Source organism: Hyaena hyaena, unplaced genomic scaffold, assembly GCF_003009895.1.
Source record: "Hyaena hyaena isolate Hyena2069 unplaced genomic scaffold, ASM300989v1 scaffold_131, whole genome shotgun sequence".
NCBI classification, from domain to species: Eukaryota; Metazoa; Chordata; class Mammalia; order Carnivora; family Hyaenidae; genus Hyaena; species Hyaena hyaena.
Window position 1 is genome coordinate 1,672,517 of NW_024080761.1, and position 135,600 is coordinate 1,808,116.

Consider the following 135,600-nt stretch of genomic DNA (forward strand, 5'->3'; position numbering starts at 1 on the left):
ATTTCTAGGAGAGAGAGAGAGAGAGAGACAGCGTGAGCAGGGGAGGGTCAGAGAGAGAGGGAGACAGACTCTGAAACAGGCTCCAGGCTCTGAGCGGGCAGTCAGCACAGAGCCCGACGTGGGACTCGAACCCACGAACTGCGAGATCATGACCTGAGCGAAAGTCGGACGCTTAACTGACTAAGCCACTCAGGCGCCCCTCTATAGATGTGGTCTTACAGATCTTTATTTCCTTCCAGAGCACTCTGATCACTAAGGCTGACGCCAGGGTGAGGCGCTCTTGAACATCACGCAATCCGTAAGGATGCTCTAGGTGGAGTCCCCACTTACCCCCCCCCCCCGACCCTCCAGGACAGCCCGGACAAGTCTCTGTAGCTTCTTCTACTCAACAATTGTTTCCTGGGGGCCTCATCGCTGCCACGCACTGTCCTGGGCTCTCCAGCAGGAAACAAGACAGACCAGTCCCTGCCCTCGAGGGCCTAGAATCTGGGAGATAGAAAATTAGCCCATGTAGAGGTTAAATCATTCCAAATCGCCATTAGCACCTAACAGGAAAAGAAGAGGGCTGAACATGAGCAGGGCCACATCAGCCATAAGGAATGGGAGCATGCTAGCTGATGGAAAAGTTGCGGGAAAGGCATCCCAGGTAGGGGGCACAGCCTGTGCAAAGGCCCTGGAGCAGTCAGTAACAGGCTGCAAGGAGCAGAGAGAAACAGTGTGGCCGAAGAGAGTGGCAGGAGACTATGTGAGGGAAGTCAGCCGGACCTGAATGGCGGCAAGGGGGGTAGGAGTAGAGGATGATCTGCAAGAGACGCAGATTTGATTCTAACCATGATAGGAAGGTATGGAATGATTTGGTCAGATATGTCCGTTATCTCGTGGAAAGAAGGTCCTGGTTTCCGCCTCAAAGCTCCAACCCGAGGTTTTCACAGTGTGGTCCGGCATCACCTGGAACTCTCCAGCCCCACCCCAGACCTAACAGGTCAGACACCCTGGGGGAGGGGGTGCTCAGCACTCTGTGTTTTATCAAGCCCTCCAGGTGATGAGGATGCTACACGGTGCGGAACCCCTGCTCTGGTAGAAACGCGACCCACACTCGCCACCTGGTGATGCTTCTTGGGAACTACAGCTTGGATGCCCCTTTCACCACCAGCCCTTTTTGAGGCCAGCAGGCCATTTCCAGAGCCTGCTCACGGACAGGAGGGTGGCTTTAGAGTGTGCCTGTCCGCTTTTCTCACATGCAAGGACACGCAACATAGCAGGGATTCCCCATTGATTAACTTCAAGTTTTCTTCCTGCTACACTTGGAATAAAACCAGATTTCTCACACAGGCTGCTCTTTCTCTCTCCTCTCATTCATACACTCCCTGCCAGCCACACTGGCTTTCTTGCTGCTTCCTTGCTGTTCCCACTGTCTGGGATGCTCTTTCCCCCATACTTGCATGGCCAACTCCTTCACTTCATTCAGATCTCTGTTCAAATGCCACCTCCTCCGGGAAGCCTTCCATGACTACACTCACCAAGGAGCACCAGCCCCACTCCCTGACTATAGCCCTGTCTTCTTCTTCCTCATCCCCTTCATCCCCAGTTATTTTATATATTTATTTGATTTTTGTCTATCTTCCTTGTAAGACTGTGAGTTCCAGTGAGGCAGGGATGATAGTCTGTTCCGTTCACTGTTCTGTCCCCAGCACAAACAATAGGCACTCCATAGATACATACTGGATGAATATACTCTGTGAGGCAGGTATGATCACCTTCTTTCCCACCAGTGGGGAAACTGAGGCTCGGCAACGCAATGTGACTCACTCAAGTTCATACAGTAAGTGGCTGGGATCTAGATTTGAAGTAGCAGTGCGGGAAGCTGAGATGTGGGCCTGTGTCCTTGGTGGCTGCTTGGGGTCCCTGGGGCTGGAGAGACTTTCCAATCAGGCCGCTAGGTCTCCATTACCCAAGATCAGCAAGCGGAGTATTGTGAGGCCTGAAGGGAGCTCTTCAAGGTGAAGAAACAGAAGGCAGGAATCCAGTGCCGAGATCCTAAGTGGGGCGGCACCACCAGGAGCGTCCATCGGGTGGTCCCTGTGATTAGGGGGTGCCCAGGGAGACAGCAGGAGGGACACAGACATCTTACAAGGGGTCCTAAGTCCTAGGAGGTATTCAGATCTCTCTTTGGTAATTAGCCAAGGTGAAAATCCTGTTTTTAATTATCCAAGCCTGTGACCGAACTGTTTCACATGCAGACACGATGTGTAGGGGGCTTGTTTTGTTTTTACTGATTGTTCATAGACTTAATCTTTTTAGAGCCGTTTTAGGTTTGCAGAAAACTCGTGCAGAAATGATACAGTCCCCTGATACTTCCTCTCCCCAACACCCAGAGCGTCCCCTGAAATGAGCACTTGGCATTAGGGTGATACATTTGTTACAACTGATGAACCGATATCGATACATTATTGTTAGCTGAAGTCCAGAGTTGTGACAAATGCATAATGCCCTGGATTCCCCACTACAGAATCTAGGGACGTGTTCACTGTCCTAAAACTGCCTGTGGCTCCATATACTCATCCCTCGTCTCCTCCCCCCAAATCCCTGGCAACCACTGGGTTTTTTTATTGTCTTTTACAATTTTGCCTTTTTCAGCACAGTGTGTGTTTGCTTGGTTTTAATATACAGTGGATCTGCCGGACAGTAACCTCTGCGTAAGTTGGGAACAGGCCAGCTTGTGTTCTGTTCTGAACTTTACCTAAAGCTGCTCGCATCTGGGGCCATCACACAGCCGCGGTGCTCATCCAGCCCCCAGATTCAAGGTGAGTCCACCCTCAGCCATGTGATGTTTTGTATGGATTGTGCCCGAATATTTATATGTCAATGTATTCTTTTTTTTTTTTTTTTTACAAATAGTTTATTGTCAAATTAGTTTCCACATAACACTCAGTGCTCATCCCCACAAGTGCCCTCCTCCATGCCCATCCCTCCTCCCCCCCACATCCATCAGTCCTCAGTTTTTGTCAGCATTCAAGAGTCTCTCATGGTTTGCCTCTCTCCCTCTCCCCCACCATTTCCGCCCTTCTTCTCCCCCTTGTTCCTCCGTCAAGTTCCTCCTAATCCTCCTATACGTGCAAACATATGATATTTGTCCTTCTCTGCCTGACTTATTTCGCTCAGCATAACCCCCTCAAGGTCCATCCATGTTGCTACACATGGCCAGATTTCATTGTTTCTCATTGCCATGTAGTATTCCATGGTATAGATAAACCACATCTTCTTTTTTTTTTTTTTTTTTTTTAAATGGTTTATTTATTTCCAGGAGAGAGAGAGAGACAGTGTGAGCAGGGGAGGGACAGAGAGAGGGGGAGTCACAGACTCCGAAACAGGCTCCAGGCTCTGAGCTGGCAGTCAGCACAGAGCCCGACGCGGGGCTCGAACCCACGAACCGCGAGATCATGACCCAAGCGAAAGTCGGACGCTCAACCGACTAAGCCACCCAGGCGCCCCGATAAACCACATCTTCTTGATCCATTCATCTGTTGATGGACACTTAGGCTCTTTCCATGTTTTAGCTACTGTGGAGAGTGCTGCTATGAACATTGGGGTACATGTGCTCCTATGCATCAGCATTTCTGTATCCCTTGGGTAAATTCCTAGCAGTGCTATATGTCAATGTATTCTAAATCATTTTGATTTTATTTTCTTTTATATTACAATTAGGGTTTTATTCATTTTAAATGATGTGAGTTGTGGGGAGCGGGGGCGCCTGAGTGGCTCAGTCTGTTAAGTGTCCAACTTGAGCTCAGGTCGTGATCTCACGGTTCGTGGGTTTGAGCCCCAGGTCAGGCTCTGTGCTGACAGCTCAGAGCCTGGAGCCTGCTTCAGATTCTGTGTCTCCCTCTCTCTCTGACCCTCCCCTGCTCGCAGTCTGTCTCCTCTCTCAAAAATAAACAAACGTTGAAGAAAATGTGCACATCGGTAGGTTATGTCATTTATGAATGTCAACCGAGAAAAGAAAAGAAGCCTGGTAATCGTTACAAGGAACACTGGCTCCTGCAGGAGTCACCCCAGGGTTCCCCCTCAGGACAGCCACAGAGGTGGGAGAGCCAGCCCCTCAAAAGGGACCATGCTGGCTAAGCGACTTACGTGAGAATCAGTACGTGAACACAATTCCCTCCTGCCCAGTGCTACACAATGTGTAGGGCTGCCCCACTTTACAGAGGGGGAAACTGAGGTGCAGACAGAATAACTAACGACCCAGCATCCAGCTCTGGATTTCCTAGGGCTCCTAGAAACACCATGGTGGTTGAGTTGAGCATCCCCAGGCCCGAAGACCCCAAGAAGTGATGGAAGCCACATAGCACATCAGAGAAGTCAAGGGCAGAGATTGTGGCCTGGGTTCCAACCTTGGCTGTGTCATGTGTGACCCTGAGACAGACACTCCCCCTCTCTGAGGCTCGGCGGTCTCATCTGTAAAATGGGTCACCAAAGTGTGGAAGGTACTGTCCCATCGTTCCCTGTTCCCAATGTGGAAGCTGTGACTCATAGAGGAAAAATGACATTCCCAACATTAAATGGTGGCGGGGGGAGGGGGGTGTGGAATGGCCCTCTAAGGTAAGGACATACTCCATTACCCAGTTAGTTCCCCAAGGCTCCTTCAAAGCCCAATTCCAGATTTACAGGCCACTAGGCAATGGTCGGGGGTCACTTGCCATTCCTCAGAGCATCCACCCTCATGTGACTCCCATAGTGCAGAAGTATCTGGAAGCCAGGAAGGCTGGGGAGTACTGTCCTTGGAAGCACAGGGCCTCAGTTTCCCTGTGCTTGACCCCAGCTCTGAAACAGATCCCAGATCAATCCATTCCTCCCCATCTCTCCTCCTACTGCCACCCAAGTTTATGCCATGATCACCTCTTGCCTCCCTCCTCCTCGCTCCCCACCCGCTAGCCAGGGAGATCTTTTATAAATATAAAATCACGGAGCACCTGGGTGACTCAGTCGGTTAAGCATCTGACTCCTGGTTCAGTTCAGGTCACGATCTCATGGTCTCATGAGCTGGAGCCCCACTTGCTCATGGGGGAGCATGAAGCCTGCTTGGGATTCTCAATCTCAATCTCTCTCTCTCTGCCCCTCCCCAGCTCGTGTGGTCTCTCTCTCTCTCAAATAAATAAATAAACTTAAAATATATATATAAATAAATGAAATAAACAAAGGTAAAATCACATGAAGTTACTCTATTGCTTATAAACCTTCCATGGCTCCCTATTGTTCTTAAGTCAAATGCTTCTGCATGGTACCCAGGATCCTGCCCACCTCTCTCATCTCATTTCCCCCAATGCTTCCTCCACTTTCCCACCTGCCTGTGTAGTTCAGGCCACACTGGCCTCCTCCATGTGCCTTGAGTGCACCAGCCATCTTCTTATCTTAGGACCCTTGCCGATGCTCTTCCTCCTCCTTGGTCACCCATACACAGCTTCATCCTTCCTCCACTGGGCAAACTCCTCCTTCCTTCTTCCCTCCTCTCCTCCACCAAGTCAGCTTTTCCTGTCATGCACATTCATGCCTCACCCTCTCATCTCCCCCGGCAATAATCCCAGTTTGCAAGGATAGATTTGTCTGGTTATCTTCTACCCAACTTGACTGAGCTCCACCGGACCTGAGATGCTGGCTTTTCTCCTGCCGTGTACTGAGAACCAGAAGTGTCTGCCCCAGAGAAGGTGCTCAGGAAAGCCTACTGAATGGCAGACTGCAGTCATCTCCTTTCCCATAGAAGAGGGAATGGCCCGTCCCCTCCACCACGTGGACTGAGACATTCAAGACAAGCTTGAGGGGGAGCCCTGAGGAAAAGTGGAAGGCAGAGATTCAGAATCCCAGGCACCATCCAATTCACTGTTGGGCATGAGCCTACATGTGCCAGACACGTTGCTATGCACTGGGGACGGCATATGTACGTAGGCTAGTGACAAAGCAAGGTCTGGGCCACCCTGCCTCGCTTTGCAAGTGTAGGCAAGCCACTAAACCTCTCTGAACCTTGATGTCCCCAACTACCAAATGCGAGACGTGAAGAAGTTACTTCATTACAGAAAACTCAAGCCTTAGGGCATTAAGACTTGATACACTCTTGAAACACCAATGGAACCAGTAATTCTGTTGGGTCACTCTTTTTTTTTTTTTTAATGTTTTATTTATTTCTAGGAGAGAGAGAGAGACAGCGTGAGCAGGGGAGGGTCAGAGAGAGAGGGAGTCACAGACTGAAATAGGCTCCAGGCTCTGAGCTGGCAGTCAGCACAGAGCCCGACGCGGGGCTCGAACCCACGAACCGCGAGATCATGACCTAAGCGAGAGTCGGACGCTTAACCGACTAAGCCACCCAGGCGCCCCATCTGTTGGGTCACTCTTGCTGCATCACAAACCATTCCAAGATTTGGTGGCTTCATACAACCCTTTTTGCCCCTTGCTGTTGTGGGTCAGGACTCTGGGGGAAGGAACATTTGAGCAGTTCTTCTTTGTTGCAGTCAGATGTTGGCCAAGCTTTGAAGTTCAATGGCTGTCTGTTGGCCAGGGACACCAACATGAGGCCTTCCCACCGTGGTGGTCCTGGGAAGTTGGCCTGTTACATTTATTATCTTCACCCCTTCCATTATCTCAGTTTCAAGCAGCCAGCCAGCTGGGTGACCATCACCTCCGATCTTTCTAGCTCTCTCTCTCTGGTACCCCAACCCCTACAATCCTTCAGTCCCACCGGGACCTCTGATCCATGGAGACTACCACCATTTCCCTCATGTCCTCACCCCTGCCCCTTGCCAGTTAAAGCCTGTGAGCATCATTATTCCCATGCACTGCACCCCTTCCCAAGGTGCCCCTGCTCTGTCCCTCTGGGCTTGTTCCCAAGCAGGGGGATGTGGCTGCAGCATGGAAGCCACCATGGGCACTGGTCTCACCTGACTTACATGACGGCTGGCCTCAATGGGGTCTTCCGTGCTGCCTGACAATCCGTGGTTCCCTTAGTCCGCTCTGCGTCCCCAGACAGTCCCTTCCCATCTTCTCTTCAAATGGCCATTGCCTTCTCCCCTATTCTCGCTCTTAGCTGAGGACCGTGCTTCCTATTTCACAAGGAAAATTCTAGCAATCAGAAAATACCTCCAGGAATTTCCACTACCCTCATTGGTCCCCAAATACTCTGATCTCTCTTCTACGACCAAGGATGGACCGTCTGTGCTCCGAGCCATGGTCAATGTCAACCCTTTCTCTCCTGTGTCATCATTATTTCCGATCTACTGAATTGTTCTCGCCAACACGCAAACATGCTGATACCTCTGCATTTAAATAACTTCCCTTGATCCCACTTTGCTTTCCACCTACCACCCCATCCTCCGTCCTACAGCAAAACACCTCAAAAAGTTGTCTGTACCCACTACCTCAGTGTCTCTACTTGCTCTCCTTCCATTATAGAAGAGGCATAAAAATAGTACAAATGGGGTGCCTGTGTGGCTCAGTCTGATGGGCGACCAACCTCAGCTCAGGTCATGATCTCACGGCTCATGAGTTCGAGCCCCACATCAGGCTCTGTGCTGACAGCTCAGAACCTGGAGCCTGCTTCTGATTCTGTGTCTTCCTCTCTCTCTGCTCCTCCCCTGCTCATGCTCTGTCTCTGTCTCTCAAAACTGAATAAACATTTAAAAATATAGTACAAAGAATGCTAAAAGACCAATCACCCAGATTTTACCATGTTTGCTTGATCATTCTCCCTCCCTTCCCCTTTCCTCCTGAACTCTTTTACAGTAAGTTGCAGACATGATTCTCTTTATTCCTAAAAATCAGTGTGTATTTCCTAAAAGAAGGACATTCTCTTCCAATACCCCAAATCAGGAACTTTTACACTGATATCAAAGTATTATCTAATCTATAGATGTTATTCAAATTTCCCCAATTGTCCTACTCATACCCTTTATAGTAAAGTGAAAACAATTTTTTTTTCCTGGTCCAGAATCTCACATCATTGCATTTCGCTCTTATGTCTCTTTGGACTCCTTAGTCTAGAACTGCTCCTCAGTCTGTTTTTCATGACCTTGACATTTTTGAAGAGTAAGGCCAGTCATCCAGTAGGAATCTCTCAATTTGGGCTCGTCTGGTGCTCACTCGTGAGTCAAAGGATTCAGTCAGACACTTTTGGCAGACGTGCCACTGAAGAGACGCTGTGTCTCTCTCAGTGCATCGTACCGGGAGGCACTTGATACTGATTTGTCCCAATACCAGTGATGTTTATTTTGACCACTTGGTTGATGTGGTGTCTGCTGGGTCTCTCCTCTGTAAAGTTACTATTTCACCCTTTGTAACTAAATGTATCTTGTTTATACTAGATATAAGATACTAAAAGTATCTTAGTATCATAGAGACCAAGACTACGGAAATACCCTGCTTCTTGTCCAACTTTAATCTATGATGGTAGCATTGGTTGACGATTCTCTCCTGAAATGATGATTCTTTAGGAGTTTCCAGATGGTGATTTTCTAATTCTCATCTTCTCCATTTACTAGTTGACCTCCTACTCTTAAAAACGGGTCTCTGGGGCACCTGGATGACTCAATGGGTAGAGCATATGACTCTAGATCTTGGGGTTGTGAATTCGAGCTCACCCGCATTAGGTGTAAAGATTACTGAAAAATAAAATCTTAAAAAAAAAAGATTTCCTTTTCCTTCCTTCCTTCCTTTCTTTCTCTTTCCGTCTTCCTGTATGTACACATTTAAATCTTCTTCCACTCTCTCTTTCTTTTTTTTTTTTTAACTTTTTAAATGTTTATTTATTTTTGAAAGAGAGAGACAGAGTGTGAGCAGAGGAGGAGCAGAGAGAGAGGGAGACACAGAATCTGAAGCAGGCTCCAGACTCTGATCTGTCAGCACAGAGCCTGACACGGGGCCCGAACCCACGAACTGTGAGATCATGGCCAGAGCCGAAGTTGGACGCTCAACTGACTGAGCCACCCAGGTGCCCCTCTTCCACTCTCTCTTAACCCCACTCCAGTCAGGCTTGGGATCCCACCATTCTACCTAAACTCTTTCTTGTCAAAGCAACAGCGCCTTCCACTTTGCTACATCAGCTCTCAGGGCGTGTCTTCCTTGACCTTCTCTCAGCAGCACTGGACACAGACGATCAAGTCTCCTCCCTTGAAATGTTTTCCTTACTTGGTTCCCAGGACATGTGTCATGGCCGCTCTCTCTGAAGCTCCTTAATGTCGGATGCCCCGAGGCCCACTCCCCTTCCCTCTCCTCTCCCCCTCTCCTCTCTGTATCCACTTCCTTGGAGATCTCACCCAGTCCCGTGGCTCTAAAACCCATCTCTATGATGAGGACTCCTGGGTTAGTCTACTGGGGCTGCCAGATCCAGACACCACAGACTGATGACTTAACAACAGAAATATATTTTTTATTTCTCCCAGTTCTAGAAGATCAAAGTGCCAGGAGGGTTGGTTTCTGGTGAGAACACTCTTGCTGGCTGACTTCCTTCTCCTTGTGCCCTCATACGGCTTTTCCTCTGTGCACACTTAGAGAGAGAGAGAGAGAGAGGGAGGGAGGAGGTGCTCTAGGGTATCTTCCTCTCCTTACAAGGACACCAGTCCTACTGGATTAGGACCCCACCTTTGTGACCTCATTTAACCTTAATTACCTCCCTGAAGGATGTATCTCGAAATACGGTGCGTTGGGGGTTAGGGCTTCAACATATGAATTTGGGGAGACACAATTCAGTCCATAACAACTGCCCAAATTACATCTCCAGCCTGGACTCTCCTGGGCTTAGGGTCATACATGCAACCTCTTAAACTGTTTTCTTTTCTCCTCCTCCTCCTCCTCCTCCTCCTCCTCCTCCTCCTCCTCCTTCTTCTTCTTCTTCTTTTTCTTCTTCTTCTTCTTCTTCTTTTAGAGAGAGCGAGAGAGAGCATGCACGCACAGACAGGAGCAGGGGAGAGGGGCAGAGGGAGAGACAGAGAATCCCACAACCCTGGGATCACGATCTGAGCCAAAATCAAGAGTCAGACGCTCAACCAACTGAGCCACCCAGGCGCCCCCCATGCATGCAACTTCTAACGGAGAATCTCTACTTGGAAGTCTGATGGCTGCCTCACATTGAACAAGTCTCAAATGGAACTGCTACTCCCTCTCTCCTTTCCCTACTGAAAAAAGTTCTCTCATAACCTTCCTCATCTCAGTTAATGGCAAATTCCTGCTTTCAATTCCTCTGCCCCAAAACCTTGGAATCAATTCATCAGTTCATTTCTTTCTCAAAACCCCATCTCCAACCTGTCTTTTTGGCTTTAATTTCTTTTTAAAAAATTTTTTAACATTTATTTTTGAGGGACAGAGAGACAGAGCATGAGCAGAGGAGGGGCAGAGAGAGAGAGGGAGACACAGAATCTGAAGCAGGCTCCAGGCTCTGAGCTGTCAGCACAGCCCGATGCGGGGCTCGAACCCACGAACTGCGAGATCATGACCTGAACCAAAGTCGATGCTTAACTGACTGAGTCACCCAGGCACCGCTGACTTTATATTTAAACTAACCCCAGAGACTAACTTGGATTCACAGCATCGCCACCTCTAGTCTGGATTGTGGCAGTGGCCCCTGACCTGCTCTCCCTGCCCCAGCCCTTACCCCCATCTCCTGCATCCTGCACCCAGCTGCTGGCAAGACCCTGTAACGATGCAAAGCGGGGCCTGTCCTCTGTCTGGTCAAAACCCTCGAACGTCCCCCATCACTCGGAGCAGAGACCAAAGTCCCTATCACAAGGCACAAGGCTGTGTGCCATCCATCATCTCCAGGAGAGTCTCCCTGGCATCACCTCCCCCTTGCCTGCTCAGTTCAGCCACCGTCTCTACTGGATGCTCCTTAAACCCACCAGACATGAGTCCCCTTCATGCCCTTTGCCCCCTCTGTTCCCTCTGCTTGGAAAAGTCTTCTCCCACCTACCGTGGGGCCTCCCTGCCTCACCTCTCCCAGCTCTTTGCTCAAGAACCACCTTCCCGGTGAGGCTTCCATTGATTATCTATTTGAAGCTGTACCACAGCCCTTCCCTGTCCCTTCCCTGCCTAATTTTTCTCCACGGAGCTCATCACTGTCTGATGGGCCACACATCTCTCCGAGGACCATGAGATCATGAGAACGGGGACTTTGTTTTGTTCACAGTTAGTCATGACCACTTGCGTTAATTGCAGCCTTGCTGTATGCCAGCATTTTTTTTTTTTAAACCTAATGTTTTCTTATTCATTTAAGAGAGACAGAGTGTGGTTTATCTGTACGATGGAATACTACATGGCAATGAGAAAGAATGAAATCTGGCCATGTGTAGCAATGTGGATGGACCTTGAGGGTGTTATGCTGAGCAAAATAAGTCAGGCAGAGAAGGACAAATACCATGTTTGCACGTATAGGAGGATTAGGAGGAACTTAACAGAGGACCATGGGGGAGAAGAAGGGGGGAAATAGTTGGGGAGAGGGAGAGAGACAAACCATGAGAGACTCTTGAATGCTGAGAACAAACTAAGGACTGATGGGTGTGTGTGGAGGGGAGGGGGGAGATGGGCATGGAGGAGGGCACGTGTGGGGATGAGCACCGGGTGTTATATGGAAACCAACTTGACAATAAACTATTTGTAAAAAAAAAAAAATCTAAACCAATGCTAGTCAAGATAAGGTCTATAGACCGTGTAAGATTGTGAACTCTTTGTTACTGGTTCTGCATGAAATAAATGCAGAAATTAAGAGTAAAAAAAAAAGAGAGAGAGAGAGCACAAGCAGAGAGAGGGAGACACAGAATCTGAAGCAAGCTCCAGGCTCTGAGCCATCAGCACAGAGCCCAACGCGGGGCTTGAGCCCTGAGATCATAATGTGAGCTGAAGTCAGACGCTTAACTGACTGCACCACCCAGGAGCCCCTGTATGCCAGTGTATTTTTTTTTATATTTATTATTTTTTTTTTACAAATAGTTTATTGTCAAATTAGTTTCCACATAACACTCAGTGCTCATCCCCACGAGTGCCCTCCTCCATGCCCATCCCCCCTCCCCCCCACATCCATCAGTCCTCAGTTTTTGTCAGCATTCAAGAGTCTCTCATGGTTTGCCTCTCTCCCTCTCCCCCACCATTTCCCCCCTTCTTCTCCCCCTTGTTCCTCCGTCAAGTTCCTCCTAATCCTCCTATATGTGCAAACATATGATATTTGTCCTTCTCTGCCTGACTTATTTCGCTCAGCATAACACCCTCAAGGTCCATCCATGTTGCTACACATGTATGCCAGCATATTTTTAAGGGCTTTACTGTATTCCGTCACTGAATCCAGACCTGAGCCCTATGAACTGGGTATATCAGTTAGCCGTCACCAGAACAATGCTGCATAGCGAAGTCCCTCCAGAGTCCGTGGCTTCCAGCAGCAAATATTGATTTGTCACTCTCTTGCCTGCAGTTATTTGGGCTTTGGCCGCTCTTGGCTGGGCTCTGCTCAGCTTGGCTCCATGTCACGTCTGCTCCATATTTCTTTCACTCCTCTATATCAGTCTGTTTGGTGCTGGCAATTTGGATAGAAGCTCTAGGTTCCCTAAACAGACCCGGAACATTCTCCTCCCAGCTGCTTAGTTTTCTGTCATTCAAAAGTGATAGAGTTCATGAAAATAAAAATACAATTTAAAGTTTACCACAACTTTCTTCACCCAGACTTTCCTACATAACCTTCAACTGGGACTCTTTCAGGGTGCCCGGGTGGCTCAGTCGGTTAAGCGTACAACTTCGGCTCAAGCTATGATCTCATGGTTCGTGGGTTCACGCCCCAGCGTCGGGCTCTGGGCTGACAGCTCAGAGCCTGGAGCCTGCTTCGGATTCTGTGTCTCCCTCTCTCTCTGACCCTCCCCCACTCATGCTCTGTCTCTTAAATATAAAAAATAAATCATAAAAAAAAGAACTGGGACTCTGTTTCAAAAGATGCATAGCCCCATCCTTATGGTAGAGTTAGAAATTCCCAGGTGGACACATGAAAACATGAAACCTCTTAAGGCTCTTGCACATTGTCACTTTCATCTACATTGCACTGGCCGAAGCAAATCGGGTGGCCAAGCTTAGTATCAATGGAGTAGGGATATAACCAGTCCTTGCGGGGGGTAGCGTGGCAGTCCCTAAATAGTAACCTAATTTGCCATAAGGTATTTCATGCTCCATCCTCTCTTCTTTCTTTTGAAAAAAAAAATTAATGTTTTATTTATTTCTGAGAGAGAAAGAGACAGCGTGAGCAGGGAAGGGTCAGAGAGAGGGGGAGATACAGAATCTGAAACAGGCTCCAGGCTCTAAGCTGGCTGTCAGCACAGAGCCCGATGCAGGGTCGAACCCACGAACTGCGAGATCATGACCTGAGCCGAAGTCAGACACTTAACTGACTGAGCCACCCAGGCGCCCCCATCTTCTCTTCTTTCTTTCCTTCCTTCCTTCTTTGCTTTCTGTCTTTCCTTCCCTCCCTCCCTCCCTCCCTTCCTTCCTTCCTTCCTTCCTTCCTTCCTTCCTTCCTTCCTTCTTTTTTTCTCTCTCTTTCTTTCTTTCTCCCCTCCTTCGTCTCTTTTGCTAGCTCTTTCTTTCCTCCTTCCTTCCTTTCTTCTTTTCTCTTTCTCCCTTAACAGATGAGGAAACCAGGGCTCAGAGAGATCAAATAACTTGTCTGAGGTTACGCTGCCAGTAAACGCCAGAGCTGGAATCCAACCAAGCTGGAGTCAAATTTACCAATGTCAGGGCCACCAGGCCAAACGGTTTGGACTACCCTGAAGGCAATGAAATAACCACTGAAAACTCTTGAGCAAGAAAGGAACAAAGCGGTTAATAAACTTTCCTCCAGTGGCAGTGTGGCACAGGATGTGTGGGACAGGGAGACAGGAGGGGCTCCTGGAGGTAGTTACAAAACTTCAGGCCAGAGCTGATAAGGGACTGGGCTGGAGCCTGTCAAAGAAAGGGGGTGGGGAACAGTAAACATTAACACAACCAAACAGAAAAAGACAGAGGTGAGAGACAAGTTGAAGGACATTTTAAAACACGTTTTCTTTGTGGAGTATCGAAATAAACATTTGTGTTTGTCACCAAAAAAAATTCAAAGAAAAAAATTTGTGCAGCACAGACGGAAGCGTTCAAAGCAAAAGTTCCCTCCTCTTCCTCTCTTCTGAGATAAGCTCCATTAATAGTTTGTGGTAGATCGTTCCTGGGCGTTGTCTGCGACTATATAACATGTATACATCTACCCACTTTTATTTATTTATTTTATTTTTTTAACTTGAGAGAGAGTGTGTGTGCATGAGTGGGGGAAGGGCAGAGAGAGAGAGAGAGAGAGAGAATTTTAAGCAGGCTCTGCTTTCAGCCCAGAGCCCAAGGAGGGGCTCAATGTCACAACCATGAGATCATGACCTGAGCTAAAATCAAGAGTTAGATACTCAACCGACTTGGTCTCTCAGGCACTCCTACATCTACCCATTTTTACATGTGCTTTTAAAATGTGTTCTGACGAGGGGCGCCTGGGTGGCTCAGTTGGTTAGGTGTCCAACTTTGGCTCAGGTCATGATCTCACTGTTTGTGAGTTCAGGCCCCACATGGGGCTCTGTGCTGACAGCTCAGAGCCTGTTTGGATCCTCTGTCTCCCTCTCTCTCTGACCCTCCCCTGCTTGTGCTTTCCTTGTCTCTCAAATCTAAATAAACCTGAAAAAGAATTTAAGTTAAAAAAATGAAATAAAATGTGTTCTGACTAAACCTCTGTTTCCTCTCTTGCTTTTCATCACATGACAGTATGAGAGAACCAGCTTTCCACATCAGGATATTATATTGTCACTTTTTTAAAACAGCTTTGCCACAGACTAGCTGTATGACCCTGCACAGGTTGTTTAGCGTCTCTGAATCTTGGTGTGCTTAATCTCTAAATGGGGATTAGAATGTCGTGGCAAAAAAATAAAAATAGAATAGAATAGAGTAGAATAGAATAGAATAAAATAAAATGAAATAAAATAAAATAAAATGTAGTGGCCCCACAGAGCGACTATGAGGATTAACTGAGTTCACACATACAAGTCATCTTGCATAGTGCCTGGCACATACTAACCACTCAAAAAATAGTAGCCCTCGTTGTGAGTAGCTCCACGTGTAGCTGTGCAATCGTTTATTTAACCAGCTCCACCCATAAGGTCACTTAGTGCGGGATGTTTGCCGAGACAGCCGCCACCATCCTCACATCCTGGCACACATGACCCTTTGCAATATGATGTTGGGGCTTTTCCCGTCTAGAGACGGAATCTATCTCTACTCTCCCTGAAGCTGCGCTGGCCACGTGACAGGCTTTGCTCAGTAAAATGCAGCGAAAGGGATGTTCTGGCACTTCTGAGCCCAGGCCTCAAGAGGCTTCTTGTTCTTTTCCTTCTGGAGGCCATCATGGGAGGAAACCCGTGCCAGCTGCTGAAGAAGCCACATGGAGAAGAACCAAGGCACTCAAGCCAACAGGCCCAGGCAACTGGCAGACATGCATAGGAGGCTGTAATGTGCTCTCTGACTGTAAATGTGGGAGGAAGACCACTCACGGCAGAAAAGAACTGTCTTTGCTGAGACGTGTCCAACTGCCAATCCACACAAACATAAGCAAATAATGGTTTTTGGGTTTTTTTTTTTTTTTTGAGAGAGAGAGAGACAGTCAGAGCACGAGCAGGGGAGGGTCAGAGAGGGAGGGAGACACAGAAGCCCAAGCAGGCTCCAGGCTCTGAGCTGTCAGCACAGAGCCTGATGCTGGGGTGTGAACCTACAAACCGTGAGATCATGACCTGAGCTGAATTTGGATGCTTAACTGACTGAGCTACCCAGGTGCCCCACACATAAGCAAATAAATAATTATTAGTTTAACCAATTGTTTTGGGGTGCTTTGTTAAGCAGTAATAGAAAGCTGATACATTCAGGTCTAGTGCCGAGAGAATGACTGATGTTGGAATGCAAGTGATTTTCGTCCTGTCTCATAATCTCTCTTCACCTCAGTTTCCTCATCTGTACAGTGGAAAACTTTAGTTCCTACCTCATCAGGCTGATGTGAGGATTAAATGAGATGATGTGAGGCTCAGGGCAAGTACTTCAACCCTTACCTGTGATTATTGCTTTTGTTGAAGGGAGTCTACACTGAGGGTTCTAATGTGGGGTGTCGGGAAGAATAAGAGACGAAGATAACTGAGCTGGTCTTCGGAGGCTCGGTAACTAGAGGAACCTTGGAGAATGGGACTTGGGACAATAGACCTATACCAGGCTGGCCAGGGAGATAGCAGCTGTTGGGGCTCATCTCTGCCCTGCTCAGTGCGAAGGATTCCTGTGTGTGTGCCTGGGTGAGCCCTCTGTGTGAGGTCACGGATGGAGACTGGAAGTGGGTGCAAGAATGAAGAACTGACACCGTAGGAGGGGCTGAGGCCTTAGGGAAGGTGTGAGGGCTAAGCGTTGGGAAATATCCCCATTCTTCTCACGTGAAATCCCAGACTCCTCCCAGACTCCTCCGCATGGCCTGCATATGCCCCGCCCACCTCTCCCACCATATTCCCTCCCCTTCTCCCATTCACTCATAGTGCTTCAGCCACCCTGGCCTCCTTCCTCAAACTTATCCAACTCTTTCCTGTCCCAGGACCTTTGTACTCACTGCTCTCTTCTCAGAGGGAATTTCTGAACCCCTCAAGTTAAGGCTCTCCCACTTGTATTCTCTTTCGCAGCTACTTATCTTTTTCCTTCATAGCAATTACTGCTGCATGAAACTACATTTATCCATTTGTTTACCCACATATTCTTTGTTTCTCGCTCTAGAAAGTGAGCTCCACGAGGAATTGGTATCTGTCTTGCTCATACCCCACCCCCAACACTGTCTGGCTCAGAGCAAGTGATTACTAGCTGTGAACTGAATACATGTGAACGAACGAGCCATGACAGCCAACAAGCAAAGAAAACAAAAGAATAGGGTCCAAGAGCCAGGTGGAACGCCAGTCATTTCCTAAAAAAGTTCTTCACGAAAATCCTGGGATCATCTTGTGTAACCTTCTCAGTCTACAGGTGGAGAAACAGGCCCAGGGAAGGTGGTCGACCTGCCTGAGAGCACCCAGAAGCCATTACTGTGATGCCCAGCCCTCTGGGTCAAATGCTGCACGCCTGTCTGGCCACCTCCTTGAGGCCATTGCTGTATGTCTGCAGCTGTAGCCACCCCCATCCTATAGGGGAGGAGATCGTCTCTTTGGGAACAGAGGTGCCAGGAGGCTGACAAACTGCGAAAAGAGGGATGGAGGGAGGTGGGAAGGCCCGTTCCTGGGCCAGGTGACTATTCTGAGGCAGCTCAGGGATAATGGCTGGTACGAAAATAACCCAGTCTCCTCACCCTTGTTCCAGCCCTCACACCTCTGCCCCACCAGAGGTGAGGCTAACACTTGAATTCTTCTCTGTAACACACCAGTGTTTAGCAGGGCCTGGGCAGAGGGCAGTGATCATCAGACCCAGCCTTGTCCACTGGCGGCTCACAGTCTGATGGAGGAGGCAGGCTAGGGACCTGTCAAGCTGCAGAGTGACGACGGCTCCGACGTCTGGGGAAGGTCAGGGGAGGGACTGATCCCCAGAAGAAAGGACCCGAGTTAATTTGATTAGCCAGTTCAGGAAATGACAGTAACGCAAGTAACCGCCAGTGCAAAGACAAAAGAGGCAACACAGATAAGATCCAGGAATCGTTTGCCCTTTTACCGGGTGGACGCGTCAGAAATTTGGGTGCAGAAAAGGAGGCTAGAAAGGGAAACGGTGTCAAAAAAGGGGGGAGTTGGGGCTGTCAAATTTATGCAGGAATCTGGATGTCAAGAGAACTCGGGCTATCTTCGGTGCACAAAGGGGAGCCCGGGAAGATTTTAATCCAAGAAGACGCCGTGATCAGGCCTGCAAGATAGAAAGTGCTCTGTCGCTGCTTTAGAGGAAGTTGCCCAGGCGGGCGGGGGCACGAGGGGTGGCAGCCTTAAGGCAGAAAATACTTTTTTTCTAGACGGGTAGTTCTAAATAGGTCTTCTGCAGGAAGCAGGAATAGGGTCTCAGTCTCTACAGGGCTGGGGTCGTCCCTCCTTCCACTCCAGCGTCACACCCCTCCGAGGGTGCAACTTTCGTTCGTTTGTCGCGAACTCAAAAGTTTGAGCAGAGAAAACGTGCTGCTGGAACCCTAACCCTAGACGAGGGGTCGGAGTAGCCGACTTCAACTCCCACAATGCTTTGCTCTACAGCTCCGCAGGTCGCGCATGCTTCAAGAAAGGCCGGCTGGCTGGTCCACTGGTGCGACTCGTCATCTGGGTGAAGTGCGGGAAACATAGGGACCGCCATCTTAGCTTGGGGCAAACCAACTGTACATGTCCGGGAATTTAGTCTCCTTTCTCTCGTCGGTTCTCAACAGGTGCTGAAACAAAAGGCGCTTCATTACTGTAAATCTCTTTGTTATGCTTTATACCGGCAATTTCTCCCATTTTGCGGCCCCCCCTCCCCCCAGCCCGGAACTGCACCTGCAGGGAGACCTTAGCACGTCCCAGCATGGCCGCACTCAGCCAGCTTCCGCGGGGGGCGGGGTCGGAAGCGGTCCCGCCCCGCCTCCTGGTAGGAAGGGGGTTTCCGCTTCCGGCAGCAGCGGCTGCAGCCTCGCTTTGGTCCCTGCGGCTGGCGGCCGAGCCGTGTGTCTCCTCCTCCGCCGCCGCCATATTGTCTGTGTGAGGAGAGGGGAGAGCGGCCGCCGCCGCTGCCGCTTCCATCACAGGTACCGTGGGAGCCGCCAGGCGAGGTCGTCGGGGTACGGAGGTGGGCCCAGGATGGGACAACGGCTCGCGGCGGCCCCTCGCGCTCCCAGCGGACTCCCGAACGGCCCGTCGCCTTCCCCTGCCCCCCCCTACACACACCAGCCGAGGCCCCTGCAGCCCATCGGGGAGGCCTGGGGCCACCCTTGAGGACCGCGAGCGAGGCTTGCCGGGCAGAGGCTGATGTGAGGGTGGGAACTGGCTCTCAGGAGTCCTGCTTATTGCGGGGGAGAGGGCTGGACTGGGGCGGGGACTAGGGGGCAACTTGGAGGAGGGGGTCGCCGGAGGGGGAAGGGAGCTTGAGGGGTGGGGCCACAGGGGGATGCAGGGGGAGGGTGCCTAGGGGAGTGGTGCCTGATGGGTAGGGTGGGGTGAACCCTCCCGCGAAGCGGAGCAGCTGGAGTGGGGGGCCTTGTGAGGGTCCCTCTGGGCCGGGTTGGGCTTCCCACCTGCAGACTGGGGTGCACAGAGGAGGGAACCCCGGGCGAGGTCGCTGGGGAGAAAGGGGGAAGGGACCACGAAGTGGGGCGGAATGGGTGGAGTTGGGGAGTTCAGGGTTAGTTGGGCGCCTGGGTGGAAGAGAAGTATGTAGAGTGAAGGGTTGGCCAACGGTATACATACTAGTTTGCGACCTTTTGGAAGAGTACGACTTTTATTTTGTGTGTTGTTGGTGTTGGTGATTTTGCAGCGTTGGAACATTTCTAGTCTGAGCAGGTGATGGGGTGGAGCTTCCGTAGTTTGTTTTTGGAAAGCGAAGTCAGGGTGGGAAGAAGTCGCTTCTTGACTCTTGCTATCGTGGGAAGGGAAGAGTTCTGGAAAGGAGGTGGCGAATTCGCTTGGGAAGACTTGGTCACCTTTAAACGGCTGAGTTCGCAGAGAAGGGGGCATGGCGAGAGGACGTGAAAACTGGAAAGGCAGGAGCTTGTAAGGAGCTAGGAGACTGCGTTACATCTGAGCAGTGGTAAGGAACCAGAGTGCCCGGGTTCTCAGATATCAGCGCCCTTACTGCCTAGCTGGGTGCCCTAACCTCTGTCAGCCTTGGTTTTCCTATCTGTAAAGTGGGGGGCGGTAGTCTTTCCTAGTTCGTACATTTATGGGGAAGCAGTAAAGAAGATAATTTGTGGCCAGTGCTTACCACCCGGCCTGGCAGGTCGTGAGTGCTTGCTAGATTAAAGGGACGAGCTGGTATATTTAGGGGCCCTCTGTTCTACCTAAGATGTGTGGTCGAGAATCTAAAGGTGGGCAAGACTTCTTGCTGCAGTGTTCTGTTTTGTTGTAAGTTAGTGGACTTAACTGGCTCAGTGGGGCTGTGAAAGATCAGGCCCAATACTAGGTCTCCCTGGTGTCATTAAAAAAAGAAATCAACTGCTGATTTATCTGGGCACGCATATCCTCCTGTGACTTTGAAATACTTGACTTTCATTTGCTATTGGGGGAGGGTGCATGGTTCGAAGAAAGAAAAGATGTGAAGTTTGCTTGGATTGATTTATCAACCGATTACAAAGTCAGGTCACCCTGGGGCAACTTATGTTTAAAAAAAAAAGAGAACCCGACATGCCTGGTTATGTCCTCTTGAACGGAATTCAGTAGAGAAGAGGAGCACACGCTGCAGGGGAACGTTAGGTTAGTTTCTGTGTAATGGGTTTGTTGCCTTGCCGGCTGGAGATGAAACAAGTGGCAGCTTCTTTCCCACAGTGTATTTTTAGTTCTGCTGTTGCCTAGCCACTGTTACAGGGTGAGCGTTCGGTTGTACTGTTGTCACTGTCCCTGAACAGACACCTTTACTTCACACACTCGATTGGAGAAAGGGGAAATTTTCTTCAGGAACGGGGTTTAAAGCCTTACTTAGGGTTTGGGTTTCGCGTAGGCAGAAGGATACCCTCCCCCCAAAAGATGTCCGCACCCTAATTCCCAGAATCTGTAAATATGTTACACGGTAAAAGGGACTTTGCTGATCTACTGAGAGTTAAGAATCTTAAAAATAGGAAGTTATTCTGCATTTCGTGGATGGGTCCAATCTACTGGCAGGAGCCCTTCAAAGCAGAGAACTTGACTCCACCTGGGAGTCCAGAGAGTTCGGGCAGAAGGGTGAAAACAGATGTTCCAATCATGAGAGGGACTCCGTTTGCTGTTGCTTGAGGGGGCCTGCAGGGAAAGCATGAGAAGGAATGTGGGCAGCTCTAGTAGCGGAGACCAGCCCCAGCTGACAGCCAACAGGGGAATGACCTCAGTCCTACAACCACCAGAAACTGATTTTGACCAACAGCCTGAATGAGCTTGGAAGTGGATTCTTCCCCTAGCCTGTCCAGCGAGGAATATACCTTGATTTTGGCCTTGTGCCCTGAGCAGAAGACTTAGCCAAAGGCCTTCCGACTTGTGACCTACAGACACTTCGGACTTGAGACAATAAATTTCTATTGTTTTAAGCCACTCCTGTTTGTGGCAGTTTGTCATGGCAGCGGTAGAAAGTTGTATAGACTTGGTACCGGGAGTGGGGTACTGTTACCTAGAAATATGGAAGTGGATGAAGGCCAGAAAATTTTGAAGAGCAGAATAGAAAAGGCCTAGAACAGGGGCACCTGGGTGGCTCAGTCGGGTTAAGCTCCCAACTTTGGCTCAGATCATGATCTCACGGTTCGTGGGTTCGAGCCCCGTATCGGGGTCTGTGCTGACAGCTAGCTTAGAGCCTGGAGCCTGCTTCAGATCTGTGTCTCCCTCTCTCTCTGCCCCTCCCCTGCTCACACTGTCCCTCTCTCTGTCAGAAAGAAATAAAAACATTTGAAACAAAAAAGAAAAGGCCTAGAACAGACTGTAGAAATACCAATGTTGCCTCTGGTGGAAATGAAGTAGGCATTAGAAACTGGAGGAAAGAGAATCCTTGTTACATAGTGGCAGGGAAGTTTATAATTGTATCCTGTGGTGAGGGGGAAAAGAGAACTGAACTGGTAAGTGATAAACCTGGCTATCCAGCAGAGATTTCCAAGCACAGTGTTGAAGGTGGAGCCCCGTGTGTTCGTGGATAGGAGTCTGGCTAACAGAATGATACCCGTTAAATTTATGTGAGGTCCTTGAGGATTTTATACTATCAGAAACGATGCCAGCTTGGGTTGAAAGACACAGTATGAAAGTTAAAGAGGTCTATTAACCCCCCCCCCCCCCCCCCCCCCCCCCAGATTCTAGGCAGGAAACAGGCTGGTAAAACTCAGGTGTGAGTATGCTGCTTTTTGTTAAAATGTGGGTGACTCAGAGGGTGGGGCCAAGAGCCCAGAGAGGTGGAGCTGAAAGCTCCAGAGGATTTTTCTCTGACTTTGAAATGGAATGGAGTTTGCTCAGATTTTGAAACTGCTTTGGACCAATGGATCTGTTTTCTCTTCCATCTTCCTTTTTTTGGACTAGAAATCCTATAACTGTTGCCCTATGCCTGTCCCACCCTTGTGTATTAGGAGCAGGTCGCTTGTTTTTTGTTCTCAGGAATTGGGCCCCAGGAGTTGTTCTTAATGTATTATAGGCAGAGCTTCATCCACACCTGATTTAGATGATGAGATTTGGGACTTTTTAATTGATGACTTTTAGGTGAGATTTTTGGACTTTGCGTTGATGCTGTAGTGGAATGTAGGATGGGATGGATGTATTTTGCATTTGGGAGGGATAGGAATCTTTGGAGGTCAGAGGGTGGGCGGTGGTAGATGAAATGACACCCTGCCCTCCCCCAAGATGTCTATACTCTAATCCCTGGAATCTGAATATGTTAACATTATGTGGCAAAAGGGACTTTGCAAATGTAATTATGGTTTAAGTATCTTAAGATAGGAAGATTATCCTGGATTTTCTGAGTGGGGCCAACCTAATATGAAGGCAGAGAACTTTCTCCAGCTGGAAATAGAGAGATGGGTCAGAAGTCAGAGATTTGAAACATGAGAGGCACTCACTCATCCTGCCATCATCGGAGGGGACCTCGTGGAAAGCATGTGGACAGTCCCTGCTGACAGCTAGCAAGGAAATGGGGGCCTCACTCATGCAACCACAAGAAACTAAACTCAGGCAGCAGTCTAAATGAGCTTGGAAGCAGATTGCTGCCCCTGCCCCAAGTTTCCAGCAAGGAACAGAGCAAGGTGGACATCTTGATTTGATTGATTGATTGATTGATTGATTGATTGGTGTCGGGAGACCCTAAGCAGAAGATCCAGCTGCGCACCTGACTTCTGGCCTGTAGAAACTGTGAGATGATACATTTGTGTTGTTTTATGTTTGTGGCAATTTGTTACAGCAGCAGCAGAAAACTAATAGAGGGCCTTTGCTGATTTTATTTAAAATTTTCAGGGGTGCCTGGGTGGCTCAGTCACTTAAGCGTCCGACTTCAGCTCAAGTCATGATCTCATGGTTCGTGGGTTCAAGCCCCGCATCAGGCTCTGTGCTGACAGCTCGGAGCCTGGAGCCTGTTTCAGTTTCTGTATCTCCCTCTGTCTTTGACCCTCCCCTGCTCATGCTGTCTCTCTCTCTCTCTCTCTCTCTCTCTCTCTTTCTCTCTCTCTCTCAGAAATAAATAAAACAAAACGAATTTTTTAATTAAAAAAATGAAAATTTCAGGGGGATTGTTTGGTAAAGAACAGAAGTAGCAAAGGTTATTCTGCAAAGTGATTTGGTTCTAGAAGACTTCACAGTAATTGTGTTGAGTGGAACCTGTGCCTTTTCTAGTGTTTAAATATCCTGTTATTGTCCTTAAATGCAATTTGAATTGCCTAGATGACTAGTATTGAAAAATGTGGATTCTAGAGCTCTAGGCCGTTTTGGTAGGATTTCTATAAATTGGTGGCTTTTCCTTGCATATAAAATGTCTTGAATAAATGACATAATTTCTTCATTAATTTTTATTGGTTAAATAAAGCAATAAGTTTATATTCCAGCCTTTTAAAGACTTATTTCCAATTTTTTAGAGGAGATGGGAATGGGTGATCTATCTTTGTGATTTGATAACCACCTATATACAGTGGTCTGTTCTTTTTACACCTCCCACCACAACCCAAAGTTGTAAGGTCTTTTCTCCCTGCTGTTGTCATTTGAAGTTAAGCGTCAGATTTGGGAATTAAAATTGCAGTGTGGAGTTCTAACTTTTAAGAAAGGCTGTTTGTTTTTGTTTCACAACAGTATCCTATTGATTAGATTCATAAAATGTAGACTGTCCACTTTAGTGCGGACTTCAGAGGATGGAGGGAAGGAGACCACTTCTTTTCAGTTTAGTTACCTGAATAGAAAGATGATTACAAAATTAGAACATTTCAGTGTATGAAGGACTTTTAAGATTACGTGATTGACTTTTGGGTTTAGAGTAAAGGAAATTGGGCCACATGAGGGTTAAGTAACTCAACCTAGTATCAGCCCTAGAACTGGCCTAGAATCTTGGTCCAGGCGGTGGGGATTCGTGGCTTTTGAACTATATTCCTTGTGCTCCCCCCCACCCCCCCTCGCCTTGCCCTTTTTTCTAGGTTTTACCTTGGGACAGATTCTCTCTCTGCCTCACCTTTCTTGTGGAGTCATTGTGAGAATTGAGATAGGGAGTGTAACACATTTAACACAGTACCTACCATGTGAAGTGCCCCATAGATGTTAACTGTTGTAACATTTATGATCATTGTTTTGGCAACTGTATGACAACTTCTGCATAATCCAGTCGATTTGTATAAGTTTAGAATCAGAACTGGTGGAATTTAGCACTGGATTAGGTGTAAGGTCTTACTTAGCACTTTAAGGTAATAATAATGTTTGTGATACTTGATTTAAAATGAGAAACTGGTTAGGGTGCCTGACTGGCTCAGTCAGTGGAGCGTGCAACTTTTCATCTCAGGGTTGTGAGTTCGAGCCCCACATTGGGTATAGTATGCTTAAAAATAAAATCTTCTTTTTTTTAAAATGAGAAACTCGATTTGATCCTTGGTCTGTTACCATTCTTTGAGTGACCTGAGCCAGGTTTGTTTCCCGAGAGTCTTAGTGTGTGTGTACACCTAATTTTTTTTTGAACTCCTAAGATGGATAATTTCAAAAGTGGTATATCATTTTTTTTAATTTTTTTTTTAATTTCTAGGAGAGAGAGAGAGAGAGAGAGACAGCGTGAACAGGGGAGGGTCAGAGAGAGAGAGGGAGTCACAGACTGAAACAGGCTCCAGGCTCTGAGCTGGCAGTCAGCACAGAGCCCGACGCGGGGCTCAAACCCACGAACCGCGAGATCATGACCCAAGCGAAAGTCAGACGCTTAACCGACTAAGCCACCCAGGCGCTCCTCATTTAGTTATTTTTTAATAGAAATCTGAGCCACCTAGCTTTTTGGACAAATAAATTCCTTCAGGATTAAGGGAAAAGAATTGCTGTCATTGTAACAAACGCTATTGGTTTATAGACAATTGGTAGTTTTTCTTAAATATTTCATATGCTCTGGGATAGATTTCAACAGACCGAGTTGTTGACCAGATACACTTTTCCCCCCACATAGAAATCAAGGATTGAGTCTTTTTAAAAGTTTAAGGTGAAAGCATTCACAGAACCATGCTAAGAGTGATATTTCATTGGTTTCTACAAATTCTGTGTCATTCAGCTTTAGACATGAAAGCCTACTTAGCAACAGTTGCTATGGTGGGCAAGCTTTTTTTACATTAGTGGTGATAGTGTTTTCTTGCATAGAAGATACTGGGTTATCTGAAGTGAGGGTTTTAGCATTAAATACCAAGGTACACTGAGAATAATCTTTTATAATTTATATGTGTCACATCTTGAATGCCCTTATATTGGCTCCGGTTTTTTCTTTTCCTTTTATACTTTTTGGTCTTGTGGATTTTTCTGACAGGTTTTTATTAGCTGAAACATTTTAATCTCCTTGGAAAAGTGAACACTTGGAATTTTTCTGAAGTTATGACTAATGCATTAATGGGCATTTCTCAATTTAGCTATCTCATTAATGTTCTATAAATTTTAAGAAAGCAACCCTGTGAAAAATGAATGGGTAAATTATTTTCCTAAAAAATTGAATTATGTCATATCAGAAAGTACAGAATAGTCCTTTTAGGCTATTGAATTCATAACCAGTCAAAAGGCGTTACTTGTTCAGCAGATCCTGAATGCCTACTGCATGTCTGGTAGGGCTATTATAAAGATTTCTAAAATTTAAAATGTGTTTTAATGTTTTATTTATTTTTGAGAGAGAGTGTGTGAGCGAGGGAGGGGCAGAGAGAGAGGGAGACAGAATCTGAAGCAGGCTCCAGGCTTCAAGCTGTCAGCACAGAGCCTGATGTAGGGCTTGAACCCAAAATCAGTGAGATGGGGCATCTGGGTGGTTAAGCGTCTGACTTCGGCCACAGGTCATGATCTCACGGTTCGTGAGTTCAAGCCCCATGTCGGGCTCTGTGCTGACAGCCAGCTCAGAGCCTGGAGCCCGTTTCGGATTCTGTATCTCCCTCTCTCTCTGACCCTCCCTTGCTCACGCTGTCTCTCTCTCTGTCTCAGAGATATAAATAAAACATTTAAAAAACACACAAAAACAGATCATGACCAGAGCCAAAGTCAGATGCTTAGCAGACTGAGCCATCCAGGTGCCCCTAAGACTTTTTTTTAATGTTTATGTTTGAGAGAGATAGAGCATGTGAGAGTGGGGGGAGAGGGCACAGCAGAGAGAGATGAGGACAGATATTCCCAAGTGGGCTTTGCACTGAGAGCAGCATGCCCAGTACAGTGCTCCAACTCACAAACCGTGAGATCATGACCTAAGCCGAAGTTGGACGCTTAACTGACTGAACCACTCAGGTGCCCCTAAGGATTTCTAGATTGTCCTTGTCCCCAGACTTACAATTGAATGACATTTTGTGATAATGCATATATCATTCCACAAGGTAATAGCTTTCTGAAATCTTTTCTTATGAAAACTCTTAATTGGCTTTGTGTCTTAGGTATAGACAGAAATCTGGGTGGGGGGGGGTGATTGAGAATTTCTCATTCTTAATGGAATTCTTTAACTCAGATTGCCGAGAGGGAGGGAGGCACCAGGATATTAGAAAGAACTCCATCTTTGGAGTGAGATGACCAAATTTGGAGGTTACTTAACCTCTCAAAACTGGATTTTGCCCTTTCTCCAATTGGGATAGCAACTACCTTGGGCAGTTTATTAACCCTCAGTTTTTTTCATCTGTGTAAAATGGGGGTTAGTAGTACTTACCTCAGAGTGTTCTTGTGAGGATTAGTAACCTAAAGCACCAGCTCATGTTTTCTCAGGGTCACTGTGAGAAAGAAGAGTTATTTTATAAAATACTGGATGCCTGACTAATAAGAGTTCTCTCTCTTTGCTGTCAGTGAAGACAGTGTGTTCATTGCAGTGCTGTTACTCTTTTATTTTCATTTTCTGCTACCAGTTCTTATTTTTTAATGAGGCCTTTTGACCTGTAGTTCCTGTTTCTGGTATGTCCTGCTGGGTGAGTGAGGTAATGAATTGCTATTCAGGGGTGGATCAAGTATGTAAGTTACACCCCGTGTCGATTGCCTCAGTTGCTCAAGTACAGTGTACACTGCCAGAGTAGTTATCTAGTCTTGCTGGGTTCTCTTCCAGATAGAGAAGTGAATCTGCCCAACTCATACTCAGGGAAAGTTCAAGGTTTGCTCACCTATAGCCTTGTGGACCTGGATCAGAGGTCTCATTCCCCAGTCGTTTGATCACAATTTACTTGTACTTCTGTATTGTGTGTCAGGCATATGTTTGGAGAAGTTTTTCCTGTATTCACATTTTCTCTATGTCCTAGTCTCTCAGGTATAATCGACCAACTTTCTTGTTTGCTCTGTATTTTTAAACCAGATACTCTGTAGGCAGAGCAGGAACCTATCTTTATCAGTACTTTAAAGTACATAAGTCATTCTATGTATTTATGACTATATCGACTGAATATAAATAGCCATCTGCTTTGGAGATGGCTCTCTTCCATCTTCGAGCCAGAGAGGGAAAGAATCTTAAGACCTTCAGCAGGCTTCACACTCAGTGGAGAGCCTGACCCAGGGCTCCATCCCACAACCTGAAATCATGACCTGAGCCAAAATCAAGAATTGGACACCTGACTGAGCCACCCAGGTGCCCCTTCCATCTTTTAAAATCTGATTTTTGTTCCATTGTGGCGTGGTGACCATCCCGTTCAGATAAGAGAATTAATGAAGGCTCCTTATTGTTAAAACTCACATCCCCCACCCTTCACCTTGTCTCCAAATTTAAAGCAACCCTTTTCATTGTAGTATGTATGGTAAGCTGTTACTAAATCAGTGTGTAGAATTAGGGGAAATAGCGTTGAATTAGTGAAAGTAATCTATTTTGGCTTTGAATCCTTAACAGATTAGGAGTAAAATCTGGCCTCCTTCACCTAGTAATCTTTTCATCTTTGGCAGGTCATTTAACCTCTGAACTTGTTTTTTTTCCTCCCCTTAATGTTTAATTATTTTTGACAGAGAGAGCAGAAGCAGAGGAGGGGCAGAGAAAGGGGGGGACAGAGGATCCAAAGCGGGCTCTGTGCTGACAGCAGAGAACCCTATGCGGGGCTCAGACTCACAAATCACGAGATCGTGACCTGAGCCAAAGTCAGATGCTTAACGGACTGAGCCCCCCAGGCGTCCCCGAACCTGTTTATTTCTAAAATGGGAGTTAACATCTCCCCCCATGCTTATAAGAGGCATTCTGGTGGAAAGCAGTAGTTCTTATTGCATACATAAATGCTGGATTATACTTTAGATCTCAAATGAAGTTTTCTGTCTTTGGGTTCTAGAGGGTTGTGGCCAGTGGAACGAAGTTTCAGATTGTGGCTTTACTTTGATTGTGTTGCCTAGTAAAATGATATACGGATGAAGACTTCTTTGCCTGTCATTTGCTATATTCTGTATTATTGAAGACAGTGCTGGATTCAGACTTCTGTCAAATGTTTGAGGTAGAGCTGCCTTAATTCAAGTAAGTCAAACTGCTTGGGTTTTCTTATGATACTTCCCTTCATTGGAAGACCTCCCACTGTTGCTGTGTTATTTATGTAACATTGACACTTTGATTCCTTTTCTGGCTTAAAGGTAGAGAAATGAAATTCACACAGAGAGCCCAAATGCTAATGTTTTTTGTTATTCCATATTTGCTGGTTTCCTTTATGGGAAAGCTTGAGTGTATTGCCTTTTAAAACAGAAATGTTGTAAATTTTGTAGATGGGAATAAAGACAGGAGGGCCCCGCACTGTGTTAGGATTGCAATGTCTTAAATATCCTGCAGGTTTATGTAAGCAATAACTTAGTGAGTTATCAAGTATTATTGTGAATATTTATATTCCAAATTTGGATCCTTAACAGGGCCAGAAGCAGCTTAGGCTGTTAGCTTTGAGCAGGTAGTTTTCCTGCTTATTCAGTGCGTACTTGGAGTTCTAGGATTTGAAGTTCAGAGTGGGTTAAGGGCACTGTCAAGGAGCTCATTGTTAACCTTTGACCTGTATATTTCCCCCCAATTTAAAAAACAAAACACCACTACTTATGGTATTAGCTTGATAGGTGTGAGAGAATATTGTCCGTGACCTTGAGATAAGAAAGTAGAATCATGAAGTGGAGAGGGAAAGGTAACTTCATTTAATCTTACATTCATGTTTACCATTAACCTTTTCGCTTGTTTATTTTGTCTTATTCTTCCAAGTTAGGGTTATGAGGCTTTATTTTATCTTAGTAATCTCTGCAGCTGGTATGGGGCTCAAACTCACGACTCTGAGTTCAAGGGTTGCATTTCTGATTGATCCAGCCAGGTGACTCATATTAGGATGTTTAGTTTGTGTTTGTTTTTGTTTTTTTTGTGCCAGTGACCTACATACAAACAGATGGTCTCTCAGAAGAAGTCATTGTTCATTAATGGTATATCTGGACTAAGAGGTTGGAAAAGATGGTCATATGAATATCCCTTGAAACAAGGCGAGTTACGAAATAGTTTTTTTCAGCTTATTGCATGGATTTTGACAGTTTCAGCTTGTGAGCTCTATATGTTATTTAAACTTGGATTTTTCAGCCAAGGTACTGGGCCCCTCAGCCTCTGGTTATTTGTTTGGGCTAGAGGACATCCAAGCCAATGACTTTAGGTCCAAAAGTCTTGATCACTCATCTCAGTGTGTGGGACAAATACTACTTTCTCTTGGTGTTTTGACTTTTAAAAAGGCAGTAAGCACCGATTTAGAAAGTTTGGTAATTGAGGTTTTCAACAGTTTTAAGATGCAAAAGGCCACCAATCTTAAGATAATCTTGGCTTTAAATTTAGAAAAGACCCTTTTAAAGTATCTCTCAGACCTGAAGTAAATTCTCTTTCCACATACAATTGAAGAGATACACTTTTAAAAGTCAGGGACGCCTGGGTGGCTCAGCCTGTTAAGCATCTGACTGTTGGTTTTGGCTCTCAGGTCATGAGCTCATGGTTCATGTGTTCTGTGGGTTCCGGCCCTGTCTTGGGCTCTGTGCTGATAGCCTGCTTGGGATTCTCTCCCTCTTCCTCCCTCTGCCCCTCTCATACTGGCGTGATCGAGCTCTCCCTCTCTCTCTCTCTGAATGAATGAACAACCATAAAGGATTCAAGTTTAGACATTTGTAAAGAAATTCAGGTTCTGGGGTGTGTGAGTGGCTCAGTTAAGCTTCTGACTGACTTCAGCTCAGGTCATGATCTCATGATTTGTGGGTTCAAGCCACACTTTGGACTCTGTGCTGACAGCTCAGAGCCTGGAGCCTGCTTCAGATTCTCTCTCTGTCTGCCCCTCCCCTACCGGCTGGTGCGCGAGCGCTCGCTCGCGCGCTCTCTCTCTCTCTCTCTCTATCTCAAAAATAGGTAAACATTAAAACAAAATTTTTAAATTCAGGTTCTTACTTTTTTATACAGTGAAGCAAAACTAAAGTGTCCTTGCTTTAAACTGTTGTCCTCACCTGACTGACTCTGAATACCACCTGGTCTTTTCTGAAACTGACATGTTAATCATTCATCAAGCTTAGGTCTTCTGCTAGAACATAAATTGAAGCCTAGGATACATTGTCTTCCTCTCTCCCTTCAGGAGAGAATGAGATAGATATACTATACTTAGTTTGAGAAATTTAATTGTTTAGTATTTATAAAAATTATGAAGTTAACCTTTTAAAATGGATATTTTACAATGTTAAAAGTGAACATTACCTTTTTTCTAACTCTGATTTTATTTTTAAGCTTTATTTATTTATTTGAGAGGCAGTGTGCAGGGGAGGGGCAGACAGAGAGACTCCCAAGCTGATAGCACAGAGCCCAACTTGGAGCTTGATGTCATGAACCATGAGACCATGACCTGAGCCGAAATCAAGAGTGGGGATGCTCAACCCACTGAGCCACCAAGGGCCCCTAACTCAGAAATTATTAATTCTGCTAGGGTTTACAGATTCCCCTAGGCCTGTAATAGAAGCTACAGACCTTTTCTTCACAAAAATGTACCTGTACATGCTATTTTGTTTATACTTTTAGGGAGTTTCATTTACCTCTGATCTCATTGATGGAATCCATTTCCAATGCCATAATTTATGTAGCCCAAACAACACTTTCCTCTTTTCATTACTTTTATTACTGTAACCAGTTTACCTGATTTATCATTTGTCACAGTATTAGACTTTCAACAAATACTTCTAGACCCTATATCAACTTCAGTGTTAGACTCCTGAGGATATAGAAGCACTATTCTCTGCCCTTGGAGTTTCGTTTATCTAAAAAAACAGGTGCATTCAGTGGCAGTGCTGGATGAGCAAAGAGTGCTGTTGGAGTGCAGAGGAAGGGCCTCAACCATTAGAATTTTTCTGTAAATACATGTTTGGTTCTGTATTTCTTTTTTTCTTTTTTAATGTTTATTTTTGAGAGGGAGAGGGAGAGTCTGGGGGGGGGTGGGGCAGAGAGAGGGGAGGAGACACAGAATTAAAAGCAGGCTCCAGGCTCTAAGCTGTCAGCAGAGCACCTGATGCGGGGTCATATCATGACCTGAGCCGAAGTTGGATGCTGAACCAACTGAGCCACCCAGGCATCGCAGTTCTGCATTTCTTAATTGGCAAAAGTCACCTTGTAAATTGGAATTCTAAATGGTCTGAAATTGAGAACCTAAATGTGTTTACCATTGCATGTATAACGCTGAACACTTTCTTTGCTTGTATTCTCCCCCCCTCATTACTTTTGTAAAATATGTAGCATTAATTAATAGTCTAATCTTATACATGTATTTAGTATAGAGCAGGGATTGCTAACTCAAATACCTACAGGAATCAGACCGGTAAGATAAATGAATAGAGTTGTCCAGGTTTACCTATGGTATCTCCAGTGGGTGGGTTTAGAGCCCATTGTTGGGTAACACAGCTTAGCCGAGCCAAGTGATTTTATCAGTGCAGGAATACAGAATTATTATCAGACAGACATACCTACCTTTCTGTGTTCCTTCTTTTGAGAAACTGAAAGTCAGGTGTGTGTGTGTGTGTATGCGTGTGTGTGTGTATGCACGCGCACGCATGCTGACAGCTGTCACACTTAAGTATCTATAATGAAAAATTTTAACACGTAATTCAGCTTGATTGATAGCTAATTGCTTTTTAAAAACACTGTGTGAAAAACTTGTACATGAATGTTCATAGCAGCATTGTACATAGTGGCCAAAAAGAGGAAACAACCCAAAGGTCTATCAGCTGATGGATGGATGAACAAAATAATGTTTCCATACGGTGGATTTAGCCATGAAAAGTAATGAACTACTGTGACAGAAACTACAACATGGATGAATCTGGAAAACATACTAAATGAAAGAAGCCAGACACATAAGATCACATTATATGATGGATTCCGTTTATATGAAATGTGCAGGATAGGCAAATCCACAGAGATAGAAAACAGATTCGTTGGGGGCAGGGTGGTGGTTAGGAATGACTGCTATGGGTATTGGGTTTCTTTTTGATGTGATAGAGATGTTCTGCAGTCAGATAGTAGTGATGGTTGCTAGTTGTGAATATACTAAAAACCACTGAATTGTGCCCTTTAAAATGGTGAATTTTGTCATGTGGATTTTACGTAAGTTTTTAACATGGAGAGAACAAAATGCTATGTAAGCCAAATGGGACATTGTTTGCTGTAGAACAGAATGAGTAGGCTCTGCATCTAGACAATAAATCCCCACCTCTCTGCGACCTTATAGAAATTACTCTGACTTGCCTTTTGTAAAATGGGGAAGATATTACCTAGGTCTTGGACTTATTAGGTCCAAGTGACAAATATAAATTCTAAGAAGCAGCGACTAACCTTCCATAGGCATCATACATCTTTAGCGGAAGCTAGCCAGTGTTCTTTCTTATATTCTGCACCTTCTTCCCTGTAATTAGGTATGTTAAATGACCGATCCAAGGTCATGTTAGTCTTAGTGGTTCCAGTGTTCTCATTCTTTCTGTAACCTCATGGTGCCTTGTAGATCCAAGATTTATGTCTTGTAGTAGTAACTATTTTAATAACTATTTCTGTGGCTCTGTCACAGATTGTCAGGCACTGTTCTCATCACATGGGCAAGTCACACAACCTCCTAAATGCTTGTGGCTCCAAAGAAACATCTCTCACACATATTGACTGGTTTCGTATCTCTTCGTATTCTTCTTCGTGAGAAATAATAGTATTACCTTTGGTGTTGGTGATGGATGTGATTTACATGTAAGACTAAAGAGCATCTTTAAAATGAGCTGCAGGGGTGCCTGGGTGGCTCAGTCGGTTAAGTTTCTGGATCTTTTTTTCGGCTCAAGTCATGATGTCACGGTTCATGGGATCAGCCCATGGCAGGCTCTGTGTTGGCAGCTTGGGGCCTGCTTGGGATTCTCGCTCTCTTTCTCTGCCTCTCCACTCACACGCTCTCACTTCCTCTCTCTCAAAATAAATAAATGAACATTTAAAAAATAAAATTAGCTACAGATCAAATATTTATCGTACAGCCAAACATTTCTTTGACTTTGAGCATGAGCAAGTCCATATGCAAGCAAGGTCGATTTTTGACAAAATATTGTCTATTATTGTCTTAATATTCAGTCTGTCAAACATGTATGGAATACATTACCATGCTAGGTGCTTTGATAAATATAGGGCGTATACCAAGAGAAATAAATTAGGTTTAGGTCCTTGGGTTTATAATCTGTTGAGGAGAGAGAATTGCATAAACAAAACGTGATAGTATAGTGAGTATATGGGGGTGCTTTGGTCTAATAGAGGAACATTTGACTTGTTTGGGACAGGCGTGGAAAGGCTTCATCATGGATAGAAACTTGGCTGATCCTTGAAGTCATGGTAAGTAGAGTTTCTCCTAGCCAGCATTATTGGAGGTCATAAAATTAAAGGCACAGAGAAGGAGGAAAAAGCGTGTTCATTATGCATTTGCTTAACATTTTAAAAGTTTTTAGGGGCGCCTGGGTGGCTTAGTCGGTTAAGCATCCGACTTTCGCTTAGGTCATGATCTCGCGGTTCGTGGGTTCGAGCCCCGCATCGGGCTCTGTGCTGACTGCCAGCTCAGAGCCTGGATCCTGTTTCAGTCTGTGACTCCCTCTCTCTCTGACCCTCCCCTGCTCACGCTGTCTCTCTCTCTCTCTCTCCTAGAAATAAATAAAACATTAAAAAAATTTTTTTTTTAAAGTTTTTAACTTTTTAAGTGTTGGCAATGTTAAACTATAGTGAAAAGACGTTAGAACAGAGGTTGCAAACTGATATCCACCTGCAGGTTAAACTGGTTATGAGACTATTTGGGGTTTTCATTTCTTCTTGTGTTAGTTTTAGGAAGTCTTTTTCCTCTAGAATTTCAGATTTACTGGCATAAAGTTGTTCATTTCAATGCTGTGTTAAATCATGTGTTAGTATACAGCATATGATACTTTCCCCACTAAAAATTTTTTATTTTTAAGATTAATATAAGTAAAATAGATTTCCTTTCTGTGCATACAGTTTCCGTGGATTTTAACACACACAGAGATTCAGGTAACTAACCACCATCACAACCAAGACATAGAGCAATTCTGTCACTTCCCTGGTATACCCTCAGTAGTCATGCCCTGCCACCCAGCCCTAATATCTGGCAGCCACTATTCTGTTCTCAGTTACTATAGTTTTATCTTTTCAGGAATGTTATATAAATATGGGTGTCTGTGTGGGTCAGTGGTTAAGCGTCCGACTTTGGCCAGTAATGATCTCATGGTTCATGAGTTTGAGCCCCATGTCCAGCTGCACAGAGCCTGGAGCCGACTTCAGATTCTGTGTCTCTTCCCTCTGCCTCTCCCTGTCTGTGCTCTCTCTGTCTCCATTAAAAATAAATAAACATTTTAAAAACTTAGAAACAATTTTTCAAAAGGAATGCTACATAAATGGAATCAAACAATGTATAATATTTTGAAACTGACTTTTTTTTTTTTTTTTACACAACATGTTGCTTTTGAGTTTCATTGAAGTTGTATCAATGGTTAGTTCCTTTCCATTACTGGTCCATCATATGGATGGACCAGTTTATCAATTTAGTTAACATTTTTGGTGATTATGAATAGAGCTGCTGTAAATGTATATGTATGGGCTTTTATGAACATAAGTTTTTATTTATCTAGGGTAAATATCTATGAGTGGGATTGGATTGCTGAGTCATGTGAAAAATGTAATTTTAACTAAGAAACTTCCAAATTGTTTTCCAGAACAGCTATACCATTTGCATTCCCATCAGCATGTCTGATAGTGGTTGTTCCACATCCTTTCCAACATCAAGTATTGTCAGTATTTAACTTTTTAAATTTTGAAATAATTTTAGATTTACAGAAGAGTTGCCAGTTCCCCCTAGTGTTAACATTTCACATAACTGTGATACTTTATTAAAACTAAGACATTCACAGCAAGGGGAACCTGGGTGGCTTAGTCGGTTAAGTGTCCAACTCTTGATTTTTGGCTGAGATCATGATCTCATGGTTCGGGAGATCGAGCCCTGTGTCAAGTTCCATGGTGCTTTGGGACTCTGTCTCTCCCTCTCTCTCTGCCCCTCCCCTGCTTTGGCATGCAAACTCAAAATACATAAGTAAACTTTTAAAAATTTAGCAACAATACAATACGGTTAACTAAACTGGGCTTTATTTGGATTTTACCAGCTATGTGCTTTTTCTGTCCAGGATCCAATCCAGGATACCATATTACACTTAGTCATCGTGTCTCCTTAGTCTTTTCCAGTCTGTGACAGTTTTTCAGTCTTTCTTGATTTTCAAGACTGACACTTTTGGAGAAGACTGGTATGCCTGTAGAATGTCCTTCAGTCTATGTTTGACTGATGCTTTCTCATGATTAGATTGTGGTTATGAATTTTTGAGAAGAATACCACTGAGGCGACTTGTCTTTCTTATCACATTGCGTCAGGGTTGTATGATGCTAACTTAATTCATCTTGAGTGATGTTCATGTTGTGTCGGCCAGGTTTCTCCACTCAAGTTATTTCTCCCTCTACATACTTCTTCATTAGAAGGTCTTTTCTAAGTCCAACCCAACATCAAGGGGAGGAACATTAAAAATATTTTTTAATGTTTTTTTATTTTATTTCTGAGAGAGAGAGAGAAGTGAGCATGGGAGGGGCAGAGTGCGAGGGCAACACAGAATCTGAAACAGGCTCCAGGCTCTGAGCTACCTGTCAGCACAGAGCCCGATGCAGGGCTTGAACCCACGAACTGTGAGATCATGACCTGAACCGAAGTCAGACGCTTAACCAACTGAACCACCCAGGTGCCCCAAGGGAAGAAACATTAAATTCCACTCCCTTGAGGGAGGCATACCAAATAATTTGTGGACTGTGTTAAAACCACCAGAGTAATTAATGAGGAGATGCTTAGAGGCTATGCAGATAATCCTATTTCTCCTCAAAGTTTTGCTCACCAGGTTTAGCATCTGTCAGTGGATCTTGGCTACAGTAATTACTGTTGCTGTTCTTAATGGTGACTTTCTGTTTCTTTCTGAATGTATATGTAAGTTGGAATTCTTATGTAGGGAAGATTTTCATAACTTATTTAATTATTTATCTAGCGTGGACCCAAGCATATTTATTTTACTCTTTAGGGTTATAGTCGAATTCCATCGTTCCATCATTCAAGCTTTGGCAATGACGCTCTTTCAGATTGCCTCTCCTGTCCCTTCGACTACAAGATTTGCCAGGCTTTTTCCTGACCCATTCTTGAATCAGCCATTTCTGCAAGGAGCTGTCATTCCTTTTATTGGAGAAAATTACTGAGAAACCTAAGATTTGGGTGTGTTACTGTCATTGCTACTTGTTGACACTGATTCTAGGTGCTGTCAGTGGACAGAGTTAGGAATTCACATTCGGTAATATTCACTCTTTTGTGGTGTGCAGTTCAGTGGGTTTTGACAATGCTTAGAGCAATAAATCCACCTCTGCAGTATTATAGGAACAGTTTCATTGCTTGGGGCAGTCACCCCTCTGTTCTGTCTTTATGGCTTGCCTTTTCCAGAATGTACTATAAATGGAAATATTTATTATGTAGCTTTTTGGATTTGGTTTCTTCACTTAGAAAAATAAATTTAAGATTCATCCATGTTGCTCAAATCAGTCGTTTTGCATTGTGTCCTTGTACCACTATTGTTTATCTATTCACCTGTTAGACATCTTGGTTGTTTCACTGTTTTCACAATTGTGAATAAAGCTGCTATCAGCTTTTCACCTATAGGTTTTTGTGTGAGCATTCGTTTTCACTTCACTTGAATAAAATACCTAAGAGTGGGAATGCTGGTTGTATGGTGTTTAATTATATAAGAAACAACCAAACTGTTTTCCTAGATGGCTGTATACTGTGTTGCATTCCCATCAGGAATGAATTAGTTTCTGTTATGCTTCATCCTCACCGGCTTTTGGTATTCTCAGTTTTTTAGTTTTTTTGTTTGAACCATTTTAGTAGATCTGTAGTGTATTATTTCATTTTTATGTTCATTTCTCTCCCTAATGACTAACAATATTGTGCATCTTTTCCTGTGTTTATCCATAGATCTTTTGCAAAATGTCCTTTTAGATCTTTTGCTTGTTTGTTAGTTGGGTTGTTTTCTTACTGTTGAGTTCTTCATATATTGTACATCTAAATCCTTTATCATGTATGCAATTTGCAAATATATTTTCCCTATCTGGCTTATTTCTTCATTCTCTTAACAATGTCTCTCAGAGGAGAAATACTTTAATGTTAATAAAGTCCAGTTTATCAATTTTTATTTTTATGGGTTGTGCTTTTGCTATTCTGTTTTAAGACCTCAGCCTATGTAGAAACTAATTTGACAATAAACTATTTAAAAAAAAAAAAAAAAAAAAAAAAATAAGGAATAAAACATAAAAACACAAAAAAAAAAAAAAAAAAAAAAAAGACCTCAGCCTAATTCTAATTCTTGGCCCCTGGGTCACAAGATTTTCTTCTAAAGGTTTGAAAATGTTACATTTTATATTTAGATCCACCATCTATTATGAATTATTTTTAACGTTTATTTTTGAGAGAGAGAGCATGTGCCCACGAACAGGGGAGGGACAAAGAGGGAGGGAGACAGAGGATCTGAAGCGGGCTCTGCGTTATCATCACAAAGCCCTACCTGGGACTCCAACTCACGAACCAAACCATGAGATCATGACCTGAGCCAAGCTGAAGTCGGACGCTCACCCAACTGAACCACTCAGGTGCCTCCATTCTGAATTGTTTTTTATGAGGTGTGTGACGTTTAGAGCGAAGTTCATGGTTTTGCATATGGATGTGCAAATGTTCTAAAACCTTTTACAGAAAAGGTTACCCTTTTCCTAGTGAACTGCTTTTGTGCCAGTGTCAAAAATCAGTTGGCCATATTTCTGCACTTTCCATTCTCTTCCACTGTTTTATGCCTTTGTCAGTACCACACTGTTTTAATAACTGTAGCTTTGTAGTAAATAACGTAAAATTAAATAGTGTGATTCCTCCAGCTTTATTTTCTTTCCCAAAACTGTTTTGGTTATTTTAGTTCATTTGGATTTTTTTTTTATTAGTCTGACAGTCTATTTTTATCTGGATAATTTATTTCATTTATATTGAATATAATTAGTCATATTTCAGTTTAACTTTTCTTTCACTGTTTGTGTTCTGGGGTTTTTTCTTTTATCTTTTTGGTTCTTTCCATCATTCCATTTCCCCCTTCTTTCTAGTTTTGAAATACATGGTATTTTTGTTCTATGAGTACGTACCATTGTAGGTATTATAACTTGGAGCCATAATTGACCAAAGTCTAATATTAATATCAATGGTTGCTTGAACTTTTCCATAGTTTCTCTCTTTTTTATTCTCTTTCAACACAAACTTTCCAAATGGGATCATTTAAAAAATTTTTGTTTTTAATGTTTAATTTTGAGAGAGAGAGAGAGAAGAGCGTGAGCCAGGGAGGGGCAGAGAGAAAGGGGGACACAGAATCCAAAGCAAGCTCCAGGCTCTGGGCTGTTAGCACAGAGCCCAATGCGTGGCTAGAACTCTTGATCTTTGAGATCATGATTTGAGCCGAAATCAGATGCTCAACCGAGCCACCCAGGCACCCCGGGGCTATTATTTTTTATATTCTTTCTTTTTTTAAAAAAAAGTTTTAATGTCTTTTAATTTTATTTTTGAGAGCGAGAGAGACAGCACGAGCACAGGAAAGGCATAGAGAGAGGGAACCACAGAATCTGAAGCAGGCTTCAGGCTCTGAGCTGTCGGCATAGAGCCTGATACAGGGCTTGAACTTAAGATGGACTGTGAGATAGTGACCTGAGCCAAAGTCAGATGCTTAACCAACTGAGCCACCTGGGCGCCTCTTATCTTCTTTCTTTAGAGATCTTTGCTGGATGTAGAATTTGAATTTGGCAGGTTTTTTTTCCTTAGCACATTGACAGTATTAAACCGTCTTATGCCTCATTGTTGCTTTTGGGAAATCAGCTGTTCAGCTGTTGCTTCTTTGAATGTAATCTAACTTCTCTGCTTTTCAGATTTGTCTTTGTCGTTTCTACTGTTTTATTATTGTATGTTCAGTTTTTTGTTTTGTTTTGTTTTTTATCTTCTTTGGAATTTTTTGGCTTCTGGAATGTGGTTGTGTCTGATTGCTCCTGGGAAATTTTCAGCTATTATACCTCTTTCAAATATTGTCTTTGCCCTGTCCCATTTTCTCCTTTTCTTCTGGTACTGATCAAAAGTATATCAAACCATTTCACAGTATTATTCCTTTCCTGCTTTTCCATAGTTTTGGCTTTTCTGCTACATTGTGGATAATTACTAGCCTATTTTCCAATTCCTTAGTTTTGTCTTCAACTTTGTTGAATCTATTCTTAAGTCAATTCATTTGTTATTATTTATTTCTTCCTAAACGTTCTATTTTGTTCTTTTCACTTTTTGAAATCTGTTACTTTCTAGAGTATCCAGTTCCTTGCTAGTATTCTGAAGCTTATCTCCTATCTCTGTAAGCATAATCAACATGGTTATTTTTTTTAATTACGAGAAAAACTTTTTTTAATGTTTATTTTGAGAGAGAGAGAACATGCAAGCAGGATGGAGGCAGAGAATCTAAAGGCTTCATGTATTCCGTGCAAAGCCTGATGTGGGCTCAAACTCAATCATCAAACTGTGAGAACAACATGGTTGTTTGAGTTTGAGTTTGATAAGGTCAGAAGTCTCTGTAAGACTTTTCTCATTTTTTTTTCCTGCCAGTTCTTAACCCTTGTAGTGTTTTCCTTCAGTATAGAGTTATCTTTGTTTACAGGTGAATGTTATATTTGAAAAATTATTTGTAGGCCTACAATAGCAGGGTACTTTTTTCCCACAGAGAGCTTGCTCATGTCAGATTGCTGGACATTACAGGTCCAGGAACCACCTTAACACAAGTTTTTTTATCTGATACTCTCTCCATAGAGTTGTATTTCTTTCCTGGATCTTCCACTTCCCATTCACTCTCACCCTAAGGTTTTAATCCTCTGAAGTCAGCTTATTAGAAGGTCTCCTATTAGACTCTCACCCTTGTTGAGGGCCCTGTGCTTTGGTTTCTGTCAGAACAAAATTCTAATTTTCAGGGATCAACAAAGACCCTTTGGGCTTGCTTGCTTCTCTAGGTTCTCGTTTTCTCTTCACTGCAGGCTGTAATTGTTTATCTGTTTTATTAAGAGAGAGAAAACGAGAATGTGTTTATATGTGTGAGAGAGAGTTTTGTGTGTGTGTGTTTAATCCGTTCTCTTTAGCTGTTCTCAGTGGGAAGATTGACCCAAATAATGTAGCCCACCATTACTGAAAACAGGAAAATTACCTGCAAAAATCTGGGTTTCTTTCTTTAAGAAGCTCCAGTTACACTTTGATAGATCTACACCCGCTATTTATTTGTCCTTTCTAGGCATTTTGCTCTGTGGCCTCGGTAGTAGAAGTTATTTGTATGAGTGGAGAAAGGAAGAGAATGAGATCTGAATTGCAGTGGTTATGTGTTAATAATTTTTTTTTTAATTTTTTTTTTAATGTTTTATTTATTTCTAGGAGAGAGAGAGAGAGAGACACACACACAGCGTGAGCAGGGGAGGGTCAGAGAGAGAGGGAGACAGAGAATCCGAAACAGGCTCTAGGCTCTGAGCTAGCTGTCAGCACAGAACCTGACGCAGGGCTCAAACCCACGAACCGCAAGATCATGACCTGAGCCAAAGTCAGACGCTCAACTGACTGATCCATCCAGGCGCCCCGTGTTAATAATTATTTTTAAGGCACACATAGTAATGGTCGAGTAGAGTGTTCTCTAGCGTTCTCCAAATCAGATATAAAAGGATTGCTGAGAAGCGCCTGGGTGATTTTGATTTTGGCGCAGGTCATGATCCCAGGGTCATGGGATCCAGGCCTGTGTTGGGCTGTGTTAGGCTCTGCACGGAGTGTGGAACCTGCTTAAGATTCATTCATTCTCTCTCTTTCTGTCTCCCTCTCTCTTTCTCTACCCTTCCCCACCCTCCCATCCCCACCCTCAGGATAAATTAAAAAAGGAAAAAGGGATTGCTGATCTGATGTGCTTCTTGTAAGGAATGACAAGGTATGCCAGCCTTTGGTAATTTTAGGGTATAACGTTACAGGTCTTTAAAATCCTTAACTTGTTTAAAGTCTTGTGCTTTTCAGTTTCTTGTCTTACTGTTTTTCATCTAGTAATTCCTCTGCATCTTTCAAAACTAAGCTTAGATGTTATTTTTTCCCTGGCAGCTTTCCCTAGACTTTGAGGTACTCCATAAATATTTGTTGAGTGAATGATAATGGGTTGGTGGGTGACTTAAATTCCCTTCAATTCCTGCAGAGCATCTTAATTCTTTCAAGCACTAATTGCTTGAGATTGTGATGGTCTGTTTTCTTTGTCAAGGGCAGAGATAGTTTCTCTTTATTCTCCAAGGTCTAGAGAAATAATCCCTTCCCGGCAATAGGCACACATTTCCTGGTACATAATAATTGTTTCATAAATGCTCACTGAATGAACATTCTGCTCTTGATAGGAAAGGAGGAGAGAATGGGAAATTAAGGGGAACTGTGGACACATGAAACAAGTAATTCAGATTCTGTTAACTACTGCTTGTTTTCATTTCGTTGCCACTTTGAAAGGGGAAAAGACATGGTTTTGTGACTAAATGTTTGTCCTTGCTTCTGCAAGTCAGAGGTATCTAGTTATGTTCTCCCTGAGTTTCTTCTACAAATCCTGTTTCTCTTTGTAGTATGCTGCTCAAGTGCTTGGAAGCAGAGTTGATTCTCTGCAGCAGGGCTGAAAAAGTGTTGTTCTCCTTCTACAACTGCATTTCCTCTGGACAAGCCATCTTAAGTCATGTAGTCAGTGCAGTATAAGCACATTCCTCATTCCCTACCATAGAAATCTTTGCCCTGTCTAAATGATTCCGAGATCTTAATTCACGATGGCTGATCTAGTGATGGGAGAGGTTGTTTTTATTTATTTATTTATTTTTATTTATTTTTTGAGGTTGTTTTGTTTTTGAGTTGGAGATCCTCGGGGCGCCTGGGTGGCTCATTCGGTTGAGCGTCCGGCTTTGGCTCAGGTCATGATCTTGCGGTTCGTGGGTTTGACCCCCACGTCGGGCTCTGTGCTGACAGCTCAGAGCCTGGAGCCTGTTTCGGATTCTGTGTCTCCCTCTCTCTCCGTCCCTCCCCAGCTCATGCTCTGTCTCTCTTTGTCTCAAAAATAAATAAACTATTAAAAAAAATTTAAGTTGGAGATCCTCATAAACATTAAGGTTAAAAGAACTAGTAAAACTGTATTGAAGTTTGAAAACAGACTTAACCTTTTAAAGTTCCAGAATAATCTTTTCCAGATCCACTGGGAAATTTATCTATAAAAATATATTGGCACAGTGATTAATCACACATGCAGTTTTCTGTTTTTGGATCATTTACTAAGCCTCTAATTTTCTTTTTAGTTGCCAGATTGAAAAATAGAAATCACGTGGAGTAGAAGAGATTAGAGGGAGAGATTGGCTGAAGAAGGCAAGAGGAGTTTTTATTGCAATTAATTAGTTCTATATTCCATTTCTGTTGACAAACCTATGATTTTGGCAGTACATGTTTTAGCCTCATAGTTAGATGGAGTTTTCATTTCCTTGCATTTTATGAAAGAATATGTCAAACAGAGCCATATGACTGGCTTTGGTTGTAGGTGTAGTCTGACTTTAGTAGAGAAAATTTTATTGACAAGATAATTTTTCACTTGATGAATTGGCTTCTATTAGGCTAAGCGTGAACAAACAAAACATGGCTGTTTGAACAGTCTGAAGGCTTTTAGTCCTATGAAGTTGTTAACCGCTAAAGTTACACCTCCTTTTATGCAGTTATATGAGACAGTAAGGATGAAGTTAGGCCATTTAAAATGGAAATTAGTAGGAAAGTTAATATTTTTCTGCAAGTTAGATTTTCTTAGGGAGTGCTTATATTATGAACACTAGATAGGACGATTGACCTTCAGGAAATCTAGGACTCAGGTACTTTCCCCAACTTCTAAACAAGCTGTTGTAAAAATGGCTAACATCAAGTTTCTCCAGTATTCTCTTACTTTTAAGTGTGGCCCTGTTATTGAACAGAGGAAGCTGTGATACTGGGGGAGAGAACGTGCATGCAGAGGGGACCACTCAGGAACCCTTGAGTTGGCCTTCTGGTTCTCCTGGCTTTGTACCAGAGAGCCAGAATGGGGCTGCCCTACCTTTTGGAGGCACATTTCATTTTCATTTCATCTTAAAAAAACAAAAAAAAAAAAACAAAAACAAAAAACAACTTGATTTGATCAACAAATAATACTTAGTGAACACCTACAAAATGCGGAGGCTTGCACTGGGTACAATAAAGTCAAAAGATAAATCGGGGTGTCTGGTTGGCTCAGTCGGTTAAGCGTCTCACTTCGGCTCAGGTCATGATATCACAGTTCGTGGGTTCGAGCCCTGCATCTGGCTCTGTGCTGACAGCTCAGAGCCTGGAGCCTGTTTCGGATTCTGAGTTTCCCTCTCTCTCTCTGACCCTCCCCTGCTTGCTCTGTCTCTCTCTCTCTCTCTCTGTCAGAAATAAATAAAACAGGGGCCCCTGGGTGGCTTAGTCGGTTGAGCGTCCGACTTTCGCTTAGGTCATGATCTCGCGGTTTGTGGGTTCGAGCCCCGCGTCGGGCTCTGTGCTGACTGCCAGCTCAGATCCTGGAGCCTGTTTCAGAGTCTGTGACTCCCTCTCTCTCTGACCCTCCCCTGCTCACGCTGTCTCTCTCTCTCTCCTAGAAATAAAAAAAAAAAAAAAAGAAATAAAACATTAAAATATATATATTTTTTAAAGAGGTAAATCAGACATGGATCTTGACTTCAGGGAGCTAAGTATCTAATAATAAGGAAGTTAAGGTGTGTGGTTTGTTGTTGTTTTTTTAAATTTTTTAATGTTTGTTTATTTTTGAGAGAGCAAATGAGGAAGGAGCAGAGAAAGAGGGAGACACAGAATCTGAAGCAGGCTTCAAGCTCTGAGCTGTCAGCACAGAGCCCGACATGAGGCTCAAACCCATAGAGTGTGAGATCATGACCTGAGCCAAAGTCAGATGCTTAACCCACTGAGCCACCCGGGTGTCCCTAAGAAACTAAGCTTTGAAAACTATTGTATACGAGATAGAAAGTGATCAGTTCTATGGGAATGAAGACCTGAACCTTGTAGGTCAGCCACCTTGGCTTTGAATTCCAGCCCTCTCCTGGATATTCATGGCCAAGCTACTGAACTTATTTAGGCTGTTTTCTTATCTGTAGATTAGGGAGAGAAATGCCTGCCTCATAGAACTGCCTAGAGGGTTAGCTGAGAGGCTCTTTTAGCTCCAGACTTGGAATATCTAATTGCTCATTCAGTATCCTTTATAATGTGTCATCCATTTTTACCTTAAGTCCAAAACCTGATGTATGAGCCCTTTTTCGGAATGTTTTCTGTCTCCATGAATAGTATCAACAGTCTCTCTAGCCAGAAATCTAAAAGTCACTTCCCATTTTTTACCTCATTATCCAGAAAACCCTGAGCTATTGATTTTACACCATAAATTTTGTTCCTCACATTTGTGCACTTATCTCCATTGCTACCACCATTGGTCAAGCTTTTGTCATTGCTCCTGCATAAGTTACTGTTAACAGCCTTCTTTCTCCCTAAATCTGTTCCTCTGCTTGCCCCACATCCAGCCAGAGTAAACTTTTCAAAGTGTACACACAGATCACTTTTCTGCTTAAAACTCAACAGTGAGGGGGCACGTGGGTGGCTTGGTTGGTTAAATGTCCGACTCTTGATCTCAGCTTGGGTCTTGATTTTGAGGTCCTGAGTTCAGGCCCTGCATTGGGCTTGAATGTAACCTACTTAACAAATAATTCCTCAATAAGTTTCCATTATCCTTAGTCTGCAGATAAAATCTTAAGGGCATATTTGTCTCACCCTTGTTCTGCCTCGCTTGTTATTCTGTTCCCAAGGCCTAGCAGAATATTTTTTCATAGTAGATGCTCATATATTTAAGGGATGGAGAAAGGAAGGAACATATGAAAGAACCAGTTTCAATAATTGAGAAATTTAGGCCATCCCTTTATTTCTTTCTTGTTAGTTTGTATATGAACATACTAACGCATTACAGAGGTTGCAAGTGAAATACTGTTTCTGATTAAAATGTTTATTTTTGATTTCTGTTTCCTATCTTTTCATGTCCCCTCTTTATCCCCAGCCAGTCACTATTACCCCATCCCTCTTTGTACCATTTTATTTGTCTGAGGTAGCTGAGGTACAGTTCAAGGACTCCCTCTTTTCTTCTCCCTGTATAGTTCATGAAAGCCAACCATTTGAAATGCATGTGAATGATTCTCTTATTGTAAACAGATTATTTGGTATGCATGATAGTAAAGTAAAGCACCTCTTCCTGGTGTTGCGAAAACTGCAAGTAGTCCTCCCACTGGAGAATCTAGTTCACTACTTCATAGATTAGGTCCCAGCTGATGAGGCACAAAGCTTCAAGGGTCAGACAAGTACTTGAGAATCTCAGGAGTTTTCATTAGTGGATAGTCTTGCTTTGGTCTTCACAGAGAATGCCAAGGCCTTAAGAAAGCAGAAGACTGGGTGATGAGACTGATAGATAACGTGAACTAAATGGGAGTTGGGGGATGTTTTCCAATGTGACTCAGGCGATTTCCTGGCGGGGGGAAATGAGGTCTCATTTTGTAATGTCATGTCCACCCATGATTTGGCCATCTGAGGCTGGGAGTTAACTACAGCTCCTGTACTTTTTGTATTTCTTAAAGCATGGTTAAATTGGTAAATATTATGTGTATTTCACCAGTTTTTATAAATCACATTTCAACAAAATATAAGTGGTACAAAGAACATCTGTATCCCTTTTTTTTTTTATAGTTTATTTATTTTTGAGACAGAGAAAGACAGAGCATGAGTGGAGGTGGGGCAGAGAGAGAGGGAGACACAGAATCCGAAACAGGCTCCAGGCTCTGAGCTGTCAGCACAGAACCTGATGCGGGGCTCGAATCCACAAACCGTGAGATCTGACCTGAACTGAAGTCGGATGCTTAACCAACTGAGCCACCCAGGCGCCCCTTAAATTTCTTTTTAATGTTTATTTATTTTATTTTATTTTAATGACAGAGAGACAGTGTGAGAGTGGGGGAAGGACAGAGAGAGATAGACAGACAGATAGAATTCAAAGCAAGCTCCAGGCTCTGAGCTATCAGCACAAGAGCTTCACATGGGGCTGGAACTCATGAACTGTGAGATCATGACCTGAGCTGAGCTTAAGTCAGATGCTTAACCCACTGAGCCACCCAGGTGCCCTTCCCCCCACCTTTTAAAGGTAGGCTTCACGCCCAGCATGGAGCTTGAACACACGACCCTGAGATCTAGAGTCTGACACTTTACCAACTGAGCCATCCAGGTGTCCCATCCCTTTAAAAAAAAAAATTTTTTTTTTTAATTTCTGAGAGAGAGAGACAGCGTGAGTAGGAGACGGTCAGAGAGAGAGGGAGACAAAGAATCCGAAGCAGGCTCCAGGCTCTGAGCTAGCTGTCAGCACAGAGCCCAATGTGGGGCTTGAACCCACAAACCATGAGATCATGACCTGAGCTGGAGTCAGACGCTTAACCGACTAAGCCACCCAGGCACCCCCCCTTTTTTAAATTTTTAATGTTTATTTTTGAAAGAGAGAGAGATAGTGGGGGAGGAGCAGAGAGAGACTGAGACAGAATCCAAAGTAGGCTCCAGGCTCTGAGCTGTCAGCACACAGCCTAACACCGGACTCAAACCCACAAACCAGGAAGAGATTATGACCTGAGCTGAAGTTGGACGCTCAACTGATTGAGCCAGCCAGGCGCCCCTCACTGCCCCTTTTTAGTAGAAGCTTCCTCATTTTCTGTTTGTCCAGTATTTCCTTGTAGTTAAGTTGAGGTTACACAGCCTTATACAACCTTAGCCAGAAACCTACATAAGTGATGTGTTCTCAGGTTATGAAATCTGGAGACTCAATACATTTTTAATGAAATGCAGAGTAAAGGAAATCCACAAATTCTGTAGGATTCTCTGAAAAGAGATAAATAGATTGGACTGGTCACGGGAAGACATCACAATTTACCTATTCTGTAGACTTAGTTTACTGATTTGGTAGAAAGTGTATTTCTAAAATTTTATCACTTTTCCCTTTATGTCAAGTTTTGCATTAGTCCAGGTAACATGTATTACTCTCTTCTACCAGTTTCTATTCAGGTTCCTTCGGTATTAAATCAAGAGGAAATTATTTCTATTTTTAAACTTAATGAAATCAAGTGTGTCTTTCAAATGGCACAATTTGAAAAGATTAAGGATCTACAATTAAGGATCTACTGATTATTATGCAAGATTCCTCAGTGACTTGTATCTTTATAAAAAGACATTGAACTTTGATGTATGCATACAAGTCTTTATTTGCTTCCTGGTTTCATAACCATTAGAGTCAGGCTAACAGTTGGTACTCCCGGCTTTGTCACCATTCTAGTCTGTCAGCACTCCTACTTGAGCTATAGATACTCTTGCCAGTGATTTCTGTGGAATGTATAGATGGTAGTTGATAGGTCTATCCGTGCCATTTTCCCCTTCCAGGCTGTCTTAGAAAGAGCATCCAAACTTTAGATGAGGCAACAAGCCACTTTGCGGAATAGGATTAGGGCCAGTGTGGTTTTAAGTATGTTTGTTGGGTGTTTTTTTTTTTCTTTCTCTGTCTCTGTCTCTGTCTCTTCTTTTTCTTTCCAGGTAATAGGAAACACTGTGGTGGACACAGTTGGGATCTAGTCGTTGGTTAATAGGTAGAAGAGTCAGAGGTATATTTGAGGCCATTATTGTAAGATGATTTTTTTTCTTCACATATGCTTTTTTAAAAATAATTCTTTGGCCTTTATGCATTTTGTGTTTGCAGTTTGAAGAAAACAGGTCTGAAACAAGGTCATACCCCCAGCTGCTTCTGAACACATTGACTGCCAGATCTCCAAACATCAAGTCCACCTTCATTCGCCAACCTGTCTGACATGTCGGGACCCGTGCCAAGCAGGGCCAGAGTTTACACAGATGTTAATACGCACAGACCCCGAGAGTACTGGGATTATGAGTCACACGTGGTGGAGTGGGGGTAATTGTCTCCTTTTACTTCAATGTCCTCACTCAGGGTTGCTTCTTTTGTATTTGTTGAGTAATTTGTGTTAGGAATCCTTCCTGGCTGCATTTATCAACCTCGAGATTGAAACCTGATTTGTGTTTTCTTCTGCAGTGAAAAAGCAAGGTATTGCTTTGGCAAATTAACAGTTTCTATGGGCTTATTATTTAAAAATTATTTCTGTCTCTTACTCTTTCCTTGGACTTCTGTATTCTGGATAAAAGGCTGGTAACAAAGAGTTACGTGTCAGCTTGTCTCGGCTAAGGGCTTTGTCGTTAGGTGAGAATTAGTAGTGGAGAGATTCTAAAAACCATACTCTTACATAAAAGTATTTTTGAGGTCAGAGAATGCTGTCCCATGATGATACTGAAGGATGAAACAGTTCTCCAGAAAGATGTCCTCTTTCTTATAGAAGCAAAATTAAACCCTTATCAGCGTTTACCCTTATCATGTGGCAGGCCATGTGTAACATGGAATGAAGCCCCGGTTCCAATTTGAATAGTTGCAGTCTACCTCAGTAGCTGTTTGCCCCCTGCTGTCTGTGCAGTCTCATTTGGATGTTTGTATCTCTTGTCCCAACATGTCGGCATTTAATTGATCAGGTCATACTTACTGTGATAAAAGTATTTTGACATCCAGTGCAAAAGAAAGCAATTTGGAAACGCATAAAGCTATAGCTCCCATATGCTGCATTGTATATCTGTTCACTTGTGATGTACATAACCTATAAGTGGTTAAAGATGGTCTCCCAAATTGATATAAGGGGCCCCTGTAATCCTGATCGGGCCAAGATTCTTAACAGTAAATGCATTGCCTCTGCATAAGGAGGTACAGAGTGCTTCGTAGATACCATCAAGAACCAGCGGTACAATATCAATAAATGTTGCTGTTGATAATCTAACAGTTCCTCTCTTGTCTCAGGCTTCCAACTCCAGGAAAACCTGTGTTTTGCTAAAGAATTTTCAACCACTGTTTTTGAATTGAGTGCTTTGCACTTAGTTCTGCTTACATAACACTGAAGAGCCCTTCCAAGATGTGGCGCGGCGCTGTTTGCTCACGCACATTTTGTATTCTGTGCCCACCACGGGGGAACTCGGTCAGAACTAAGAGCCTCCTCCCCGAGACCTGTCTTAACTACATACACTGTCCATTGTCCTAAGTACCATCTGCCTTGTCTGTTCATTCACTTTCTTTTTAGCGGCTTGAGGACGGTGGATGGCTAGTTTGTTACCTGTTGTTGGATTTGCAGTATCCCCAGCAGGAGTGAATAGAATTTTGACTTTTTTTTCTTTTTTTACTTATTTTTTTAAGCAAAGCCATCTAAATTGTAATCAGAGGCAGGGAGAAAATATTGGCATTTCCCTTATTTGTTACCTCTGATGTTGCTAGTGGTCATGGAATATGGGTAAAAATAGAGGAAGGGACCTCTAACTATGATTCATGATCTGCACTGTGATTTGCAAACTTCTTACATGGACTGTCCTCAGGGCTTTCCTTGGGGGGCAAGTGGGAAGTCAAGCCTGTATGTTTGAAAGCCACTTATTTGCAAAAACATCCATTAAAAATCTGCTTCTGGTGTGTGGCTGAGTTGAAATACTCTTACAACACGAATTGACTCCCTGCTAGGTGCCAGCACTGAGCCAGGCACCAGAGTACAGAAATATATGAAAATTATCCTCCAAGGGAAAGCTGTCTGTTGTTGGATACGAACACATAACAGACCCTAATAGAAGGTAGCTGTGTGGTATGCCACTAGAAATGAAACTTTGGGATTTGAAAGAATAATTGAAAGGCTTAAACTTTTCTAATTCTAGGATTTAGAACACACCTTTTTAATTAATGGCCTGATTTTTAAAATACAGAGAAACCAGTTTGGGAATTATTTGAAATACCTTTTATTTCTTTTACTGGTGGTAGAGTTGTTAAAATTAATTAGTGTCTTACAGTTTGAACTTTTGAAATCATTGTGACTTTGACCCTTTTTGTTCACAGTAATCAAGATGACTACCAGCTAGTTCGAAAATTAGGCCGGGGTAAATACAGTGAAGTGTTTGAAGCCATCAACATCACAAATAATGAAAAAGTTGTTGTTAAAATTCTCAAGGTGAGTATAAGAAGGTGGTTATAATCTCAGAAGTATTTGGAACTTAGGTTTTTTGTTTTTAAGTAATAGTGATACCTTTTTTTAAGTAGCATTTGAAAAGGTTTTTGTAGGGGCACCTAGGTGGGTCAGTCGGTTAAGCACCAACTTCAGCTCATGATCTCACGGTTTGTGGGTTCGAGCCTCATGTCAGGCTCTGTGCTGACAACTAGCTCAGAGCCTAGAGCCTGCTTCAGATTCTGTATCTCCCTCTCCTCTCTCTGACCCTTCCCTGGTCACGCTGTGTGTCTCTCTGTCACAAATAAATAAATAAAAAACATCAAAAAAAATTTTTTTAAAGAAAAGGTTTTTGTAATGTTTTCACACTTTAATTTTATTGTGTCCTATGCAAGTTTGATGTTAACTTTTTTTTTTTTTTTTTTTTTTGAGATAGAGTGCTCAAGTGAGGGAGAGAAGTGGGGTTCTCCCGATGCAGGGCTCGAACTCACTAACTATGAGATCATGACCTGAGCCCAAGTGAGAGGCTTCACCAACTGAGCCACCCAGGCAGCCGGAAGAGGTTGTCTTTCTTTGACAGATCAGCAAAAGAAATGGAAGCAAAAGAAGCAGTTTGGCTCAGTTAGATTGTGGCAGAGGAAGAGAGTAAAGTTTCAATCTTCTCTCTCCTAGGTCTCGCCTAATACTAATTTTCTATTTGCCAGTTATAGTCCATCCTTTTGTTTTCAATCAGTTGTTTCCTTTTCTGGGTAAGGATGAGGAGTCACAAATGCAGGCCTTTAAATGGCAGGCCGTTGCCGTCTGCACAACTAGTGCGATGTAAGTGCCTGTGCTCCAGCCCCAGCTGATAACTGCTTTGCAGGAGCGCAGGTCCAGTGTTGCCTGACACTCTTCTGCAAAAAGAAAGTAAAAGTTTGTATTTATATACGAATTCCCCTGGTTTTTATTTATTTATATTTTTTTAATTTTTTTTAAAGTATTTATTTCTGAGAGACAGAGACAGCGTGAGCAGAGGAGGGGCAGAGAGAGAGGGAGACACAGAATCTGAAGCAGGCTCCGGGCTCTGTGCTAAAAGCCAGGTCAGAGCCTGGAGCCTGTTTCGGATTCTGTGTCTCCCTCTCTTTCTGACCCTCTCCTGTTCACACTGTTTCTCTCTCTCATTCAGAAATTTAAAAACAAAACAAAACTTAAATGTTGGCTCAAGAGTTTTAAAAAACACTACAGGGGCGCCTGGTGTCCCAGTTGATTAAGCGTCTAACTTTTAATATTGGCTCAGGTCATGATCTCATGGTCTGTGAGGTGGGACTGACAGCACCAAGTCTGCTGTTTTCCTCTCTTTCCCTCTCTCTCTGCCCCTCCCCCACTTGCTTTTTTCCTGTCTCAATATAAATAAACATTAAAAACATGGAAATAAATAAAAATGCTGTGCAGGCCAGATTTGACCAGTGGGCTACCAATCTGCAACTTGTAAGTTACTTATAACTGTACCGTGCGCTGTCATATGGCAGGAACTTGGCATATAGTTCTTGCTATAGGAACTTTTCCAGATCTCATACTGAGAAGCAAAGTTTCCCAGACTTTATCTAAAGTTATAGGCACCCATATTGTATCAGTAACTTTTAAGTAGTTAAGCCCAAATAACAAAAAAAAGTGTTTGCTTTAACTTGGGAGCCATTTCAAATGTTACCCACTGGGGCACCTGGGGATGGTTCAGTCAATTAAGTGTCCATCTTTTGATTTCGGCTCAGGTTACGGTTTCACAGTTTGTGAGATCAAGCCCTGAGTCAGGCTCTGTACTGACAGCACAGAGTCTGCTTGGGATTCTCTCCCTCTCTCTTTAAATAAATAAATAACTTTATAAAACGTTTTAAAAATAAAACGTGCAGAGCCTCCTTAGGATTCTCTCTCCCCCTCTTTCTGTGCCTCCCCTGCTTGCTCTTTCTCTCAAAATAAACTTAAAAAACAAAATACAGGTGACTGTTGATCATGAAGTTTCGTAACCACTGATCTTGTTGATGAAGAGACAAAACATACTTAAAACAATTTCTGAGAATTATATGCAGCGTATCAATAGTCTGGGGTGACTGACACCCTAGGAAAGACCTGCATGGTCCAGTGTAGCAGATACGGGCCACATGTGGCTTTTGAGCATTTGAAATGTGGCTAGTGCAACTTGAAATATGCTGTGAGGATAAAATATACCTGATTTCAGAGGTTTAGCACACAAAAAAAGAATATAAGTTTATTAGAATTTTTATATTGATTTACATGTTAAAGTGATAAGATTTTACAGATATTTTGTTAAATATATTAAAATTAATTTGGTTTACTTCTTTTTGCTCTACTTTTTTAATGTGGGTACTAACTAGAACATTTAAAATACACCTGTGGCTTGCATTGTATTCCTTTTGGACTAGCACTTTTTGACTATTAAGAAGGAAGGCTTTGTGGAGGGGGTGCAGTTGGACCAAAGCCCTCCTCAGAAAAATGGAAAGGATTTCTGTACGAGAACAGATGTAGAAATGATGGGTGAGGACAAAGGAACATGGAAGATATACTCAAGGGACTCTGCAGAGTGGTCTTTTTAAAATGGACGGAACAGTTCATTTATAGGAATATTGGTGATAAAGTTAGGCAGATATTATGGGTTATGTCCCAGCCATATTCTGAGATAGGTACTCTTGTCGATCATTTTTGCCTATAATGAAAGGCTTAGGGAACTTGGGTAATTTGCCCGTAGTCACACAGCCGGCAGGTAATGAAAGTAGGATTCACGTTAGGTAGTCTGACTCCAAGGCCCACATTTACCCACAAAGTTATGCTGCACAAAGATGGTTTGGTCATCCTTGCTATTGGTCCTGAATTCCTCTCTATAGGGTGGGGGAAGTCTGTAGACTTGAAGGAATGGAAAGAGCCCTTGTTTCATCCTAATTGTCAGAGACTTGTACAAGATATATCTTAGTGTTACTAACAATTTAAAGTCCTAGTCTGTATAGTTTTAAAAAGTTAACATGCTAAGATTGATGAATGGAATTAAATACTAGTTCTGCAGAGGTTTGATCTTTGGGAAGAGAATCTTGTTTTCTTTCAGTTCCACGATTGCTCAGTACCCACAGAATCGCTGGCACAGGGGTAGGAGAAGGGGGTTCAGAGATGGGACAGATGCATATCCTTCCTTCAGAGAGCTCCTAAGCAGCCATTTATGTGTTACATGTACATGTTGAAATACTCTGCAATAATTTCACTGGTGTACTTTTACCCTTTTAGCCAGTAAAGAAGAAGAAAATCAAGCGTGAAATAAAGATTTTGGAGAATTTACGAGGTGGTCCCAATATCATCACACTGGCAGACATTGTAAAAGACCCTGTGGTGAGTATGGTAGGCGCTGGCAAGGCCCACCAGGGCTGAGGTGGTGTTTGACCCGGAGCACAACTGGCCTCTTTATTTCCCCCTCTACCATTAAGTCCTGCTTTAAAAGTGCTTAATCAGTTATACCATTTAACTAGCTTGGGTCTTTCTTTCAAAGAGACCTCCACCCACAGACTATTTCTTATTCTTCTAGGCTAAGAGACTGATAGCACTGGAAACTGAAATGTGTTAATCCATTTTGCAAACTCAGGTCCGATGCCGATGGGCGATGGGCGCATTGTCGGGCTGCCTAGAGCCTGGTGAGACTTCAGCTCCATGTCTTCTGTTTGAAATCCATCCCAAAAATGACCTAAGTGTGGTGATGATCAGAGCGGGGAGGGCTTGTAGCAATAGAGGGTTCCTACTGCTGAGGCGAGGACCACCAAATTCACCGCGTAGTGTCCGCAAACTGTGCCCACCGCAGCTGCTGGGGCTGTTGCTAACGTGTGTTTTCTTTTTCTTTCCCCTAGTCACGAACCCCTGCCTTGGTTTTTGAACACGTAAACAACACAGACTTCAAGGTATATTATATAACTGACCATTTCAAGGTGCTGGGATGGTAGGCCACAGAGAAAGCCTTTTAGCGATGTTACTATTAGAAGAACTCCCTCCTAACATGCTTCAAAAGAGCTTTTTATCCTCAAGATAATTTACCCCTGTTTTTAAGATCAAGAAAGTCCTATACCAGCAGCCTCTACTTTCCACATCTTGGTAGTCTGCTCTTTTGTTTGTTCTGTACTCTTTTTAATTACCAGTACATTTACTTCTCACCACCTCTGTCATTCATTTGACAGTCTCTACAGATGTCACACCTAATAAAGGCCACAGCACATGTCCAGTCAGGATCTGGCCGTAGAGCATTTCACGTTAAAACAACTTTGTTCAAGAAGGAATGCATTGTGTGTGTACAAGCAAGGACTGCTTATACCTTGGTCCCTCGGAAATTCTGGGCTATAGATCGTAAAAAGGAGGGGTGGGTAGAGAAGTGTGTTATAAACTCTGGTGTAAAACAGACCTCTACAACAGATAGATCTCTGACTTCAGCCCATCTGGTGGCCTCCTTATTTCAAACAGCTCTCAATTCCAGTATAGCAGAGGAATGTGGGCACTCTCTTGGGTTACAAGCTGTAAAGGTACTTGTAGTAAGAATGTTAGATATCAGCAAATGGGTGAGTCCTGTGAACCTTTGCTGGGAGGATGAAAAAAGGAAAACTATTTTAGGAGCAGAATGATAACTTAAAGGAAAACTGTCAGGATATCACAGTTGAATGATATATAGATTAAAAAAGAAATCTCCAGCTTCTGGAAACCTGGCAAGGATACATAACAGTCGATCAGAGTTTACTTTCAAATTGGGGTGGGAATATTTCTGTTAAATTGACAGATTTGGCAGCAAACCATCTTGCACACTCACTGGTGATCCACAGTGCCTGTATAGCTACGTACCTCAAAGGTGGGTTAGTTCCCCCCTAAGGAGGGTGTATATGTGCCGGAATGCCTTGGATGAGAAGGTCTGGAGGTAAATGAAAAGCAGACTAAACTGTAAATGTGTATTATCAATGCATGTTGCACATATAAATTGGTACGTTCCCAACAGTCGGTTATAGCTTAAGCAATACAGGTTTCAGTAAATCTTCACTCTTATGTATAGAGTTAAAAGTATCTCTTTTAAAAAGCAAATGTTGGAGAAGTAAAGACTGATGAACAGACAGATCTAGAATTGTACCAAACGAGCCAAGTCTTGGTTTGAATTACTACAGACAAAGATAAGAAATTGCTTTCCTATCAACATTATTTCATGGCTCAAATATTGCATTTGTCTTTAACAGCAATTGTACCAGACGTTAACAGACTATGATATTCGATTTTACATGTATGAGATTCTGAAGGTAAGGGAACCTGGGATACTAAATATCTCTAGTTTTCTCTTCCTTGTATTAAATGGTCCAATTAATTGTGGAAAAGCCAGTGAATTAACTTTGGAAAGTATGTTGAAAGAAGGGGCCTCGTATTCATATAAGTGATTAGTAAGTTAGTAGCATCAGAGCCCTTGTGCTAATGTAAACGTTATGGAATGAGTCTAGTAAGAATGTAATTTAGAATGCTTTGGAAAGGGTACTTGGAAGTGAGCTGGGACCCCTTTAAAAAATATTTATAATCTTCCATCATACTCCTATGAAAGTTACAGTTAAATTGTCAAAATGTACAAAAATAACTTCTGATATGCTGGCTTGTGGTATACTTTCTTTTACTTAAAATTCAACAGTAAAACAGTAAACTAACTCAGCCCTCAGAGGGTCATTGTCCTCAGGATTATGTCAATCTCTGCTCGGAGATTGCTGATTTAGTGTGTACTTTGATTTCTAATGTGGGATCACCAATTATCTTGCTCCTGGTAAGCATTAAGATCATCTCTATAGATAAGAAAATTGAGAAGAGGTGGCTAAAGTTTCTTACTAAATGAGGGTTGCTGTAAGGCCTGCATTTGAACCTTAGTAGTACCCTAAAAAGACTATTCCAGCAGAGATATTTCATCTTTCCACTGGCTCGTGCAGTATTGTGACAAGCAGGACTTCATAAGTTAAGGATATACTTGTCTAGCCCTGGAAACCATAGGAACCCAAGTTGCCTTTCAGGAAGTACAGGAATTTGACCAATGACATCAGCTGGCTTAAAGGCTGGGATTAGCAAACCCCAAAGGTTATGCCTCTCAATTTACCTTGGTTTGAGATTGGACGTGGTTTTCAAATCAAATTTGATGTTATAAATCAGGTACAGGTGCAGACAGTAAAATTTTTGGCTTTGTAGGCCATACGGTCTTTCTCACACTGCTCCTGTGGTAACACAAAAGCAGCTAGAGACGATATGTAAACAAATCGGTGTGGCTGTGTTCCAATAAAACATTCACAAAAACAGGCAGCAGGCCATATTTGGCCCATGGGCCATGGTTTGCCAACCCGTATTGTGTATTCTTAACTGCTAGAGGATTCTTGTTCTTTGAATAAGATTTGTAAAACAGACCAATTTTCTTTTGAGGGGCCTGTGTTTCTGAAAATAATCCGTCCTTTGGTTAAGGGGGAGAGATTGGAAGTGTTGCAGTTGGTACACATTTTTGGTGTTTTTGAACGGAAAGAATGTTGAAATGACAGTGTAGGAACAGAACTTGAAGTTCTGAGGCTGTGCGTTGTCCTGACTATGGGATCTTGAATAAGTCTCTGAAGAGTACTTGTGGGAGTGACTGTCCTAGTCTTGACTCACAGGGTTTTTGTGAGGCTAGAAGGAAAACTATGGAGGAAAAAGTAGACTTTAAGAAAGCCATTCTTTAGCAGGCTAACACTTGCTTTCTTAACCTTTCCTCTTACAGGCCCTGGATTATTGTCACAGCATGGGAATTATGCACAGAGATGTGAAGCCCCATAATGTCATGATTGATCATGAGCACAGAAAGGTAAAGTGATAGACTGACCAGTCTTATTTATTAAGATGATAGAGTTAGCAGCTCATCTTCAACACTTTATCCCTGGCATCTGTTACAGTCACTGGTGCCTATTAGGCACTTGATAAATGTTTGGTGAATGAATGAACTCATTAACAAATCAGAATGTTGAAATCACTATTCATATTCCTAAGAATACTGTGAAGGAAACAGATTTGAGCCTGGCTGGCTCAGTAGGTGGAGCACACAATTCTTGACCCATGTTGGGTGTAGAAATTACTTTTTAAAAAGGAGGGCGATGCCTGGGTGGCTTAGTCGGTTAAGCGTTCAACTTCATCTCAGGTTATAATCTCATGCATGGTGCATGGCTTTGGTCCCCACATCGGACTCTGTGCTGACAGCTCAGAGCCTCGAGCCTACTTTGGATTCCCTTTCTCCCTCTCTGACACTCCTCCACTTGCACTCTGCTTTTCTATGTCTCAAAAATAAATATTAAAAAATAATACACCAGATTGGTAGGCAAAACATTAGCTTTGGGCAGGGAAGCGGGCTTCTAGTTTCATTAGTTAAATAACTAATTTCTTGGGAAACTCCTCATTTACCTCCTTTTTCTTTTATAATGGGTATAATAATAATTGCTCTGCATACCACTAGATTATTGTGAGAGTTAAGTATACATGGTTGTGATATAGATAAAATATTCAGAAAATGCCGCTGCTTAAGAGCCAAGGGTCATGAGGCCCCTGAGCTGTACAAATGCTTTTAATGAGAGCTGCATTGACTACATGGCTTTATCATCAAGTTTTTTAGGGTGACCAAGCCCACCTTTTATAGTCAGTGATAGCTATGTGTTGTAGACTGTGGGGACGTAGTTGATTTATTCATTCAATTAATATTCTTTTAGACTCACACTATTTAATAAGTATTGTTCTAGAGGCTGGGGATATATGTGTGAGACAAATAGACAAAAAATTCTTGTCCGTAGGGAGCTTGCATTTGCAGGAGTCTGGTGGGGTAGAAAGTTAATTGTGATGTGGAAGAGGGGCACCTGGGTGGCCCAGACGGTTGAGCATCTGACCTCGGCTCGGGTCATAATCTCACAGTTTGGTTCATGAGTTCGAGCTCCACATTAGGCTCACTGTTTATCGGTGCAGAACCCACTTCACATCCTCTGTTCCCTTCTCTCTTTGTCCCTCCCCTGCTGAGGTCCTCTATCTCAAAAGTAAATAAACATTAAAAAAAAAATAGTGATGTGGAAGAGAAATCATGAATAGGGAATCGTAGAGGGTGTTAGGGTTTTAAATAAGGTTGTAAGGGGAAAGTTTTGTTGGGAAGGTGACACTTTAACGACACTTGGAGGGAACCAGCCATGTAATCTCAAAAACAAATGTGTCCCAGATAGAGGAAATGGCAGGTGCAAAGGCCCTGAGGCAAGAATGTGCCTGGCATGTTGGACAGATAGATCTACGTAGAATGAATGGGTGGGGCGGGGGGGACAAAATGAGATCAAAGAGATAGAGAACCACATCATTTAAAACCTTAAAGATCATTGTCAGGGTTTTCTGTGAAGATGCAGAGTTGTTTGTTTGTTTGCAGGGTTTGAGCAGAAGGTTGACACGCTGTCACTTAAATTTTTAAAAACTCATTACACATCTATTAGAACAATTAAAAATAGTGACAATACCACATGCTGGCAAGGATGCAGAGAAACTGCATCTCTAATGCATTGCCAGCAGGAATGTGGGGTGGCATGGCCATTTTGGAAAATGCCAGACTATTGCTTCTTAGTTTGTTGGTTTCTTTTCTTTTTTTAATATTTATTTTATTTTTGAAAGAGTGCAAGCAGGGGAGGGGCAGAGAGAGGGAGACAGAGGATCTGAAGCAGGCTCTGCACTGATAGCAGCGAGCCTGAGGTGGGGCCTGAACTCACAGACTGCGAGATCATGACCTGAGCTGAAGTCGGCCACTCAACCAAGTGAGCCAGCCAGGTGCCCCTAGTTTGTTGGCTTCTTAAAAAGCTAAATGTGGGGCACCTGGGTGGCTTAGTCGGTTAAGCGTCCGACTTTCCCTTGGGTCATGATCTCGCGGTTCGTGGGTTCGAGCCCCGCGTCGGGCTCTGTGCTGACTGCCAGCTCAGAGCCTGGAGCCTATTTTGGAGTCTGTGTCTCCCTCTCTCTCTGACTCTCCCCTGCTCACGCTGTCTCTCTCTCTCTCTCTCCTAGAAATAAATAAAAATATTAAAAAAAAAAAAAAAAAAAGCTAAATGTATGCTTCCCCAACAGTCCAGGAGTAAGTCATTTATCTCAAAGCAACAAAATCTTAGGTCTACCCCAAAACCTATATATGAACGAACATGGCTTTATTTGTAATAGTTCAAAATTGAGAAAAACCCAAATGTCCTTCAGTAGGTGAATGAGTAATTGAACTGTGGCATTATGTGGTATTATTACTAAGTAGTATTCTTCAGCATTAAAAAGGAAAGAACTAGGGACTCCTGGGGCTGGCTCAGTCAGTGGAGCATGTGACTCTTGGGCTCGTGGTTGTAAGTTCAAGCCCTATGTTAGTTGTAGAGATTATTTAAAAATCTTTTTTTTTTTTTTAAGCATGTTTGATGTTTATTTTTGAGAGACAGTATGAGGAGGGAAGGGTCAGAGAAAGAGGAAGACACAGAATCCCAAGCAGGCTCCAGGCTCTGAGCTGTCCACACAGACCCCAACATGGGGCTCCAGCTCACGAACTACGAGATCATGACCCGAGCTGAAGTTGGATACCTTACCACTTGAGCCACCCAGGCATCCTAAGATTATTTAAAAATCATTAAAAAGGTGTGTGTGTGGGGGGGGAGAACTAGTGGTAAAGCACCAACTTGGTGAATCTCATCTTGAGTGAAAAAAGGCAGTCACAAAAAATTACACTAATGAGTCCCTTTTCAAAATGACAGAATTGGAGCTTGAAAGCAGAGGGGTTGTCCCGGGGGTTGGGAAGTGAGGGGAAGGAATACCACAAGGGACATAAGTGGTGAGTAAACAGTTCTGTGTCTTCTCGAAGCTATATGACTCTGCACATGTGATCAAATTGCAAAGAACTACACACAAATGCATGCATACTTATGAAACTGAAAAATAAAGGGTGGCTCAGTAGGGTTAAGCCTCTGACTTCAGCTCAGGTCATGATCTCACGGTTTGTGGGTTCGAGCCCCGAGTCCAGCTCTATGCTGATAGCTCGGAGCCTGTTTCAGATTCTATATCTCCCTCTGTCTCTGCCCCTCCCATGCTCATGCTCTATCTCAAAAATAAACAAACATTTAAATAAATAAATAAATAAATAAAACTAGAAAATAAAATCTGTCTGTATTGTGCAAAGTAGATGGTGTTTTTCAGAAACTGTGAGTGCCACTGTGGCACAGGAACTAGATAATGGGGAACCCTGTGTGCCAAGCTAAGAAGTTTGGTTTTCGTCCTAAATGCAGGAGATAGGTAGTCACTGGAAAGGCCGCAGTAGTGACACGGCCAGTGTTTTTAAGAGTATTCTGATGGCAGTGTGAGGGGTAGCACGAAAGCTAAAACTACTCATGGTTTATTCTTTCCTTTTTTTCTTTCAGCTACGACTAATAGACTGGGGTTTGGCCGAGTTTTACCATCCTGGCCAAGAATACAATGTCAGAGTTGCTTCCCGATACTTCAAAGGTCCTGAGCTACTTGTAGACTATCAGGTGAGAAGAGAAGCGCCGATCAAATTTCGGTCCTGTGTTTTGCACGTAATTTGTGAGAAATGTCATTTGTGCTTTTGAGGAGGTCATTTATGCACATATGTGGCTGTCCCTTTTATATGAATGTAAAATACGAATCATTTCAGTTCATCCATCATAACTTGTATTGTTTTTTTTATTTTCATAACGTCAGGAGAATATGAATAGATCTGCTTTTGATCCTAACTGAAGAGAAGGTACACCAGAGATACTTTTTCGAGTCAAATTCCAGAGCTAGTTTGAGAATCGTAAGCTAGGTTTAACCAACCTTAAAATAAACTCAAAAATGTTCTCCTGTGATTTTCTTAAATTGTATTCTAAAGACCTTCCCCTTACCAAAAAAGAACAAAAGCCTTCTTTCTCCTCACAGGAACAAAATCCTTGGGGACACCTCTCATGCCTGCTCCTCCCAGGTTCTTATCACACACATTGAAAATTTCAAACTCTGTCCTAGAAATGGCTTTTCTGGGATCTTGAGGCTATAACCCAGAGCCCCAAACACATTTTATGCATAATAATATTCTTCACAGCATTATTTATAATAGTGATGAAAAACAAAACACATTGTAGGAGAAATTAAAGATTAAATTCTGAAACATTTATGCACTAAAACCTTGGGCGGTAACAGTTTGGGATCTTTTAGGTAAGTGATGAAAAGAGAAATTCCGAATAGCATGCAGATTGTTTTGAAACGGGTGGAACAGGTATATAGAAAAAAAGACTGAAAAGGAATACATGAAGGTGTTACTGGTTTTTGAACTTTTGGACTTTGACTCAGTGGAGTGATATATATTTTTAATAGTAAAAGAGCAGTATTTCATTTTGAGATGACGACATTTTGTGTATAACTAATTTTTTTTTTTTTTTTACTTTAATCCAGATGTATGATTATAGTTTGGATATGTGGAGCTTGGGTTGTATGCTGGCAAGTATGATCTTCCGGAAGGAGCCATTTTTCCATGGACATGACAATTACGATCAGGTGATAATTTTGTTCCCATTAGGGAACTCACTGGTCCAACTTAATGATGGCCAGATCTGCCTACCCATTAGAAACTGCTATGGATCTTGCTAAAATACACATGACCGGCCCCCACTGAGACCTGCTAATTCAGAATCTCTTAGGCCGGGCCCTACAGTAATTTCCAGTTTATTGTTTATTCAGCCAAACTGACATTGATTTTCAGATTGGTGTTTTGGGAGCCTTTTGAAATCAGTTTTTCTCTTAGTCTTCTTAATTTGCAGTGATTGCTTTATAGCAAAATGTGTGTGTAAATTATTATTTTTTTTAATGTGTGTAAGTTATTTATTTTGAGAGTGTGAGCGGGAGAGGGACAGAGAAAGAGAGGGACAATCCCAGGCAGCCTCCAAACTGTCAGCACAGAGGCCAACACAGGGCTCAAACTCATAAACCATGAGCTTATGACCTAAGCCGAAAACAAGAGTCAGATGCTTAACCGAATGAGCCACCCAGGCACCCCTGAAAATTATTTTATAAAGCATATACAATTAAAAGAATACTAGTTTAAGAAATAGAACTTTACCTTAGAATCTCCTAGTGTAAGCTTTCATTAAAGAGCTGTTTCCTCCAACGTGTTGCGTTTATATGTGGCATTTCTGTGATTCTTTGTCTCTTTCGAGTTAAGTTGATGTTTTCAGTAGAAATGTAGATGATGTTTTTTATACTAGCTCCACTTCCCCGTAAAGATCAAGGGGCCATTTCTTTCAGTAGAACCTGGAATGATTCTAGGACCTTGTGGAAGGTACTGTTCCCTTGTTTGAGCACATGACCATTTTTAGTGAATCAAAGAATACCACCTTAAGTCAGTTAAAATCAGTAACCCTATTGTCAGGACCGTGCAGGATCGAACAATACAGGGGGGAAAAAAAGTCCCTTCTGTCAAACAATTCGTGGTCTATCCAGTAAGGGAACTGGACATATAAGGAAATAAGTTCTAAGTCATAAATGTCAGAGTAGAATCAGACCAGGTACAAGAAGCAGTTGTGGCGGGAGTGAGCGGTGTGCATGTACAAGAGCGGCTTCCCCAAAGGAGGGATGTCTTCAGCCGGGCTCTGAGGTAGGGCGGTGCCTGACCGGGGGGGACATTTCAACGGGGAAGAAGCAAGTTACAAGACCATTTGCTTGGGCGCCTGGGTAGCTCAGTTGGGTAAGCGTCCCAACTTTGGCTCGGGTCATGGCCTCGGGTTTGTGAGTTCAAGCCTCATGTCGAGCTCTGTGCTGACAGCTCAGAACTTGGAGCCTGCTTCAGATTCTGTGTTTCCCTCTCTCTCTGCCCCTCCTCTGTGTCTCTCAAAAATGAGTAAACGTTAAAAAGAAATTTTTTTGCTTTTTTTCCCTGACACCGTCACATTGAATGATGATTTGGGGAATTTTATATAGAAATCCCTTCTTGCCACGCAAAGAAATTTGAAATATATTGTGAGAAGTTAGCATGCCTACCTGTAGCCATGGTGACCCTTTTCTGTTAATTCAGTTACAGCTGGTTGATTTAATTATGTGATGTGTTTGTGGTGTGAGTTTTTGTGTCTCTTCAATCCTAGTTGGTGAGGATAGCCAAGGTTCTGGGGACAGAAGATTTATATGACTATATTGACAAATACAACATTGAATTAGATCCACGTTTCAATGATATCTTGGGCAGGTAAGTCATAAAACAGAATAGTTAAGTTTTCTTTGCCAGCACTGCGAGTGTGTCGGTGGTCTGGCCGTGCAGGGTGCTGCCTGAGCAGCCCTTTCGTAGAGGATTCCACCAAATAGTGTGTTTCCCAGATTTCACTTACCAGGAGTCTTGAGTGTGTGGAGATTATGGTTGCAGATTCCTGTCAAGTGAATGAATGTTAGGGGTCAAAAACCAAAATCTCTTGATTTAGCTTGTTTCTCCAAATGACAAAACCATCCTTAAAGGAGAAATAGAAATAGGAAATGCAGGCTTCAAGACTGATTTGCAGACAGTGAATGCCAACATTAGGAATTAGACACAATATGAATTCATTAACCATTTCACTGGAGGAGGTGGACTTGCCTGATGAAAAAAGGCTTCTGCTGGCCAAGTGGCAGAGATGCCAGGAATCGCCGTTGGGGGGGGGCGGGGAGGCCTGGTTGGCCCAGCCACCTGATCTCTTTGCTACACAGGACAGGAGCCCTTAATCCTGTGAAGTAACCTGAATTATGTTGTGTAGAATTGTGAGGACCCAGATTTCCCTTCTCTGCAACACTGCTATTTCCAGTCTCTCCAATTAGCTTTGTTGTCTCCCTAGTGGCAGAGTGGTGCCTGACCTACTCTCTTGAGTCCTGATCTCTCTTTGCGATCGGCTGGGCTCCTAGCCACTAGAGAAAATGTAGGAGTAAAATGTTGGGCTTCCGTGCCCCTCGGTCTGTGTCTCATTCCCACTTTGGCTCTACAGACACTCCCGTAAGCGATGGGAACGCTTTGTCCACAGTGAAAACCAGCACCTTGTCAGCCCCGAGGCCTTGGATTTCTTGGACAAGCTGCTGCGATATGACCACCAGTCACGGCTTACCGCAAGAGAAGCCATGGAGCACCCCTATTTCTGTGAGTCCAGTGTCCGGTCCACAGAGCATGTGCAGGCCCACCCAGCACACTGTACGAGGCAGAGGAGAATAGATGTTGTGGAGAAAGCTCTGGGCCCAACGGAATTGAAAACCCAACTGCCTTTAGCTTGCCGTCAAGTCCCTCGCTCCCGGTGAACCTCGGTGTTTTCCGCTGGGAACGGTGACGGCAGCTGCCCTGGGAGGACTGTGGTTGTTTAACAGGCAGCGTGACACGTGATCGCTCCTGAACAAACTGCTTTCTTCCCACGTGGGGGATGTTTCTCGGTGGCTGGTCTGGGGTGGCCGCGCTAGAACGGCGGCCTTGCTCTATCCTTATGTGGTCCTCCTTCGCTGGAGAGAGCCCAGGAAGCTTAGCATCTTACTCTGTGAACATTGTGACCTAGGTCCGTGAGCATAGCTGACGGTGCCGTCCTGAGCGAAAATGCCACTGGTCCCACCCCGTCCTCACTGTGACGTTAGCCTCAGCGTTGGGTCGCTCCTTGGGGGCTGGTGGGATGGTTTTACAGGGAATTGATGACAGCCTTGCCCGCTCTTCCGTGCCAGAAGCAAACTGCCAGGCTGATTGAGATGGAGAGTGAGTCTGTGATAGTAGCATCAGCCTGCACAGACCTGCGGCTTTGGCCCACTGGGCAGCACCGTGCTTGGCCGGCCGGGCTCTGGAGCGCAGTAACAGCTCTTCACTGACACAGGGTTACCGTCCCGGCCAGGTTAGAGTGTATTGTCTCATTAAAACCTGACAAGAACATTTGTGTTCTAAATTAGCTCTGCTGTGGATAATTACCACATCTCCCTCCCATTTGGTTTAAGAGTTGGCCTTTACCCGCAGTGTGACAGGAAAGCTGCTCCTGTTTTATGCTACTTGTCTAATTCATGGCGAACGTTCTTGCCACTTTACTTTGTTCCGGGAATAACGTAAACTATAAGTAAAATACAGAGAATGAGGATGGCTGCTTTAAGGCCTCACACCATTACCTTCAAGTGTAACAGAACTTAACCCTTTTGGTTTTTTCTAGATACTGTTGTGAAGGACCAGGCTCGAATGGGCTCGTCTAGCATGCCGGGGGGCAGTACGCCTGTCAGCAGCGCCAATATGATGTCAGGTCAGTTCGCTGGTAACTTGTGGCACAGGGTGGGGGTGGGGGAGTAGAAATCAGTTATTTTTAGTTTTGCTTCCTCTTTGTGGCCTGATTTCTTGTGGCCCTTCTTTCCTATCATGTTCATCTTCTTGACAATACTGACCTGTGTGGTCTCCTTACCAGGGTTCAGAATGCTTTTTGACACCTGGTGATTTTAGTGACACTGCCTTGAGTAGGGTATCAACAGTCTCTTCTAGGCCAGAGCCCTGAAAGTTTCTCACAGAGAGGCTTGGAAGTCCCAGCAAACTATGAAGAGTCAGAGGACATGCCTTGATCTCACAGTTTAGAGTGACAGTAGTTGCGTGATCCTCAGAAACAAGATTGAGAAATAGGGGGCGGCCGAAGGTGTGTAGATAGAGATGTGCGTAAGAATAGTTGTCCACTTGTTTCCCAGAGCATCTGCCATGTGCCTCACAAACTGCAAAGGCTTGTATGAAATGATTTTTCATTATTGTTGAGTCTTCTTGATTTAAAGCGAGTTTGTGTATAGAATACACGCTCCTGCTATAAAAGAGACAATAGGCTCATCCCCTGAGAATTCTACATGCAGGTAACATCCATATGGGTGTATTTGTAGTCAGGACATGTAGTCAGACACCCTCAAAGAATTGTTGTCACAATTCTTTCTTTAAAGAAGCAGCTGCCTTCTAGAACCTGTCCTCAAGGTGTCTTGCCTCTGGGTGAAATGATGTACATCCAAATCCACGGCTGCTGTTTGTAGCCTTATTTGTAACTGCAAACCTTCCAGCTCTCAGTAGGAAACTGGCTACTTGAATTATGGGACATCCATTCGGTGGAAGCTATATGGCCAGAGAGAAGAATAAGTGTTTCGTGTTTTATACCTCCAGCTCCAAAATAATAATGTAGAATGAGAAAAACAAGGTGCAGCACCATGTCTAAGACCAGGAGTGGGCAAGAGTATATAATCACATTTTTATATGTGATTTTTATATGCGCATTCTTATATAATTATATTCACATATGTGCGTAAAATATTTCTGGAAGGATATACCCCAAAAATGGTACCATAAGTTGGCCAAGCAAAAGGGTAACAGGAATTTTTCACTACATACTCTTCTGCACTTTTGGTATGTTGAACTGTGAAAATTTATTACCTGTTCAGAAGTACATATATAACAATTTGAAAATTAACTGGATGATTGAGGAGGGCAACTTAACAGGTAATTCTGGTCATTAGATGAGTGGAAGAAACCAAATGGAAATAAATTCTAAAACACTATTTTAGCATTTCTGCACTGAACATGACTTGGCTGGTTTTGAAAGCTGCTGGGTAGTTTTGAAAGCTGCCTGCTAACTAGGCAGCGTGATTCCAGGACGCAGGAGCCCTGGCTCTGCCCTCATGCTACTCAAGTCGGGCCGTGACTGGCCACACGCGGCTACTTAAATTAGTTAAAATTGAACGAAATTTAAAGCCCAGTTCCTTAGTTGCACTAGCCAGATTGGAAGTCCCCATCAGCCACTTGTAGGTAGCGACCACCCTGTCGACAGAGATCATAGGGCAGAGTGTGTGGTTGGAAGGCACTGCCCTGGAGAGGGGCCTCCGTTTTAACTCTAGGGCAGTTGCTGCTAACTAGCCGTGTACTTTGTACAAACTGCCTAAACTCCCCAAGCTTAGAGTTCTTTACCTGTCTCCTCAATTGATTAGAAATTAATTTTAGTTTGAAATTAGATTTCATTTGTAAAAACCTGGCTTGTTGAGGCCTTCAGGAAAAAAAAAAAGAAATACCAGGGCACCCAGCTGGCTCAGTGGGAAGAGCCTGCGACTCTTGATCTCGGGGTCTTAAGTTCAGGCCCCACATTGGGTGGAGAGCCGGCTTCAAAAAGAGAAAGAGGGAGGGAATAACTGTTGTATCACTTTTTGAAACAGGTACTGTGACAACCTGGTGACTTACACCTCCATAGTTGGGGTCTCGCTCACAGTTAGCTGTTTTCTTCTAGGGATTTCTTCAGTGCCAACCCCTTCACCCCTTGGACCTCTGGCAGGCTCGCCAGTGATTGCTGCCGCCAACCCCCTCGGGATGCCCGTTCCAGCTGCCGCGGGCGCTCAGCAGTAGCGGCCCCTCCTGTCTCCTGATGCCTAAGCAGAGGTGGGGGAGTCGACGCTCTCCTTGATGCAGCTTGCGCCTGGCGGGGAGGGGTGAAGTACTTCAGAAGCACCGTGTCTGAACCGTTGCTTGTGGATTTATAGTAGTTCAGTCATAAAAAAAAATTATAATAGGCTGATTTTCTTTTTTTTTTCTTTTTTTTTCCTTTCTTCTTTTTTTTAACTCGAACTTTTCATAACTCAGGGGATTCCCTGAAAAATTACCCGCAGGTGGAATATTTCACAGACAAAATCGTTTCCCTCCCCCCCCTTTTAAATTTAATTTCTCATCACTTAAGAACAAAGATGACCCAGCCTCAATCCCGGCTGCTGCGTTTGGGTGGAGATCTCTTCCCATGTCCACCATTGCTCCCCCACCACCCCACACTTTGGGGGATTTATATCTCATGCTCTTCTCCAGAGATTACAAAAATGTAGCTTCTCCGAGGGAGGTGGGAAGGAAGGAGGAAGGGACCCAACCGACAAGAGCGTTGTGCTGCTGGTCACTTTTACCGCTTTATTCCAAGTGCTTCAGTGGGGTTGTCCTGGTGAATCTAGTGGAAGTTATGTCTTAGTTTCATTGAGATGCTGAAAATCTACCCAAAGTGCAGATAGGTCCTGAAAACCTCAATCTGAATCATGTCTTATTAATCTAGCCGCAAATCCAACTCACTCAGACCCCTAGTTTCAGTTTAGTTTAAAATTTTTAATGCCTTCCCTCCCCATCTCCTTACCTTGGTCCCCCTCCCCTTTCATCTCCCCACATGCTCTGGAGCTGGTGGGAGGGGGAGGCAAAATCTTTCCCAGTCTTCTCTGACTTGGCCATTTTGAATTCAGTTAGTTACTGGGCTTAATTTATTGCTTTTTACAAAAGAAACAAACGTTGTCTGTGTAGGTTTCACGCTCGCAACTCTTTCAGAGCTAATGGAAGATGTGGCCACACCGAGTTTCATTTTCTGCTTCCTAGCTTCTTTTCTTCCTTTCTCCCCCTTCCTTCACATGCCATCCAGTGCGAAGACCTGCCCCTCGGTCTTGTAAATGTCTCTGAGAGGTAGAAGCAGAGCCACTATCTCCAGTGAAACTGAAATGGTAGACCTGTAATTGTGGGAAAATTATCAACTCTCTTGTTACAGCCCTGCCTCCCCTTGCTGTGTGTATATATATAATACTTTATCCTTCATATGTGAAAGATCCAGTGTTGGAATTCTTTGGTGTAAATAAACGTTTGGTTTTATTTATCAAGGTTAGATTTAAGTTCCCTGTGTAAAGGTCTCGCTGGGTGGGTGTCTCACGTTCACATCTGAGGGGCCTGCAGCCCTGTACCGTGGAGGCTTCCCAAGGCCCCCATTTTTATACACCCCTCATTCGACCCATGGTATCGGGCAGGGCAGAGAGGCCTTAAAAAAGCACCACAAGCCAAAGCGTCTCTGGGGATTAAGGATCCTTTGCCATAAAACTCATTTTGTGTCTCAGCAGTGCAGGGATTGGGGATGGAAAAGTCGCCAGTTTTTGTGTGTTTGTGTGTGTGTAAAGTGGATTTTCCACTGTAATCCAACCACCTAAGTTTATCAGGTGCTTCACTGAGGAAGCCTAGTTTTTTAAGCACAATAGCAAAACCATCAGCTCTGTATTTTCTCCTGTTCTTTCATTATAGTAGCTGCTTGTGGGAACTAGGAACAATTCTTCCAACATATTTTAAGGCCTAAAGTCTTAGTTCCCCTTTCTCCTACCTTTATAGATCATAAGCCTTTCTCGCCTGGGCGCCATAGACAAACATAATTGTTTCAGGAGTTGAATTTAATGAACATATCTAACTTTATAACCCATCTTGGCTCTAGTAACTTTATCAAGGTGGTGGCTTTCGTGAATATAATGATAAACTTCGGAGGAAGCGAAAGCCTCCTTTTATAATGCTTCTCAACCATGGGGAAAACATTCTGACTGTGTGGCAGGGTAGTTTCTTTCTTGTGGCCACTTACAGTGGGTATTTATTGTTCTTGACCCTTTTATGCCCTAGAATGCTGTGGGGGTTACCATGTTGACTTTGTGCAGAAGCTAAAAGCACCGGATGTGCCAGAGATGCAATTTGTGATTACGTTTGCACTGGATTGTGATTGGAACAGGACATTTATGACTGATGAATTCTTTCTTTTGCGCTGGGGAGGAGGGTTGTAAATCGAGACTTCGCATCCCACCCTTGTAGCTCAGAGAATCTAGTGGCCGAGGCTGGTGTGGGGGCCGCAGATGGCTGGACCTCCCAACACGCATCAGGCCTTGCGAGAGATGGAAGGTGAATGCAGAGGACTCTGAAATGCCACCCGAGAGCCTTTTAAAATAAATAGAAGTTTTTAAAATGCTACTTAAGGAGTCACTGCAGAAGCATGAAAAACAGAAGACCCAGTTGGGTGGGTGGGGGTGGGGGGCGAGGGTTTGCAGAGTAACAACTTCTGTGTTGTTGTAAATTACCTCATCTGTACACCGGGTACTGGGACACTATTTCTCAGCACTGCCTGTGTCTGTGGTGCCTTGAGGGCAGGAAGCGCAGTGCCAGTATATGACAGCTGTGTTGGCAATTCCTCTGAAAGGTTTTTTAAGTAATTTTTAACTTTGTTTGAAGTGGCCCCCCCCTTTTTTTTTAAGTTTGAAGTCAGAAGCTCCCCCTCGTCCCCTTGATTTATTGGTTGTAATTGTATTGTAATTGGTATGACTAAAACATAATAACTGTGCTGGGAAGAAGTTGTGCCATGAAGGTCTTTAATTTTTTTTTTTTTTTTAAATAAAAACATTTAAACAAATGAAATGTCCCTGCAGCCTGAGCAGTATGCTTCTCCACACCGACACCGTCTGTGATAGGTGGCTCAGTTCTCGTGTGTTTTGAATTTAATACTGGGTTGATGGAGATGTGAAATGGGATGAATTAAGATTCGTTGAGGAGCACTGACGTCTGGAGAGTTTTGACCTCAAGATTTCAGTACAGAGAGCATGAAGCTGTTGCTAAACAGGACTGGCTTCATTCTTGTCCTCGTCCCGTACTTGGCCGCTTGGCAAAAGTTTCTTAACTTCTCAATCTGTTTCATCATCTATAAAATGGGGCCACTGCTTCCTCGGGACTGAATGAGAGTAAATGCCAAGTATCTGGCACCTGTTACGCCCTCGATGAACCTAATTTCCCTGGCCTCCTGGTGTGTATGGAGGCTCGGTCCCCGGTCCTGACTTTGCAAGTGACTCACCGTACTATCCGTCCTTGGGGCCTCCCGGGGCCTCTGTGTGTGCTCAGTCAGGGCGAGGGTGGGTGACGCGTCTTCAGAGTTCCTTTGCGGCTGTGACACCAATTTTAGAAAGTTTGAGTGATGTGTAAATAAAAAGGTCCACGGAGACGTCTCTGACTGGCGGGAAGCCCTGTGAAAGGTCGGCCTCGGAGGGACCTCAGCCCCGGAGCAACTCGCAGCCTGGGGGCCTGGAATGAAGATGTGGTGGTGAGCTCACAGGACCCTTTGGCAGCTGAAGCAGAAACTACTCCCAAGAGCAGGTCAAAGAGGTGACATTTAGTTTACTTACTTATCAGTGCCAAATGAGTAAATTCTGCAAGACTGTGTTTGAAGTGCCATTTGATCTCCCTCAGTTTTAACGAATTGAAATCAGAGGAAATGCTGTGATCCGAAACTTGTCGTTTCCTCTTAATGTTCACCTCATACCATCTGATGACATCCACATGTTACTAATATCAGGAGTTGAAATGTGTGCTTTGGGTGAAAGGAACTGTTGTGTAATAACCTTGTATCTGAAATGTCTAACTCGCATGAACTTTATTTTCCCGAACTTGATTTCATGAATTTATTTCCATTTTATACAGGAGACAGGAAGACTAAATTGCTGGAGTGGGCCTGTTAGAGTCAGAGCAATCTATTTTTTAAAATTGTCTTCAGAGCACGGCTAATTACCATAGTCCTGAAATAGTTGAGAAAACTGGAGCCTGGTTGACAGATTGAGGGATTTTCATTTCCCCTCAGTCTTTAAATCTCATCCTGCCTCACCTGTTGTCAGGTGCGGTTATAATTAGAACTGGCCTGGGTGGCTCAGTCGGTTAAGCGTCCTGCTTTGGCTCAGGCCATGATCTCATGGTTTGTGGGTTCAAGCCCCATGTCGGGCTCTGTGCTGACAGCTCAGAGCCTGGAGCCTGTTTCAGATTCTGTGTCTCCCTCTCTCTCTGACCCTCCCCTGCTCACGCTGTCGCTGTCTCTTTCTCTCTCTCTCTCTCCCAGAAATAAAGCATTTAAAAATTAAAAAACACACAAACACACACACACAGAACTGACTGTTGGACATCTGGAAAAATCTAGCTGTTCACCCCTGCCTCCAGATTCCCAGCAGCGGATTCTCTCCCGAGACCAGGGCTGGGTTGGGTCATTGTGCAGCCGAGGCCTTGCCTACCCCCAGTACTCCCCTCCTCCCTTGTGCCTAAGCCATAGGGACTGTGCTGACTGTCCCTGGCGACCTTCTTGCTAGAGAGGGTGTCTCCTGGGGCCTTTTCCTGCTTAGGGAAAACGTTAACCAAAGACTTTGAAGTAGAGTAGTCCCCGGTTCCCTCCTCAGAAAAACGAGTCTAAAAACCTTAGTCTGAGCAGATGTTCTGCCCCATCTCCCGTCCCCTCAGCCTGCTTCCCCCGCTGCCATCACTGTCCCCTTGCCCATCTGCCTTGTTACATCTGAACTTTTATTGTATTGTTGGTCTCTCTCCACCTGCATGTACACTCCCGGCTGACCTTGTATGTCTTACTAATCCGTGCATCCTCAAACACTTTTCAGAAAGTACGCCCAGTATCCCTGAGGATTGGAGAGGTTGGATAGAGTAGCACAAGGAAAACGCTTAGCACAGACCAGGCTTATACCAGATGCTCACTAAATGGAATTAGTGAGCTCGGCTCGGCTCCCACCTCCACTTTCCCACACCCACACCCCACCAGACACGTGTGCGAGCGCACACACACACACAGGAAGTAATGAAAGTAGTATTGCAGAAAGAGTATCTCAAGATCAGAAGAATCTTGCCCTTAAGTTTGTGGCTGTAATTATAAGCCACAGGCCAGACTGAACTAACACGACAAGAAAACGTTCATTTCATGAGGCCTTGGTGAAATCATAAGTGGCCAAAGACTAAGCAGTGAACCTCACCAATTTAGTAGACCTCCATGCAAACCTAGTCCTGCTTTCCACCACTCGTATATAGTAATAGGAAATTCAGGCTGTTCTCCATGTAAAATAGATGTACAGAGGGTCTCATGTGATAGTCTGGTTCTGGAGTCGATCTTCATGTGTTCAAGGACTTTTCTAGATTTCATACCTCACTGTGATCCTCTGCTAAAGTGAACCACGTCAGAGAAGTAGCCAAGTAGAACTGCACAGGCCCTGGTTCCAAGCTGTTCTGCCTGGGTGTATGGTTTGGGGGCAGTTACTTAATCTCTCTGAATCTTCACGAGGGATTTAAATTATCAAAACATTTTGGACCTGTGCCAGTTACAAAGAAGCTATAACACACCCGTGAGCCTACTGTTCAGGTTAAGTCTGCATTACCAATACAGACGAAGCCCCTTTGCCCTTTATTTCCTGATCATTTCCTCCTCTCTGCACCAGCAGTCCCAATGTTTTCTCCATCTGTAAAATTAAGGTCTAAATACCTGTTCCATAGGGTGGTGGTTCAGATTCAACCATGAGCGTTTAGAAAGTGCCTAGCATACGCTGCAGGTGGACTAAATGCTCGTTTCCACTCAATTTGGTTTTGTTTTTAATTTTTTTAAGTGTTTTATTTATTTCTGAGAGAGACAGCGTGAGCAGGGAAGGGTCAAAGAGAGAGGGAGACACAGAATCTGAAGCAAGCTCCAGACTCTGAGCTGTCAGCACAGAGCCCGACGCAAAGCTCAAACCCACGAACCATGAGATCATGACCTGAGCCGAAGTTGGATGCTTAACTGACTGAGCCACCCAGGCGCCCCTCCGCTCTGTATTTGTACAGTTGTGCAGAAAGACGATGTCACACGTGGAGGGAGGCCGTAGATTTGCGCATTCATTCCTACAGTTTCACAGTAGGTGGTCGTAAAGTGTCTTCTTTAAGAGAAAAAAAAAAAAATCCAGAGCTCCTGGGTGGCTCACTTGGTTACGCATCTGACTTCACCTCAGGTCATGATCTCACGGCTCATGAGTTCAAGCCCCATGTCGGGCTCTGTGCTGACAGCTCGGAGCCTGGAGCCTGCTTCAGATTCTATGTGCGTCTCTCTCTCCCCTTCCCCTGTTCATGCTCCATCTCTCTCTCTCTCTCAAAATAAAATAAACATTAAAAAAGGGGAAAAACATCCATGCCTTACATGTGACAGATTTTTAACAATGTAAGTCAAGTTTCTAATTAGCATGTCGACCAGCATGACTTTGTCTGTGCCCACCCCATCTCACTCATTCCCTCTAAGATTGTATCACTCTGTCTCCTTTGAATATTTCATTGATCTTCTGAAAGCTAAATAACCTTGCACTATAGCAGATTTCAGTGTGGATTTGCCTCCCTGTGGCCATGATAATCTCTAGGGATTCGTGGTCTCGGTGTAATGTCTCCAGATGGGAGTTTCTGAAGTGGCCAATCCATTCCTTGGAGAAATTCCTGGGGGGATTGGGTATTTCTGAGTCAACTTCATTCTTGCATCACCCACTTTGCCAGAGTTTTCCTGTCTTCTCCAATGAGCAAAAGGAAAAGCAGCAGCTGGTAAATGGCTTCCTGGTCTCACCCCGTGAGTCAGTCTCGGCTACAGATCTGTAGACTTCGCTAGAAAGGGAGGACCCTGCTCCTTTCTGTACGAACAGTTCTGGGAACTTCATGGTGAATTTCCGATGAAGAAGCTTACATACCCACAGCTGTCCGCACTCTGATGCATACCTTCTTCCGTCCTCTGCTCCCCCACTCAGCTCTGTCCCCCTCAGCCCAGGGTCCTTTACACATTCCCCTCATTGAGTAGTCTTTCTAGACTTCATTTGTTCATAGGAGAAGCCCTTCAACAGACATTAGTTGGTGTTCGTCAGCCTGGCCCTGTGCTAAACAATGGAGATTGAAAGAGAGGAGTACATAAGCCCAAGGGGAAATGTGTTCTTGTAAAATAGAAAAGTGAGAAACAAAACTGTGGAAATGGGGCAACTGTATTTTTAAAAAAATGTTTCCGGAAAAATCACATGGCCAAGCCACACGGTAGACCAAGCCAACTCAGATAACCACCTCCCTCTTGCTCTAAATATGTGAAGATGCTGACGAAAATAACAATTTACTTTCAAATACACAGCCAATTTCAAGGAAAGAAATGAAAATTCCCAGGTGGCAGAAGGGAAGGCAGAATTCATTCTGAAGGTAAGTGGATCCTGAAGTCACAGTGACCCCCAAGATAACCAGGCATGGAGACAGATGGACCACTGAAGCTAGTGGGTAGAGTTTGAGCGCCCCCAGGGAGACAGGAGACCACCTCGGGGCCTTTCAAGGTAGAAACTGAAACAGACTGGCTCTAAGAGAAAAAAAATTGGAAGAAAGCAAAATACGAGGTGTAGTTGCCTCTGCGAGGTGAGGTTAAGGTAAATATCAGAAAAACTCCCATCTGCAGAAAGGAGTCCCGAGCACTTGGGGCAGAGAGAATGGCCAAGGAAGCCTTCCCAGGGGAAGGGGTGCTAGAGCTGGTTAGGGAAAAGCCTGGGCCCTAGCAAGTTTGAGCTACCACGGCCTGCACCTGGCATCACAACCCAGGTCTCCTGGCCCAGCTTGCTTCCTGGACTGCCTTTCCCATAGCTGCGCTGCCAGGAATCTCCAGGTTTCTAGCCAGTCATCGTAGATAGACTTTTTCTTTCTCTCTTGTTCTCTGTGCCTTTCACCAAAAACACGAACTCTTCCACACAGATCTCTAGGTCAAGTATAATTCTAGTCCAGCTGATCCAAACTGGATTCAGCCAAACAGCTCTGCTTCAGGTTAAGGCTGGGCTGGGCTCCTGTGTTATTGGACTCTGGTTTGCTCCATGCAGTTCCTTCCAGGACCCACGCCAGAGTTGCAGCAGCTACCCAGGGTTTGCCCTTCTCACGGTGGGTTGTTGGAGCACAAGAGGCCAAATGAATTCATACAAGCAAAGAAATACTGGAAGAGATAAAGGTTGAGAATTTGCCAATATTAAGGACAGACACCAAGCCACCGATCCAGGAAGTTCAGAGGACACCAAACAAATCTCTACACACACTAAGCGTATCAAAAATGCTAAAACAAAAAGAATCTTAAAGGCCCAGAGGAATAATGCCATGTGATCTAGTGGGGATGTTAAAATTTACCGAATGATGCAAGACTGAAGACGATGAGTGACCAGTGCTGAAAGAAGAAAACCTATCAACCCAGAGTCCCACACCCAGTGACGATATCTTGGAAAATAAAGGACAAACGGGCACCCGGGTGGCTTGGTCAGTTAAGCGTCTGACTTCAGGTCATCTCACCACTCAGGCCCTGAGCTGAAGCCCCACGTCAGGCTCTATGCTGACAGCTCAGAGCCTGGAGTCTGCTTCAGATCCTGTGTCACCCTCTCTCTCTGACCCTGCCCCGCTCCTGCTCTGTCTCTCTCTGTCTCTCAAAAATAGATAAATGTTAAAAAATATTTAAAAAAAATTTTTTTTTAAAAAGGACAAATAAAACCTTTCTAAGGAAACAAAACAGAGACCACATTGCCAGAAGACCTGTTTCTAGAAATATTAAAGGAAGTCCTTGAGACAGAAGGAAAATGAAACCAGGCAGAGATGGGGACCTACAGTGAAATTCAGAGTACCGGAAATGGAATAAATGAAAGCAAAATTTAAAATTTTTGAATTGCCTTAAAATAAGTCTAAAGAGGTCGGCAAGCCTGTAAAGGCACGGCTAAATATTTTAGGTTTTGCGTGACCTCTTGTAAACACTACTGCTGGGACGTGAAATCCGTCTTAGACAATAGGCAATGTGCATGGCTGCCTTTCAATGAAACTGTGGACCCTGAGATTTGGACTTCATGTAATTTTTATGTGCTACATGTTAATTCTTTTGACTTTTTCTCCCCTAATCACTTAAAATTGTTAAAGCCATTCTTGGCTCATTGGCCATCCTTTAGAATGTATGTATTTATTTATAGCATATGTAAAAATAAAAAATATGTATACATACATGAATGGTGGTATATCTGTACACTGAAATACTGAGCAATAAAAGGAATAAACCTGATCCAGTAACATGGATCGGTTTTGAAATAATGATGCTGAGTGAAAGCCAGACAAAAGTGTGCATACTGTTTGAGTTCATCCATGGAAAAATTCTAGAAAACGCAAAGCAGTCTCTAGTGACAGAATGTAGTTAAGTAGTTCTCTGCAAGTGCAGGGTGGGGGCGGGGAGTGGGAGGAGAAGGGGAAGAGAAGGAAGGGATTTAAAGTAATAAAAAAGACTCAAGTATATGACAGCCTGAAGAAGAGAAGGGAGGAAATGGGAATCCACTTTTGTAAGGTCTTAATGCTGTGCACAAAGCAGAACTTTGAAGGCAACCTGGCTAAAGGGGTGTGTTGTAAATCCAAGGTCAGTCACTAAAATTGGTTTCTCCCCCTCTTGCCCACTGTCAGCCCCAGAGTTTTGTATAGGGTTCCACCCCCAGCCCCGTGGCAGCACAGGAGACTCAGGGTAAGCGATCATCATGTAGCGGCCACGGTGGCTGATATAGGCGCAGGCAGGTGACAGAGCCCACGGGACATGTTCCGGCTTTCCTTGGAAATGCTAGGACAGAGACAAATCAGCTGTACTTCAGAGAGTCACATGTAGAAGGACGTGAGCCCTGGCCAGAGCCCTGTTGTGACCCAAGACCTGTCGATGAGTGCGATCACCAGGAAGAGGTGAGCAGGCGAGAAGGGCAAGAACTTTGCAGTTATGTGAACCAATAAAGCTGTTTGCCTGAGTTGGTTCGGGCCGCGATTTTCAGTCACTTGCTCTGTAACGAAGTACCACCAATGTATTACCTTTCCACGGCTCCAGCATCCAAGCGTAGGTTAGCTGGGTCCTTTGCCCTGGGTCTCGCCAGTCTAAAATCCCAAGCTGTCCACCAAGTCTCTGATCTCAGCTGAGGCTCAGGGGCCTCTCCAAGCTCACTGTTGGCCAAATTCAGTTCCTGGTGGCATAGGACTGAGGCCCTCCATCCCTAGAGGCTGCTCGCCATTCCCTGCCACAGGGCCCGCTCCGCAACATGGAAGTTGACGTCTTAAAGGTGAACTCAAAGGTGCTGCTTTGAATTTCTCCTGCAGGAAGGCCTGCACCTTCTTTTGAAGGACTTCTCTGATTAAGTCCATCCAGGCCAATTTCCCTTTTGACTACTTCAAAGTCAACCAATTTGGAAACTTCATTATGTCTGCATAATCCCTTTACCTTCGCCATGTAACATTATGTATTCACAAGAGAAAACCCCATCATATCCACAAGTTCTGCCCACACTCAAAGAGAAGGCTTTATACAACCACGTATAGCACTGAGTGGGAATCTTGGGGACCACTTTAGAATTCTGCCTGCCACAGACACCTGATGCCCTTGTGCTTTACACTTAGTCATGAATCAGTTTCTGGGAATTCTCCAAGTTCAACGAGACTTCAGCGTTGTCTCCTGTCTGGCCTCTTTTTACTTGGCTTTCCAATTGCCTGGTTACTTGTCTCTCTTCCCCATTAGAAGCTAAAAACCGAATAAATAATCGTCATTCTACATCCCAGCTCAACCTGGCCCAGGTTTGGTGCTCCGCAAACATTTGTTGTATGGGTACATGGAGGTGATTCTCACACTGGGGATGAGGATTAATCTAGATGGCTTTAAAGAACACATTGTGAAAATTCTTTAATTCCACCCTGCTGACGGCATCCAGTCCAAATTCAAGTATGGTTTAAGCGCTCCTACCTGACTTCCCCCATGCACACTTCTGTGCCCTCACCACTGTCGTAGTCCACTTTCCCTTTCATGCTGTGCTCTAAGAAAGAACCCTAAACCACTTCATCTCTAGGCTGGTTTGCTTTCTTACTTTCACGGTGGTGCCTGCATTTCCTTAGCCTAGAACGGTCTTCCCTACATCAGCTGACCTAATCCTGCTATTCCTCATCTGTATATAAACTTAGAAATCACTACCCCAAGAAACTTTCCTTCGTCACCCTCTCCTGCCTGCCTCTGTGTTTAGAAGCTCCTTTGGGCTTCTATAACCCTCTAAGCTTCTTCCCCCTTTCCTAGAACTTGTTACCTCTTGCAAATTGAGTCCATCTCCCCTACCAACTTGAGCTGTCTTGGAGAGCAGAGAGCAAAGCTTCCTTATTTGGGGTCCCAATACTGGCCTGGTCTTGGTAAGGACCATGAATAGTAGTTGGACAAACAGATTCCATCTCTATTTTGCAATTTAGGGTCTTTCAAGATATTCATACTTCCTGATGTCCCAGGCCCGGTGGGAGGCCAGCCTAGCGGGCCCTGGCTCATCTACAGGTTCTGAGCCCAGGCCACGGGGCAATGGACATTGGCCAGCACAACGTCTGAATGACAGGCTTGTTCCTATTGGCTTGGGAAGGCTATTTTAAAATTCTCATCTGCCACCTACTGCTCCTTTCAAAGAGAGTGGGCATGGGGAATTACGAGGCGAAATGCCTGGCATTCCTGGTCCTGCTGTCACTTAGAGCTTCACGGTGACGAACTGTAGTTAGACAATGTGCTGCCCAGAGATGAGACACCAGTCTGAGGCAAGAACTGGTGATCTCCGCTGGGACACCTTGTTCAGTTGCTGAGCATTTGACAGTAGCTTTTCCCTCTCCCTCCCCCCCCCCCAAGACCCTGCTTTACAGAGGATGAGAGTTGGCCCAAGCTTTGCAAGGACCACAGGCTTCAGCCCTAGAGCTGCGATGGGGAGGAGAGCCCACGGCTCCGTCCCATCTCTCCCGCAGGCAAGAATCGAGCTGTGTGTCCCTGTGCTCTGGACTCAATCATGAATCTCTCCGTTTCTGGGATGCTCCATATTCAAAGACCTGATAAATTTTGGACCTGATAAATTCAAAGACCTGCTCATTTTGGACGAGTGACCAGTTACGTACCAGTATAACGGGGGAACTGCTCACATAACCATCCGTCCGAACGGCACTTTCTGACGTCGTGCACCGCACCACCTGCGGAGCTGTGTGCGATGGTTCTGCTGAACCCCGAAGTCGCCAACTATGAGGACAGGAGCATGTGCGGGGAGGTGAGATGGAGGTAAAACCCTTGGTAAGCAAAACTAATAGCCCATACCTGTGGATCGGTGACTGTATTCTTTTAAGTGTTCTAAGCACGTTCCCAGTAATTCTGTGAGGTCAGTACTTTTATCACCATCAGTATCATTTTACAGATAAGAAAATCAGAAAAAATGACAAAATCTGGTCCTGAACTCACTTAAGTGCGCCGGGCTCACACCGCAGACAGCTCGGCTAGAACTCGCCGGCGCGCCCCCTGCGCTCTGTCTCCCGCAGCTCAGGGCGCCGGTGCGCGTGTCCCCCGCCCGCCGTTCGCTTAGCGTAGCGCCTGGTCACGCGCAGGCGCGGGGGCGGGGCCCGCGCGGGCGCCTGCGCGCTTGCGCGCCGGGGGCCGACCGATCCCTGCCCTGTCCGGCGGCGCCCGCGCTGAGTCCCGCGGCCATAGCCGCGTCTTCTGTCGGCTCCGCCACCAGCCGGGGCTCGGGCCCGGGCCCGGGCCCCCGGGACATGGCCCTCCGGAGCGCGCAAGGCGACGGCCCCACCTCCGGCCGCTGGGACGGCGGCGCCGAGAAGGCAGGTACGGAAGCCGGCGGGGACGCCGAGGAGCGGCCTTCGGGGACGACTCGAGGGGCGCGGGCGGTCCTGCGGGTGGAGGGGGCCGGGGGGGGGCGGGGTAGAGGCAAGGGACAGCTGTCGGAGGAGCGGCCCCGGGCGCAGGCGGCGTCCAGTCGGGGCCCGAGGGACCGCGCGGGGTGCGCCCGGCGCCGCGGGCCGGGGTCGGGACGGCGGGAGAGGGAAGGGGTGATGGGCCCGGTCACGTCGGAAAGGGAAGCGATCCTGGAACTGGGGAGTCAGCGGATGCTGAGACCGCAGAAACCCCGCTGGCCGACTCGCGTCCCCTGTGCGAAGGGAGGGCGGGGGATCTGGTCCGGCTTCGTCACGTCTGGAGAGAATTTGGGTCTCCGGGAGAACCGAGGCCAAGCCTCCACGCCCGGCCCGAGGCTGTCCGGCCACGTCCGCACGCTCCCGGTGCCGCCTCCCTAGTTGTAAGGCAAGTTTCCCGAACTTCATTCATCGCTCGCCGGCTCGATTTACGCGGTGTCCGTGTACCACCTATTTGTTTTAATTGCCATAAAAAAAAAAACCAAAAAAACCCAGCCTTTTAAAATGTGCAGTGCCCAGGGTCTTACTTAGCACATTTACAGCGTTGTGGGGTCATAGCCACTGTCCGATTCCAGGACCTTTCCAAGTCCCTAAAGAAACCCGTCACTCCCCATTCCCCCAGCCTCCACGGCTCCTGGCGACCACTGGTCTACTTTCTGCCTCTGTCCTGTGCCACGTCTCTGAATATTGCTTAATTGTGTAGGAGAAAGCGACTCTCCCAGACTCCGTAGTCTCATACTAAGCAGTAATTTCTATGAAACGGCGGGTTCCTTGTGCACTGGTTTTGAAGATGCTTTACGGACAATCAGGACATGACACTTAAAAATTATTCGTGTTTACTCTGTACCCGAGTCAAATAATCTCTTTTTTTCCCTAAGATAAGGTAGCTTTCCCACTTTTCCGGCCTCTGATGGGCGCTGCTCATAATAGAACCGACCACGTAGTCAACCCACATTTTTGGTGAAGTGCCTGATGTCCACATTTTGTTTCTCTGGGCTCATTTTTTGTTGTTTTCTTTTCATCCTATTCTAATCCTGGATGGAAGTGGAGCTCACGCCTCGTATTATTTCTTTGGCCTTTGTAATCCCTTTGCTGGTGTTTTGGTATGACATATGTCCTCATGGCGTAATGGTGTCCTCAGTAGCATGGGTTTTGTGACCTGTTACATGGGGTGGCTGTGCCTAGGTTGTGAGACCTAGTTTCCTTACTAATACTGGAAGCCCTCCTTTGTAGACTTTATGATCACAGTGGTTTCCTCTCTAGAATATTTTTTTCTTTATTGTTAGGGTAAAGCAGTCTTCCTTAATCCATGCTTTTCTTCCTGTTTCAGGTAGTTAATGCATCTCTGCTAATTTGGATACTGTTTGTGAAATTTATTAGGACTTCCAGAAACAGAGGCTGCTTTGTTTTTTTTAAATGTTTTATTTATTTCTAGGAGAGAGAGAGAGACAGCATGAGCAGGGGAGGGTCAGAGAGAGAGGGAGTCACAGACTGAAACAGGCTCCAGGCTCTGAGCTGGCAGTCAGCAGAGCCCGACGCGGGGCTCGAACCCACGAACCGCGAGATCATGATCTAAGCGAAAGTCGGATGCTTAACCGACTAAGCCACCCAGGCGCCCCTGTTTTGTTTTGTTTTTAATAGGAACCTTACTCCAAGTCAGGTAAGGTGTTCCTCTCCCGCTGCCTTTATCTGGTACAGATACGAAGTTCAGACGTAAAATTTCAAGTTGTTTTCCAGTGTCAACATTAGGAATGCAAGGAATGGGGTGGAGGGGCTCTGTTTAGGGGGGATCTCTATCCCCTCTGGCCAGGTCTTCCGTTGTTTTGATTAAGGCTGGCATTGCTTGATTTGAGTTTAACTTGTATTTAAAACTGGCCACGCTTTCTCAGAGCACCTGGCTGGCTCAGTCGGTAGAGCATGCGACTCTTGATCTCAAAGTCGTGAGTTTGAGGAAGAAGAGTTTGCTTAAAAAAAAAGAGAGACTAAAGTTTTCTTGATATGCAAACTTAAACCAAATCATCGGTATGGAATTTTGTACTCGCACACAGGTTTTGTTATTAAGTGTGTAGATCATTTTTCCTGATCTAAGTCACTACTACTATGCATGTGCTGATGTGGAAAAACTTTTAGAGGAAGCGTAGCTAGTGCTCCTCTTTTCTCACTGTCCTTTCTCTGTGTATTAAGTTCCCCAGCTCAGATGGTTTTTGGAGATACCTGTTGCTCGGAGGATCTTTACCTGGGTTCTGTGGCCGGAGGTTGAGAGAGGCGTGCGAAAGTTATGGGCTCCGCCAACCTTGTCTGAACTGTTAAGGACCCCTGCCTCAGTTCTCTTATTAAAAATGGTTTTCGTGGAGAACAGGTCAGATAGGACCTCTATCATATTTTCCCCTTTGTTGACTGAATTACTTTTCAGATATCTGGCTTTTTCTTTTTTTTACTAGCAGCGTCTTCTATATTTTGCAGCCAGTTGTAGGATAGTTATTTCATTCCGTCATGGTTATGATAGCCAGGACCTCCACTGTAAAGGAATTTGGAAAGTACCAGCTTTGGAATATATATGATACATCTCTCTTGTAGGCGGGGCAAAAGGAAACTGGGGAAGAAAAGATTCAGGGGACTTTGGATGACATTTATGGATGAAATGTGGACTTTCTCAAGTGTAGAAATGTGTGTCTCACCCCAAAATCCATATACAAAATTTCTCTTAAAGTAGACAGTAGATGTTAATTTCAGTGTTTCCCAAGAATAAGCCTCTGATTTCTCCCTCTCTGAGGTGGAATCAGCTGTTCAGCAGAGATTGCTAACCTTTGCTTCCTTGTCGTGTAGCTTAGCAGTTGACCTTATCACTCTATACTTTGTGCAACTCCAGCTCGCCTGAGTTTTCTGTTTTCTCCTTTTTTACATCACATCGAGAGCCTATATATCAGTGCAGTAAATTGTTGTTTAAGGAGGCGAGTGGCACACATAGACGTGCCCTTGATGTGGGAGCCTGAACAGACCGCAGCTAAAGTCCACATCTAAGCAGTATCCTGCTCCGGAAAGTACCAGCAACTTTAGAAAAAGGCCAAAGAGTCTATAAATCTATTTAGAGTTGTGCACTGAGCCCGTTCTTAACAGGGGGATGGGGGGAATAATGTCATTTACTGTAGGCCGATTTTCCCAGAGCAACAGTGACTGAGCTAAATTATTTCTTTTATTCTGCACATGTCTGTTGGGTTCCCACAGAGTGCCAAAAGCGGGAAGACAGTAGTAAGTTTGGAAATGCAGGATTAAAACTAGAATCGGAGCAGAGCGTGAGGAGAATTAAGTGTTGGAACTGTGGTTCCCAAGGAGTTTAAGTTCTAGCAGATTATTTGCCAAAGCACAGTGGGAGTGCGGCTGATTGCCGACAGTGCTATTTACCCCAGGTTACTCGCAGCAGTGTCCCTTCCCTCAGGTTGGCGAGCAGCTTACCTGGGAAGAGGGGTCGAATAGACAGGTGTCTAAACAAATTGAAGAAGTGTTTCCACACTCTTAACAAGTAGATTACCAAGATTTCTAAATGTCAGCTTACCTCAGGCAGCATGCAGTGTTATCATTCTAAGTGTTATTAGTTTGTGATGTGTAGAAAGTACAAGGGCACTCTAAATTTAAAAAATATATGTGTGTGTATATAAAATATCTGCCGCTGTTTCTTTCTTTGCCAGAAATTAATCTAATTCCTGCCATGTTTTGTCTTAGCCGAAGTGGTTATATAAAAAGTTGCCTTTTTGGGGGCATCTGGATGGTTCAGTCGGTTAAGCATCGGACTTCGCTTCAGGTCACGATCACAGTTTGTGAGTTCGAACCCCATGTCGGGCTCTGTGCTGACATCTGGGAACCTGAAGCCTGTTTCAGATTCTGTGTCCCTTTCTCTCCCTCTGCCCTTCCCCTGCTCACACTCTGTCTCTCTCTCTCTCTCAAAAATAAACATTAAGAAAAAAAATTTTTTAATAAATAAGCATTTAAAAAAAAGTCTTGGGGCTCCTGGGTGGCTCAGTCAGTTAAGCGTCTGGCTCTTGACTTCTGCTCCCATCATGATCTCACAGTTCGTGGATTCGAGCCCCAATCGTACTCTGCACTGGTGATGTGAGGCTGCTTAGGATTCTCTCTCCCTCCCTCCCTCCCTCCCTCTCTGTCCCTCCCCCACTCATGTGCTCTGTCTCTGTCTCTCTCTCAAAATAAATAAATAAACTTAAAAAAGTCTTCTTGTACATGTCTACAGTCCCTTTCTGAACAGATACAGCCTTCTCTTCCGAAGGATGGCCCTTTGACCCAAAGTTAAGGATTCCTTCCTAGTCTTCCTCCTGAGTGCAAGATAAAACCCAGACTCCTTTATAACCCACGTCTCCAGCAGCCTTCCCAGGTTCTGTTTTCTCTCTTTACCTACCACTTGAGGTCTCTGTCTGTTTCCTCGAATGATATTTCTTTCATGTGATAAGACCTTTGCACGCCCTCTTCCCTCTGCCTGGAATGCTCTCCCATCAGCACAGTGCAAAATTTGCTTTAAGAAGGTGGCAGAAGGGGAGCCTGGGTGGCTTAGTCGGTTAAGCGTCCAGACTTTCGCTTAGGTCATGATCTCGCGGTTCGTGGGTTCGAGCCCTGCGTCGGGCTCTGTGCTGACAGCTAGCTCAGAGCCTGGAGCCTGTTTCGGAGTCTGTGACTCCCTCTCTCTCTGACTCTCCCCTGCTCATGCTGTCTCTCTCTCTCTCTCTCTCTCCTAGAAATAAATAAAACATTAAAAGAAGAAGAAGAAGGTGGCAGAATATATTTTCATTGAAGCCTTTCCTGACTGCCTCAGAAATTAGTCATTCTTTACTCGGGATTTTCAGAATTCGGCATGAATCTGTTCTGTCGTAATTGTGAGCCTCTCAGAGGCTCAGGGTCGTATCCATCTTTTCTCCCCCCGCGTCGTGCTTAACTACCAGTGGATGCTCATTAAGTGATGGACTGATAGGCAAATGGACAGACCAATGAGTGGCTGGGTAGACAGACAGAAGTAAGGACACACACTCAGGCCAAGAATTTGAAGCGCCTTTTACAGACAGACGTTTGACTAGTTGGGTGCTCTGCGAACAGAGGGAATTGGGCCTTGATTTTTCATGATTTCTGAGTAGAGTAACCAGTTGACTGAGCGTCCAAGCTGGGACATCTCTGAGAGTGCAGCTAGCGGGCGGGATTTACATGGGTGATCATTCTGGGGCTCTGGGCTCAAACCAGGAATGTCTCGAACAAACAGGACCGGATGGCTGTCCCGCCAGGTGAAAAAAAACCATTCAGCCAGGGGGACAGGTTTCCAGGGGGAGGAGGCACCTGCGTTGCATTTGTAGCTGCACCTCCGGCTGCATGGGACTCGAGTGTTTTGTGTGGTTAGTGTGTCACACCTGTTATAGGTAAGTAACCAGGACCGACTTTCATTAGTTTGGTGTTGATAATGTGCATCTTTGTCCTGGAAGCAATTTGTAGGCTGTTGTCTCAATAAAATACTACTGAGGAAAGTTGCTTTATGTCTCTTTTTTTTTTTTTAATTTCTTTTAATGTTTATTTATATTTGAGAGAGAGAGAGAGAGAACACACGCAAGCGGGGGAGGGGCAGAGAGAGAGGGAGACCAAATCCGAAACAGGCTCCAGGCTCCAGCTGTCGGCACAGAGCCCAACGCAGGGCTTGAACTCACGAACCCTGAGATCGTGACCTGAGCCCAAGTCGGATGCCCAGCCGACTCAGCCATCCAGGCTCTCTTCCCCCTGTTTTAAAAAAAAATTTTTAATGTTTATTTATATTTGAGAGAGACTCTGTGGCCCTCCTAAAGCCTAACCGACTTCCGGTGTTCCTCTTCTCCAAAGCCCAAACTTCCATCCAGAGTTACCTCTCACTTATGTTAACGTAGTGTCTTGCAGCTTGTAGTTGCTACATAAATATATTTCTAAAGAGTCTGTTGACTGTCGGATGGAAGGGACTTGTGTTTTTTTCCTCCGGGCCTTTCTTCTCTCTACCGCTCCCCGTGCCTCAGGAAATCCTCCCCTTCCTTTTGAAATTGCATTTCCCGGTAATGCCTTCTCAAGTCAGCCTGACCTACGGCAGTCTCTTTGGGCTCTTGGTGTCTGCACATCCCTTTTTGGGGGCAGTTACAGTACACGGCTTTGTAACCTCTCCTTGGAATTGTCTTGTTTAACTTTTCTTGCGTTTGCAGTTCCGAAAATTAGGCATGCATTCTTTTCTTTTCTTTTCTTTTTTAAAAGGAGATAGCTTATTTATTTACTTATCTGTTTTTAGGTTTATTTATTTATGAGAGAGAGAGAGAGAGAGAGAGAGAGAGAGAGAGAATACCAGCGAGGGAGGGGCAGAGAGAGACAGGATCTGAAGTAGCTCTGTGCTGACAACAGAGAGCCCAATACGGGGCTCGAACCCTCGAACCATGAGATCATGACCTGATGATCTCTATCACATAGGGATGTAAGATGCTCAGAACATCACTTGTACCTAATATGGTTGTCAGGAAACCGTTGTTCTGTGTGCACAATCATGCCTCTCCTACCACCAGCCACGTTGGAGACCCAAGTATACCCTTGGATATTCTGGTTTTGAAAATATGTAGGGGAGGGCACCTGGGTGGCTTAGTCGGTTAAGCGTCTGACTTTCGCTTAGGTCATGATCTCGTGGTTCGTGGGTTCGAGCCCCGCATTGGGCTCTGTGCTGACTGCCAGCTCACAGCCTGGAGCCTGTTTCAGCCTGTGACTCCCTCTCTCTCTGACCCTCCCCTGCTCACGCTGTCTCTCTCTCTCTCTCTCTCTCTCTCCTAGAAATAAATAAAACATTAAAAAAATATATATGTAGGGGGCCCTGGCTGTCTCAGTTGATAGACTTTGCAACTGTTGTTCTCGAGGTCACGAGTTCAAGTCCCACATTGAGTGTGGAGCTTACTTAAAAAATAATAATAAAGGGGTGCCTGGGTGACTCCATTGGCTGAGCATTGGACTCTTGGTTTTCAGCTCAGGTCATGATCTCATGGTTCGTGAGTTTGAGCCCCACATCAGGCTCTGCAGTGACAGTACAGAACCTGCTTGGGACATCTGTTTCCCCTCGGTCTTTGCCCGTCCCCCGCTCGCTTTCTCTGTCTCTCTCTCTCAAAATAAACTTAAAAAAAAGAAAGGAAGAAAATGTCTCTGTGTAATTCTTATATGTTACTAGTTGTATTAGCATGTAACTGGAAAATTTTTGTCTCCTGGTTTTATTTTATTTTATTTTATTTTATTTTATTTTTTTAATGTTTTATTTATTTCTAGGAGAGAGAGAGAGAGAGAGAGACAGCGTGAGCAGGGGAGGGTCAGAGAGAGAGGGAGTCACAGACTCTGAAACAAGCTCCAGGCTCTGAGCTGGCAGTCAGCACAGAGCCCGACGTGGGGCTCGAACCCATGAACCGTGAGATCATGACCCAAGCAAAAGTCGGACGCTTAACCGACTAAGCCACCCAGGCGCCCCTCTCCTGGTTTTATTTTAAAACACAGTATTGAATTTTGGTGATATGCATATAAATAGGAAAGATTGTTATATAAAGAGATATGTATGTTCTGTGAAGTTTGGCATTAAGAAAGAATAAGCAGTCTATTGTATTCTATTTCTATTTCTGTTCTATCCTATCCTATCCTAAAACATTAACAGTAAATATTAGATATGCCTGAGTTTACTGAGCACTTACTGTAATGGTAATTCCTTGCTTGTTACATTTTATATAGTGTTTTGCACATTATGCGCTAATTATGTTTGTAGGACAACTAAGAATACCTAGCTGTACCCCAAACCAAATAAGGAGATTGAGCCCTGCACAGAAAATGCACACGTGTTGAATATGTGCCTAATGCCTGTTTCCCCCTTTGTTTTGCAGACTTTACTGCCAAAAGGAAAAAGAAAGTGGCAGAGATATACCAGGCTCTGAACAGTGACCCCACCGATGTGGCTGCCCTTAGGCGCATGGCTATCAGTGAAGGAGGGCTCCTGACTGATGAGATCCGACAGAAAGTGTGGCCCAAGCTCCTCAATGTCAACACCAGTGACCTGCCTCCTATATCGGGTAGGGAGGGGGGGTTGGGGGGGAAGCTTGTCTAAGACTCGAGGACAGAAGAATTTCAGGATCTTTCAGTCATAATGCTCATTTTAAACCAATCGTAGATGAGTAAATCTGAAGCATTTTAGGATACGTTTGGGCCCACTCTGAAAATAAGGCCAAACTGATAATAGACTTTTCTTCAAAAATGGAGTAAACTTTTACTAGGTCGACAGGTAGCTTTTATCGGCTAGGGATGGGAATTTATATTCTGGTCTGGGTTCACTTAGAGGGGGATTGTAGGAGACCGTATTTTTACAAGACCCCGGCTAGTTCTGGTGCAAATGAACCACATTTTGAGAAACTCTAGGTCATGGGGAGAGAGAATATTTCTCCGGCTCTTAAGAAAAACAAAACCAAACAAAATTTTTTGTTGGTAAATACTAAGATCGTTTTGGATTCTCAGATTCTGTAACTATGTGAAAAGCTCTTCCTTAACTAACTTGCAAGAAGGCCCAGGCAGAGAGTTCCTTGGAATATAGTACAAGATATAAGGAGAGCACTGAAAATAAAGACTCCACCTTGTCATTCAGTCACTCAGCACTGGTGGCCGTCCTGCTGTGTACAGCAGAAGCCCAGGTGCTGGAGAGGATGAACACGGCTTCTGTTGCTCATGGTGCGGCCGAGTGGGCGTCAAGTTGCCTCTTGTGCTTGTCTTCGAATCCGGCTGCCTCCGAGCAGTCGGCTTCGACTTGGAAGGAAGAGACATTGCCATCTTCACACCCTATATCCCGAGATGAAGTTCTCTCAGATCACAGACTTCCCAGATCTTTATACGATGAAGTCTGCACGTGGGGAGGCGTCACGCGTAGCTTTCGGTCGTGGTTGGGATGGGAATGGGCCCTTGTGACGTAACGCTCAGCTCAGTGGAGGCAAGTGTTCGCGCTGTCCGCGTACAGCAGCTAGAGACCGCCTCGTTGTTTTCACGGAGTTGGACCCAGCAGCCGGACTCGGGTGCCGGCTCCTGTTTGCACTTAGTCTTAGACTTTCAGGGTCCAGTGGGGTGAGGATCTTAGGGAGTTTACCCCCGTACGCCTTTCCGAGCAGCTCTGTGCTCCCGGGGCTCTACGGCTGTTCGGGTTTTCCCAGGGGTGTCCCTGTCCACGATCTCATCTGATCCTTGTGGTAACCTGAGAGGTACCCGTGGAAGGAAATATCTCCTTTATGGATGTGGGCTTTGAAGGTCAGAGCGGTCCCCTGGTGACACAGGGTGGCAGCCTCCAGTAGGTCTCCCCCGGCCTCCTGCCGCCGCGCCCACTGCCCCTTCTGTCCCACGGTTGCCTCCTGCACAGTCCGTGTCCCTCCTCTTACGGTCGCCTTGGCTCCCCTGAAACAGCGGGCTTGGAACTAACGCGGGGGACCCTCTCTAGGTGTTGTCTCGTGTCGTGTGCTCTGTAGGTAAAGCTGAAATGTGAGCTCCAGGGCCAGGGTGCCATCGCAGAACATCTGTGTCCCTGATCCGGCCTCCTCCCAGCCTCTGCCACAGTAACGCTCCTTTTCCTCCCACAGGGAAGGACCTGCGGCAGGTGAGCAAGGACTACCAGCAAGTGCTGCTGGACGTCCGCCGGTCCCTGCGGCGCTTCCCACCCGGTGAGAAGCGCGCTCGCGGCCTGGCCGCATGGCCAGGAGCTCCCACCCCAGCTGCACAGGGGCGGGCGGGGTAGGGGGGAGCTTTATACACTCCACTCGGTCACCTTCAGACCCCGCACTACCAGAGTCTGAGCCAGAAGCCCTTGCTCTTGGCCTAGAGGTGGTGAATGAAAACCCTAGGGGTTTTCCCCCTTCAGAGCCACGGGGGCCACTTCGTAGGGACCGCCCTAGCCGTCGTCTGGCCCTAAGGCCAGGCCGGTGCACCAGGGGGCACTCCCCAGCGCCACGCATGCCCTCGCTCCATTCCATTTCTCATATGCACCTCTGTGGGGCCCTGGACCGGACGGGAGGCCGTTCCCTGCGTGGTGAGAGGGGCTGTTGGAAAAACGGCTTCCCGCGCCGAGGAGGAGGAGGAGGAAAACGGCCGGCTCGTGGCTCCGTGGCTCCGTGGCTCCGTCTTCCCGGCGAAGGCAGCCGGCGACAGGCATCGTGCCTAGGGCCCCGTTGTCTTCCTCTGGTGGCCTCGCCTTGGCGCAGGTCCAGGGGGAAAGGGGAACTGCGGCGGGGACGGGAGCCTCTAAACCCGTCGCCCCCCTCGGGCACCGTGCTGTGGTGCGGATTCTGCCCCTCGAGGCGCCTTCTCTCCCGTTCGCGCCCTTGTCCCCTGCTCGCTCTGGAGCACGTGGGGCCCGGTCCCCTCTCCCTGGGCTGCGGGCCTGCATGAGACCACACAGGTCGGGGCTCCGGGGTCCCCCAGCACCCCCAGCCAGCCTTCTCCTCGCAACCCTCCCTGCTGCTTCCCTCTCTGGGCCATTGATGCTGGAGGCCGTGTGCGGGCCGCCGCTCGCTGTGCTTTCCCAGCCTTCTTGTGGCCGCGCTGTTCTGGGCTCGGCTCGGCTCCCTTACCCTGAAACTTCGGGGCGTCGGTCAGTCTCTCCCCCTTGATTACATTTCCTACATAGTAGCTGCTTTACTCCATGTTCTTTTTGGTTTATCTGTTAGAGTATTATGCCTTTTTGAGAAAAGGTGGGGTAAATATGAGCGACAGATTAATTTGCTTTTACCTTAACCGTTTGTTCAGTGTAGTTTGGGCGCTTCTATGAACCGTTTTCTCTCCGTGTCTGTCTGGAGCTGGAAGGGCTGGTGGTGTGGGGGCCACCCTTCCACAGCAGCTCACAAGGCCACATTTTGGCAGTTTCTTCTTTAAATTTTTTAAATGTCTATTTATTTTTGAGAGAGAGAGAACGTGCACACAAGCAGGGGAGGGCAGAGAGGGGAGACATAGAATCTGAAGCAGGCTCCAGGCTCTGAGCTGTCGGCACATACCAGATATGAGGCTCGAACTCACGAACTGGTTCATGAGTTCAAGCCCTGCATTGGGTTCTATGCTGACAGTGCAGAGCCTGCTTGGGATTCTCTCTCCCTCTCTCTCTGCCCCTCCCTGGCTCACATGCATAGTCGCTCTCTCTCTCTCAAAAAGAAATAAACTTAGTAAAAAAAAAAAGGTTATATTCCTGTGATACTTAGCTTGGCTTAGAGGAGAACACACAACTATTAAATTTTTTATTTTTAGATAATTTCTAACCTATAGAAAAGTTGCAAAAATAGGACAAATAATTCCCTAGATATATTTTACCCAGATTTCCTTACATGTTAGCATTTTGGTATATTTGTTTTAGTGTTGTCTTATGTTTTTCCTGCACACACACACACACACATTTTTTTTTCTGAACTATTTAAGAATAAATTACAGACATGGTGCCCCTTTACCCCTAAATATTTCAAGGTGTGTGTCCTAAAACAGGGCCCTTACATAATCACAGCACACTTATTAAAATCAGCAACACACTGAAAAATACTGCTTCTAACGTATATTTTATTCAGATCTCACCCTTTACTGCAATAATGTCCTTCACAGGGAAAGGAGATACAAACGCATGTATTTCCTGTCCAGTCATCGTGTCTCTTTAGCCTTCTTTAACCTGGAATGGTTCCTTTGTGTTTTATGACTCTATTATTTTTTTTAAATTTCCCTCAATTTGGGTTTGTCTAGTATTTCCTTATGATTAGATTCAGGTTTATGCACTCTTTTTTTTGTTATCTGTTTATTTTTGAGAGAGAGCACAGCAAGGGAGGGGTAGAGAGGGAGACACAGAATCCGAAGCAGGTGCCAGGCTCTGAGCTGTCAGCGCAGAGCCTGATGCGGGGCTTGAACCCATAAACTGCAAGATCATGACGTGAGCCAAATTGGTTGCGTAACTGACAGAGCCACCCAGGTGCTCCTATTTCCTTATTTTTAAATATTTATTTATCTATCTATTGTTTAGTGTTTGTTTTTGAGTGACAGCACAAGCAGGGGAGGGACAGAGAGAGAGGGAGACCCAGAATCTGAAGCAGGCTCCAGGCTCTGAGCTGGCTGTCAGCACAGAGTCTGATGTGGGGCTTGAACTCACGAGTCATGAGACCCTGACCTGAGCCCCCCAGGCGCCCCAGGTTTATGTGCTCTTGATAGGAACTCCCCAGAAGCAACCCTGTGTTCTCAGTGCACACCTCAGGAGGCTCATGCTGTCGAGCACTCACACCCCGGGCGGTGTCCGCTGCGGGTACTTGGTTGGGACGCTCCTGCAGCTCCCCCGCTGCAAGGTTGCTGCTCTCTGGCCCTTGCTTGTGGCCTAAGCAATAGCAGTGGTATGTGGATTTTAACGTGTTGCCAAATTGTTCAGAATTCTTTTGTTGTTTTTTTTTTTTTTTATTAAAAACTTTGAAAATCCTCCGCTGCCTGTCCTCCTAACCTCCTGGTTACCAGGCTGCTTGCCGTGTTCAAGGGTGTCTCTCCTCTCCCCGCGCCCCCTCCCAGGCATGCCAGAGGAGCAGAGGGCGGGGCTCCAGGAGGAGCTGATCGACATCATCCTGGTCGTCTTGGAGCGCAACCCCCAGCTGCATTACTACCAGGGCTACCATGACATCGTGGTCACCTTCCTGCTGGTGGTCGGCGAGAGGCTGGCCACGTCTCTGGTAGAGAAGCTGTCTACCCACCACCTCAGGTACCCGCGCGTAGCAAGAGAGGAAGGGCATCGCTCCTCAGGCCCCCCTGAGGCTAACCCCTCAACCCATCGCCTGGCCGTCGTTTTCAGTGGTTGGAGCCCTGTTCCACCCGCTCCGCCCCGATCTGAGGATCTGAGCATTTGGTCTGACTAGGCTCAGCACATTGTCTCCCCTCTAGGGATTTCATGGACCCGACAATGGACAACACCAAGCATATATTAAACTGTCTGATGCCCATCATTGACCAGGTGAACCCGGAGCTCCACGATTTCATGCAGAGGTATGCATGCATCCCAGCTCACGCACACGGGCCCGTTCGGCACTCCCCTGGCCTGTGTCCCTTCCCTACGAGTCTAGCTCAGTCTCTGCGCCGTCGCACGTAAGTGAAGGTTAGGTCTTCCAGATCGTCCTTTCTGTCCGCCCACGAGCTGGATAGTTTGGTTCTGCACCTCCTGGGGCCACTTTCCGGGGACCGTGCCCTTGTCGGGCCGCAGCAGATGTCACGGCACAAGCCCCTGTGGAGTGCATCTCCGGTGGGGAGGTCGGGGAGATCCGTGTGCCGAGGCGGACTCTGAGGTGACTGCTGTAGGAGAAGAATAACTGCCGTAGGGCCCAAGTCGAGAAAGACAGTCATCCGTGGGTTGTTTTCTTCACCAAATACCAAAGAGAAGAAAGCCTTCTTTGCAAATCTCGTGAGATTTTTTTTTTTCTCTTCTGTGTAATTGGAAATGTGCCCTTGGCCAGTGCCTCACCCTTTTTTTTTTTTTTTTAATATTTTATTTATTTCTACGAGAGAGAGAGAGAGACCGCGTGAGCAGGGGAGGGTCAGAGAGAGAGGGAGACACAGACTCTGAAATAGGCTCCAGGCTCTGAGCTGGCAGTCAGCACAGAGCCCGACGTGGGGCTCGAACCCATGAACCGCGAGATCATGACCTAAGCGAAAGTCGGACACTCAACCGACTAAGCCACCCACGCGCCCCTCTTTTTTTTTTTTTTTTTTTAAATAATGGCTGTGTTTTAAGGTGTCTCAGTCATCTCACATTGATTGAACAGTTTATACAGTTGTTTTTAAGCCTGAGAATACATATATTGCCCAGGTCCCCAGAAGGTTCTGTGACTTTCTCAGGACAGCGACGGTACAGTGTGAAAACAGCTCTTTCTTCCCGTACATGACGTTCTTTGGCCGTTAGGGAAGCAGCCAGTGAGGTAAGGCAGCCAGGACCCCATCACAGTGTTCTGGTCGTGGTGGTGGGCATGGCGTAAGGACTGCATATTTTGTGAGAAGACGCGGCATTCCCAGGTGGCTTTACCAGATTCTTCCTTCTCAGAAGCCCAGAGAACAGAGCCGCCCCAGAGAGCGGGAAGGGACAGCCCAGCGGGGAACCTAATGGCTGGACTTCTTGCTCCTAGTGCCGAGGTGGGGACCATCTTCGCCCTCAGCTGGCTCATCACCTGGTTTGGTCACGTCCTGTCTGACTTCAGACATGTGGTGCGGTTATACGACTTCTTCCTGGCCTGCCACCCGCTGATGCCCATTTACTTTGCAGCCGTGGTAGGTACCGGCCACGAGCAAGCCACTGGGTCCCCCGTCCTCGATCATTTTTCCCCGGGGAAGACCCAGTGACTATGGACAGACAGGAAAAACAGCATTTCCCTGGACACCGCTCTGTGCATCGTCAAGGGGAGGGGAGTGTCCTGGGGAACGAAGGTTCTGTGGAAACGAGGTCTGGTAAATGCCGGGTGGAACAAAGTTAAACCAGTCTGTTTTCCGCATGGTTCCTTGGAACCTTTACAGCGCTCGTGTGCAGTGGGAGCGATCTGTGTCCTGCTGACGTCTCCCGGAAGGAGTGGAGACCGCAGCTGCAGGCCCGGGGAGTGCAGGGGCGCGGTGTTACGGGAGGACCCTGGCGTGGCTTGGTGGGGGCTCCGGTTAGGAGGCCCGAATGGTGGAGGGTGGGGCGGAGGTGGGAGCACACGGGAACCCTTCGCTGCTCTTGAAAGGGGGCGAGCCTGTTCCTTCTGCTGTGTTGGTCCATCTCTCCTGTGTTGATGCTCCAGGGGCATCCCCGATATCCCTTTCCTCTTGTTCCTCCTAAAAGAGCCGCACTCATTTCGTTGGTCGGCCTCCTGCATCCCGGGGTGTAGGTTTGCCTGTAGCAGGAAGGGCCAGCTCACTGGGAAAAGCATTCTGAGACGTACATGGTTGCATCCTAGACGGACGCGAGACTTTGTGGGAGGCGTAGGGCCAGCCCTGTCTATTTCCAGTTCAGATGCATCGCTCAGGAGAATGGTGCGTGGGTAGCGAAGGCCTTGTGTGTCCCGGTCTCTGATGCAAGGCCTTGCCTCCCACAGATCGTGCTGTATCGAGAGCAGGAGGTCCTGGATTGTGACTGTGACATGGCCTCGGTCCACCACCTGTTGTCCCAGATCCCTCAGGACCTGCCCTACGAGACCCTGATCAGTAGAGCTGGAGACCTGTTTGTTCAGTTCCCGCCATCCAAGCTTGCCCTGGATGCAGCTGCCCAGCAACAGGCCGAGAAGTGAGTGGGGCCAGGGCTCAGGTCGCACCGGGGATGTCGGCGAGGACTGTGAGCTGGGGATGGGGCGGGCCCTTGCCCCCAGAGATCTCGGCGCCTGCCAGCCAGACCCCCGCTCCAGTCTTCTGGGTCTTTGTCAACGAGAACGTTCTGAGCAGCACACAGCTCTGCCCTTAGCCTCCCTAACAGTCGAGTTTTTCCTTCCTTCCTTTCTCTTGTATCATTGCGTCCTTCCCATCCCCTTCCCTCTGCAGGACGGCAGCCTCCACCTTCAAAGACTTCGAGCTGGCCTCGGCGCAGCAGAGGCCCGACACAGTGCTGCGGCAGCGGTTTCGGGGCCTCCTGCGGCCCGATGAGCGGACGAAGGACGTCCTGACCAAGCCGAGGACCAACCACTTTGTGAAACTGGCAGTGATGGGGCTGACGGTGGCACTCGGAGCGGCCGCCCTGGCCGTGGTGAAGAGCGCCCTGGAGTGGGCCCCCAAGTTCCAGCTGCAGCTCTTCCCCTAGACGTCGCAGGGGGCGCAGCCACAGCCGTGACATTAAGGTCTCACCCTTCCATGGAAGGATTGGGAGGGGGTGGAATTTCCTTTATTAAAAGGGTTTCTGTCAAGGGTTTTCTATTCCTGCTGGCCCTCCCTGCCCGCCCGCCGTTTGCCTTTGCTTCAGAGGCCAAGTGCGGAGCCCACCTGGCATCTGGAGGCCCAGCCGCGGGACTTCTGTCCCTCTCGGGGGGGTGGCGGGGGAGAACGGGTGCACTCAGCGCTCCCCTTCCCCCCCCACTGCCGCCTCTCACGTTGGAGGAACTGGGTTTCTTGAGCGGCCAGCAGTTGTGGGGACCCTCTCGGCTGCCCAGGAGTTAGCAGCAGGCTGGGCCACCGGGCTCCCGGCCCGCCGCTACCCTGGATCTGCATGTGGCAGCCGCACAACAATAGAAGGAGCCGCTGCTGAGCAGGTCCGACCACGGAGTGGAGACGAGACAAGGGGCAGAGGCTGCCGGCCGGGCCCGGCCCCCCTCGCGGGCAGCTCCGCTTGCCGGGCAGAGATCAGACAGGCGTGAACTGGGTTACTGGGTAAAGCCTGCCTATTTTCAGTCTAGAAGTCCCTTGGGCATTTCCAGTCAAACATGGAGGGACGTCAGGTTGGAGGCCCAGACACAGACTGGCTCTGCCTGCCTTTTCTTTCCCCTCTCTGCTCCCCTGCACACGCCACATGATGTTGCTTTTAAAAGACACTTTTACTACCGTTTTTAGATTACAGGCACCTGACATATAAAGTGCCCTCACTTTAAAAATGATAGTTCCTTCATGGGAAAGCTGGTTCTCATCAGAAGGATAAGCTTCTGAGCCCCTGAACTTCCTCTCTCCCCAACTATTTAACAGCTCTCTTGAGCTCGAGTTGCCGTGTGCCAGCCGCTGCGCCCTCCCGGGGTGCCTGCGTGCTCAGCTCTCCTTCCTTCTCGCTGTCCTCAGGCCCCTCCCCTGCCCCGCGTGGGCACCCGCTCACTGCACTGGCTTCATTGTGGGGGTTCAGTTTGTCTCCTCAACTGCCGGTCTCTCCTTCCTGGTTGGAAGTGTCACTGGAAGCGTGTCGGCAAGCGGAGAGGGGCGCACCGCAGCCTGCCCAGAACAGCCAGCCCCCGCCCCCAGCTGCTTGAGGACCTCCCAGGACTTGGGGACAAGACGGCTCCTTCGGTCCTTCCTGGACAGCTTTTCCCGGAAGCGAAGCCAGGTGTGTTCAAGATCGACTCTGGCTTGAAAACAAAAGTGCCTTTTTGCTGCCCTAAAGAACTGAGGCGGAGGGTGTGAAGCAGCCAAGGCCGTTTCACTGTCCTGGTCCCTCGGGCACTGTTCTCTTGGCGGGCGTTTTCTTAAAGTGAACATGCCAGAGGCCCTGTCCCTTGGCATACCCAGACCACAGAGCGGAGGGCATCTGGTGCGCCGGGCGGCCAGCGGGCCCGGAGCCGTGAGGAGCGGTGTTGGCGCCGAGTCACGGAAGTGACACTAAGCACTTTAAGACAAAAGGTCCATGTGATGGGCCATTCTCTGTAGGAGGAGTCCCACTCGGGGCAAGTGTAATGTGGGTAGATTAATCTAGACAGTGAGGGGGGAGTCACGAAGACCAGGGGCGGGGCCGTGCCAGCTAGTCCCAGTCTTCTCCCCCAGCAAGTTTGTCCCCTCGTCATCCTTCCGGCTGGCCGGCAGCACGGGCGCTTCCTGCCCCACCGCTGGGGCCTGGCTGCCGACACGACACGGAAGGAACCGATGGGCAGGAGGCCATGTGACCAGGGTCCTGAGGCCACAGCCTTCAGGTCCCAGGAAGCAAGTGGCCCGTGCTTCTGTGCCTGCCTAAGGAGGGGGGTGGTTCATTGTGTCGCTTTGCTGACATCAGGGCGCCCCCTGCCAGTGAGAAGAAAGCATTATCCTCTTACCTTCAGGGGGTTTACTATTCTGTAAAGAATACATGTAAATATTTTGTACCGAGCGCTGTGTAAAATAAACAGCCGGACGTGGTTACTAGTCAGTGTCCTGACATCGCGTCCCATGCACCGCGTGTGGGAAAAGACTCCGGCCATACGCGCCTGGCCTTGGGACTTCCCGGGCCTGGGACTGTGCTGTAATCTGTGGCCCCTTGGCCTGCCTTGACTTGCCTGGGGAGTGCCTGTGCCCGGTTTCTCTCACCCGCGCCCCAGGTGCTGCCTGCGGGCACCGGTTACCGGTGAGCAGAGCCAGCCCTGTGGGGTATCAGTCTGGGCTCATCTTGCCTGTTCTCCACCTGCTTCTAGGGACGCCTGTGGCTCTGAAGGCTGCCATTTGGTTTGGGGACTTCATCGGAGTCGGATGTGAATATAACTATTTCTGCATGTGATTCCCATCCACAGAGGAGCCATCAAAAGCTGTTCTTGCAGGCTCTTCTGGCATCCCCTCAGCACTGCCAGCTGTTGGGTGGTGGGAGCCCAGAGCCGTGCCGGGTGCCTGTGGCCCCCGCCTTGAGGATGGGGCCATCCTGGAGGCAAGAACTGGGATGGTCTGGAACGCTCATTGACGTTTCCCTGGCCCAGAGGGGAGATATGAGGGCACCCGAGGCAGGGCAGGCACCGCTTGGCTCTTGGACCTTGCTCTGCCACCGCAGGCCAGCTGCCCGCTGCCCGTGGACCTGACACAGAGCAACCACTGCTGGCTGGGCCACCGTCCTGGGCCGCTGTAGCGAACAGGCAGCTTGTTTTGAGCGGCAGATTTGGCATCCCTTTCGCTAGAGCTGATGGCTGAATCTAAAGAGTAGAATTTTGGTACTTCCCGTGTTGAAGGAAGCATATGCACAGCATAGTAAGAAGTAACGAGGTTTTGTCCCCAGTTTCCCTAAAAGCCTTGGCATTTCCTGATAGGAGTGTCTTTCGTTGACAGCAGTTCCCGTTTGAGTTTCCGCTAAGGAGGTGATGAGGTGGGACCACTAGAGTTTCCAGAATGGACAGCTTTGGAGGGTGGGACTTTCACTCTTCCCACTGACCTCCCAGGAGGGGAGGGCACGGGCACTGGAAGCCGTGGCTACACCAGCTCCAGATTCAGAGATTTGGGAAACTTCTGGGGGACACCTCACAGTGCCGGGCGGCCATGCACCCAGAGAGGGCCTGGGGGCGCTGCACCTTCCTCCCCTAAGCTTGCCCTCTGCACCTCTTCCGTTCTACAGTTTGGGGAGTTGTAGCCTTCCTAATCAGTCTGTAAACGTAAGTAAAGTGTTTTGTGAGCCCTTCTAACCAAGCATTGAACCTGAGGGGGTGCCGTAGAAACCCTGGACTTTGTAGCTGGCTGGGAAGGAGGAGGGGCAGCCAGGGCATCCCATTTGCAGCCGCATCCGAAGCAGGGCGGTCTCGCGGGACCGAGTTAACCTGTGGGGCCTCCAGGCAGTTTGTGTCAGAATGGAGTTGTGTGGTTGGGCCCATTGGCGTTGAAGGACTGGAGAGGCGGTGTCAGAAGTGCCAGGTGAGGGGCGCCTGGGTGGCTTAGTCGGTTGAACGTCCGACTTTAGCTTAGGTCATGATCTCGCGGTTCATGGGTTCGAGCCCCGCGTCGGGCTCTGTGCTGACTGCCAGCTCAGAGCCTGGAGCCTATTTCAGAGTCTGTGACTCTCTCTCTCTGACCCTCCCCTGCTCACGCTGTCTCTCTCTCTCTCTCTCTCTCCCCTAGAAATAAATTAAAAACATTAAAAAAAAATTGTTAAAAAAAAAGTGCCAGGTGACAGGCAAGGGGAGGGGGAGATAGTGTGGAAAGAACAGCTGACTCAAGCGTGGGCGGGGGGTGCCCAGCCGGCTCAGCCCAGGGAGCGCGCATCTCTTGATCTCAGGGCCTGAGGTGGAGCCCCCACTAGGTGTAGAGCTCAGTGGGGAAAAAGTGCAGGTGTTTTGTAGGGAGATGGAGTGGGTACTTGGGGTCCAGGCCAGAGACAGCTTTGAGGCCTGGAGAAGGGGGCTGGGACTCGCTCGCTAGGCACTTTGGAAGGTGAGGATGGGCCATGCCACACCCGGGCGGGAGTGAAGGCCAGCGTGTGGCTTCCTGGTAGTGGGAGCTGCTCTGAGCTGCACCGTCCCTGAGCCTCAATGTCAAGAACAGTGAAACAGAGCCAGTCCCGTCCCACGTGGGCAGTTTAACGAGATGATGTTTGTGGAAATGCTGTGCAAGTGTTGTAATTCTTTCGCAGCGAACATTTATTGGTCAATAAATGCCTTTCGCTGCCTGGCGCTGGGACCCCCCGCGTTCATCCACGGAGTACGCGCTGCCTGCAGGGAAGACCAGGCCAAGGCTTTTGCCAAATCCAACCCAGAGATGATGGGGCGTGAGGCTCAGCCTGGCTTTCTCTTTGCCTGCCCTGCCTGCCCCTGCGGCCTCTCCCCTGTCCCGACAAAAGGCCCTCTAGTTGCTCGTACTCTTTTCTCCAGATGTACACATGGCTGGACTCTGCCCGGCAGCCTTTGTGAGCCAGCGAGACTGGGCTTGCCTCCAACTTCCTGCTCTTGAAGCGAGTGGCTGTGATGTCAGACCCAGGCGCCCACGCTCCACGTCCTGCCGGTGCCGCGGCGGCGGCCTTGCCCTCGCTCTCCCCGATCTGGGAGAGAGACTGTGCCGCAAGTCCCGCAAGCCCACGGGGGCCTCCTGCTGCTTCCTCAGGCAGGCGGCTCGGGGCCAGAGCCCGTGGGGTTTGGTTGCAAGTCTTCCCTGGTGAGTTGGCACTGGGCTGTCGGTGGTCAGGCCCCCGGAAATGGGCTGCCCCCTCGGGAGGTTGAGCGGCTGCACTTGACCTGCAGTAGGGAGCACCTGAGGCCTGCCCGTCTTGGACCCTTCACGCGCTGGCACGTCAGGTGCTGGAGGCCAGAACCTGCGCCAGCCCCGCACCCCTCCATCTGTGCTCCTGACCCTCCCGGCACGTCTGCGGTCGCACCCTGCCTGCCCGGCTACATGCGGGCCCAAGAGCCTCCTCCCCCTCAGGGTGCCTAGGGGGTGCCTAGGCCGAGCGAGGATGCCAGTGCCCCGTCAGGCCTTAGCTCCATTGACAGAGGCCAGCCTATCAACTTCCTGTTGCAATTCCCGGATGGCCAGGGATCCCGCCTGTGCGTAGGGTCCCCACCCACGTCCCTTTCATGCCCCCTCAGGACATATTCCCCCCTTCCTGGAATGCGTTTTTAATTCACTTACACAGCAGCAAAGAGGGAGACACGGAGGATAAGCCCGATGGGCTGTGCTTTAGAAACCGCCAGGTCTCTCTCCTGGCCCTGAACAGGATTAGCAGCAGTTCTCTAAAAGGCCTCAGGCCTCTGACGGCAAAGGCAGAGAACAGTCAACCCCAAAAAGCCGTTGGGGAAGCGGTGGGCCATGAGTGCTCAGCGGTCAGCAGACGAGGGTGGCGGAAGCGAGGAGTGTGGACTCCCCCGGGGTCTCACAGGTTACATCCACCAAAACCTCTGGCCGGGGCTGCATTTAAGTCTGGGTCAGGCAGAGTTCAGAAGAGCCGCAGAAGAGCTGAGAGGTCTAGCCAGCAAGCCCCAGTGGGAGGACAAAGGCCCTGGGGCAGCTGCAGCCAGGGATGCCTCTCACTGTGAGCTCGGACAGGGCCCCTGCAACACGCCCTGCAAACAAAGCCATCCACGTAGCTCCGGGGCCTCCGTCTCTGCCAGGCACGGCGGCATCTCCCGGGCCGCAAATGCGAGCCAAAGCACCAGCCCTGTCCCACGGCAGCACAGGGATGCGGGGCTGGGTCAGTGGGGCCGGGCCATCCTCGGCTAGTGGCAGTTCTGGCAGCTGGGGTGGCAAGGAATCCCATTCACTCGACAACGGCAGCCCCCACTGGTGTCTCCTGGGCCCTAGGGGGGTGGGGGGGGGAGAGATGGTCACGGCAGTGAAGCTGGCGCCCGCCACGGCCCACCTTCCTGTTCCGTCCACCCTCAAAGCCCCGCGCGCCCCTGCTCCAGCCCTTTGCTCAGCTACCAAGTGCGGACAGTCAGTAAAATCTTTCCGGGCCCCTGCAGTACCCCTAATTACAGGGTCCCAGGCTGTGCTCCCCCAGGCCCAGAGCAGGCAAGGGCTGTGCAAGCCCCGGGTGGCTCAGCACACTGGCTGCATGAGAGAGGCTCCCTCCGCCCCCGTCTGTCCTGGGGTCCATCTGTGTACACCTAGGGGCACCTGAGCCCCAGAACACCCCCTGCCAATAAACACAGCCGCCTCCGGCAGAGCACTTCCCTTGTGTACTTTTGTTTGATTCTGAACACAGGCCTGAGGACACTGGCCATCCTCTCCACTTCACAGATGAAGAAACCGAGGCTCAGGACAGCCCACCCACCCTGCCAGTGTGCACCAGAGCTGGGGAGCTGGTCTGCCCCTGCCCCCAGACGGAGGCCTCACTCACTGGCCCCTAGGGTGCGGCCCGCAGACTACTTCTGTAAAGGGCCAGTTATTTCAGGTCTCAGGGGCCATATGGCCTCGGCCTTAGCAGCACAAAAGCAGCCATGGATGGTACACCGCGAATGCATGTGGCCGCACTCCCAGAACACACGGCTCACGAGTGTGAACCTTGCACTTCATCTCATTGTCACGTCACGCAAAAATATTCTTGAGACTCTTTAACCATTTAAACAAATGTAAAAAATGTCCTCACTTTACAAGCTGGACACATGCAGGTGGGAGGGGGATGCTCCCTACCCTGGTGCGAGGCCCATGGGCGCACCCTCCCCCCCGGACTCACCCCAGGCCCCCAGCGCGGGCCCTTGGTGACCCAGCAGATCTCGGTGTGACAGACGGTGCAGCGGATCCAGTCACAGCCGTCCTTCTTCTGCACCACGATGCGGCACTGCGGGCAGTGCATGGCCTCGCCCTGCTGCAGCATGGACTGGGGCGCGACAGGTGCCAGCCTTCAGCCAGGTGGGGGCTGCCCCCTCTGCCCCTGGCTCCCCGCAGGGGCAAACCGGCTGGCCCCCTGGCCGTGCGGGGGTCACTCTCGGACGCTGTGTTGCCTTTGCAGGCGCTCTCCCCGCTGCTTCCCCCCCACCCCCCGACCGCTTGTCCTAACTAAGTCCCCCTTCTGGACGGGAGGGACGCCAGAAAGGGGCCGGGGCCTCTGTCCGGGGCTGTGTGAACCACAGCCCTTTCTGAGAAGCCCCCACCCACAGGGGGGACTCTCCCGGAACCCACATGCCCAGGCCCTCAGCCCCAACCCTGCCTCACCCTGAGCATCTCTGTCGTCTGCCGGGCGGCCACGTCGTTCTGCGCCCGCAGCGCCAGGTCGTCCTGGTACTCCTTGCAGTTCATCTGCTCGTGGATGGCCTAGGCGGGTGAGAGGCTCGGTGTGAGAAGGCTCCGGGGGTGGGGGGTGGGGGGCGCGAAGAAGCTGAGAGGCGTGAGGGCCGCATAACGCCTCTAGATGGTGTCCTAGCAGGGCCTCGCTTTGCAAACTGGACACGGGAAGGGACACGGAAGCCAGGGAGGGGAGGCCAGGGTCATCCCGTATGACGGTAATACCCACTTCTGCTAAGTCCCGAGGGTAGAGAAATCTCTCCCTCGCCCCGCAGCTGCAGCCCCTCCGTCCTAGGACAGCCTCCGCCCTGCTTATGGGCCCAATGCTCTGACGCTGCGCTGACTTAGGCTGCAACCGGCTCGGACCAGGCTCGGACGGGTCTACTCGCTCGAGACCAGTCTTGTGGAAGACGATGAGGGCCGGGAGCGGCCTGAGGTCTGGGTCTGGCAAGACTCAGTCTGGGTTTGGGACTGGGTGCAGTTCAGGACAGGGGTTTGAGCATCAATCTGGGGCCAGGGGCGGGCTGGTGTGTGACCGGGATCGGGGTTCCGTCGGAGGCCAGGGTCAGGGCTCAGCCCCGGGCTGAGGCTCAGGTGGGGGCCTGGGGCCAGGCCCCACCACGGACACACGGCCACCCGTGGTGATGACCAGGCTGGTGTCATAGCTCCCTTCGCAGGAGAATGAGCACCGAGGTGCCGGGAGCTCCTGGCGGGACTGGGGTGACTGGACAGCATGGGTCCCTGTCCCCACCTTACAGAGCAGGCAGTTGACATGGAAGCACACGGGACAGGTGAACTCGTTGACGTCATCCTCAAAGAAGCACCAGCCCTTGCAGTCCGGGGTCTTGCAGTGGTAGCTGAAGGCACTGCGGTTCTCCGCGATGGAGACGCCCAGGTCCAGAAACCGCTGGTAATCCTCAGGGGGCAGCAGCTGCCAACAGGCCACAACCCACAGCCTTGTTTGCTCGGGGTCCGGAACAGCTGGTGGCGGGGGTGGGGGGGCACATATCTTCCAGGAAGCCCCTGACCCATGAAGTCTACCCCAGCCCTGCTCAGTGCTTAAAAACTCCCAAGAACTAGATTAAAAGTTCTGGAGATGGGTAGTGGTGATGCGGGCACAACAGTGTGGGTGTATTTAATGCCTCAGACCTGTACACTTAAAATGGTACAAAGGGGGGTGGGGACAAAAAAGAAAAGAAAAATGGTAACGATGGTGAATTCCATTAGGTTCACAAGTTTTTTGTTTTTTTTTTTAAAGGAAAAAAATGAACAAAAATATTAACCAGCAATGGTAGGGAGGATATGCTTAAACTAGTATCCGGGTACATCACACTCCGAGAAAGGAGTGTGGCAATCACATTTCAACAAAACTTCTCTGCCCCTTTGGGACTCACTCCACAGCTATAGGTGCATCCTAAGAAACCAGCGTACCAGATTGCGGGGTGGTTACAAGAGTTACGTGTATCAAAATTCACCCAATGGCATGCTTATAATGGGTGCATTTTAATGCCTACGAAGATTACCTTAGTAAAGCTGATTTAGAAAGGAATAAAATCAGGGCGCCTGGGTGGCTCAGTCGGTTGGGCATCCGACTTCGGCTCAGGTCATAATCTCACGGTTCGTGGGTTCGAGCCCTGCGTCGGGCTCTGTGCTGACAGCTAGCTCGGAGCCTGGAGCCTGTTTCAGATTCTGTGTCTCCCTCTCTCTCTGACCCTCCCCTGCTCACGCTGTCTCTCTCTCTCAGAAATAAATAAAATGTTAAAAAAATTTTAAAAAAGAAGAAAGGAATAAAATCATGTCTGCCCGCAGACACAAAACAGGCAAAATGTATCCAGGGAATCCCTGGGATGGCGGGGCTGTGGGCGACTTTTCTCTTTGATTTCTGCTCCGGTTCTGTGTGGTGTAGGCGTGTTTTGGGTAAAGAAAACCTCCACTGCATTACCCTGCAGATCCCTGCCCCGTTCTCCTTCTGCCACACCTGAGCATTCTAAGTCTAGGGTTACCTCCCAGGGCCTCTGGGGAAGCAGGGCCCTGCGGCCCCCTGGCAGGTGCTCTGGCCCCATCACAATGCCCTTGGCAGGAGTGGAGTTCAAAGGGAAGACCCCTGGATAATGACCATGGGTGCCAGGACATCTGGAGTGATGGGGGGTGGGGAAGGGAGACTCAGAGAAGGTGGGGATCCTGACGATAACAGTAGTAACAGCGGACACACACACGTGCAAACGTGTACAACACAGGAATGCACTGCTGGAGGAATTCGTGGCTCCCTGATTTATTCGTGGCTCCCTGACTCCACACCCTCGCGTAGTGCCCTCGCGGGGACTCCGGGCCTGAGCACGCTCGCTGGGACAGCGGCAGGCAAGGGAAGAACAGACACGGGGCAAGCATCTCGCATGGGGGCTCCCTGCGGGCCACTCTCGGAGCCTGAGGCCACCAGCCCGGGGAGCAGGCCCTGGCCAGCCTGCCGGTGCGTGACAGGGTAATGTGGGAAGAGACGCAGCCGCCCCGCCAGTGCAAATATGGCCATCAGCCTGCGACAGCCCGTCCACCAGCTAAGCCCACAAGGGAGCAGCCAGGCCCAGCTGGAGCTCCAAGACTCATCTGGCTCAGTCCAAGCCCGATGACTCACGTGCAGATTCACGAACTAAATAAACAGTGGCTGTTTGAAGACACTACATCTGGAATAACTTGTCAGGCGGCAAAAGTGAACGGATACGAGGGCTCACCCGCTGAAGTCTTCATGCGCATACCCTACTCTATTCTTTACAGCCTCCGGAGAAGTACCTGCAACCCTAACTGAGAAGAGGAAACCAAGGCACGGGGCGACCTGACTTGAGGTCACCCGGGCCAGTGGCCCCAGAATTCCCCCTTCTTAATGGCTCTGCTGTCTGTTCCTTCACAAGGGTGCTTTCTGTACCGCCTCCCTCCCCCAAGTCCCGTCCTGTTCACTGTTTGGCCCCTCGCATCCCACACAGAAGGCTCTGGATAAAAGTGTGCTGAGATCGGTGCCCCCAACCCTGTCCCCGCTCCCCAACTCGGGGCGCGCCCCCACCGCCGCCTTACCGCCCGGATCTCCCTCTCCAGCAGCTTGCCCGAGCAGGAGTACGTGTTGTCAATGAAGGGGCAGGAGACCTCGGCCTCCTGGCTGTTGCGGATGGTGCCCTGCAGACACTCCCTGGAGGGGGAGAAGCGAGAGAGGGGGAGGTTCGGGTCATCTGAACCCCATCCACGGGGACTCCACCCCTCGCGGAGTGAGGCCTGACCCCAGGTGGGCTTCCGGTCAATACCTCCCTTCCTCTCCCTCCCACAAACCCATCTCCAAGGCCTCCGCTTCTGTCCTCTCCCCCCACTGCTCTGGCCCAGGCCCCCATCACTCCTGGCCTGGTGCACAGCAGGGGCATCTCCACTGGGTGCCCTGTGTCCACCTCGCCCCCAGGGTCCATGCCTCACTGTCCCCAGCTGCCTCCCATCCCGCCGCGCCCGGAACAAACCTGCACGCCTCACCACAGCTCACCAGAGCCCCGGTGACTGGCCCTCTCTAACGTCTCTCCGGCCGTCTCTGCTCAAATGCTACCCCCTTAGGGGCTTCCCTGACCCTCTCGCAGAGCAGGGCCCCTGTTCGTTTATCAGAATCCACTGGTAGTTAGCATGTGACACAATTCACAATCCCATCAGTGATCATTCGATCAATATCAGCCTCTCTCCACTGGCATGTGAGCTCCAGGAGGCGGGAACTGGGTTTTTTTGTCCCCTCCTGGATCCCCAGGCAGAGCACAGCCCCTGGCACCTGGGGACCATGCAAATGTCCGCGGCGGTGAAGGTGGACACGGTCTGCACAGCCCAGGACCAGTGGCCTGGCGGAGCCTCAGAGGGGGGCAGCCTGCCCACCAGCCTGGTGGAGAGCAGGGCGGGCTCAGTCTGCCAGCGCTAGGGTCTCGGTGCCCTTGGATGGGCCGGCGCAGGCACAGGCAAAGGGCGCCGGCTCTGGAACCAGAATGCCTGGGCAGCGTGGCCCTGAGCAGCCCGCCGGCCTCTGTACCTCACATTCCTCCTCTGCAAAATGGGGAGACAGCGCCTACCTCGCAGGTTTTTGTGAGCATCCAATGAGATGTAAGAGCACAGGCCCCACCCACTCTCAGCCCTCCGGTAATCGGCGGCTGCGAAAAACGCGGCGTCGCGGGGGTGGGGGTGGGGGCCGCACCTGCAGAAGGCGTGCAGACACTCACGCAGCACCACGGCATCGCCGGGCGCCAGCACCAAGTAGCACACGGGGCACTCGGTGGGCTCGGTGTTCAGCACCAGGCTCCTCTGATCCAGCTGGACGTGTTGCAGGTAGTTCCCCTCCTGCTGCTGCTGCTTCCGCTGGGCACACGGGGCGGGGCCGCGGGGCGGGTCAGGGTCTCAGGGGAGGGTCAGACCAGGAAGGGGGCAGGACCAGGGGGACCAGGTCAGACCCCGCAGGCGGGGCAAAGCTGGGGGAGGGTGAGGATCCCTGGGTGGGGGTGGAGGTGGCCTGGCAGTGGCCAGGAGACAGGGGGGGGGGGGGGGGGGGGGGGGGGGAGGCAGGGAAGTCAAGGTCAGGAGGCAGGCCAGGCAGGGGCAGGTTGGGGTTGCAACCAGGGGTCAAGCCACGCGACGGAGTGCTAGGGATAGGGAAAGGAAGGGGCTAGGGGCTGAGGGGGTAGTCTGGGGTGACAGGGCTCCTATCCCTGCCCAGAAGCAGGGCAGGGCTGAGCAGGGGGTGGAGTCGGAGCCGATCAAGGTCAGAGTGGGTCAGGGGTATGGGGGTGCTGATAAAGCTAGAGAGCAGAGCAAGACGGGAGAGAGGACGGGGTCTGGGCCAAGGTTGCAGGTAAGACCACGAATGAGGTCATGGCTGGGGTGGGGCAAGAGCAGCACTGGGTCCGAGGGCAAAGCAAGGGGGGGCATCCAATCAGGATGGGGAACACTCGGGGTCTGGCTTCTGTGTGATCAGGGCCAGGGTCAGGATGGGGGGGAGGGGCAGAACTAAGGAAGGGGCAGGACAGAGGGCGGGGTCAAGCTCACAGGGAGCAGTGAAGGGCCGGGCCCAGGCTCCTAGGAAGTCAGGGGTGAATCACAACAGGGAGGGAGGGGGTCGGGAGTAGTAGGGTCCAGGGTGAGGTCATGTCTAAGTGGAGCAGGAGCCAGCATAGGTGGATAAGGGGGAGGTGGTCGGAAACAGGGTTCTTGAGTCACAGTCTGGGGCAGTTGTGAGCACAGTGGGCGTGTAAGTCAAAGCCAGGAGCGGAGCCACAGCCGAACTAGGGGCGGGGCATGTGATCACAGCCTGGGAGCAGGGTCTCAGCACCTAAGACCTCCAGGAGAGGGCGGGCCACAGTCAAGTGCGGGGTCAACATCAGCGGGGGGGTCAGAAGGGGGCAAGGCAGCAACGGGGGAGGAGCGGCAATGCGGAGGCGCCTCCCTTCCCATCGTACGCCTCCCCGCCCAGTCCACAGGTTTCTGTTCCGAGGCTTCGTGCCCACCTGCTGGTACTGGCGCAGCGCCTCCTCCTCGCCCGCCAGGCGCGCTCTCTCCTCCTCATCCGGCTGGTACGAGGCGGGAACCTGGTAGGCCTCAGGCCGTGCCCGGCAGCACATCTCGCAGCCGGGCCTCGTGGGCTTGTTAATGAAGGTGCAGCCGGGGCACTGCCAGCCCACCTGGGGGCAGAGTCGAGGGGAGGAGGGGCGGGGTGCTGAGCACGGCGCAGGGAGCGGCACGGAAGCGTGGAGGCGGAGCCGGGGGCGGGGCGCGCGGTCAAGGGCACGGCTTACCGGCGGGGGCTCGGGAGCGGCTTCCGGCTGGCCCCGCCCCGGCTCCTGGGGGGCTCCGGGCTTCGCGGGCGCAGGCTCCAGGGGGCCCCGGGGCTGAAGCGTGAGGTCCTTGAAGCCCAGATCTAGGGAGGAGGGTGTAGGGGGTGGCAGATCCACGCAGCCCACCTCGCGCACATTCTGAGCCAGCCGCGCGCCCTCCGCCCCTTCGTCCTCTCCCTCCTCCCTGGGGGAGTCTCCGGTTCAGTTCGCTAGGTGAGCCCTGTCCCGCTCTCACAGGGTCAGAGTCCCTCCTCCACCCGAGAATGCTGCCGAGTGCTCCCAGCTTAAAACCCCGCCGCCTAAAGACAGGCCTCCTGTGCTCAAGTCATGCACCTGGGGGGACAAACACTTCTGTCCTGCCCCTGCCAAATCCTGAATCTGCATCTATTCATGAGGGGACATCGGACGGAAAAGCGGGAAAAAAAAAAATGGCTGGAGTCTTCAGATATCAGGACAGTCACAGGAAGACTGAGGACACCAAAGACTGAAAGACCCTGGGAGACACACCACGGCCAGGTCTCCAGGTATAAAGGACATAAGTGCGACAACTGGTCAAATCTGGGTAACATGGGGCACCTGGGTGGCTCAGTCGGTTAAGTGTCCGACTTCAGCTCAGGTCATGATCTGGAGATTCGTGAGCTCGATCCCCGCGAGGGGCTCTGTGCCGACAGCTGTCTGGAGCCTGCTTGGAAATCTGTCTCTCTCTCTGTCTCTGCCCCTTTCTGTCTCTCAAGAATGAATAAACGTTAAAAATTTTTTTTTAAAAACTCTGGGTAACGTGTGGATTAGGTAACAGTACTTTATCACTGCTAATTTCCTCAATTTGGTAGCTGTATGTGGTAATGTAAGAAAATGACGCTATTTTAAAGAAAATGCACACATCATGTGTGCAACTTCAGAATGGTTCAGAAACCTATATTTATGCATATACAGAGGACGATAAAGCGTTGAAATGTTCATATTTGGGCGAACACACGTGAAACGTCCTTGGGAATTTGTTACACAATTCTTGGTACAATTTTGCAACTTTTCTGTATGTCTGAAATATTTCCAGATAAAAATCAATTTCCAGATAAAAATTAAAAAACAACTGAGAACACATGCTATCATTATCATCGCGCCCAATTCACAGATTTAGAAACTGAGGAGTAGAGACCGGAAGGGACTCGCCCAAGGTCACACAGCAGATAAATGCTGGGGCCAGGACTGAACTCAGCCCCTCTCCTCCAGACCACCTGCTCCCAAAATGGCTCCTGCCTGGGGTGTCCTTTGTCGTCTCTTGTGCACTGTGGATCAGGTCCTCCCGGGGAGGGTGACTGACCAAGAGCCCACGGACTCTGCTCCCTCTTGCCCTGTGACCTGAGGGGCCACTCAGAGGCAGACCTCACCTTCCAGCATCCGCAGCTGCCTCTCCCGCTGCAGTTCCTGAGGGTTAAGTGAGGTGTTGCGCGCTGACAGCAGATAGAGGTAGGCGCTGTCCCCGTTCCGCCGCACCCCATGGGAGTGCAGGGTCTCCTGGTCCCGGGCCAGCCGCTGCCCAATGACCCACTGCTGTAGGACAGGTGGAAAGCCGTAGTCCAGGAATACCTGGCGGGGACAGGGAGAGAGGGGGAGGGGAAAGGGAGGACCAGAGTAAAGGGAGGTAGAAGCAAAATGGGGAACGTGTGCCCTGATGGTTCCCTTTAGTGTACCCCTTCCACTTCCGCCTCCCCCGCAACTCACCATGTCCTTGAGGGAAGCCACTGTCATGTCAGGACGCACTGTGAGCCAGATCGTGACGGTGTGCATCTGAGCATCCTCCACGCTCACCCACAGCCTGCGGAGAAGGTCACAGGTCCGGCCTCAGCCCCCAGCTATGGGCGTGTACCTGTCTGCACACGCGTGCACGCAGGTGCGTGGGCACATATACACGTGCACGTGCCCACAGCCGCCCCGTCTGGGTTAGGGGCCTTTCCTGGATTCCCACAGCGCTGTGCTTCCTCCTGTATCAGAGGCCCCTGCTTAAGCCCCCGCCACGGCTCCACATGGCTCTGAGAACCGAGTCCAGACTCACTGCCTCCGTGATCCAGGCCCCTCCCTACTCTCCAGCCTCCTGTTATTCTCTCCTGGCTCCTTAGCCAAACGACCAATGGTTACTATTTACTATATGCCAAGGTGCTTCAAAGCACGTAATGTGTTTTAGCTAATTTAATCCTCTCCACAAACCCAGGAGGCAGATACCGCTGTTTGAAAGATACAAACACGAGGCACAGACAGGTTACGCTGACGCTACCAAGTAGCACTGAGACCGTTCCACGCAGGATTTCAACCCCGTGTGGCTCCAAAGGAACACCAGCTTTCTCAAGGAAGGATCCTTCAGCATTTTGGGGAAATCGAAAGCATGAAAAGGAAGGGCTAAGATGAAAAAAGCCAGTGGGGCGCCTGGGTGGCTCAGTTGGATAAGCTTCCGACTTTGGCTCAGGTCATGATCTCGCGGTTCGTGGGGTCGAGCCCCGCATCGGGCTCTGTGCTGACAGCTAGCTCAGAGCCTGGACCCTGCTTCGGAATCTGTGTCTCCCTCGCTCTCTCCCTCTCTCTCTGCCCCTCTCCCGATCATACTCTGTCTCTCTCTCTCTCTCAAAAATAAATATTTAAAAGTTTTTTTTAAAAAAGATGAAACAAAAACCAGAACTGATCAGAGCACAGAACAAGAACAGTAAGAAGCAATCAGTAAATGAGGGCGAGTCCCTGGAAATGTACAAAGTGACTCCGGACTCACGTAAGTTTAGATCCAGCTACAAGTTCACAACAAAAACGGGAGATATGAAATGACACCCCGAGGTGGCAGTTAATAAATCCAGCATGTGAGGAAACTCGGGGGGTCCAAGACCAGGTTTCTTAAATTTACAGCATAAAAGTAAAGAGGAAGAGTAAACAAGACAGCGTTAAGAACGGACGCGTGTAGATCTCCTTTGGTTCCTGACTGGAGTGAACCAACTATAAAAATTGTTAATGAGATAATCAGGTAAACTATAATATAAACAGTATTAGAGGATTTTAAGGAATTACTGTTTACGTTTTCAATGGTAATGGTACTGAATGGTACTGAGTGGTAATGGTACTGAGGTTAATAAATCATGGGGAGGTAATACACAGCATGGTAATTATAGTTAACAATTCTGCATTGTATCTCTGAATGCTGCAGAGAATAAATCCTAAACGCTCTCATTGCAAGAAAAAATAAGGGCGTCTGCCTGGCTCACTTGGTAGAGCATGTGACTCTTGATCTCGAGGTGGTGAGTTCGAACCCCATGTTGGGTGCAGAGATTACTTAAGATAATAATAATAATAATAATATGTAAGTATGTGAGGCAACAGGCGTTAACTTGTGTTCATCACCGCACAACACATACATGTACCAAGTCATGTTGTACATCTAAAATGGTTCTGAGGGGCACCTGGGTGGCTCAGTCGGTTAAGCAGCCGGCTTCAGCTCAGGTCATGATCTCACAGTTCATGGGTTCGAGCCCCGCCTCAGGCTCTGTGCTGACTGCTCGGAGCCTGGAGCCTGCTTCGGATTCTGTGTCTCCCTCTCTCTCTGCCCCTTCCCCACTCACACTCTGTGTGTCTCTCTCTCAAAAATAAATAAACATTAAAAGAATTTTTAAAAAATAAAAATAAAAAATATATAAAATGGTTCTGAAATTTTCAACATGTGGATGGGAAGAGGGGAGGTTCCTCACACAACACACAGCAATTCTCGGGCATCAGCAGGGCGTCCTACATTTCAACTCAATTCTGACCCTATCGACCCAGACCGAGCAGCAGGTGCCCACAGGTTAAGGGCTCAGTCCTATAAGACCAACCCCTCTCAAATGCCAGTCATGAGCCCGCGCTGAATCACCAGATATAGAATTGGGGGTTCCAACAGCCCCACTCCCTGGGTTCAATTAATTTGCTAGGGCAGCTACAGAACTCAAACATTTTGCTTACGAGATCACTGGTTCGCTATAGAAGGATAGAATTCGGGGACAGCCAGATGGGAGAGATATACAGGGCAAGGCATATGGTAAGGGGTCAAATCTCGCTGTGCTCACCAGTCCAGAAGCTCTCTGAACCCTGTCCTTTTCCGTTTTTATGAAAATCTCGTTACACAGGCCTGACTGATTAAACCATAGCCAAGGGGGACTGATTCTACCTCCTGTCCCTGTCCCCTCCCAGGAGGTCAGGGGGTTGGGCTGAACATTTCCAACCCTCTAATCACACTGGCTGGTTTCTCGGGTGACCAGACCCCATCCTTAGGTGATCTGGGGGAAGGGGGTCCAAAAGTCACCCCCTTCACATAACAAACGGCACCTTTACCACTCTAAAGTTCCAAGGGGCTCTGTGCCGGGAAAGAACAAAGACCGAGACTATTTTCCTTATTATCAATCACAATAGCACAACGCCTTAAACTAATACAATGTTATATGTCAATTACAGCTCCGGTAAAACTCGAAAAGAAGATGGGTCCGTATAAAAAGCGGGGCACAGGGGCGCCTGGGTGGCTTAGTCGGTTAAGCGTCCGATTTTCGCTTGGGTCATGATCTCGCGGTTCGTGGGTTCGAGCCCCGCATCGGACTCTGTGCTGACTGCCAGCTCAGAGCCTGGAGCCTGTTTCAGTCTGTGACTCCCTCTCTCTCTGACCCTCCCCTGCTCATGCTGTCTCTCTCTCTCTCCTAGAAATAAATTAAAAAAAAAAAAAAAAAAAAGCGGGGCACAAACGTTCACAGCAGCATTACTCATATCAGCCAAAAAGTGGGGAACCCCCAAATGTCCATCAAATGATTAATAGAGAAAATACGGCATATTCGTACAATAGATTATCACCGAGCAACAGAAAGGAGTAACGTTTGATACACACTTCAACACGGATGCATCGAGAAAACATGACGCTTAAGAGGAAGAAGCCGGACACACAAGAGGCCACATGTGGGATGAAATGTCCAGATGAGGCAAGTCCCTGGAGATAAAAAGTAGACTCATGGCTGCCTAAGGCTAGGGTTGGGGAAAAGGAGGGAGAGGAGTCCAGGATCAGCAAGGACTGGGGTTCTTTACAGGATGATAGAAAGTTACTAGGTAGCAGTGAAAAGGCAGGGGTGGGGGGAAGATAAACACCGCCATTTATGGAATGACTGACATGTGCCAAGCATTGTGCTAAGCATGAGGACATCGATTCAGTCCCCTGGGGAAGGATGAACAGTATCCATTCTTCCCTGCTTCTCTCACTAACAGGAACCCTGAGTTCTAGCCGGATGCCTGGGTCTCGCAGCCTCCCTCAAGCCGAGTGGGGCTGTGAGAGCACGTTCCGGTCCACCGGAATTAAGTGGCAGAAGTGTGTGTGACTTTCTGAGCTGTGCTCTTAAGGGTGGGAGCGGGTGTCCCTCTTCCCTTTTGTAGAGGCCGCTCTGGGGCAACAGGCTTGAGCAATGACAACCTGATCAAGAACAAAGGACCCCCAGCGACTAACAAGCTAAATGCAAACAGGCTCACTAAACGACCCACCTTGAAAATATCCATAAGGCCCCGCTGACAAATGGGTTACTTGCACCAGGCACTGGGGCCAAAAAAAGGGAAAATTCCAAATGTCCCCATAGCTTCCCATTCAGCCCTTGAAATCTAGGCCCCCTCAGAGAGCCCCTGCTTTGCTGTCCCGCTCACCACTCCCTAGTGGTGTATTCAATACACTTCGATCTCTTTAGTTCTGCCACCTGTACAGCCAACTTCTACCCGATTGGATCGCCCCACATTTGGGGGCCCCCATCTGACTGGGAGAGACACCACACCTTCCGCCCTGCAGGCAAGAATGTTGATGGGATGGCGGGAGCTGCAACAGCCATTTTAGACCATAAAGCAGACAGCAGAATGGAATCCGAGAATGGAAGAGTAACAAGACAGAAGCCTGAGTCTCCGAGGATTATGGGGTCCACAGCCCCCACATACAGACTGCCTGCTAGCAAACTCGGGTTATGCCACCGTTCCTGTTTTTTCTGTTATACGAGGACTAACATTCCAATACACCTTCTAACAACCCTCTGAGATGGCTTCCTATTATTGCCTCGTTTTTAAAATTTAAAAAAAAGCCCTGAAACTTCCGAGAGGTGAAGTGACTTGCTATAGACCTCATGGCTGATGAGAGATGGCGCCTGGGTTGGAAGCCAGGTCTCCTGACATCAGAACCTGCCAGTAATGATATACGACAAGGATATACTAGTGCGGCCCCACTGGGTTCCAGGAAGCCCGAGGACTTAGGCCAACCACGCCCTCCTCACCTGATGTCCTGTGTTGGGGAGACCTCAGGCTTCAGCTGCACGCTCAGGGGCACCCGCTGCTCTGCCAGCCAGATGGCACACTACATTGCCACCTGCTCATCCCCGCCTGCCACTGCTCGTGTGAGTCTCAGGGCCATGTCCTCGGCTGAAATCCAGTACAACGGAAGCGGGTTAGCACCCGGCTTATTTCCCAGGAGCTGGGGGTGTGGGAGGTGGGGTCCCTCGCACATGCCGCTTCCTCGGTCTTCCTGGTGAACTCCTACATATCCTTCAGCACCCAGCTTAAAAGTCCCTTTCTCTGATACTCCCCGATCCCCCTCCCTGTTCATTCAGTTCTATTTGTCCTTCATACTCCCAGGGCCCCATACGTCCATTTATGTGACAAACATTTGTTGAGCTCCCACTGTATACCAGTCACTGTCCCAGAAACTGGGATTTGGCAGCGAATAAGATAAACAGGTCCTTCTCCTCAGGGACCTCCCAGCCCGGTAATGAGACAGGTGACAGAAAAAAAAATTCAGATTGTGATCCCTGCTGGCAAGGAAGTAAACAGTATAAGGAGATCAGGGAAGGCTTCTAGGAAGAGGTGATGCTGAAGCTGAGAACAGGAGAGGCTAGATGTGTCCAGACCCAGTTAGGGAAGAGCATTCCGGGTGGAGAGAAAGGTCAGGGCAAAGGCCTTGAGCCAGAAATGATTGGATGGGAACAGAAAGAAGCCAGTGGGGCTCCATGAGAACGAACAGGGGGGTGAATGGGGTAAGACTGTGAGGTCAGTGAAGCCAGAAGGGCCTTGTCGGCTAACCGAGGGCTCTGGCCTTTGCTGTAAGAACACAGAGGGGCACAGGGTGGGTTCTGGACAGGGTGATGATATGCCCCGACATGTTCTACAATGCTAGAGGGGGGGGGGGGAGAGCACAAGGACCCCTAGTATTTAGGACAATTGAGATCTGTCTCCCCGACCAGCCTAAGAGATCTCCTCTGTTCTCTGGGAGCTCTCCACCCCATCACAACACAGAGTTGGTTCGTGGTGGCCAGGGGGGAACGCCACAGTTGAATGACCAGCTTCTGGAAGCAACCAGGCCCCAAGGAAGGAAACTGAGGGGCAGGTGGGTAGAGGAAGCGTGCGGTTGAAGCTAGCTCTCCCAGGCCCTTCGGGACAGGGGAGGCCAGGGCCCGCCAGGGCCCACCTCCTAAAGAAGTTTCCCAGCCGCCTCCAGGCTGTGCCCACCTTTCTTGGTCTTCTCGTCCATCTGGCGTGGTTGCGCCCATGCCCCCAGGCGGGGGCGGCAGCTCCGTTGAAATGCTATCCCTGGGTCACCTGGGAGAGGACGGATGACCCCAAGTAATTCAACCCCGGCCCGGCCCGGTGGCCTCCGGCGCGGCGCGAACCCTCTTGGTGCCCTGGCGTCCCCAGATGCAACCGGGTAACATCACAAGCACCGGAGACCCGGTACGGGAACCGGCTGGGACCCCGCGTGGGAGGTGAAAGGGCAAAGGGCACCGAGCCAAGCTCACGATGGGCGACAGAGGAAGCGGGACAGGCCTGGTGCGGGGATGAGGGTGAGACCGCTCAGCCCGGCGCTGTTAGTCTCTGGGGAGGATCCCCCCCCAACTTCTCGCTGCTGGGAGCACCCCTGGTGCCCGGGATTGCAGCCACACTCCCTCCCCTGCGGGGCGGCCCCAGACAGGCAAGAGGGGAGGGGAGCCGCTACAGCGAAAGGGAAAGTGAAAGTGGAGGCCCCGGAAGTGGGGCAGCTGATTGTCGGGACATCCGGACACCCTCCCCCTCAACCACCCGGCACACCCAGCGGCGGCTGACACCTACGCAGTCCTCGGCGGCGCACGCCCTGCGCCGGGCTCGCGGTGGTCCGGGGTGCCCAATGACCTTGACCGGGGTGACCCCTGTTGGGCCGATCCCGGACTCCCAGACCCTCACTCACCCGGCCGGCCGCGCCCGCACCAAGGCGGGAAGGGGCGGGGGGCGGGGCCTGGAGGGGAGGGGAGGGGCTGTGGGCGCGGGGGGCGGGGATTGGGGCGCGGCTCAGCCTCTGCCAACTCAAGCGCACACCCAAAGCTGAGGGTCAGCCCCGACCTCAGCTCCGTTTGCGAAACACAAACCGAGGCTCCGTCCCCATTAGGCTCCTTGCTTCTCCTTTTGGCCCCAACAGGGCCCCAGCCTGCTGCCAGAGGGTCCCTAGAGTGTAAACCAAACCGCGTCACTCCTCAAAACACTCCCAGTTCTTCCCAGCACTCTCATAGCAAAGCAAAAGCCGATATCCTCACCCGGGCCTGCAAACTGCCTCCCTTCCTCTTACTACTGTTAAACCTAAAAAAAAAAAAAAAAGAAAAGAAAAAAAAATTTAAATAGCCAGTTATTTTCCCAGCAAAATGAGTTTCTTCAGGAATAGGCAAAAGTTGCAGTTTCAAGCTATGAAAAACCAAGGGCAAGTCTAACAAAGGGTCAGAACATTACTGAGATGGAGGAAATTGGGAGGAGTGTTTTGAGCCAAAGTCCATTGGAGAAACGCGAGAGTTCAGGGCGATGATAGTTTGTCACTGGCTGAGTTAACAGAGGTAGTGAATTTCTTGTAGGCGATCCAGTGTGCACATCTTTTCCCTGTGGGGAAAAGTAGTTGATTCTTTCCTTTTGAGGACTCGATTGGGGTGTGTAATTGACAGTTCTTCCTGTGATAGACCTCCTCAGGGGTATCCTCCGTCAGAGCTCTCCTTCCTGGATTTCCCACTCCATTTCCATGAGAAATGTTCAACCACTCTAAGTTGCTCACTCCACTCTAGGTCCTGGATCGAGGCAGACACACTCCACCCCAGGATCTTTGCATTTGCTAGAACCCCAGTATCTTCATGGCTTGCTCTCTCCCTCTACTTTAGTCTTTACCCAAAACTCTACCCTGTTCACTCTGTAAATTTCATATACACACATACATCCAGCATTTAATTTTTTTAACGTTTATTTATTTTCTGAGAGAGACAGAATGCAAGCTGGGAGGGGCAGAGAGAGGGGGAGACACAGAATCCAAAGCAGGCTCCAGGCTCCCAGCTGTCAGCACAGAGCCCGACGCAGGGCTCCAACTCACGAACAGTGAGATCATGACCTGAGCAGAAGTTGGACACTTAACCAACTGAGCCACCCAAGCTCAGCTCCTTCCATGCTGGTTTTTGAGGGCCATGTTCCCTTCAGCCCTGAGGTTACCTGCACAAATTGTATTGAGGGCAGATATTTTCTTTCACGTGTTCTTGTCCTGGCCTTGACCCTTTGGGGGCAGAGCTGGCATTCACTTCAGACATCCTTCAACCCAGTGAGTAGACTCTTTGGTCATTCAGACCTGGATTCAGGCCCACTGTTCATGATCAGTGTGACCCTGGACAAGAGTCTCTGGACCTTAGCTTCCCCATCTGTACAATGGTGACCATGATGGTCCCCCCCTTGTAGGGCTGTTTTGAGGATCTGTATCAGTTCCTGGTTATTGATATCTAACACGTTACCCCAAAATGTAGTGGCTTAGAACAACAATAAACATGTAGATCTCACACAGTTTCTGGGGGTGAGGAATTCAGGAGCTTCTTAGGTGGTTTGGGGTCACAGTCTCTCCGAGGTTTTAGTGAAGACGTTGGCTGAGGCTTTTGTCGTCTGAACACTTGACCGGGGTGGAGGATGGACCTTCAAGCAAGCCACCCTATACCCGGTTGGTGCTGCCAATTTGTAGGATGTCTAAATTCCTTGCCACACGGACCTCCCCAGAGGACTACTCAAGTGTCCTTGAACCATGACTGCTGGCTTCCCCAAGAGCAGAGGATCCTGGAAAGCAAGGCAAGAGCCATGATACGGTTTGTGGCCCAGCCTCACTCCTCCAGGCAGACAGTGGTTCTCACGACTGGGGAGGACGGGGTGACCCCTGTGCAGGAGTGAGGCACCGCCGTGACCCCAGGCCACGAGTTCCGGAATCTGACAGGGACACAGCACGTGGCCACCTAGGGGTTTGTCGCCCTGGGAGCACCACGCCTCCCTGCACCACTGCAGCAAGGCCATCCCCAGCATGCGGGCCATACTCGGGCATGTGTCCTTGAGGTCATGCCACCATTTGTAGTGTTTTGTCCTGTCTACACACGGGGGACCCAGGAGTTTGTGACATCCAAGCCGAAGAACCCAGCTGCTTATGAAAATGACAAATGAGGGGCACCTGGGTGGCTCTGTCGGTTAAGCGTCCGACTTCGGCTCAGGTCATGATCTCACGGTTCTTGGGTTCGAGCCCCACATCGGGCTCTGTGCTGACAGCTAGCTCAGAGCCTGGAGCCTGCTTCAGATTCTGTGTCTCCCTCTCTCTCTGACCCTCCCCTGCTCACACTGTCTCTCTCTCTCAGAAATAAATAAAAAACGTGAAAAAAATAAAAGAAAATGACAAATGAGCCCCTCCTCTGGGTGGTGGCTCCCTGGGTCATGTGATGTGTCCTCAGCAAACACTAGCCATCCCTAACCAGTGTCGTGCTTTGTTCTGGGCGCCATAGGATCTGCACAGCGACCACTTTCATTGAGTCATTCAACATTTATCGAGCAGCTCCGTGTGCCAGGCACTTTTCTAGGAGCCGGGGAGACCGCTGTGAACAAAACATAGCCCTGGGCCTTATGAAAGCCCCGCAAACAACAGACATAGAGTGTCCTGCCACGTGGTGCTCAGTGCTGGGAAGACCCACACAGCCAGCTAATGGCAGAGGGAAAGCGGGTACAGCAGCTCAGCTCTGACCCCTGAGAAAGCCCCCTAGTAGCTGTGAGCCCATCCTGGCCTCACAGGCAGGTGGGGCTTCTACCCATTTTTAAAAATTTTTTTAAATGTTTATTCATTTCTGAGAGAACACATGCAGGGAAGGAGCAGAGAGAGAGGGAGACACAGAATCCGAAGCAGGCTCCAGGCTCCGAACTGTCAGCACAGAGCCCCACTTGGGGCTCGAGCTCACAAACTGTGAGACCATGACCAGAGTTGAATTCGGAAGTCTGACTGACTGTGCCACCCAGGTGCCCCCCCCCCCACCCATTTTATACCTGGGCGGGGGTCAAACAAGCTCGGAGAGGAGCCCAGATGAGTTCTGAGTCCCCAAAGGGTCAGGATATCGCCAAGTTCAGAGGTTTTCCAAATGGGATGTCCAGTAGCATCACCGGGGGGCTTGTTAAGGCGCACAACCCAAGGCCGGCTGACTCACAGGTCAGGAGAGAGTTCGGGGATCTGCCTTGTAAACAAGCACCAAAAGGGACTGACCCACCGCCTCTGAGACTCTGTTCAGCGTGAGCCAGTGGTGCAGGGCAGGGCCAGGCCCACTCTTACAAAGTCTGGGATCCAGCCTCCAAGGCGGGGCAGGGCTCAGCACACAGAGAGGAGGGGCACAGGCTGGGGCCCAGAGACCCAAGCAATTTGTCCCAGGACACACAACCTGCAGGGGCAGTTTTAGGTACACGGAGGTCAGCTGAGTTGATCACGTGTATCTCATGTTGTATATTACAATCAATCAATCAATCAATCAATCAAAGGCCATAAATTATTTTCAGCTCCACCCATCAAGAGGGAGAATTGAGGGGTGCCTGGTGCCTGGGTGGCTCAGTTGGTTAAGCGTCCGACTTTGGCTCAGGTCATGATCTCAAGGTCCATGGGTTCGAGCCTCGCATCGGGCTCTGTGATGACAGCTCGGATCCTGGAACCTATTTCTGATTCTGTGTCTCCCTCTCTCTGCCCCTCCCCTGCTTGCTCTCTCTCTCTCTCTCTCTCAAAAATAAACATTAAAAATTTTTTTCATTAAAAAAAAAAAGAGGGAGAACTCTCCCACTTCCTGAATCTGGGATGTGACACGCTTTGGCCAATGGGACATTTGCAGACGTGACACAAGAATAGCAGCCACCTTGGCCCCTGCCCTCTCTTGTTTTTTGAAACCCAAGAGCACGACAGGAGGAGCCAAGGCTAAGCCTGTTGGAGGCTGAGGCCTGCAGCAGAGGTGAGCCACCCAGCCCGGCCTCCCCATGGCCCTGCTGGCTGACGACAACGGGGCTACGAGTGGGCCCGGGCACCCCTCTAACCAGCAGCTGTCTGGGGCGCCTGGATGGCTCACGTGGTTAGGCAACTGACTCTTGATTTTGGCTCAGGTCATGATCTCATGGTTGTGAGATCGAGCCCCAGGTCAGGCTGTGCTGAGCGTGGAGCCTGCTTGGGATTCTCTCTCTCTTTCCCTCTCTCTCTGCCCCTCCCCTGCTCGCTCTCTCTCTCAAAATAAATATATATATATTTTTTAAGCATCAGCTGCCTGCCACGGTGCGAATGAGCCAGCTAAGCCCAACCAGAAATTCAGGGACCGCTAAATTTTGGGGTTTGTAATGCACCAAAAACTGCTTACACCCTAGTTGGGGGGGGCGGATTTCCTCCCTTCACTTGGGGCACATTTTCCTTAGTCGTGGTAATTAACGCTAACAGCCCAACAGACAAACTCCAGATCTCACACAGGAAGCTTCGCGTCTTGCTCAGGAAAATCCAGTGTGGATCGGGTGGTCCTCTTTCATCTGGTAGCTAAGGGAACCGTGGCCTCAGGGTGGCTGTGTTAGAGACGAGAGGGATGGCGGCTCACCAGCTCTCAGTGGCCTTACCGCCGAAGGGACCTCCCCGCAGTGGGCATTTACACACACACACACACACACACACACACACACACACACACACCATTGGTCAGAATCAGTCACTGACTGTAATGGGTGGTCCAGAGCAGGCAGGGGAGCACCCAAAATATTTGGTGACACCCAAGTCACAAAGAACTTCCTAAGCACAGATGTAATTCGATTTTTAATCTGCGTGGTTACTTGTTTGACATCTGGTTCCTCTGTCAGACCGAGTCCATCTGGCACGATTCCTGGCCCACAGCCGCCATCCCTAACAGTGGTTGATCGCTAAGTGAATGAATACACGATAGGGCTGCCGCAATATTACCGTCTGTGCTTTGCTCCCAGTTATAAAGTCCTCAATTAGATTTCCCAGAGTCCTTCCCTCGCAGTATACTCATAATATCCATACTCATAATATCCATCCACACTCATAATGATCACAATATGATCATTATCTGTATAAGTAGAACCTGAAAGTTCTCAGTAACGGCGGCCATGCGCATTGCGTGGGAAGAGCGGCCTTTTTTTTTTTTTTTTTTTTTTTACTGCCCGTTTTCATGCGCGTGTGACCGAGCAGCCTTGTCAAAAAGCTCCTGCTTTTTGTCTGGTGTGTGGTCTTGGAAGAGTCTTCTCTCTAAACCACATTTTTCTTACCTGTAAAGCGACAGGCGCATTTCCCTTTCAGGGTCGTCCTGGGAATTACAGGCGGGTCTCTGGGTGTAAGCCGGGAGGGGAAAGGGGAAAGCCTGGGGGACTTCCCCTTGAGCCCCTAAACACAATTGGGCCCTGCCCTAGGCAATGCTGACTGCACAGAGATGTGACTGACTTGTCCATGTCTATCAGTTAGCTTTTGCCGCATAACAAAGCACCCCAAAACTCAGTGGCTTAAAACAACGATCACTTAAACTCATGATTCTGTGGGTCAGCTGGGCAAGTCTTCCGGTCTCGGCCAGCCTTGCCGATCTCTGCATTTGCGGATTAGTGGCTGGATGACCTAGGATGGCTTTCCTCATGTCTGCAGCCAGCAGCCTACTGACCTCAGTTCTCGTGCTTTCTCCCACTCCCTCCTCCCAGAATTTGATTTTGCTCAGGTGACATCTCCCCTGCCACAGGTAGCATCAGCCTTCGGGGGAGGGGGGGGCAGGGAGGGCTGTACCCGCCTACAGCTGGGGGATTGGCACGTTAATAGTGTGAGTGGATTTCCCTTGCTGGTGATTGGTCAGGAAAGGGCATGTGACCCAGCTCTGGCCAATGAGCTACGTGGGAAAGGCTGTTAGGAGGGCTTCTGGGAAAGCTTTTGCCATCCCAAGAAAAAGCTATGGGGAACCTAATGACAGCTAACTCTTCTGGAGGGTTTAAGTGCTTTATGGGAAATCACTCACTGAATGCTGAAGAGTTGGGCACCGTTTCCCTCACCGCGGAGATGAGTAATCCAAGGTATAGAGTAGAGTGGTTCAGAAACAGAGGGGCAAACAGCTAGTGTGGGAGCCAGGATTTAATTCCAGGCAACCTGACGCTAGAGTACTGAGTTCTCTGGTACTTCCGTGCCACCCTCCTGCTCCCTCTGGTCATGGATCTCTTATGTGGCACCTAGGACTGCTGTGGCCATCGTGCCCGTGGTCACCAGGGTCGACAGAGCAGGGACAGAATGACCCCGGAGAGCCAGAGCCCTTGCTGATAGTTCTGAGGGCCGAATTGTCCAGCCCAGAAGCCCATCCCATCTCCTGACTTCTTGCTTTGTGTGAAATACATTTCCTTCTTTTACTTCCATTATTATTATTTTATGTTTATTTATTTTTGAGAGAGAGAAAGAGACAGAGCACGAGCCGGGGAGGGGCAGAGAGAGAGGGAGACATAAAATCCGAAGCAGGTTCCAGGCTCCAGACGCTGGACGGCAGGGACCACTGGGCCGAGATTGAGACCCAAGCCTCTGGCCTTTAGCCCCGGGGCAAGGAGAACCGGTAAGGGATGGGGAGGAGAGGGGCTAGAAGAAATGTCGCAGAGAAATTAAAGTATCTCATAACTCCTTTATTAGGCACAAGGTAAAAATGGATTCTTAGGGCATCCAAAACCCATGGTATTGATCCAAAACCCAGAACAGGGGTTGGGACGTTCCTGGGGGATCAAGGGGGGAGAAGACCCTGCCTCCTCCACCCTCCAACTCTGGTGCTCAGGCCAGAGGGGGACGGGCGTGGGCCCTCACCCCAAACCACTCCTTGAATGAGGTGAGGACCAGCCTCAAAGTTGGACCGGAGGCCCTCCAGCCCAGTCCTTGGCTTGGGCCTGGACAGAGGAGAGAGCTGCTGGGAGCACAGTTCCCAGCATGGCCTGGGCTCCGGAGTCCTGAGCTGCAAGAGAGAGAGGCCAGCAGCCTTTGGCACCGGGATCTGTGAGAGGGACGGTCCCAGGCCAGAAGTCCTGGCCCCTGGCACGAGTGGATGCTGCGTGGCCCGCAGTGAGCTCCCAGGAAGGATCTGTCAAATGCACAAGCCTGTGTGCCCAGGTGTGTGCAACCACACAGGCATGCATCCAGCACACTCCACGCATGCCCCCTCTTTCCCTTCTAGAAGGCACTAAGGTTTGGCTCAGTGCAAAAAAAAAAAAAAAAGGCAGGAGAGAGCTCAGAGATACCCCAAACTCAAGCCACCGTTGCAGCGGCGCGTCTAAGGGCTGCCTAGCCGTACAGACCAGCTTCTCTGGCCCCCTCCTCTTCCTCAGCCTCCTCCAGCCCCGGCCCGTCGGGGACCACCTGATCAGCCTCCCAGAGGTGGGCTCGGGGTGGAGCGGAGGGGCTCGGGATCTCGCGCAGCCAAGGATGCAGCAGGATGCCCGTGGCCGTGAGCCGATCGGCCGGCTCCCGTCGAAGGAGACAGCGGACCAGGCAGCGAGCAGGGGCCGAGAGGCCCTCAGGCAGGGCAAAGGCACCGCGGCGGATCTTGCCAAAAAGCAGGACAGGCTCTGAGTCTTGGAAGGGGTAGTGGCCGGCCAGCATGGTGAAGAGCGCCACGCCCAGGCTCCACACGTCGGCCGCCTTGCCCGAGTACGCCGCCCGGGAGCTGAGGATCTCAGGTCCCACGTAGGCGGGGCACGCATGCTTGTCCCACAGGGAGTCATCGGGGCCGTTCAGCACACAGGCGTCCTCCAGGTCCTCCAGCACCAGCTTTGTCCTGTGGCAGGTGAGAGAGAGGGGGGTCGGCTCCTGATGGCCCACCCCCCCCCCCCCCCCCCGCCACCACACACGCCCCCACACGCTGTCACCCTTAATGGCACCCACTTCCCGAGCGCCTCCTGGCCTTTGGCAGAATCGAACCAGTCTTGGGGCGCCTGGGCGGCGCGGCTGGTTACGTGGCTGACTCTGTCCTTGGCTCAGGTCATGAGCTCGTGGTTCATGAGTTCGAGCCCTGCAGTGGGGTCTGCACTGAAAGTGTGGAGCCTGCTTGGGATTCTGTCTCCCTCTCTCTCTGCCCCTACCCCACTCGTGGTCTCTCTCTCGAAATAAATAAACTCTAAAAAAGAAAAAGAAAAAAAGGGATTGCGCCATGCCTGTGAAGCTGGTTGATGGATCTCATTTTACACACGAGGAAGCTCAGGCTCAGAGACATTAGTCATTTCTCAAGGCCACAGAGCAAATCAGTTTGAACTAGGGCTCTGGGAGGAGCACGTTTCCCAGCAGTCCCTTGGAGAGGGGGCTGAGAGGGCCGGGGGCATTAAACCTCTCAACCAGAGGCAAACTTAGGGTCCAGGCAGGCAGCAAAATGAGAAACAGAGGAAGTGGGGACCGTGTCACACACCTCAATACAAACCCTACATAAAAAGGGCACCACTAACAAAATTACTGTCAATATTGGGGCGCATGGGTGGCTCAGTCGATTCAACTCAGGTCATGATCACATGGTTCGTGAGTTCGAGCCCCGTGTAGGGTTCTGTGCTAACAGCTCAGAGCCTGGAGCCTGCTTCGGATTCCACATCTCCCTGTCCCTCCCCTGCTCATTCCTCTGTCTCTCTCTCTCAAAAATATATAAACGTTTTACGTTAAAAAAATTGTTTAAAACATGAACATGTGTCGGGGGGCAGAAAAACGTGTGCATAGCCCACCATTTGCAACTTTTGCTTTAAGCAATTCCCACAGAATGTTCTGGGTTACTTTAATAATAACCACTCTATTACTGCTGCTATTAATATTATTCCCATGACACCACTTCCTGGGTGCCTGCTGGCATTTCACAAACACCGACCAATCTTGTGAATCACAGCACTGAGTAGTGGGGGTGTCTTCATTCTTGGCCCATTTGACAGATGAAAAAAATCAAGGCTCGGGCAGGTGAGCAAGGCCAAAGAGGAGGTTAAAAAATAGAACTGGGATTTGAACATCCGTCTCCAGCATCCCTCTTCTATGAATAGTGCTTGTCAAACTATTGCCTTAAAAAGACAAGGAGGTGGCTTTCTCACCTTGGAGGGCTGTGGGTGCTGTAACTCACCCTAAGTTCAACGTTACCTGAAGTTGCATATTAGCTTAAAAATCATTATAAAATTTGCATTCCACTTCTGACTAAAGGCATGTTCATTTTAGTGTGAAAGGTAGAAGGGGGCGCCTGCACCGCTCAGTCGGTTGAGCCTCCAGACTCGCTGTGGGATCTTGGGCCTTACTTGACTTCTCTGGGCCCGGTTCCTCTGCTGGCCTCCGGCAACAATGATAGGGCCTGCCTCCTGTCCCTAAGGGTCCCAGCCAAGTCGGACAGTGCAGCCAAGCTCTTTAGCACTGTCACCACTGTGACTGTCACAAAGGCAATGCTCCACCTCAGAGGCCTCCATTAGGCCTGAGTCAACCTCTTCCTGGGACCCAGGACGAGGTGCTAATCCAGGCCTCTCCATGTCTTGGTAAGTTACTTTCCCTTCCTGGGCCTCAGTTTCCCCACCATGGCTCACCCCTTACGCGTGCCTGAGTAGGACCTCTGTGACCACGCTCACCTCTCCTCGTTGGCGAAGACGAAGCGCCGCAGCTTGAGGTCGCGCAGGACGAGGCCGTGCTGGTGACAGTGGGCCAGGGCGGCGGCCATCTGGCGGAAGAGCGCCGCGGCTTCGGGCTCAGGGAGGCGGCGGCGGCGGCGCACCAGGCTGTGCATGTCCCCGTGGGGCCGCGGGAAAAAGGTGTAGAGGTGGCGGGGGCCCGCCACGATGTCAGCGGGCCGTGCCACGTGTCCCCGCGGGGGCAGCCGTGAATAGGGCTCCAGCACTGCCTGGGCCTCGCGCACCGGGTACACCTGCCGGGGGAGGGGGGACAGGGCATGAGCACAGGTGGGTGCCCCCCAGGGCTGGCCTTGGAGGCAGTCACAGCCAACCGTTTAGGCGCCCCTGTGAGCTAGGCACTATGCCAAGCGCTTCAGCAAGTCACTCCACCCTGACAAAGTGCAGAGACCACACGGCCTGCCAGTGGCTGGCCTGACACCTGAATCTTGCTCCATTGTCTGTGCTCTCCAGTGCTACCTTACATGCCCTTGAGCTTCAGGTAACTGGGATATAACAGGTAAGCCAAAGGAAAATAGCTCCCAAGGCTGGGGAAATCCAAGAGCACATAGCGCACAAGTCACTTTATGCAGAGCAGGCACGATGCTCATAGCTACCATTCTCTGGGATTCACGGCCTGCCCGCCCTCTCATTCACCCCACAAGCAGGCACTTCGGGGTTCCCTGGGCCAGCCATGGGGATCCTACCTGACAGCCATGGCCCCTGCCCTCCTGACGGCCACAGTCCAATACAGGAGACAGGAAACAAGCCAACACACTGATTATATTTACAAATTCAACTAGAAAGATGCTGGAATCAGAATATTTTGGAAGGGGGCACCTCTCCGAAAAAGTGTGGTCTAAAAGGGGCTCTGGGGAAGTGACCTGAATGATTCAGAGCTGAACCATGGGATAAGCTTTCCAGGTGGGGGACATGGGCAGTGCAAGGGCCCTGAGGCAAGAAAGTGTTTAAGCTGCTCTTGAAAACCAGCCCAAGATCAGGTCAGCTGGAGTGGGGCAGGGGAGGGCGGGGGGGAGTGTGGCGGAGTTGTAGGAAAATGCGCTCAGGGCTCTGCGGTCGGATGTCAGATGGAAGCCTCCCCAATGCCCTGAAAGGTGCGGCCCATTTTACTGATGGTGAAACTGATGTTCAGAGAGGGAAGGTCACATCCTTCAGATCAGAGGCAGAGCTGGTATACTGACTCTGTCTGCCTTTAAATCCTTCCCATGTTATTTTGGCCATGCCACCCAGAAACGAAAAATAAAGCACGTACATAATTAATTCATGAAAAAAAAAAAGCGTATGTTTAAAACAAAAGAAAAAAAAAAAAGAAAACCAAACAGTTGGGTGGCATGGAAGAAAGAATTCAAAAAACAGAGGCTACTAGTGGGGCACCTGGGTGGCTCAGTCGGTTAAGCGCCGACTTCAGCTCAGGTCATGATCTCATGGTTCGTGGGTTGGAGCCCCACGTCGGGCTCTGTGCTGACAGCCACCCCAGAGCCTGGAGCCTTTTTCGGATTCTGTGTCTCCCCCTCTCTCTGACCCTCCCCGCTCATGCTGTCTCACTCCCTCTCTTAGAAATAAAGAAAAAAAATTAAAAATATTTAAAAAAAAACACACAACAGAGGCTACTTTTTTTTTTTTTAAGTCCGGGTAAACATCCCTGCCTCCATGCATTTGAACTTGCCTGTCCTGCTGCCGGAGCGCTCTTTCCTAGAGACCCACGGGGCTGGCTCCCCCGATTCACACAAGTCACTGCTTGAATGTCACCTCCTCGGAGAGGTCTTTCTGAACTAAAATCACCTGCTCCCCCATGCTCCCTGCCCACCCCCCCAGCTCCTGGCTTTCCCTCCAAGGCACGTACGGTCCCCTAGTACAGATTTTACTTATTCCCTTGTTTACTGCAGATCTTTACCACGTTTGAACCACAGCAGGGTGCATGGCACATAGGGTACTCAGTGAAGGTTTGCTGAATGAATGAATAGATGATAATCTACAGACAGATCCTTCCACACACTGACCGGAAAAGCCCAGGCGATGTGGAAAGCTGGAGACTCACTGGCTGCCTCCCCAATAAACACAGGGATAAAGTAATATAAGGCCCCTCAGCCCTGGCAATCCTCTGGACCCAAGGCCCTTTCCAGGCCTGCTGTGCTGCTGGGGGAGAAGGACCCTGGGCGAACGTACCTTGCAGGTGTACTCGGCGCCTGAGGGGCAGTGCAGGGCCCAGTAGGCTCGGCCACCCTCCCCAGGCTCCAGGAGGACATAGGGACCGAGGCGCGAGGCAGTGGTGCCAGCAGAGGTGTGGGCCGTAGCAGGAAGTGGGCTCAGGGGCAGCGCGCAGGGGGGCAGCCTGGGCTGGGGCCCGATTCGCGCCTGTTTCTGGGTGGGATGCTCCATGCCTAGGTCATTGTCCAAGTCCAACCTCTTCCTCCTGAGGGGGGCAGCCACGGGAGCAGCCAGAGGGGTGGCTCGCATCTACACAGAAGGGAAAAAGCACTGAAGTGAGGCTGTTCCCTAGCTGTCGTAGAGGATACTTGGCAGTGTGCATCAAACTGTCAAATGCACTTAACCTTCACTGGGTATCCCGCTTCTGGGAATTTATCCTCCAATTAAAATGCTCACCAAAAAATTAAACACATCAAAGGCTGTTCATCAGAGCCTTGCATCCAATAGCAAAGGGCCGGAAACGCCCTCAAATGCCCAGCAGTATGGGGCTGGCTAAACATCATGGTACATGCCACGCAGTGAAATACTACCCGGCTCTGGAAGGGGACCAGCGAGCTTGGTGCACACCGATGTAATGATGTCAGTACACGGTTATCTTGTGCCCATGTGATAGAAACGACTCAATGTCCATCACTGGGGAACTGGTTAAAGAAATTAGATGGCATCCGTACACGAAACAGCTGTAGCCATTCAAGATTAAGAAAACTGCAGGGCAAAGTGAGGGCACCTGGGTGGCTCAGTCCATAAAGCATGAGACTTTTTTTTTAAGTTTATTCATTTTGAGAGAGAGAGAGAGAGAGAGAGAGAGAGAGAGAATCCCAAGCAGGCTCCATGCTGTCAGCATAGAGTCTGACACAGGGCTCGATCTCATGAACCATGTGATCATGACCTGAGCCTAATCCAAGAGTCGGATGCTTAACCAACTGAGCCACCCAGGTGCCTTGGATGTGACTCTTGATCTCGGGGTCATAAGTTGAAGCCCCAAGTTTTTAAGAGCTTACTTAAAAAAAAAAAAAAAAAAAGAGGGGCGCCTGGGTGACTCAGTTGATTAAGTGTCCAACTCTTGATTTCGGCTCAGGTCATAGCCTCACAGTTTGTGAGTTTGAGCCCCACATCAGGTTCCGTGCTGACAGTGCAGAACCTGCTTGGGATTCTCTCTCTCTCTCTGCCCCTCCCCAACTTGTGCTCATGCTCTCTCTCAAAAATAAACTAAATAAGCTTAAAAGAAAGAAAGAAAAACTTGATGTGCTAAGTGGAAAGACCTCTAGAGTGAACTGTTAGGTGGGAAAAAAAACAAAGCCAAATGAAGAATTGGACTTGCTCGTGAGAGGGAGGAAGAGAGACTTTGCACTCTGTCTGCTGAGTTTTGGAGGGCAGGGAGCTATTGCGTGTGCCAGGGAGAGGGAGGGGTGAGGCATGAATGAGGAATGTATGAATGCAGGCTCTGGAACGGATATACTGTCTATACTGTCAAGTGAACAGAGCAAGCTGCTGTACGATTGACGCACCCTGAGTTCATTCATGTAAAACACCGCATCAGCATATCAAAAAATGTGTCTCCATATTTGCATATATGTAGTTATGTAAATGCACAGGACAAGTTTTGGAAGAACCCACACTAAACCGGCCACTGTAGCTCCTGGCCTGCGGGGGGGGGGGGGGGGGGGGAGGGGGGGGGGGGGGGGGGGGGGGGGGCCTCCAAGGGAGGAAGGGATTTAGTAGAGAGTCAAGGGCATTTTCGATTTCAGGATTTTACAAGAAAGGTTCTGCATTCATTTATTGCTGGAGTATTTCAAAACCGAGTGTTATTTCTTTTTTTCATATGTGAACTTTACTATTGCCTGACGGCCCAAAGCTCTGGGAATCAGGCCACACGATTCATTCATTCATTGATGGAGGAAGCCACCCCCCAGGACCGTGGCGTGTCAGAGCCAGGAGGGTCCCTCCAGGTCTTCCGCCCAGGTAAAGACCTTCCCAAGGGGAAACATCACTCAGATTCAGTTCTCAGACTGAGGACCACCTGCTCCCAAATCCGAGGGGTGGGCTGCCTTGGGAGGGAGGGAGCCCTCAAATAGAGAGAAAGGCCATAATCCCAGCGTAGTAAGAATGCAACAGTGGGTGGCTGTAGTCAGATATTCCCGGGTTCAAATCCTGGCTCAGTCCGTGCCTGACGGGGTAGCCCTGGGCAAGCTCTGCAGTCTTCCCCGGCCTCAGTTCCCTCATCTGTAAAGTGGGAGCAGGATGCAAAGCCCATAGGATTTTTACAATGATGAAACGAAAACACAAATAATTTAGAGTGGCCCTGTCACAGGGCAGGTGTCAGTAAATGGTCACCAGGGTAGGTCCATTGCTACTACTATTATTTCTAGCTACAGATGCTGAAGTGCTACCCTTGGGAATATCCCTGGAGCGGCTCTCTCTCACTGTGGCCACATCGGCACTCCAGGCTTCTTTGGTTGTATCCATGCCTCAGGTGGGGCGTGGGGTGAGCCACAGGGAACAGGTGGAATTATTGTAGCTGAGCAAGGACTTCGCAGGCCACACTGCAGGACTAGAAAGTTCACTGTGGGTTGGAGACACAGCCGCCAGGGCAGAGAGGGGGCACCCGCGTCCTTAAGGGACGCACACTTCCTCGTCCTTGGGCAGGTGTGCAGGCACACACACACTGTGCGCTCCCACCTCTCACACTCACCATGACCGATACCTGTAAGGTCACAGGCAAGGTCTGACACGTGCCCCGCCCCCCCGGGCAGCCTCGCCCCGCCTCCGGCAGCCAGGCCCCTGCCGTGGGAGCGGAAGCCGCGGGCAGCAGCGGGTGTCCCGAGGTCGAAGAGTCAGCGGAAACCAAGCAGCGGGAGGGGGGGAGGCCAGGGAAGGAGGCTGGGCCCCTGGGCTGTGAGAAGGGGCGGACCTGGACCCTCGCCCCTCACACCCCGGGGTCCGCAGGGACAAGACACACGCGCACGCAGTGCAACCTGCACCCCGCAGCCGCAGCGCCAGGTGCGTAACTACGGCTGGGGTCCCGCACCCCACTCCCACTGCACTCGCCCCGAGGGTACCCCAACCCGGCCCCGGCCGTGTCCCCTGCACAGCCCACACGTGCCACCAGCTCCTCACAGCTCTCACCGTGCGCGAGGACACATCCCCTCCAACCCCGCAGGCCCCCGCGGCTCCCGCAGACACACCCCAGGGTGACACAGACCCTACACAGTCCTCAGCACCCCCCGCGGGCCCCTCACACACACGCCTCCTCCGCCCCACGCTCACCTCTCGGGGCGACACTCCCGGACCTCTGTCCCCGGCCCCCTCCGCCCCCAGGATGTGTTCCACCTTCCCAGGTCGGCGCCCTCCAGCCTGTCCGCCCCTCACCCCCGGCCCGACCCCTCTCCCGCCCCGCAGGGTACCTTGCCCGGGAGTGCTGCGGTGTCCTGGGTCGCCAGGGCACTCCCACGTGACGCGGGGCCTGCTGAGACGCGGCTGTGCTCGGGACCCCGGTCCCCGCAGCCGGACACGTGTGGAGCCGCCGCCGCTTCCGCTGCGAGTGTCTCCCGGCGCCAGCGCCGGCTCCGGCCCCGGCCCGGGCCCGGGTGATGCAAACCTGCGCTAATCCGCCGCCGCCGCCTGATGCGCTCCAGCCCGGGATTGCACCATCTCTTGCGCTCCGCCCCTGGGGTCCCCGCCCCTGCGCGCCCCGCCCCGCACGGGTGTCACGGCTCCACCCCTCCCCCCACCTGCCAAGCGCAGACACCAGCCCCTGGCTCTCCCACCTCCCTTGGAAAAAGCATTTTGCTTTCCTGAGCCTCAGTTTCACCATATGTGAAATGGGGAGAACACCCTTTCTTCTCAGGATGCCGAGCGGAAAAAGACCAAACCGTGAAAGTTCCCCGGATGCTTTCCTGTTTTATAAAGTACCTTGCCACCGTTGCTTTATTAGCTTTTAGGAGGACCCCGGGCAGGCAGGACGCTCCTCTCTCCCCATCCAAAGATTTTCGCTTGGACAAAATGCTTAGAACTAGGTGGCACATCCTACGTGCTCAATAAATAGAATAGAGGCTCAGAGAGGGGAAGTCACCCATACAGGATTTACACCCCACACCTAAGAGGCCCTGGGGCCACTTGCTAGTTGGTGAGGTACCCCGGTGCGGCCCCAGGGGTCCAGCACCTTTCCTGGAAGTCCCTTTTAGGTCCTGACGTCTCCGAGAGCACCAGGGTCAAAAAATAACTCTTCCAGGGGCGCCTGGGTGGCTTAGTCGGTTGGGCGTCCGACTTTCACTTAGGTCATGATCTCGCGGTTCGTGGGTTCGAGCCCCGCGTCGGGCTCTGTGCTGACTGCCGGTCAGAGCCTGGAGCCTGTTTCAGTCTGTGACTCCCTCTCTCTCTGACCCTCCCCTGCTCACGCTGTCTCTCTCTCTCTCCTAGAAATAAAAATAAAACATTTAAAAATTAAAAAAAATAATAACTCTTCCAGGGAGAGGTTGGATGGAGTTGGAAAGGTGGGTGGAGTTACCTTTGTTTCTCGGGTTTCAGATCCCCAGAGACCAGCCTGCCGGTGTTTCAGGGCCCTCAGGGCACACCAGGGGACTCTGGGATCTCAATTAACCCCGGAGATTCCCCTGCCGGGGAGGGACTAGTGAACTCATTTTCTTCCCCCAGGGAAGTCTAGACTCCGGTCGAAAATCCCTCAGCCGTAAGGGACAAGGAAAAGCGGGGTTGGCTGTTTTCTGAGCTCCTCGTGCTGGCTTTGCTCATCCATTCCTAACTTTGTCCACGTTGTGTCAGACCCTGTTCTAAGTGCTGGGGACTCAGCGGTGACAAGATTGACCCATCCCTGCCCTCAAAGATCTTATAAGTCAGTGGGAAGACAGACCACTATCCAGAAAATAAAATCAATAACCAAGATCATTGAGAATTCATTAAAAATGTCATGTGTTTTCTTGAATAGAGAAATAGGACAGATTTGTCCTGTAGCAAATATGACTATTTGGGTGGCTATTTTCAGTAGGGCTCGTCGGGAAGGTGATGTTTAAACTAAGAGCTTAAGGAAGAGACGGGGTGAGGATTGGAAAGATCTGA

The 135,600-nt window shown here is 48.3% G+C and overlaps 4 protein-coding genes and 1 long non-coding RNA gene across 10 annotated transcripts; 2 read left to right on the top strand and 3 right to left on the bottom strand.

Annotated features, from left to right (window-relative positions):
- Window positions 1–17,710: 17,710 nt before the first annotated feature.
- LOC120235396 lies at window positions 17,711–18,594 on the bottom strand. The gene is made up of 2 exons (XR_005529400.1): window positions 18,525–18,594; window positions 17,711–18,421 (listed from the first exon to the last, which is right to left on the bottom strand). It is a non-coding gene; the product is annotated as an uncharacterized LOC120235396 (long non-coding RNA).
- A 50-nt stretch (window positions 18,595–18,644) lies between these two features.
- On the top strand, window positions 18,645–69,787 carry CSNK2A1 (casein kinase 2 alpha 1). Of its 5 annotated transcripts, none has more exons than XM_039237706.1 (13): window positions 18,645–18,772; window positions 48,780–48,989; window positions 51,006–51,117; window positions 54,379–54,480; window positions 54,990–55,040; window positions 56,349–56,408; window positions 57,884–57,967; window positions 61,557–61,667; window positions 62,584–62,685; window positions 64,266–64,366; window positions 65,130–65,278; window positions 66,312–66,398; window positions 68,394–69,787. In XM_039237706.1, the coding sequence occupies exons 2-13, from the start codon at window positions 48,889–48,891 to the stop codon at window positions 68,507–68,509; spliced, it is 1,176 nt and encodes a 391-aa protein (XP_039093637.1). In that variant the 5' UTR covers window positions 18,645–18,772; window positions 48,780–48,888; the 3' UTR covers window positions 68,510–69,787. The 5 variants fall into 5 exon arrangements, with proteins under 5 accessions (XP_039093637.1, XP_039093639.1, XP_039093638.1 ...); XM_039237708.1 differs by lacking the exon at window positions 18,645–18,772 and adding an exon at window positions 19,646–19,770; XM_039237707.1 differs by lacking the exon at window positions 18,645–18,772 and adding an exon at window positions 34,083–34,134.
- Window positions 69,788–81,172: 11,385 nt separating this feature from the next.
- TBC1D20 (TBC1 domain family member 20) lies at window positions 81,173–99,262 on the top strand. Its single transcript, XM_039237748.1, has 8 exons — window positions 81,173–81,365; window positions 89,353–89,538; window positions 91,081–91,161; window positions 94,019–94,205; window positions 94,385–94,486; window positions 95,617–95,758; window positions 96,559–96,746; window positions 96,998–99,262. Exons 1-8 carry the CDS (start codon window positions 81,296–81,298, stop codon window positions 97,251–97,253), a joined length of 1,212 nt encoding a protein of 403 aa, XP_039093679.1. The 5' UTR covers window positions 81,173–81,295; the 3' UTR covers window positions 97,254–99,262.
- Window positions 99,263–102,401: 3,139 nt separating this feature from the next.
- Window positions 102,402–118,616, bottom strand: RBCK1 (RANBP2-type and C3HC4-type zinc finger containing 1). Of its 2 annotated transcripts, XM_039237730.1 has the most exons (13): window positions 118,468–118,616; window positions 117,871–117,960; window positions 116,643–116,787; window positions 112,075–112,168; window positions 111,741–111,939; window positions 110,314–110,435; window positions 110,026–110,199; window positions 108,723–108,883; window positions 107,585–107,696; window positions 105,273–105,452; window positions 104,453–104,551; window positions 103,974–104,117; window positions 102,402–103,095 (listed from the first exon to the last, which is right to left on the bottom strand). In XM_039237730.1, the coding sequence occupies exons 4-13, from the start codon at window positions 112,138–112,140 to the stop codon at window positions 103,015–103,017; spliced, it is 1,338 nt and encodes a 445-aa protein (XP_039093661.1). In that variant the 5' UTR covers window positions 112,141–112,168; window positions 116,643–116,787; window positions 117,871–117,960; window positions 118,468–118,616; the 3' UTR covers window positions 102,402–103,014. The 2 variants fall into 2 exon arrangements, with proteins under 2 accessions (XP_039093661.1, XP_039093662.1); XM_039237731.1 differs by lacking the exon at window positions 108,723–108,883.
- Window positions 118,617–125,301: 6,685 nt separating this feature from the next.
- On the bottom strand, window positions 125,302–134,103 carry TRIB3 (tribbles pseudokinase 3). The gene is made up of 4 exons (XM_039237764.1): window positions 133,932–134,103; window positions 130,486–130,776; window positions 128,263–128,555; window positions 125,302–126,461 (listed from the first exon to the last, which is right to left on the bottom strand). Exons 2-4 carry the CDS (start codon window positions 130,774–130,776, stop codon window positions 125,969–125,971), a joined length of 1,077 nt encoding a protein of 358 aa, XP_039093695.1. The 5' UTR covers window positions 133,932–134,103; the 3' UTR covers window positions 125,302–125,968.
- Window positions 134,104–135,600: the final 1,497 nt, after the last annotated feature.

Bases quoted from the DNA above. Each gene is read 5' to 3' on its own strand.
- RBCK1 (XM_039237730.1), bottom strand. From the start codon at position 112,140: ATGCACACCGTCACGATCTGGCTCACAGTGCGTCCTGACATGACAGTG. The intron at 108,884-110,025 runs GTGGGCACGAAG...CCGTGTGCCCAG, and splicing joins CGCTGCGCCAGTACCAGCAG to CGGAAGCAGCAGCAGCAGGA. The intron at 104,552-105,272 runs GTGGGGACAGGG...TCACCCGCCTAG, and splicing joins TCAACTGCCTGCTCTGTAAG to GCCATCCACGAGCAGATGAA.
- TBC1D20 (XM_039237748.1), top strand. From the start codon at position 81,296: ATGGCCCTCCGGAGCGCGCAAGGCGACGGCCCCACCTCCGGCCGCTGG. The intron at 81,366-89,352 runs GTACGGAAGCCG...TTTGTTTTGCAG, and splicing joins CGGCGGCGCCGAGAAGGCAG to ACTTTACTGCCAAAAGGAAA. The intron at 94,206-94,384 runs GTACCCGCGCGT...TCTCCCCTCTAG, and splicing joins CTGTCTACCCACCACCTCAG to GGATTTCATGGACCCGACAA.
- TRIB3 (XM_039237764.1), bottom strand. From the start codon at position 130,776: ATGCGAGCCACCCCTCTGGCTGCTCCCGTGGCTGCCCCCCTCAGGAGG. The intron at 128,556-130,485 runs GTACGTTCGCCC...CTCCCCCGGCAG, and splicing joins GCGCCGAGTACACCTGCAAG to GTGTACCCGGTGCGCGAGGC. The intron at 126,462-128,262 runs GTGAGCGTGGTC...CACCTGCCACAG, and splicing joins GTCTTCGCCAACGAGGAGAG to GACAAAGCTGGTGCTGGAGG.
- CSNK2A1 (XM_039237706.1), top strand. From the start codon at position 48,889: ATGTCGGGACCCGTGCCAAGCAGGGCCAGAGTTTACACAGATGTTAAT. The intron at 48,990-51,005 runs GTAATTGTCTCC...TTTTGTTCACAG, and splicing joins TCACACGTGGTGGAGTGGGG to TAATCAAGATGACTACCAGC. The intron at 62,686-64,265 runs GTGATAATTTTG...CTTCAATCCTAG, and splicing joins GACATGACAATTACGATCAG to TTGGTGAGGATAGCCAAGGT.